General features: G+C 36.0%; 2 protein-coding genes and 1 long non-coding RNA gene across 3 annotated transcripts; 1 reads left to right on the plus strand and 2 right to left on the minus strand.

The window, feature by feature from the left end:
• Positions 1 to 6,437: 6,437 nt before the first annotated feature.
• Positions 6,438 to 7,013, minus strand: LOC148952686 (uncharacterized). Its single transcript, XM_089087341.1, has one exon. It carries the CDS (start codon positions 7,011 to 7,013, stop codon positions 6,438 to 6,440), a length of 576 nt encoding a protein of 191 aa, XP_088943467.1.
• A 7,722-nt stretch (positions 7,014 to 14,735) lies between these two features.
• Positions 14,736 to 80,817, minus strand: LOC148952687 (uncharacterized). Its single transcript, XM_089088042.1, has 12 exons — positions 80,775 to 80,817; positions 75,192 to 75,285; positions 61,795 to 63,420; positions 52,129 to 52,260; positions 45,293 to 45,582; positions 36,366 to 36,549; positions 30,617 to 30,927; positions 25,590 to 25,662; positions 22,389 to 22,466; positions 19,857 to 21,124; positions 18,123 to 18,325; positions 14,736 to 14,833 (listed from the first exon to the last, which is right to left on the minus strand). Exons 3-12 carry the CDS (start codon positions 63,308 to 63,310, stop codon positions 14,812 to 14,814), a joined length of 4,077 nt encoding a protein of 1,358 aa, XP_088944168.1. The 5' UTR covers positions 63,311 to 63,420; positions 75,192 to 75,285; positions 80,775 to 80,817; the 3' UTR covers positions 14,736 to 14,811.
• A 176-nt stretch (positions 80,818 to 80,993) lies between these two features.
• Positions 80,994 to 93,567, plus strand: LOC148952688 (uncharacterized). Its single transcript, XR_016141668.1, has 3 exons — positions 80,994 to 81,090; positions 83,887 to 83,989; positions 93,493 to 93,567. It is a non-coding gene; the product is annotated as an uncharacterized LOC148952688 (long non-coding RNA).
• The last annotated feature ends 50,612 nt before the right edge of the window (positions 93,568 to 144,179 follow it).

Consider the following 144,179-nt stretch of genomic DNA (forward strand, 5'->3'; position numbering starts at 1 on the left):
CATATTTATATCTAATAAACACTTTCATAACTTGCATTGTGAAAAAAAAGTAAAAAAAAAATAATAAATAAATAAAACAAAATAAAAAAAAGGGCAGCTGAGCTCTCGGAACAGATAAATAATAATAAATGAAAAAAGAGCAAAATATTGACAAACAATAAACCAAAACTACAAAATTACCATAAGCAACTAAAAGCAATCCGCCAGTGATCGAGTCCTGCGAGCAATGGTGTCTGTTGGGAGTTTTGCAAGAATTAGCCCACGATCAGACCAGACATTTTGCACTCCAAAACTATCCCTTGCTGTATTCAGAATGTCCCGACGGCGTTTCGTTAGGGCCTCAGAGAAGGAAAGTCCAGACATGGCAAGTTTAGTTTTGCTCTTGAAAACTTTCTTTGCCATTTCGCTGCTTCTCAATTTCACAAGCACCGGTGCAACATCTCTTTGGCCTTGTGAAGTAGAATTATTTAAACGGTAGCGGTAAATACTCTGAATGTCATTTTGCGAAAAACCGGTGACTCCCATTTTCTGTGTTATGATATTCATAGTTGTTGCTTTCAAATCTTCACCCGGTAACTTCTTCCCACCGTTGAAAACTAGGCTATCTAGAAGTTTTTCTTGTTCAAAATCATCTATTCTACTTTCCATCTGTTCCACGCGATTTTCCAACCCTTGAACTTCTGCTTTCAAACTTTTGTATGACTGTAATATGCTCTGAAACTTTGGTGTAAAATCAAGGGACACTGAGGCATAGATTTCACTAATTATCATCTCGCACGATAACTTTAGGGAATCCTAACTTTTCTGTTGTTTATCCCCGCACTTTTCTAAAACCATCTCAGTACTTAATTCCATCATTGATTTTTGCATTCTTGCAATTTCATCCTCGCTAGCAACAATTCTCTCCAACAGCTGAGATGACGAGCTCGCTAATTTAAAGCGCAGCGTACGATTTTCTTTGTTTGTAGATTTCGGGAGAATTTTTAGCTTCTTCAAACGCAAGCTTCGCTCCTTTTCCCGTTTTTTGCTCCTTGTTCCTTTTCCTTTATATTATCTTCATACGATACTAAACTTTTTTCAGTGAGCCTAATTTCCTTGTGATCTCCGTAGCAGAAAACAATGAAGTTTTCTCGGCCTTTGCTATCTTTAACGATCCGCAGGACTCTGACTGGCCATAACAGGAATCCTTGAAAATAAGCAAGGGCTAAATCAAACTTTTTAACGGGCATCTTGAAGACACAAACGAGAAAAAATCCAAAATCACTTATCTTTTACTGAGCAGGCCCACGGATGGTATTGGCGATCACCTTAAAAAATAAATAAGATTTTTTAACTGAAGGTTAAGAGCAACATTAAAACTCAAACCGAAACGAAATTATGCCGTATATGAAGGGTTTTCCCCTCTTCAATGCAGCTATAGCGTAAAGAGCAAGGTAATGAAAAGAGGGCAACCCTTCATATACGGAAAAATTTCCACTCCTCATAATTACGCTCATCCCGCTAATCAAATAAAAAAACAAGTTTTTCTACAAAAAGTAAGGAGCAACATTAAAACCTAAAACGAACAGAAATTATTACGTATATGAAAGGGACTGTCCCCTCCTCAATGCCGGTCTCTTTACGCTAAAGTTTTTATTCTTTTAAAAAGTTGAGTTGTGACAAAGAGTCAAACTTTAGCGTAAAGAGCGAGGCGTTCAGGAGGGGACAGTCCCTTCCATATACGGAATGATTTCTGTTCATTTTAATTTTTAATGTCGCTCCTTACTTTCTGTCTTAAAAACTTGTTTTTTTTTATATTTAATCCAATAAAGATAAAAATGTCACATTTAACAGGTGAGAATGATAGTTCCATCGTGATAAGTAACAGTGGGTTTATTTAAAAAAAAATAAAGTATACATCATCGATTCCTTGAAGCATGCTTGTGCAGGAGAAAAACCTCCTGATAAATCAATAAAAAAAAAAAAAAAAAAAAAAAAAAAAAAAAAATTAGAGCTCAACTTACCGGACCCTAAAATCAATGAGCCTCCAAACAACACCCATACAAAATTATAATATTTATAATCATATTCAGCTGCAACTAAACCCTCCTCAAAAACATAACTTAACTGGCACAGAATAATCCATCCAAAATATACACATCAAAACAATGGTTCTTTAGCAACTTACGAAATTCCTGCAAACCCCCAACATTCCTCAAATTCTCTGGCAAACTCTCCCAAACTAACGGAACAACATGGCGAACTGAAAACCTAGACCTAGACGTGACCATAGCTGGTCTTTGCACCTACTGAGAAGATCGTGTCAAATGATCGTGCATAGTAGACGCAAGACTAAAGACTCCTGAAAACCATGATGGTAACTCCTAAGCTAAGTATACCATATGTAACATATATAACATTTATAAGTATAACATATATAACATAACATATAAAACCATGATGGTAACTCCGAAGCTAAGTATAACATACATAACATATATAAGTATAACATATATAACATAACATATAAAACCATTATGGTAACTCCGAAGCTAAGTATAACATAAACAGAAAATTGGAGAATACGCATATTCCTACCAACGGTAGAATTTTATACTCGCGGTGAAGATGCCTCACCGATTACCATACAGTCAATTTGATTACCACACAAAACTCTAATTGCCATATTCTGCGTTACACAGAACGGATGGAGGTGAGTTACAAATGTTTTTGACCAAACCATACAACAGTAGATGAGATATGGGTGAACCATAGAAAAATACAACATTCTCAGAATTTCACACGGAAAAAGATACCTAAGTTTACGCATAATACCAATATTACGGGACGATTTACTGCTAACAGATACAATATGGTCTTTAAAACTAAGGCTTTCATCAATAATAACACCTAGGTATCTAGTACTAGTAGATCTTACAATAGTATGGTGCCCTACTTCTATCCTATTAATCCATGGATAATGTCTAGTAATTCTACCATAAATCAAAAATTCGACTTATTGTGATTCAGTTTCAATTTATTTACTCGCATCCACTTTTCAATCGAAGAAATACCTTGTTTCAATATGGTCATCAACTCATTTTCAGTTCTAGCAGCTACAGTAAAATGCATCATCAGCAAAACATGATAGAATTCCTTTAGTACCGTAAGTATCAAGGTTTAAAGAACATGACACATTACTTGAAGCTCTATAAAGGTCATTAATATAAACCAAAAACAACAAAGGACACAAAACGGAACCCAGGGGTACTCCAATCGAAATATGTTCAATTTTAGATGTAAATCCATCCATCACGACAAACTGAGTCCTTCCACTAAGAAAACCAACTATCACATTTAAAAAATCATCACGTATACCACTACTATATAACTTTTGAAGTAGTATATCATGATCAACAGAGTCAAATGCTTTAATAATATCCAAAAATATCGAAGCTATCTTCAGACCCTTGTCTAAAGCATCATTAATAAAAGTTGTTAAAAACAAAACTGCATGCTCTGTAGAATGATGACTCCTAAACCCAAACTGACTAGAATAAAAAATTGTCTTTTCTCCAAAAAACTTACCATCCTAGCATGAATCAGCTTTTCAAACACTCTAGAAATAAATGGCAGCAAGGAAATCGGTCTATAATCACTAAAGAAATTCTTATCCCCTCTTTTGAATATTGGTTGAATATTTGTGCACTTTAGACAATCGGGAAATATTTTAGCTTTTAAACAATTATTTATCAGTTCTAAAAAATTACTAGATATAAAAGCTAAAATCGACTTAAAAACCATTAAGGAAATAAAATCGCCTCTTGATGCACCATTTTTCATATTTTTTGTAACAGGAAATAACTCATCAATAGTTACAGATTTAAGGTACGCAAACACATCACAATCTTCACGTAGGAACTGACGAAAATCTCCATCTTGATCAATTACTGGCATCGATGATGACACACGCTGTCCAATAGTAGCGAAGTGATCACATCCCATCTACAAAATTACTATTCATTCCTATATTATCTGGACGGATCAAGACGCTACCAGGGCTAGTCACCGACTTGATCAACTTCCAAGTCTTACTCGGGTTACCCTCAACATTTTTAAACTTAACCTTATAATATTCTACCTTAGCCTGTCGGGGTACAGCATTTAACCTACTATTATAAACTTTTTATATATATTTATTTATCATGAGGATCATTGCTCCTTGTTGACAACTTATATAAAAAACGTCTTCTATTAATTGACTGTAACAAACTCTTTGTAATCCAAGGTTTATTCGGAGACACCATTCTCTTCTTTATTCCTGACACTTCACATTATTCCAACAACGTATCCTTAATCTTACCGTACCAAAGCTCAAACTTCAAATTTAGATCTATTTCTTCTTGCAAAAATTTAAAATCTAATTGTTCTATCTTAATCTTAAACCTTGAAATAGTATTTGAATCAACTAATAATTTCTTAGGCCTTGGGTTAGCATCACTGTTAATATTGATATTCTTCAATATACCCAGAACTAATACTGCCAAACCAAGGTGATACGAAACATCATTTAACACAACACTCGACGAATCATGGGGAACATTCAAAAATATATTATCAATTAGAGATGAAGATGACTCCGTCACTCTAGTACAAATATTTACAGCAGGATGCATCCCATAACCTAGCACTAAATTCAAAAAATTCTGGGCTTTTAAGTTAGATGCTAACAATTTCAAATCAATGTTAAAATCTCCACACACAAAACACGGCATGTTCTTACGAGTTAGAAGGTCCGTTTGTTGCTCTAATAATTCAAAAAAACAATCTACACTAGCTGAAGCGGGGCGGTAACAAACAGCAATAAAGAATGGGTCACCATTCTTATCAACCTCCGCAACAAAACACTCAAAATCATCTCTCTATTAACGGACAAATCATCCCTAACCTTCACATTCAAATCAGTTCTAATATACAGGGTAAGTCCTCCATGCTGATGGTGAGTACGGTTCTTAACATACCTATTATAATTTAAAATATCCAATAGTCCAGAGTTATTATTCATTAACCATGTTTGAGTAAGTGCAGGAATATGAAAATCAGATAGCATACACAGCTCCGACAAATAATTCAATGTACTATTTAACCCCTGACAATTCAGATGAAAAATGCCAAGTTTATCCGGTGCCAGACTAGCATGTAAATCAACTGGGCACTTATAATTAACTTTCGGAAAAACATCATCTACCCCCATATCAAAATCCCTGTGAAGTACCCCTAATCCTAAATCCGAAACACTCAATGGATTATTCTCAAGTCAATCCAAACGATCATTACGAACAATTACCATTTTTTATAAATATATATATATATATAAAAAAAAGAAAAAGAAGGTAGTTGCAACCAAACCTAACAAACCGAATAACTTACTATAACTCGGAGGGTCCGTGGTCTCGCATCCAACGTAAGTGAAGCTCCGGAAAAAACAGGATATAACCTAAAAATAATTAGAAACATATAAACAAAATGGTATAAGTAAACAAACGAATACAAATAAAGTGAAAAAATTCTCACTAACACTAGCCTGTCACAATGGTGGTTTACTGGTTTCATTACTAAATTCCAGAAAATAATAATTGAAGAAAACACAATACTCTACAGGTGTCTACCACTTATCCATTCTAAATTCTAACAAAAACTAAATAAATGAGAAAAAAAAAATGGAACAATTTTTCTTTTCTTTTCCATAAACACAAATACAAAACAAAACAAAAAATAAAATATCTTACAAACATCTTAATTCACAATTCATTATATAACCATCTATTGGTCACATAACTCAGGGATTGGCTCATCGTAAGCAAATTTTGCCACCACACCACCACGGTCGATCTGTATACATGGTGGAACTGTTTTAGAAACCCATGATGAAACTCAAATAGCATTTAATCTAGATTTATTTACATACAAGTTCCTTCGAGCTTCACGAACTGATATTGGTGCATCATCGGTAACAGATACATTTCTATGGTGTCCAATAACTTTACCTTTTAATTTCTTTTCCTTCTTAAGCACACTGTCCTTCGCATCTCGAGAACCAATATCAACTTTAAAATGCTGTTGCTCCTTACGGACATTACCAACAATTCGAAACCGCGGGACCATGGACAGACCTAGACCCTCCAAACACAACTGGTCAGAAAACGATTCGGCTTGGGTGGTGTTTTCACAGGGAGCATTCCAAATGATAAGATTTGTCTCTGTATGTCTATACTCAGATGCCATAAGCCGAAGAGACAAATCTTTGGCTTTTGACCTACTTTGACTTATCGCTCTTGCTCAGCAGGGTCGCCAGCGTAGAGGGAACTGGTTCACAGCGATGTCAGTTTTCTCCAAGCAGCCCTGTCCAGGGCCAAGTATGGGGCCTCATTTGGGTCGAAGTTGAGGTTGAGGAGGCGTTAATTTATAACATCAGCCCATCTGGTGCGCGGCCTCCCTCGAGGACGTTTCCAAACAATCGAGGGATTGAAGTCCGATATGATCCTTGCAGGGGTAGCTGGTGGGAGGTGGATTAAGTGGCTGTACCATCTTAGAGAACTAGCTTCTACATGGAAGGAGAGGTTCACCAACTTGAAGGTCCTCAGGATCTCAGTATTGCAGATCTTGTTATACCATTTGAAGCCTTCAACTCGACGCAGGTGTATAGTTTGGATGGCATCGACCTTTATTAGCTGTATCTGGGTTATCGGCCATTTCTCAGAAGAGTACAGCATGATGCTTGAGACTTTGGCGTTGTAGATACGGGCTTTTGTAAGGCGACTAATTTGCGGTTTGTGGAAGACTGCTCTCAGGAGCCGTCCGAATACAGAGTTTGCCTTGGCAGATCTGGCTGAGATTTCGGCATCAAGTGTGCCATTTGATGATATAATTGATCCGAGATAGGTGAACTGCCTTACCACGTCAAAACCTTGGTCGTTGATCACAACAGTTAAGGGTGACACCGATGCAGTCTTTTCGATGAGCATGATCTTCATTTTCTTCCAGTTGATTTGCAGCCCAACTGCGGAGGCAGTGGAGGAGATTATATCGATTACAAATTTAATCGGTAGAGATTGTCGTTAAGGATAATTGTTTTGTCAGCCAAGTCAACATCAGACAAAGTCCTTCTTGAGTTACTTATTCAAGTGGGATGGGCACGGTGTGTCTTGCTAAAGATGTGGTCGATGATGCAGTTAAACAGCTCAGGTGCATTCCCACGACCTTGTCATATACGCTATTTGATGCGGAAGGAAAAAGAAAGCTTCCCGTTAACAAGGACGGTGCTTTCTGTGCTGCGGTAGAGCTCTTTAAAGAGGCTGACTATCTTTGTTGGTAGGCCTGCAGCCTTCAGGATTAGCCAAAGGGACTGCCTGTCAACGGTGTCAAAGGCAGAACGAAAGTCAATGAAAGCTATGTAAGCTTTCTTGTTGAATTCCAGTTTCTTTTCAACGATCTGTCTGGCAGTATGAATCTGCTCAGTTGTCAATTTTCCTGGCATGAATCCGGCTTGCTGGGGGTGGCGCAAAGCATGTAAGAAACTTATTGCACGTTTCAACAGGAGCATTGCAAACAGCTTTCCAGGAACAGAGAGTAGAGTGATACCATGGTAGCTGCTGCAATCCGTCTTGCTGCCCTTGCGCTTAAACACTGGCACGATGAATCCTTTCTTCCAGTCTGACGGTATAACTTCAGTGCAGCAGACTACGCTGAACACTATCTGCAGCCAAAGTATCTATGCAGGGCCACCCGTAGTAAGTAGCTCTGAAGTGATGCCACAGGTGCCAGCTACTTTATTGTTTTTTAGTTTCCTCACTGCCGATTTAATATCCTCAGGAGAAAATTTGGCGCCGTCGGGCAGGGGTAGCTTCTGCAGCTGCGGCAATAAGCACTGGGTCAATGCAGTCGGGCGTATCTGAGTTTAGCAGCTTATTAAAGTGTTTCTCCCAGAGACCAACACATTGAGAATGATCGTATATAGTTTCTCCATTCGCTGCTTTCAGGCTTGTGGACGTCATGACAAGTTGGCCAGTCAGCTCGCGTAGGATCTTGAAAGTTGCACCTATGTCTTTCTTTTGGGCAGCTTGCTCAAGCTCAGCGGCTTTACCCGCAATAAAGTCTTTCTTGTCCCTGTGGAGCAAGGAGTTGCGTAGTTTATTGAGCTGTCTGTAGTGTGTCATATCTCCTCGTAATCTCGCTGTCCGTCTCTGCTCAATTATTTCAAACATGTGGCTGCTAATCCACTCTTTTTTCTTTCGTGGCTTCGAGCCAACAACTTCGGTAGCGGCTCTGAGAACACTGTCTTTGAAAGTGGTCCATGCTGACTCGCTATCTGAACACAGCTGGAGAGCCTCGAAGCGGTTAGAGACTTCAACCGTATACCGCTTACGAACCGAGGGATCTTGCTTCAGTCAAGAGGTGTCTATCTTCTTGGTGGATGAGGAGTTACTCTTATTGGCCCTCAGCCGGAGTTGTATCCTTGCAGAGACGAGACGATGGTCGGCATTGTCAAGCTCGGCATCTCTGTTTAAGTGTCAATTCGGGACAGACGAAAGCCAGCGTCTTCGAACATCGATATAGTTAAGCATCTTTTTGGTCCTGCCATCATTGCTGTACCATGTGTACTTTGCAATGTCTTTTCTCACAAACCAGGTATTTGTTATCATTCAGAGCGTCAACTGTCCCAGGTCCAACAGCAGCATCGTATAGACTAGAGCTGTTAGCCACACCAGTGTTAAAATCTCATAGGACTAGGAGGTAATCGTGTGGAGGTAAGGAGGAGAGCTCGGAGGACAGTAGCGCATAGAAGTCGTCCTTATCTTCATCTTGGGCCTCGTTTGTCGGTGCATAGCAGGTAAGAACAGTTATCTTCCCGTGCCTGCCGTCAATTCTTGCTCTCAGACATGATAGATAGTCGTAAATGACAAAAAGGCTTTCCGAGCGAAATTGTTGAGAACAAGGCCAACTCTTCTTTGGGGTCCACTAGACCAAAGCAGTGTCCGCCCTTCTCCAATATCTTGTTTGCCGCTTTCTGTTAGGGGAGTTTCTGTTATTTCTGTAATCGTTATTTTGTATATTTTTAGTTCATTGGCTAAAAGAAGCTTACAATCAGGTTGGGACTGCGTCAGGGCATTCCAGGTCGCAAAATTAATGCCACCTTGGTCAACGATTCTCAAAGGAGTGCATCCTTGGGCAGGCATGGGTCCGATTGGGATAGTAGGTTGGGCATCTGAGGCTGTATATTCAGTTCCTTTCGTAGCAAGTTCTGTCAGGCGGAGGTTTGCTAGCCCACCCGACGGTAGGGGCATGTAGTTCTCGTGTTGCTAGACGGATATCCAGACGTACGTGATACTTTTCAGCGTTTCATACTTTTTCGTTTCACTAGTCATAATTGACATTTGATTTCTTAAGCTTTCAACATCAGATTCAAGCTGTGTAACACGCGAACTCGTAGTATTAGCTTCTGATTTTAGCTCGGACTGTGTATTTTCCACTGATACCATACGATTTGCTAACACTTTTATGCTATCGTTTATAGAGTCTAGTTTTTTACCATTTTCAGTAAGTATTGTTAGCATCTTAGCAAAATCATCCGCCAGAGTCTTCAGTGAAGCGACATCGTTATTCCCTTCGGATGAAACGGACGAATTCAACAAAATGTTCTCAACAGACTGAGATCCTACTTGGACAGTTTTAGCAATCTTCCTTTTTCACCCCATGGCAAGTGCAAATAAAATAAAATATATAATCTTTCTTACCTATTCTGGCACCTATTATTTATCTACGTCGATGCGGACGTGCAGTTCGCTAAGCCACCGTTAATTAGGGCACGGCTAACACTCCTATCTCCTTCACCGACGAATTCCAGCAGCGTTTGAATATCGACGCTACCTCAGGAATCACATCCAACTTTCAGGAATACTCTGTAGCGTTTGCAAAATTCAACTAATCAAATATTCAAATACTTGCATTTCCTCCCAAACCTCAGAGCAAGCGGTAAAGACACCTGAACTGCTACTCAATCAGAGCTTGATTCATTGGCTTTGGGCTATTTTCTTTTTTTTTGTCATAATTAAATGACATAATCCAAGGTGTATAATCCCAAGGCAATTCAATGTTTCACAATATCTTCACTGTCTAACTCCTCCCTAGCTCCCAAAGTTGATTCATGCGGACGGCCTGGTAAATTTGGATCAGTTGCGATGCCTAAAATTCCTCTCGCATACGATGTTACTTCGCATTCTTTTTTATATGAAATAAAAAAGAAAATCTTAACTGAAAGTAAGGAGCAACACTAAAACTTAAAACGAACATAAATTACTCCGTATATGAAAGGGGCTCTCCCCTCCTCAACGCCTAACTCTTTAAGCCAAAGTTTTTTTGTTGTTTTAAAAAGTAGAGTTGTGAGAAAGAGTTTAACTTTAACGGAAACAGCGAGGCGTTGAGTAGGGGATAGCCCCTTTCATATACGGAATAATTTCTGTTCGTTTTAAGTTTTAATGTCACTCCTTACTTTCAATTAAAACAACTTCTTTTTTTTTATTCAATTTCTGAACATTTTTGAACTAATGCAGGTTTTGAATTTGGCTCACCGTGTATAAATATTTAAAACGAAATCTGCATAGTATTTTTACCTTTTTTAACTAAATGGCTTTCTCAAAATTATTCCGTATATGAAAGAGGCTGTCCCCTCCTCAGCGCCTCGCTCTTTACGCTAACTTTTTGATTATTTTAAAATGTAGAGTTGTGATAGAGTCAGACTTTAGCGTAAAGAGCGAGGCGCTAAGGAGGGGACAGCCCCTTTCATATACGGAATAATTCTTGTTCGTTTTAAGTTTTAATGTCGCTCCTTACTTTCAGTTAATTTTTTTTATTAAATTTCTTGGATCACCGTGCATGAAAAATTGAAACGAAATTTGTACAATAATTTTGCTTTTTTTAGCTAAATGGTTATTTCAAAATTCTTATCGGATGATTTTGAGAAAAAAAGGAGCGGGGGAGTAAACACGCAACCTTGATCTTTCTTCTGGCAAAATATAAAAATTTTCACACCTTTGCAGATAGGAGCTTGAAACCTCTACAGTAGTGTTCTCTGATACGCTGATTCTTATGATGTGATTTTCATTAAGATTCTTTGATATTTAGGGGGTGTTTCCCCCTTTTTCAAAAATAAGGCAAATATTCCCAGGCTCGTAACTTTTAAAGGGTAAGACTAAACTTGATGGAACTTCTATGTTTAAAATCAGAATAAGAATCCAATTTTTTCTATGTATCTGTTGGTATCAAAATTCTGTTTTTTAGAGTTTTGGTTACTATTGAGCCGGGTTGCTCCTTCGCCCCCTTAATGAAAGTTCTCTTCCTCCATGAGAAATTCCTCCTTGGGGATATTCTCCCACGTAACCCCCTCCTCTGGCCCCCCACCAGAAAAATTCCCATGAAAACGTCTCTTACTTCCCAATAACCAATACTATGTGTAAACTATGGGACAAGTTCATAACTTGCAGCCCTTCCCGTGGGGACTGTGGGGATTAAGTCGTTCTCAAAGACATAGAGATTTTTTTACTATGCTGAACAAAATGGCGATCTCAAAATTTTTATCCGGTGACTTTGGGAAAAAATGTGTGGGAAGAGGCCTAGTTGCCCTGCAATTTTTTGATCACTTAAAAAGGGCACTAGAACTTTTAAGTTCCGTTCAAATGAGCCGTCTCGCAACATTCTAGGACCACTGGGTTGATAAAATCACCCCTTGCAAAAAAAATGAAAAAAGAATACACGTAGCCGGGATCCTTCTTCCGACAAAGAAAAATACAAAATTTGACTTTTTTGTAGATAAGAGCTTGAAACAACTACAGTAAGGTTTTATGATGCGGTGAATCTGATGGTGTGATTTTCATTAAGATTCTATGACTTTATGGAATATTTTCCCCTTTTTTCGAAAATAAGGCAAATTTTCTCCGGCTCTTAACTTTTAATGGCTAGAATTAAACTTCATGAAACTTATATATTTGAAATCAGCATAAAAATTTGATTTTGTTATGTATCTATTGGTATCAAAATTACGTTTTTTAGAGTTTCGGTTACTATTGAGCCGGGTCGCTCCTTACTTACGGTTCGTCCCTACGAACTGTTTGACTATGCCTACTCACTTGCTACAACCAGTAATATTTTTCATTTTAAGTTAATTTAGGTCTGGTTGTCAAATATACAGATTCTGATACGATTTTTTCAGGGGAAACAGTATTTGAAGTATGTAGTAGAAAAGAGTAGGGAAATTTTGAAGTGGTTTTACTTTTATTAAATCTCTAAGCTTCATCCTCGGCGGTCTTAACCACCTTAGCCCATGTCTCATTACGTTAATGCATAAGATCTCAATAAATTTGACAAGATTTCTTAGCGGCCTCAGTCTGTCTTCTTTTTTTTACCAAAAAGGTTTTCAATGGAGACGGAAAAAATCGGCCAGAAACTAGATATATGATCAAAAGAGGGTCAGACAAATTTTTTTTAGTAACTTTGGTATTTAGTTCACTTTATCCTGCCAAATGAGCCTAAACGTTCAAATTGATTATTTTTTGCGAAGTTTCGTGACCCCAATCGATTCAATATGATCTGAAGTGAAAGCTCTACTAAAAGTAAGTCGAGTCAAATCGTGGCGCAATATTTTAAGATGTGACTCGGGCTCAATGGAAAAACGAAAACACATACTCTTTGAACAGAGCTCGAAATTAAAAATTTGAAAGCCTTACTCAGATACAACGGAGCGTGCCTCAAAGTTAAATTGTTTCCGAATCAAGTTGTGATATTCATTATAATATTCTAAAGGATATTCTTAATGTTCTTAGATTTGACTTGGGCTCGGTGAAAAATTGAAAATTCAGACTCCATGTAAAATACCTCTAAATAAAAAATTAAAACCCAGCCCAGATTTGGTATAGCATAGCACAAAATCAAAATTCAATGCTATTAAATTGTGCTGTCATATTTTAATAAAGTAATTACTAATGAATTAAATTTTTTAATTAAAATTCTTTGAAATTACCTATTTCTGAAATCTCACTTCATTCTAATTTGATTCTTCTTTTACTTTTAATATATAATAGTATTCTTTATTGTACTATAAATTTCTCCATTGTAATTTTAAAATTAATATTCGTAATATTCTTAGATTTGACTTAGTCTCGATGAAATATTGAAAACTCAAGACAAGATTCTAAATAACTTGATGGACAATTTCTAACACTGTGGCTCAGGTTTGGTATAACATGACACAAAATCGAAATTTAATCAAATCTAATTCATTAACTGCACTTTTGTAGTTTTTTGTAAAGAAAGTAGTCTTTTTATTTAATTGTAATTAAATAAAAATTAACTTATTTAATAATAATTAATTTATCTCGCTTTATTATGCAATATTAGATCCTTTTGACATGATTTTTTTAGTTTGTAGAATACGTTGTTCCTCAATAATTTCATAAATCACATTACAATATTTTTTATTGCAATATACCTAATGTTACTTTTAATAGCCTTAGATGTGACACCAGATCGGTAGAAAATTTAAAACTCAAAACCACCGATGTAACACAACTCGAAATAAATATGCTTAGCATGACTCAAAATCGAAATTAAATCAAATTAAATTCATATTTTTGAATTAAATTCAACATTATTGAATTAAATTCAAATAAAAAAAAATTTCTCTTCATAATGAAAACATAGCTATATTTTAAGGAGATGGCCAGGGCTGTATACAGGGGGGTAGGAAGTTTAAATCCCGCTCCCCGAAATTTTTTTCCTACTATCAAAAATTTAACAGGAATACGCATAAGCAAATTTTAGTGTTTTTACCCCCCCCCCCCCCTCTCCCGAAAAAATCCTAGATACGACCTTGAAGATACTGTTGAAGAGTTTAAGTATTGCAACTGAAATTCATTAAAATAATGTACTTTTGAAATCTTTGGTCCTTACTACCTGATCATAATTTAGTTTCTAGTATACTTCATTTTGATTATATTTCTTATTATAATGTAAAGTTATTGATTATAATCTTAATATTCCTTAATATATTTTTTAATTGCTCTGCTTTAAACGAAAAAATGAAACTAAAAAATCAAATTAATTGGGAACCTGAGTACTAAATTTTTCAAATTAGGAATCCAAGAGCTTTCCCTTGTTTTAGCAAAAAGTGAGAAAAAAAAGGGAAAAGAAGAAAAGCAATCAGTTCTTGCCGATATTTTAGATATTTAACAAAATATCAGCATATAGCAATGTTGAAGATTTCTCTTCAATATTGAAAAATAAATGATTACAGAGAAAAACCTCAAAGACCATTTTAATATGTTGAATAGAGCCAACAAGACTTTTTTTATTCTAGAAATAAATTTCTCTACTAAATTTTTACAATTTTTTTTTTTCAGTGCAAGGACTGATCCTGGAAGGTGATGCTGCCAAAAACCATCAAATGGTATCCATGTACACCGAATTAGACAAAAAACAAGAACATCCTCCCAACAAACAAAAAATATGAATTAGAATGTATTTGACTTTTAATTGACATGATCGCGGGATTAAATCGTTTGATTGAATGATTAAATCAATAAATAAATCAGTAAACGATTAGATTTATTGACGAATGATTAACAAGTCCTCTACCAGGCATAAACAAGTAGGAATCTTTACTTGATTATAAGAAAAAGTGGAAAAGAAAACGAAAAAACACAGAATAGTTTTGTCCTTCTATATTTAAGACATTTAACAAAATACCACCATATAACACTGTTAAAAAATTTTCCTCAGCTTCTAATCTATCTTCATCTTGTGGCTGAAAAGAAAAATACAAAAAATTAATTAAAATATCTTAATGAACTCTTTAATATGTTCAACTGAATTAATTAGCCGTTGAAATATAGACAAGAATAACTCTTCTTTTCTTTTTAAATTTATTTCAGCTTTATCCTAGGTTTGATTCCAGCAGCTAAAATGTAACAGCTTCCTTTTTCTGTACATTTTAGTACACAATAAACTAAATATGACAACTAAATATGTGGCCTGCTAAAGGAACTCCATGCCTACAATATTCTTTGATGTCTGTAAAAAGTGATTGAGAGCTTTCTTTCTAATCGTTCTCTGCGAATTATCTTTGATGGATTTATTTCCCGCAAACATTCAGTGAGAGCAAAGGTTCCCCAGTGCAGTGGCTCGGAACCTACGCTTTTTCTCATTTGCATAAACGATATGGGACGCACTGACGCATGACGCACTCAGCCATCCCTAAATACAAAGGACCTAAATAAGCCTCCTTTTCCCTAGAGATAGATCTTTTTAAAACTGAAAAGTAGTCTGGCGAATGGATGATCAATTTCATTGCTTTGAAAACATCACTGTGATAACATCGCTGCATCGAATGCATCGTTTAAAGGTGCCAAGTGAACACCCCAGCTTTATTGTCAAAAGTAAAACTATAAAGAGAGTCGACGAGCTTAGTCTATTGGGGATTCAATTCTTCACCAATCCCTCTTGAAATAACCACCTTGATCGGGTGAGAACCTCCTACGCAAGAAAACTGGGAGTTACTCTTCGAAGCAAAAGCCTTCTTCCATCCAGTTCGATTATCTCACTCTAAAAGTCCTGCATCAGACCCAAAACTGAATATGGATGCCCACTTCATGTTGGGGTTCCCACAACACTGTTGGAACCACTCCAGAAGATCCAGAATAGGGCAAATAGGGCGGGCTGTATTAACGCACATGACTCGCTCCAAAACTAAATGAAAGGCTTGATGTACCGTCGATGACTTTTCTACAAGTACATGAATTCGCCTGCCTCATATGAGCTCCCTCGCATTGTGTCCTCCTTTCTTCAGCCGTCAAGGCAGACATGGAGACAAACAGCTTGGTCCAATTATCTAAAGGAGGACACACCAAGAACTGAGTACTTGAGAACAGCTTCCTCCAGCGTTGTACTTCTGTACGGAACGACCTTCCTGGGTTGATTTTTCCTACAAATGCCTCTGTTGACCCTTCAGAAGAAGGTTCAATAGACTTTTAAAACCTCAAGGTTTGGGAATGAGGTAAAGGAATATCAGATATCTTTAAGTATCTGGCACCGTGAATGCAGGAATAAAAAAAAAACTAAGTAAGTTACATTAAAGTGACAGAAAAAATTAAGAAAAAAAAAATCAAACGATATTTGGTAAATTTGATGCACTCGCTCCTCAGACAGCTGACGTTAAGAAAAAATAATCCTTTCTTCCTGATTTAATACGAACATTGCTAACTTTCCAAGGTCATACAATATTTTACTACCAGCTACGTTAGGAATATGGAGATCCCGCTTAAAAAATTTTTCCATGTTCTCCATTGACCATGTCCACTGTCCCGACAGCCGTTATTTATTCATTTATTTATCATCAGCAATAGTGACAAGTATTATGTCGTCTTGCATAAACACTAAATTAACATGAACTTAAAATAAACATAAAATGATAGATAGCGCTACAATCTCATTTATATATGTTTTTCAGTTTGACGTTAGAAATAAAACTTATGAATGATCTAACAACTTGAAAAAGTGCAATATAAAGAAAATCGTGATTTCCTTTTATAATTAGCCTTAAGCTTTCTACGATTAGTTTATGAATAATCAATTATCTTTTCCCGGCATTGATCTAGTTTAAATGTTTTTCTAGTATTGATATTTTCTGTCGAAAATAAATCTATTTTAAATGTTTTTTTTCCCGTTAAAACAGCAAAAAGCAGTATTTGCGCTGACATTTCTGTACCAATTTTGGCAGTAAAAAATTCTCGGAAATATCCTTAAGAATTAGTAGAGATTAAGTTGAAAATAATGCTACTAGATACGGGCTAATATCAATATGGGACAAACTAATTGATTAGGTACTGTAACGAAGATGCAATGCTTCTATGACTAATCAGTGTATTTTTTTGAATAATTATTGCCTCTGGTGCTACTTAAAATACAAAAAAAGAAACAATTTTATAAGAAACCTAAAATACAGATTACTCAAAATACTAATACAAAAATCTTTAAGAATATAAAAACACACTGCTACTCGAAAAACTAAATATATATATATATATATATATATATATATATATATATATATATATATATATATATATATATATTATATATATATATATATATATATATATATATATATATATATATATATAGTAATCAAAATAAAACATAGTAATCAAACAGTATATAGTAATCAAAACATTTAAGTTTGATTTAAACCATCCAAAAAGGAAGAAAGATTCGACCTGGAGAGCAACTAACGACCACAGTTGATTCAATTCTGCTTTTTGTTGCTGTGAATAAATGTTTAAATTTGAATTGGTGACATATTTATAATGAAATTACTAGACAGAAGAAAAGCTGAAAAACTGAAAATCTACATACTATACCACTTATATACAAGCTAAATACTATTTTGTCACGCCTAAAAGTTCTTTTTCGTTTTTATAGATTTGACAGCTTTAGTGAAAACATAATTAGCTATATTAAAAATTTGACTTGGCTTGGGTATTTCAAAAGCAAACTAAAAGCCAAGAGAAGCCCTAATGGGGAGATTTTTCCTACATAACAGCGTGAAAAGATTAAATGAACTTTGAGATTGGCTAGAAAAACCTTCTTTCTAAGAAGAAATTGTGGGATTGAAATTCCACAGCTTTTGTATACCCAAAAATTTCTGTCTAATTTTTATGGAACAGAAAACAAAAACAATTAGACAAGCTGAGGATCCACATACCGTGCATTTTATGTACATACGATATGTAAGATTTTCACACCTAAGAGTTATCTTTGGTATTTTAATAAGTTCAACAAGTTTGCTTAAAACATTTTTTATTAGAAATTTTGACTCTATGGTCTTTCAAATGACGTTTAAAATTGAAAGAAGTGCTAATGAGGGACTTTTTACCACACAACTTAAGCGTCTAAAAATTAGATAAACCTTGTAGGTAATACCTTTAGATTGGAATGAAGAGCCCTCTTTGTGAGATAAAATCCTATCCCCCAAAATGTGTCATTTCTAACGGAATTTAAATCAGAAAAAAAAATGAAAAACCTGAAAATCTACGTACCAAGCACCTTTAGCAGCTAATTGAGGAGAGATACATTTTCTTCTAACAGGGCAGTAAACAAGTCCTTCTGGACACATCTTTATTATTGGCCTACCACCAACACAGACCAGGTAGTAACGGCAGTGATCATAGCCTGGTGCATTGCTTTCGGGCAGTGGACTTTTCTCCGGAGTTGATTGGCGGTCTAAACCTTTCATTATGTCCTAGAATAAATTTGAAAGTGAAAGCAAGCATTTATTCCTGCATTCTGTGAGCTTCACCCTAGAAGTTCTTTTTTTAGGGAAGATGCAAGCGTGGATGGTTTTGTAGAACAGGAAGAAAAAGGTGGAGCAAGGTATTTGCCACCAAAACTACTATTTTTCTTTCAAAAATTTCCGAATTTTTTTTTAAAATGTATTCTTAAAGCTTCTTTCTCTTTGCTCTTACCTGCAGTCAATTTTAAACAGTTTTCGATGCAGTGGCTACAACTCCTCTTAATTTGGGTAAGATTAATTTTGTGCAGTTCTTAAAATTGCACTGTTAAAAATGCAATTCTTAGTTAACTAATAAAAAAAAAAAAAAATTAACATGAAGCTCTTTGAAGTTATATTTTGAGCCTAAAAAATTCATCAACGTTCTTGGTAACGTTCCTCTCTCGCTTCCTATTCTTAAACTCGTCACCATTTTGAATGCTAATAACAGAAATGGTAGCAATATCTCTCATGTGTCTACCGCATTTTTTTTGTTTAACTTGCTATCATCTGAAGTAAGATGACCAAACTACAAAGACTGTCTTCTCACGTGTCTATGCTACTGGAATAAGTGTCTAACATTATTTGGTAGAGAAACTATTCAAATATACAAGATATTAAATATTGAAATTTAAATTGATTTGGGGATATAAAAATAATCGTAAGATGAAAAATTCAATTAACTTGGCAAATATTATTTTAGAGCTTAAAACAGAGCTTAAAACGTTTTTTAGAATATGAAGCCCCGTATTTACAGCCGCAGTCACCAACCCTAAATAAACCCTGGACAACCCTAATGAGAAACCCTAAGGGATAGAAGGGACTATGCACCCGAGGAGCCTACAATTACTTAGTCCCAAATCTCTGCATGATACTTGCTTCTTTAAGGTAAAATATTTCCACCTTTTTAGTAAAACATATCCAAATTGTCTCTCTTTTAAATGTGCTGGTTGTATATTTTGGGATTGCAGAAGCTAGATCATCCTAGGAGGCTCTTTTGAAAGAACCTGTCCATGGGAACGGATATATATCGTGTGCCTTTGACAACGAAAAATCCCTACCCATAGAAAATCACAGTTATTTTGTAAATACCAAAAAGGTGCAAAAAGAAGAATTAGTAAAATAAAAGGATTGTTAAAAAGTTGAGCTATAAAAATACCATAAAAGTATTCAGGGGTATAAGAATAGAAGTACCAACACCTTTTCATTGATAGTCGAGTGGTAGATATTGATATTTCAGCCATTATGTCTAAAGTGTTTAATTTTCAAATAACAAATATCTTCAAAATGCATATCAGTAGCGGTATTTGGCCTCGTAATCTGGGAGCAGGGGGCATAATGTCTTAATAAGAGCGTAAAAATATAAAATAAAAGGAATTTCACTATAATAAGTCAGAAAAACTATGAGGGAGGCATCTGTCCCCTCTGCCAAGGCCAAGAACCACCACTTATGTATAACTACCCAGCCTCCCTATTTTTGTGAGAATAATGAGCTTTAACTTACCACTTGCTCTGAGATTCTTGCAAGGGTTTCCAGAGGAATAGTTACATCTTGAATGACTCCATCTCTTTCTTCAGCTGACACTTTAATTGGAGTAAACGGGGAATCAGGAACAATTATATCTGCATTTTGAAGTTTCAGTTCGAAGGAGTTTGAAATAATAGCTACTGGAATTTCAAAATGTCCAGGCATATCAGATACGGCTTTAGTAATTGACTCTCTCAAATTACCAGAAATATCTTTTGGATCAACCAACAATTCTAAATTGGGATCACTAAATCTTAATTGTTGCAATTGTCCTTTGTCATCAGTTTTCCCAACAAAGTATCCATCACGAATAGTCTTCTGGATGGGGTTTTCATTGAGGTAATTAAATACTTTTTTTGAATCTAATTTTATATCAATTGGAACATTTTGCTCAATCCTCGCACCATCTTCATTATACAAACGAGCCATCATGTGAAGAATGGACCCCCCACTCGCAAGTGCCCTTTTTAAATGCTGTCTATCTAAAATGAGCTTAGCTCTTAAACTCAGATTTGTATCCACCTCTCGAGCTAGGTCCTCTTCTTCACTCTTAGCAAAACCACGGATCTTTATTGGTTCTGCAAGTACATCATGAACAGCTCTTCCATCATCTGTCTCTATGTCTAAGTATATTTTTAGGTCATCTTTTTTATTTTTCTCAATTGCAGCCTTGTAAGGACGACTGAAAAATCCTTGTGGCAGCAACAGTGACAAAAGTTCTTCATCGTAGCTATTAGCGCTTTTAAATGAACGCTTGGATAATGAAAGAACTTTCATACTAGGGCTGTAGTTGAATGTGCTTTGGACAGAAGCATATACAGGGTATTTAGGTCTGCCTATTCCCACATAATGTCCCTTATACCAGCCACTACCTGTCTCATTCTTTGGACCTCTATGATATTTGTGATGATTCAATGTTGTATCATTTTCAGGTTCATATAGATTTCTTTTGCGAGAAGATAGCTTCGGAACTGGATTGTCAATTTGTAGGTCATAATTAATGAAGTCATCATCTTCTGTAGTATCTCGTTTTTCTCTGTCTTCATAATCGTTATAACTATATTCTTCTTCGTCGTCGTTTGTAACGCATCCAGGACATGGCTCTGGCTCGTCAACAATATAATCATAATCTAATTCACGCTTTTTACGTTGAAACAGGTAAGGTCTGAAGTCAGGTTGTGCGTACCATGCCTTCTTATTCAAATTCGAGCCCATTTCACGATCCAGTCCTGCAATTCTTTTCCCTATAAGAAATAGAAGGATTTGTTATCGGGCTTAGAAAAAGAAAATAAATTCCATGCACAGCGGTGCTAAGATTGTTTCAAAAACTGAAGATCTGAGAGCAAAATAAAGATTCTTTTTTAACAAGCAAAGCTACACCTGAAAACTGAGGACTCAGTGTAGACATATTTATTCAATGCCTCTGTGGCATTGTGGCATTTTTTAGTTTCTCTAGGAGTGGAGGCCCTTGTGGGAAAAAAGATTGATGTGTCTCCAATATACTTCTTTTGTCCTGACCTAATTATACAGAACTAGCTTTCCCGTCTTGCTTGGAAAAAAAAGGAAAGGAAGTTAAAAAATTCCCTGTTGGAAATTCCCCCCTGTAGAAAACTCCGCCTATACGGAACCTCCCCCCCTTCCCAACGTGGAAAATTCTCACCCAACAATTCCTCTTATCTGAAAAAATTGAACTATGAAGCAACTTTCAAGTATTTGTACTCAGGCGTCTCTAATTTCAGTCAGCACGAAAAGTATTAAGTGGGCCTAGAAGAGGGGGAGGAGATCTTACAAAAAAAAAACCTTTTTCTGAGTGCATTCATCGTCTGTTTCTTGGATAAAACGATGTATAGTACAGCAATGCTTTCTGGACACACGGGTATGCATTCGAGTTTATTCATACAGATAAAAACTTTATTTGGGAGTTTTTCAGACCTTTTCCAATTCACCTTCACTCAGATCAATTACGTACTCTCTACTTACTTTTTAAATATGCCACATACAACTTATTAAGCATAAAAAGTTGTAGGGTTAACCTGAATAATAATTGTTTTTAAATGTCGGAGTACCGACCAATATATTACAAGGAACAAGTCAAGGGGCGAGGAGGAGGCTATACTCCTATAGAAGGTCCTTGAAAAAATTCAAGTGCATTCTGACTGGTACTTTTATGCCACGTTAATAAGAATTTATTAAACAAAAACGGATTTTATGATTGTAGGTAAATGTCGTCAAATCTTCGGTAAAAATTCGGTAAATATACATATTTACCATACCATATATATTTTATATACGGTAAATTTCACACTATTATTTGCTACTAATTTGTTTGCTCATAATGCATTAGAAAGAAGAAAAACAATGTAACAGAATAAGAGTTAAACATATAAATTGTACAAGACCGAAAAAAAAACAAGGCAATGCAAAAAAAAAAAAAAGTAACCAAAAAGGTGAGCTGAGTTATAAAATAAGAGACAAGGGTTTAGTCCTTAACCTTTGGTAAAATCTTACCTAGAATAACTGTAGTTACATCATTTGAAGTTCCTTCCTTGAAGAATTTTTCTCCAGAGTCTACAATGTTGGTGCGCTCTAAAAATAAATTTAAAAAATAAAACTTTGGAAAACAAAATGTGAATCGCTAAAAAATCTGTTTGAAAGATGCTTGGTGATGCGGCCTAATGAAGTGTGGAGGAGATTTTTTGCAGCTGCAACGAGTTGTCATGAGTAGTTGTATAACACTTTTTATACCAAGGGGAATCAACATGGTTCATGCTGTAATTCACATTCCAGGCCATGAAGCCTTACCTACTATGCTGAAGTGTTTTAATGTAAATTTTTGTTGAATAAGCAAGCTAACTCTAAATAACTCTACGCTCTAGCTTTAATAACTTTCATTCTGAAATTGTCTTTGAGCAAAAGTTTGTGCCTGTCTAAAGCTTAAAACTGTATTTTCGTTTCCTTGCAAAAAAATTTGAATGCCAGATACGCCATTTTTGGAACGAAAATGTCCGTAGCATATTTTTCTTCCTTGCTTCTTTAAGCTGTGTGCTCTGCCAAGTTATGGTTTGGCTGCTCGAAATGTATATAGGGAATTTTCTAAGATATATATATAGGGAAATATCCGATTAGAAGGTAAATTAAAAACTTAGAATATATGCTTTTTTCTTCTATTCTACAGTAAAAACAAAAACAAAAAAACACATTTCCCAACGCCTTAAGTTACTCGGTGCGTCGAAATATTAACGGACTGTTTTGAAGTCTTTAAAATTAGACTAATAATATAAATAAAAACAATTAATCAAATAAGATTAAAAAATAAAATTAATAAAAATATTAGACTTTATGAGCTCTCTTAAACAACAAAATCTACACAGCAGATTTGGGAGCCGAAAGATAATTTTAGTGGACTGTCTAATAATTTAAAGAGACGTTTAAGATTTACTTGCTAATCATCATGCAACATCCATCTTTCTTAATTAACATTTTAGATTTAGTTTTGACAAAAAGATCTGGGAAACCTGAAATATCAGAAAATAGCAAATAACTACCATATAATTTACTGAAAAACTTACCATAATCACAGTCCGAATATATTATATATTATGAATATATTATTTTATTATTATTTTAAAATTAGACTAATAATATAAATAAAAAAACTAATAAAATAAAATTGAAAAAAATAATAAAAATAATAACAAAGGGCACTTGTCTTAAAAATAAAACACTCAAGAACTTGTATTGCGAAAACTCAGTTTTTTATGCTGTTTTTATCAGACAATAACCTTCGGCTTAAAGCCTAGATGGAAAACTTTTTGTACAAATAACGTTTTGTCAATAATAATGGAAAAATAAAGCATTTTTTTTTTAACTTTTTTTAACATGTATACTTTTATTGCTTATTGAATTTTACTCTTTGAACTAGAACCATTTAAATGTTTACAGATGCTAAAATTAAATTACACTTGGTGTTAATCAGTTTTAACAACTAATTAAGCAAAATATTTTACAGAGCTGTCAAGAACTTATTTATAATACTTTATTCGTCCCTTTTTTCAACAGGCCGATAAGTTCTAAAAAGGTTCTAGGAACATCAGAAAGAAATACTGAGCTTTTCATGGTCTTGCTAGTGGCACTCATAAAATAGGCATTAGTATTTTAGTCCGCTCGCTGCCCAGACGGCTGACGTTAAAAACAACCCTTTCTTCGTGATTTAATACGGGTATTGCTAATTTTCCATGGCTATCCAATATTTTACGACCAGCTACGTTCTGAATATGGAGGTCCCACTTAAAAATTTGTCCATGTTCTCCATTGACCGTGTCCGCCGTCTTCGCACTGTGAATTATTTATCAATTAATCTTTTCTGCCATAATGTTCAAGGAATTAAACACAAATGGGATGATATTCTTACATTCACTGCCAAAAAGAAAAATCCTTTTAGTTTAGTTGGTTTAACTGAAACTTGGCTGTCTTCTCAAGATAACATGTCGCCATACTGTTTGCCCGGTTTTGAAGCCATACATCTTCCACGTCACGTAACAAAGTGCTCCGGTGGCATTACAGTATTTGTAAATGATTCTATCTCTTACAAGCGCCGCGATGACTTGGAATCAATTTTTCATGGTGTGGTCGAACGTCGTCAATGTGTCTACTCAATAGTCATTGAAATTGTTGGAAAGTCATCTATTAAATCCATCAAATCATTTGGCACACTCCAAAAACGATACCTCTCTTACACAGTATTGGATACTGCATGAGTTAATGTCTCAATTTTTATTTGTATCTTATCCTCTCACTCTCCTGTGATTCCACCTCGTCTCAATTCTTTCCTTTCTAATTCTTTATCCCTCTCTTATGTTATCAGCTCTTCTCTTTTCATTTCATAGTGTGATATAAATATGTTTACCAGTATCGGATGTGACTCGTACAAGCATTGCTTTGAGTCGAAATGTTAATTGTTAATTGTTTCGTTTGTTCATTTATTTAAAAATAAAAGGTTGATTGATTGATTGATTGATCATCAATAGTGACAAGTCTTATGTCCTCTGGCATAAACACTAAATAAACATGAACAAAAAGTAAAAAAAAACATATACATAATGTTGTAGATGGCGCTACAACCTCATTTATATATGTTTTTCAGTTTGACGTTAGAAATAAAATTTAGATTGAGCTCAAGAACTGGTATTACGAATACTCAGTTTTTCGTGCAGTCCATACCAGACAATAACCTTCAGCTCGTTGAGAAGCCATATTATAATTTTTTTAATTAAATATTATTTGGTATTTTGGTTAGGTTATTTTAGGTTACGTGCTCTGGGCGTCCCCCCTTCTATAATTCTTTGTGAAGTTTTCTTAATTTTGTTACTAAAGCATTGCATTTTCATTATATTTTGTTTTATTTAATTAGCATTCACCAAAATTCACTTCTCGAGTGTGTTTTATATAATAGACAAGTAACTAATAAAAATATTAGACTTTTTCACTTCCTTTAAACAACAAATTCTACACAGCAGATTTGGGAGCCGAAAGATATTTTTACTGAACTATCTAATAATTTAAAGAGAAGTTTAAGGTTTTCTTGCGAATCCACATGCAACATCCAGCTTTCTTCATTAGCATTTTAGATTTAGGTTTGATAAAAATCTGTGGGAACCCTGAAAAAAAAACTATCAAATAATTACCATATAATTTACCGAAAAAACTTACCATATTCACAGTCTGAACTTACATCAGATCCACTTAACCGGGCTTTATCTTCTGATACATCTGGGTTACATCTCTGAAACCATAATTAAAAATTTATATGCTAAGAGTCGTGGTCACCTTTGCTAAGAAGCAAAGGGGAAGCATTACATTTATACAACAATTATTATTACAGTTTTACTCCCTTTTCTAAGTTTTCTAAGCCCTTGTATGGCAGAGAATCCCTCATAGATAGGTTGTTTAAAGGTATTAAACAAAAAAAACAAGTTTTTTCAACTAAAAGTAACGAGCAACATTAAAACATAAAACGAACAGAAATTATGACGTATATGAGGGGACTTGCCTCCTCATCAATACCTCGCTCTTTACACTAAATTTAGAATTTTGTTCTAATTCTTTAACATGACCCCTGAATCACAAAGGCATTTTTATAGAATAAATAGCATTTTTGAAAGTACTAAAAAAAACTTTCAAACAGTTCGTGGTAACGAACTGTAAGTAAGGAGCGACCCGGCTCAATGGTAACCGACACTCTAGTAAACGGTACTTTGATACAAATAGATACATCAAAAGAATTAGATTTTAATGCTGATTTCAAATATATAAGTTTCATCACGTTTAGTCCTACCCATCAAAAGTTATACGCCTGAGAATATTTGGCTGATTTTCGAAAAAATTATAGAACCCTAATGAAAATCACACCATCATATTCAACGTATCAGAGAACCCTACTGTAGAGTTTTCAAGCTCCTATCTACAAAAATGTGGAATTTCGCATTTTTTGCCAGAATAAAGATCACAGGTGTTCGTTTATTTTTTTTTTTTTTTTTTTATTTTTTTTTTATTTTTTTTTCCAGGGGTGATCGTATCGACCCAGTGGTCCTTGAATATCGTGATAGGGCTCATTGGAACGGAAATTAAAAGTTCTGGTGCCCTGTTTAAGTGACCAAAAAATGGAGGGCAACAAGGTCCCCTCCCACGCTCATTTTTTTCCCAAAGTCACCCGATCAAAACTTTGAGATAGCAATTTTGTTCAGCATGGTCGAAAATATTATAATTATGTATTTTTGGATGACTTAATCCCTCGAAGCCCCCAGGGGGAGGGCTGAAAGTTATGAACTTTACCCAATGTTAACATATAGTATTGGTTATTGGGAAGTATACAGACATTTTCAAGGGGAATTTTTTCTGCTAGGGGGGTTGGGTCGGGGGTTATATGGGAGGATCTTTTCATGAAGGAAGTTTTCATGGGGGAAGGGGCATTGCTATGAAGGGGGTGCCGGATTTCCCATCATTATTAAAAAAAATCAGAAATTAAATATAAAAAAACAAGTTTTTCAACTGAAAGTAAGGAGCAACATCAAAAATTAAAACGAATAAAAAAATATTAGCTATATGATTGGGTTCACCTTCTAGTAAATACCTCGCTCTTTAAGCCAAAGATTTTTTAGTACTTTCATAGAGCTATTTATTCTAATTAACGGCCTTTGTGATTAAGGGGTTATTTTTAAAGAATTGGAACAAAATTTCGTTTACTTATTCAATGACGGTGAACCAAAATAAAAGCTGCATTAACTAAAAAACAATCAGGAATTAAATAAAAAAAACAAGTTTTTTAAACTGAAAGTAAGGAGCGCCGTTAAAACTTAAAACGAACAGAAATTAGTCCGTATATGAAAGGGGCTGTCCTTTCCTCAACGCCTCGCTCTTTACGCTAAAGTTTAACTCTGTCTCACAACTTTATTTTTAAGAGCTATTTATTCTAATTAACGGCCTTTGTGATTAAGGGGTCATTTTTAAAGAATTGGAACAAAATTTCGTTTACTTATTCAATGACGGTGAACCAAAATAAAAGCTGCATTAACTAAAAAACAATCAGGAATTAAATAAAAAAAACAAGTTTTTTAAACTGAAAGTAAGGAGCGACGTTAAAACTTAAAGCGAACAGAAATTAGTCCGTATATGAAAGGGGCTGTCCTTTCCTCAACGCCTCGCTCTTTACGCTAAAGTTTGACTCTGTCTCACAACTTTATTTTTTAAAACAATAAAAAAATTTATCGTAAAGATCGAGGCGTTGAGGTGGGGACAGCCCCTTTCATATACGGAATAATGTCTGTTCGTTTTAAGTTTTAATGTCGCTCCTCACTTTCAGTTTAAAAAACTTGTTTTTTAATTTAATAGCGTAAAGAGCGAGGTATTTAAGTGGGGTGAAATCCCTCATATCTAATAATTTCTGTTCTTTTTAAGTTTTAATGTTGCTCCTTACTTTCAGTTGAAAAAACTTTGTTTTTTTTTAGTTTCTGATCGTTTTTTAATAATGCTGGGAAATCCGGTGCCCACTTCATGGATAATTCTCTTCCACCATGAAAAATCCCTCCATAGAAAGATCCTGCCATGTAACACCATCACCCCAAACCTCCCCCCCTTCCCAGAAAAACATTCCCCCCAAAATGTCTGTATACTTCCAATATAGCCCATACTATATGTAAAGCAATGGGAAAAGTTCATAGATTGCAGCACTTTCCCCGAGGGACTGTGGGGGATTAAGTCATCCTCAAAGACAAAGTTATTAGAATTTTCGACTATGCTGAATAAAATGGCTGTATCAAAATTTTGATCGTGTGACCTTGGTAAAAAATGAGCCTAGGAGGGGGCCTAATTGCCCTCCAATTTTTTCTTCTTCCCGTAAGACGTAAGAAGAAAACGGGTCAATTCACAGCAAGTTAAAAAGAAAATAATAAAATTGCAATTATTTCAGCCATTACCACCGTAATAGGGAAAAAAAGTTAATAAACTCGATGTTGAAATTCAGATCAAAATTTCAATTGAGAACTCTTTTTCTTTATGGGTTCTTTGAATACTATTTTTGTCTAGGCTTTATAGTAAGTCTGCTGGAATTTTTATTAGGTTTGGAATTTTTACTTTTATGATGGTGGGAAAAATTTGATGGATTATTCAAGTGTACTTACCTGAATCCATGCCAAAGACAACACACTATATGCAACAAATCTCAAAAGAGAGATGGGATTAACGTACATGACTGCCAATTTTTGCAAATAATTAAACAAAACAAAAAGTTTTTTCAAACGAAAGTGGGGAGCAGTATTAAAAATAAAAATAGAAAGTTTTCCATACGAGGGGATTGCCCCTCCTAAGCCCGACGCTTTTTACGCTAGATTATTATGCGGCCTTTGTGTTTGAGCAGCCGTTCTTAAAAATTGGGACAAAAATTCAAATTTTAGCGTAAACAGTAGGAGACTGAAAAGAGAATAGACCCCCCCCCCCCCGTATTCAACAAATTTTTGTGTGTTTGAAATTCAGCTCATATAAAAGAAAGATTTTTCTTTCTAATTATTTACTTTTCAATCATTTTGAAAATCACACCCAAGCCTATCTTAGAAATGATGAGCACCAACGCCCCCTTAAACCCTCAACTGCTTTTTGTTAAATCGGCAGCGTACAAATTTGCCTGACCCTTAATTTCTAATGCGTAGTGACAAATGACTAAGGCAATTTTCCACGGTTTTCCGTGGAGTTGATGTCTCCGGATTGAGTTTCCTGATTATTTGAGTTGATGGAATCATGCACTTCGCCCCTACCTAGCTTGTGATTTTTAAGATTGTTTAGGTTGGTGACATGAATCCATTATGTTCAGATTGTTTTTTGGATGTTTTTTATTTTTTAATTTGTTTCTCCTCTGTTTTTCCTGGCCAAAGAGCCTTCCGGGGGAGACTATGTTTAAGTGTTTTGATCAATCTATTGATGAATAAATAAAACTTTGAATTCGGAAAAATTGAGCGTATCTGAAAAAAAAAATTATTGCAAAAGATTATCCAGGATGAATTTGGAGCTGAGTTCAATTTGCGAATGGAAGAACATAGTTGCGGAAAAGTTTCCCCCTTTTTGTAAATAGAACAAATTTTCTCAAGCTCTTAACCATTGCTGTATGACTTTAGAACAGAACCAATTTATATCTTTTGAATTACGATGAAAAGTTGATTCTTTTGATGTATATATTGTAATCAAAGCGTTTTTTCTGACTACTGTAAGCAAGAGTCACTCCTTACTCACAGCTTGCTGCACATAACTGTTTAATATATGATAAATTAATATAAAACCCAATATTTCAATTGAAAAATCTATAAGAAAATTCTTGATAAAACTCGCCTGCGCCCTCCAGGGAAATTTCCTGGCGATAATCAAGGTGTCCCTCCATCTCTCTGTCTTTTGTGCCGGTACGCATTTGAATTCAATCCTGTAAGTTACAGGGGAAAATGTTCCTGCAATGAGTGGGATTTATCTCCGCATAACATCTGTATTCAGACTTAATCCAAATAAAAGGTGTTGAATTTATACCTCTTTCAACCAGATCCTTTTCTGTATTTACCTGAATGCTTAGGGTAAGTTAGAAAACTTCTGTGCACGAATGTATTTTTGAGGCATCAGGCGTCTCACCCTCCCCCCCCCCAGTCACTTGTGCAGTGACTCTTCAGTCATGCTCCATAATGGCTTATGTGAAATTATGCATCGCTGTACAAAATCTACATTACTCGTTACATAAAACGATTAATGTCTACATTAATCGTTTCTTTAATATTGACTACATGAATCTTTAGGATCCAGGAACTTCCGTGCATCATGAATGCCTCGAAAACTTGGATGCTCAACATGTTTGAGCTTTTCTAAGTTTTTTAATAATTCTAAACTGATGTGCTATCTCAGAATTAGATTTTGTAGATGGGAGCTTGAAACCTATACAGAAAGAGTCCTCTGATGTGTTGAATTTGATAGTATAATTTTCATTTAAGATCACTTTCTCTCTTTGGGATGTTCTTCCCCTCTTTTAAAAGGCTCTTAGATATTGATGCGTAATTTAAAAATGATGAATTTTAAATAATTGGAATTACAATAAAAAGCAGTCTTTTGAAGTATATATTTTTGTCGATTTTTTCACTATTCGCCCAGGCCACATCTTACTTTTCGTTATCACTAACTGTTTGATACATTTGTAAATTATTTATAGAACTTACCTGAGCTCCATTCACCGAAGCTGAAGCGTCAGCGGACGCCGACGCAGATGAAGAAGCTACTCCTGACGATGTACCACTTGGCCTTGATGGTCTTCGTCCACTCGGTCTTATAGGTCTTGGCACTGTTGGTTCTTCCTCACTTTGGGGTAAAGCTTCTGGGGAAACTGGTGAAAATGGACCTCCTGCTGACGCTTGAGCGGAGGCAGATGCAGACGCAGAGGCAGATGCAGTTCCTGGTGCTGACTCAGTAGCAGCAGGCGATGAAGAAGGTATTCTTTCCGCTGTCGGACGAGTTCCAACAGATGCTGGTCCTAAAACAGAAGATACGATAAAAATCTTTTAGGACAGATCAGCTAAAATTGATTTAAATTTCTGTTTTATTTTCTTATTCTAATAGCAAATATTCAATTGCTATGCAAGAGATCCTTTTAGGATCGTATAAAAATGATGTTATTTCATTTCTTGATAGATAAGTCTATCTATCATCCATCTATGTCATTCCTAAGGCAGAACTAAGGTAAGATAGTCATAGAAACAAGGGATAAAAGATTGGATTGATTCTCGGTTGACCCATGACGGACAATGTCCACTGGACTTGTATGCAAAATCTGGGACTGAATTTGCTTGGACTGACAGGCGGTGAGCAAGTGAAACCTAAGTGTAATAGCTTGGCCGCTTGCCGTCTAAAGGGGGAACACTGCGTCATAGGATTGACAGATGACCAACAAGTCCCCTGAACTTGCAGGTGAATGATGAATGGTATATATATATATATATATATATATATATATATATATATATATATATATATATATATATATATATATATATATATATATATATATATATATATATATATATATATATATATATATATATATATATATATATTATATATATATATATATATATATTTACATTGTCAATAACAGCAGTATAAACATTACCTATATCCTGTACAATATTTTTACCTTGCACAGCTATTGAAATTCATACGAAATTTCAACACCTAAATCTTTGGATTACTCTTACTAGAAGTACTGTGTATTTCGCCTGGCACCTTATCAAACAGTTCGTGGTAACAAACTGTAAGTAAGGAACGACACGGCTCAATAGTAACCGAAACTAGTAACCGAAAAAACAGAATTTTGATACCAATAGATTCATCAAAAGAATTTGATTTTTATGCTGATTTCAAATATATAAGTTTCATCATGTTTAGTCTTACCCATTAAAAGTTACGAGCCTGAGAAAATTTGACTTATTTTCAAAAGAAAGGTAGAAACAACCCTTAAAAGTCATAGAAACTTAATGAAAATCACACTTCACGGATGCGTGTTTATCTGTTGTTTTGTTTTTCTCAGGGGAGACTATATCGATCAAGTGGTCCTAGAATATCGCAAGAGGGTCCATTCGAACAAAAATTAAAAGTTATAGTGCCCTTTTATAAGTGACCAAACAATTGGTGGGCAACTATGCCTCCTCCCACGCTCATTTTTTCCCAAAAGTCACCCGATCAAAATTCTGAGAAGCATTTTGTTCAGCATGGTCGAAAAATCTAATAACTATGTCTTTGAGGGTGACATAATTCCCCACAGTCCCCAAGGGTAGTGCTGCAAGTTATAAACTTTCCCCATTGTTCACATATAGCATTGGTTATTGGGAAGTATACTGACATTTTCATTGGGGAATTTTTGTGTGGAAGGTCTGGGGGAGGGAATTAAATGGGAGGATCTTTCCATGGAATAACTTTTCATGGAGGAAGTGAATTTTCTATGAAGGGGGCGCTGCATTTCCAAGCATTATTTAAAAAACGATCAGAAATTGAAAAAAAAAACAACAGTTTTTTCAACTGAAAGTAAGGAGCAGCATTAAAACTTGAAACGAACAGAAATTATTACATTTTTGAGAGGATTGGCCCCCTAGTCAATATCTCGCTCTTTACGCTAAAGTTTTTTTAGTACTTTCAAAAGATCTATCTATTCTAACTAAACACCCTTTGTGACGCAGGGGTCATTCTCAAAAAATTGGGACAAAATTCAAACTTTAGCGTAAAGAGCGAGGTATTGACTAGGGGACGAACCCCCTCATATACGTAATAATTTCTGTTTGTTTTAAGTTTTAATGTTTGTCCTTACTTTCAGTTGAAAAAAATTGTTTTTTTTTATTTAATCACAATATGAAGCTTTTCATAAGTGTCTATATGCTTCCTGGTGAAGCTTAATGAATCGGTAGAATTGAGGCTACAACTAAAGCCAACCGTCGTCTCAATTATGGCAGTCTCATATCTTTGATATCTTGCATTAATTGAAGCATTATTTGGGAGTGCACTATTCTGGAATCTATGGTAGAGGCTATTTTTTTATTTTATATGGGAAGCATAAACATGAATTTTTTTTTAAATTCGTTTCTAGCTCAGATTTAGCCATTCCTATTATTACAATATTTTTTTGCTGTCAAATTCTGTTGGGGTTCCTTCATCATCCAATAATTAATTTATCTAGACATGAATAAGACAATAAAAATATTATCATGGCTAAATAGTATTAATAGTGCTAAGTAGCTTCCTAGTGGCACTGAAGTTAGTGATAAATAATGTTGCAATCCCCTAGCTTATTTTAGCCCCAAAGAGCTTATGTTCATTGAAGAACATGAAAATAGTGTTTTTTTCTGCTTAAATTTAACTTAACAAACCAACTTACACATTCACTTATAAGTCTTAAAAAGTAGTCATAATATTCAACATTGCAAGATTTTTTTACTTCATCTTTTTTATTTATTTTGTTTGAAACTTGGCACAATAATTTTGTGAAGTTAACAAATTTTGTGTCCTCAGTGTTGCAGTTTTCATTTGCAATATCAGTATTTTTAACCATTTTAGGGAATTGAAACCTTTTAGCAGCTAGAAATTTTTTTTTGAGGAATAACCTGCCATAACAATGTTTCTTCAATAAAAAAATAAAAGACAGAAATGGCTTTATCAGTAGGCTATATAATTTTTTTCTTCCTATTTCTTATTATTTTTTTTTGCTAAGTACTTTTTAAAATTAAAGTAAATTTGTCCACTTTTTGTCGGTAAGCCTGACAGTAAAATACTACTAAAAAATGCTGAATCATAAACACAGCATTTGAATCTTAACGGATCTACTCCTTTTTTATTTTGATATTCACAAATAAGTACTGCGAACATTTTTTTTTTGTTTATGATGTTTGCATCTTCCAAAAGTAAAGAATAAATGGGGTGAGTCCCACGAAGAGAGCACTATTTTTAAGGAGCCTTCCCATGATGTGACCGAGGACCTGTTACTTAGAAAATATTTGGAAAACACGAAAACACACGGAAAAGGGTTCACAACATGGCCGTATCAAGGGGGGGGGGTGTTGCCCCCCCCCAAAAAAAAAAATTGGACCTACTCCTAAAAACGTAACAAAAATGAATAATGACACATTTTTAATGTATTTGTAATTTTTTATCCCCCCCTCCAAAAAATTCTTTTGTACACCCCTTCCCCCTCGAAAAAAGTCCTGGATACGGCCCTGGTTCAAAATACGCTTTTTCAGGTTAGGTTTTCAGATTAGGTACCCTTTTTCTGACATTTTTCAAAAGCTCCAGTGGTCTACGCTATGGTCAACATCATTTGTGGTCTACGCTATGGTCAACGTCATTTGTAGTCCCGCTTTTAAAAGATGATTACGAAGCTGGAAAAGTACTCACTTGGGGAACAGTCTGGGTAAGTTCTTTCGTTGGATTCTATGTAGATGATTAGATGTTTGGTAGGAAGAAGGTAAAAAAAAATAATTGAAAACGGTTATGAAGTATACTAAGACAAAGGGTTGCAGGTTTTGTCTCGTGGTACTACTTCTTATGGGAACGCTTGAGCAGTTAGGAGGGATTTGGTTTTTGGTTTTGTTTTTTTTGTACAAGTAGTTTGTACAAGTTTGCACAAGTTTGTACGAGTAGTTTTGGTTTTTGTGACAAGTGAGGAGGAAACGAGAGGAGTGTATCTGTGAAACAACTAAAGATATCAAATTGAAACTTTGAAGGAAGGCTGAGGAGGATGTTTGACCAAACCAAAAGACACAATATGCATCTATGTCTTCAAAAGGGCTTATCTGTCCCATATCAGGAAATGCTACGGGAATTAAGTTGAAAGTTTCAGGGAATGTTAGATACTGAGTTACAGAAGAAGCATTTTGAGTCAAAGATTATGCCATTAATGAAATAAGAAGCATAATTTCGGGGCTTTGCTGGGAAGCTTGATTAGAAAGATTACAAGTAAAGTATTGTAGAAGGATGCTTGGTTTCAGTAAGAAGCTTAACAGTTTGGTCATTAAAGGTGGTTCATGAATTTTGTCTATGAAAATTAGGAGGGTAGTAAAAATGGCGAAGTATTGAGAAATTTAGGTGAGTAAACGGATGCAGAGGTTACTGAGGGAAGTGTTGGTGGAGTCTCACGTAAACGGAGGAAGAAGTTCGGGGGTGGAACAGATTAAGGCAATTTTTAATTCGTATGGAATGTCAGGTGAATGGAATGGGGGTTATGTTAGGGGCAGAGAAGTAGGGGAGGTTTCTCCCCTGCTAGGAGCAAGTTCAATTGTAATTGATTAGGAAATTCAGAAATGGATTCAGAATCAGGTCTGATTGTCTGACTCTTGGTTTGTATTCTAGGAAAAAAGAGATATGGGGAGGGGAGGTATAGTTTAGAGATGGATTGTCTAGAAATGATATTAAATGGGTAATTTCTTGTAGAGGTAATATTAAGCTGCTTTTGCCCGTCCAAAGTCTGCTCCCATTCATTTATGGCGCATGCAGAGGTGACTTTACTTGCCTCTGGATATCCGGCTAGGCAATTGAGAGCTAAATGCACCTAGTGACGGCTGAGCTAGCAGCCCTCCTCCTAATGTTACTTTATAAGAAAGAAACTGGATATACAGCCTCGGATGCCCCATCGTTTGGAGAGGACTGACAGCGCTGTCAACCAGTTCCCTCTACGCTGTCAACCCTGCCGAGCAAGAGCGTTAAGTCTAAGTATGTCAAGTCAAGTTGTATAAAGAAGAAGATATATTGGAAGGTTAGAGTGAACAGTGCTATTTACGGTTGTTTCATGCGTAGAGAGTGAACGAAAACCTGTTGAATTTTCAGGGAAGTGCGAAAGGCTGGTGGATTTGAGAAATGAAGTTTTTTGAATGTACTATGAGGAAGAAGGGAATTATTAGAAAACGGGTGCTATATAAGCATCAGAAATTTGGCGTGCCTTATTCCTGTAAGCAGAACACACCGGGAGGATGTTCTATGATGATTGTGTTTATAGTATAGCATATTTGACACACACACAAAACGCAGGGCCATGGCAAAAAAAAGCAAAAAAACGACAAACACACAAATACAATTAAATATTCAATTTTAATCAAGACCATCAAAACACAGAAAATCATCCAAAAACACTAATACAAACAAATAAAGTCATTATATATCACCCTTACGATGGTATATATCCAGACGAATAAACCGCGCCAGTTTCTTAATACTACTAAAACACCCGTTTTCCAACAATTTTTCCACCCAAAACTCATCCACCTCATCCACTCCAAAAATTATATATATAAAACTAAAAATTATATTATATATATTATACGTATATATCTGTACTCCTTTTCCTTGATTGCACTTCATAAAAGTAAGCCAAGAAACCTACGGTTTTCTACCTGTTGTTTTATTTGCCTATTGTTGATATTTCTGTGCTCTTACCTTCTTCTATTTCTACATCAAAGGGCATCATCCCTGGAACAGGAACTGTTTGATCGACCGTGATTGTTCTTGAAACAGTAATTGTCTGAAATACTGGCTTTGTCTGTGTCAATGTCACCATTACTGTTGATGGTTTTTCAATAAAAATAGTGTTGAAGGTTGGTTTTTTACGCGTAATTGTAACCTAGAAAAAAAAACCATTAATAATGTTGTTTTATAAGTCATATATATCATGCGTACAATTTAAAGTTCGTCAGTTTCGCGTCCTCTGGGCTTCCTACAGCTTAAATCTTGTTTTCTTTAATTTGAAAGTTAAAAAATGCAATAAAAAAAAAAAGATTCAAACAGATGAAATAACGAAAAAACCACATGTATTTTAGAGGCTGTATACTTATCAAACAGTTCGTGGTTACGAACTGTAAGTAAGGTGCGACCCGGCTAAATGGTAACCGAAACTGAAAAACGGAATTTTGATACCAATAGATACATCAAAAGAATCATATTTTAATTATGATTTCAAATATATAAATTTCATCAAGTTTAATCTTACCCATCAAAAGTTGAGCGCCTGAGAAAATTTGGTTGATTTTCGAAAAAAAGGGGAAAGACCCCATAAAAATTATAGAACCTTAATGAAAATCACACCATCATATTCAGCGTATCAGAAAACCCTACTGTAGAGGTTTCAAGCTCCTATCTACAAAAATGTGGAATTTTTCATTTTTTGCCAGAAGAAATATCACGGATACGTGTGTATTTGTTGTTTTTTTTCCTAGGGGTAATTGTATTAAGCCAGTGGTCCTAGAATATCGTAGGAAGGCTCATTGGAACGAAAATTAAAAGTTCTAGTGCACTTTTTAAGTGCAACTAGGCCCCCTCCCACGCTTATTTTTTCTCAAACTCACCAAATCGAAGTTTTGGGATAGCCATTTGGTTCAGCATAGTCTAACATCTAATAAATGTCTTTAAGAATGACTTAGTCCCCCTGAGTTCCCAGGGGAAGGGCTACAAGTTATGCACTTTGCCCATTGTTTACATATAGTATTGGTTATTAGGAATTATACAGGTATTTTCAGGTAGGATTTTTTTTCTGTTGGGGGGGGGGGGGTGGAGGAGGAGGTTACCATGGAGAATCTTTCCGTGGAGGATGTTTCTTTGGGGTAAGGGACATTTCTATGAAGGGGGCGTCGGATTTTCAAGCATTATTTAAAAAACGATCAGAAATTAAATTGAAAAAAAAAAAAGTTTTTTCAACTGAAAGTAAGAAGCAAGATTAGAACTTAAAACGAACAGAAAATTATTACGTTTATGAGGGGGTTCTCCCCCAAGTCAATACCTCGCTCTTTAAGCTACAGTTTTTTTAGTGCTTTCAAAAGAGCTATCTATTCTAATTAAACGGCCTTTGTGATTCAGGTCACCGGCGGATCTAGAGGAAAATCTTGGGGGGGGGGGCCGCGCCGGACACCGGGCGCCAAACACTGATTATACAGGACTAATTTGATAGCTCTTTATTTATATGAAAACACTGCCAAATATGCTCATAAAGGTAAAACGTAGCAAAAGAAAATAAAAACAGTACCACACTACACAACTAAACTCAATCGGTGAGCTTTTCTGAGAGCGAACATATCGATAGCATCGTCTGTTTTCGGCAGTTCGTCTCTGTAAGTCTGCATGAGTAGTAGAGCCTCCAACCTCTCTTCAGTCATCGTGCTTCGTATTGATGAACATGTCCTGTCAACCTTTGAAAAAATTCGTTCTGCTTCACAGGTTGACACAGGAAGCGTCGCGAGAATTGTCAACAATGCGAAGATGTTGGGAAATACATTGTCCTGACAACTGTTCAGCGCTGAAATAGCTGTTTTCGGTTTTTGCACGGTTTCCTTAGACCAATACTTGTTCCAAATCTCGAACTCGGTTTTAACGTCTATCTCCGTACCCACGAGCAGCTCCTTGTACTTTTCGTACCCTGGCTGAACGTCCTCCCAGCATTTGCCATTAACCACAGCCGGGATCAAAGCTGAAAGTTATGCAGCATTCGTAAAATGGCAGCTGAACCGCTTCGTAAAATCAAGCAGCATGGCGTCCAGGGCTGGAATAAATGCCGCCATCCTATAATGACTTTCTGGATCCATCTTGGGTACCCCTGCCCGGTATGTAGAACGTGAAGCTATGCGTGGCTGCGTTACCTTGATGGTAGCATCAATCTTTTCGGCCATTTTCAGAAGATCTTCGTAAAGCAGTCTGAATTTGGTTTCGGCATGTGATCGCATATCTTCCAGCATTGCCTTCACGCTGCTAATGAGGGACAAGGCTCTCACGAGGTGACCATCCTTCTGTTGTAGTGACTCGGCCAAAGGTTTCATGATCGACGAAAACGAATTCAGGCAAACCAGTCCTACGAGTGTATCTGATTTTTCAATGCAGGATCGTAATGCATAAGCTCTGCTACTTGCCTCTCGATCGTGCCATCCTTCCATCTCCTGCAGAGCAGAAACGATCGACGGAAGGGAGTCCCAAAACCTGCTGATTGCTTCGTGTCTCTCTACAAATCTCGTGGTACAAAGACTGACGAGTGTCTCTGTTTTAGCTTTGTCCGCGATAAGATGCTTTTTAGAAGTCTTGTTCTCTTGGCACTTGAGCTGAAGTGAGAAATTGTGTCTCGAACAACGTCTTGGGCATTGCGCAGAATGGGAACTGAAACTATCTTTGAACATGAGAGATTTGTGGCATGGCTCACACAGTGGAATTAATCTGCCAGTTCACACTGGCGTTTAACTTCAGCAGCAGCACCATTTGTCAAGCTTGCCATGCTAGCAGCTTTGTCGTATCCTTGACCAACGCACTTTGACAAATCCAGATTTGACTTCCTGACCTCACTCAACAGCAGCTTCCCGAGGCTCTTGCCGTCTAGCTTCTCTTCGATGCTTCTACCGTCGTCACTTTCCTCATCTCCAGCGAGTCTTGACAGGGTTTGAAAGGCATCGACAACTGCAAAAGGATCTTCTCGAATCACGTATCCCTGCTCGGTTTTACACACATAACGACAAACAATGACCATCAGCTCCCTGGTCTGCCTGTCTGTTGACTCGTCCGCAAGAAGACACCAAACCGTTGCTTTGTTTGCTTTTCTCACTACTTCGGTTTTTATCATTTCCCCAATTGTTCCAATCAGTTCATTCTGGATCTGTTTACTCGCATATTTGGCATTGCTCGGTGCATTTTCAAGTAAATTTTTAAGTTGCGAGTCTCCACTCTGAATCCGATACCGAAGTAGGTGGCGGAAATTCCCGTCGTTTACTGCTATAATGACATCAGTCTTGGATATCAAGTTTGCCATCATCACGGTGGCCACGAAGGGGGATATTCTGTGCCCCGCAAAGCTTGACAGTTTCAACAACGCTTCTCAAGAGTGCACGGTTCTGCTGTATTTGCTTGACCCTTTCACAGTCCAGAGCCTTCCTGATATCTTGATCTTGACTACCGCGCTGAAACGTTGTTAGCAGCGCGGCAGCTTTTTCCTGGCAGTGTTTGTGAAACTGTGCTTCAGCATGGTTTGTCAGCGCACCATCTTTCCCGGTAAGTTTCGAATGGTCTTTTAGCGGTTTCAAGACCAACTTTCCCATTTTTTGCCCTCCGCCGCCTCCAGATAAAGCCGACCATCCTCCTCCGCTTTCGTTGGTCCTCATCAAAACACAAACACTGCACCAAAGGCCTTCGTGGTCTGGATGACGACTCACTGCGAGCCAAGGATACCGGGCAAGATGTTCGGTATTCAAGCGACGCTTGACTTCGCCACCTTTTCTCTTTTGTGTCGAGACTGGAAGATCAGATTGGTTCTTCGGATTCCACCTTTCGTTCATAAGAAACATAATTTCGCCAGAAGACAACTGATTTCGCTCTTTCAGCGCTACTGCAATACCAAGGTCATTCGACGGCGTGAAGTCAGTTTCAGGCGAAAAAATAGCGCTTTGATTCTGCTGCGGGTGCGGGGACTGTGAAATCAGTGTTGGGCTATGTACCACCAAGGTTTGAGTACTGCTTCTTGATTCTTCAGTCAGCTGATCAGTGTGTGTCGTTTCGCCAAAGTTTGTTATGAAGGCCGTCTGTGAAGTGGACGGAGTTGTTGGTGACAGTTCGTTCTCCTGGCTGAATGCGTTTTTGTGCATTCCGACCGTCGACTCAGAGTGGGCATCAGAAGTTGCCGTCGTCTCAACATCTAACAAAAAAAGTTTCTCTTTTAAAGTTTGCACAAGACATTTATTGTAAACGTATATACACTTTGTATAATTGCTTGCTTTAGTAGATTTAACTCTCAACATGGTGAAGGCAGAATTGGAACTAAATTTGAAAATAAACTGAATCAGTAACATTAACTTTAAACTCCCCCAACAATCTTGAACTTTCATACCCCAAAACTATTTCTAGGAAACCCGGACTTTAAAATAAAATACCACCCTAAACATAACTAATTTAATTTGCAACCCCAAGAACCGATCCCCGACATATGCTAACAAATATTTTTCAAGAGCTGAAACCCGAAACAATTATCACCGAAGTTTACAAGGCTAAAGAGAGAGCTTTAACTGCAAGAATTTGAAAGATAATTTCAGAGCTGACACAGTGTGTCGGTAAAAATACTGCTTTAAGCCAATATCATAACCGTCAGGCGAGACGAGTGGGCTGGTAAATATCAGGTCAAACGCTTTGGACAAATTGCATACGAAGAACACTGTACAAGAGGGACCGTATGCAATATATAACAACAAAAGCAGCTGGTACGCAATGAAGCTTGACGAATGAGCCTTATCAGGAAAGCTATCCAACAATGGGCTAAAGCTAGAAATTAGAAGTGTTGATACCCACTTTAAACGACACTTCTTCCTTATTGTTCTATCTTTAAAAGCTTACCTTTAATCTGATGTTTCTTGGCAAAATAATCAGAGATGTCCCTCGATCCTTTATGGCTTTCCGCCATCATTATTTGTTTCTTTCTCTGTTCTATATTCATGCCCTGATTTTTTTTTACGACCCATTTTAAATGCGTTTCCGTCTAACTGGTCTAACAAACGGAGCAAAAATACTCCGAAGGCAGTGGCAGGGTCGCTCGTGCCTAGCCCCCCGCCGGTTGGATCTAACCACCCACGCAACTCCCCAAAGACATGCGTTTCTCGTAAGCATTCACAAAATGTTTTGCTCGTTTAGCACGTCCCAAAAATAAAACCAATAATCATGATTCGTGCAGTGTCGGATTTGAACTTTAGATAATGTGATAAAAAGAAAGTAAAAAATGACGGGGTATCCGATTTTTTTTTTTAGCGTCGGCCTTAGTTGAATCATTCACAAAAAAGGGTCGTTTGCACGATGGATGAGAGGGCGCCAGAAAATCTTGGCCCCCCCCTGGATCCGCCGCTGATTCAGGGGTTTGTGAATAATTTTTTTTTTAACTTTTAACGTAAAGAGTGTGGTATTGACTAAGGGGAGAACCCCCTCATATACGTAATAACATATACGTAATAAAAAAAAACAATAAAAAAAACAAGCGATACGGTTCAATAGTAATTGAAACTCTTAAAAACGGAATTTTGATGTCAATAAATGTCTCACAAGAATGGGGCTATAATGTTGATTCTAAATATATAAATTTTATTAAGTTTAGTATTACTCATCAAAGGCTACGAGCCTGAGAAAACTTACCTTATTTTGGAAAGAGGGGGGAAACATCCCCTAAAAGTGAAAGAATTTTACTGAAAATCACACCTTCATATTCAGCGTATCAGAAAACCCTATTACTTAGGTTTCAAGCTCATATCTGCAAAAATCTGCAACTTTGTATTTTTTGCCAGAAGAAAAATATACGAATATAGAAGTTTGTTACGTCAGTTAATTTGTAAATCACGTCAGAACCAAATTTAGAGACAGCCATTTAGCAAAAGAAAAGTAAAATTTTTATGCAAATTTTGTTTACTTATTCAATGACGGTGAGCCAAAATAAAAGCTGCATTAACTAAAAAACGATCCGAAATTAAATAAAAAAAACAAGTTTTTTAAACTTAAAGTAAGGAGCGACATTAAAACTTAAAACGAACAGAAATTATTCCTTATATGAAAGGGGCTGTCCCCTCCTCAACGCCTTGCTATTTACGCTAAAGTTTGACTCTGTCTCACAACTTTATTTTTGTAAACTATAAAAAACTTTAGCGTAAAGAGCGACGCGTTGAGGAGGGGAAAGCCCCTTTCATATACGGAATAATTTCTGTTTGTTTTAAGTTTTAATGTCGCTCCTTACTTTCAGTTTTAAAAACTTGTTTTTTTTTATTTAATACGAATAAGACTTTTATCAAACTTGTTACTAAAAATTTCATTTTTCAGGAATCAAAGGAGTCAAATTTCATTTTTTTTCTTTTTTAAATTTAATTTGCTTTTTGAAACTTCTTTTAGACGGTACTTTTAACTTTAGGCTTGTTTTTTTTTTAAGATTCAAAGAAAATAGATACTTAGATTGGAGTAAGAAGAATATTTTACTATTGGGAATTCTGTGAATGCTTATTCTCTAACCAAGTTTATTCTAATCAAAAATCAAACTTTTTAAGTTTATTCTATTCAAGAATAAATTTTTCAGGTTTATTCTATTCATCTAACCCTAGAGGTTTTACTTTCTAAACTGTTCATGGTAATGATGGTAAGTAAGAAAAAAGAAAAATATCCGGTTATAATTCTCGGACTGTTATTGAATAATAAACAAATTTCTAGCGCCAGTTGAATCATAATTTTTTGAAAATTAGGCCAAGGAGAGCCGGAGAGATCCCGTCAAAAGAATCTTGTGCCTCAAAAACCTTTCGATTGTTCGATAGGTTTAATTTTGCACAGACGTTCTAGTCCAATTTTTAAAGATGTTTAACCCAGTCATCTTGAGTCAAACAATTGGTGGTAACGAACTGTAAGTAAGGAGCGACCCGGCTAAATAGTAACCAAAACTAAGAAACAATTTTGATACCAGTAGAAAAATCAAAAGAATCGGATTTTTACACTGATTTTAAATATTTAAGATTCATCAAGTTTAATTTTACCCATCAAAAGTTAGAGGCCTGAAAAAATTTGCCTTATTTTCAAAAAAGGGGAAGTTCCCCCTAAAAATGTTGGAATCTTAATGAAAATAAAACCATCATATTCAGCGTATCAGAGAACCCTACTGTAGAGGTTTCAAGCTCCTATCTACAAAATTGGGGAATTTCGCATTTTTTGCCACAAGAAGGATCACGGATGCGTGTTTATTTGTTGTTTTTTTCCAAGGGGGTGATCGTATCGATCCAGTGGTCATAAAACATCGCAAAAGGACTCATTCGAACAGAAATCAAAAGTACTAGTGCTCTTTTCAAGTGACCAAAAAATTAGAGGGTAACTAGGCCCCCTCCCAACCTCATTTTTTTCCAAAAGTCACCCGATCAAAATTTTGAGATAGCCATTTTGTTCAGCACAATCGGAAATCTAAAAAATATGTCTTTGAGGATGACTTTATCCCCCACTGTTCCCAGGGGAAGGTCTGCAATTTATGAATGTTTACATATAGAATGTGTTATTTGGAAGTATGCAGACGTTTTCAGGAGGGATTTTTTCTGATGGGTAGGGGTGGCAGGGGAGGGGGCTACGTGGGAGGATCTTTCCATGAAGGATATTGTCATGGGGAAAGGGACATTTCTATGAGGGAAAGGGGGGACGTCGGATTTCCCAGCATTATTAAAAAAAAAACGATAAGAAATTAAATAGAAAAACACGTTTTTTCACCTGAAATTTAGGAGCAACATTAAAACTTAAAACGAACAGAAATGATTACGTATATGAGGGGCTCTCCCCCCAGTCAATACCTCACTCTTTACGCTAAATTTTGTTTAGTACTTTCAAAAAAGCTATTTATTCTAATTAAACGGCCTTTGTGATTCAGAGCTCATTCTTAAAGCATTGGAACGAAATTCAAACTTTAGCGTAAAGAGCGAGGTATTGACTAGGGGGAGAACCCCTCATTTACGTAATAAAATACACGAATGTAGAAGTTTGTTACGTAAGTGATTTCGTATATTACGTGAGATCAAAATTTCGAGAAAGCCATTTAGACAAAAAAAGCAAAATTAATATGCAAATTTTATTTTAATTATTCATGTACGGTGAGCCAAAATTAAAGCTGCATTAATTCAAAAACGTTCAGAAATTAAATAAAGAAAAAACAAGTTTTTTTAACGACATTAAAACTTAAAACTAACAGAAATTATTCCGTATATGAAGGGGGATGTCCCCTCCTCAACGTCTTGCTCTTTACACTAAAGTTTTTTATTGTTTTTAAAAAGAGTTGTGAGAAAGACTCAAACTTTAACGTAAAGAGCAAGGCGTTGAGGAGGGGACAGCCCCTTTCATATACGGAATAATTTCTGTTTGTTTTAAAATTTAATGTCGCTCCTTACTTTCAGTTTAAAAAAAGCTTGTTTTTTTTATTTAATCTCAAAATAGATTTACCTGTCTTACTTACATTTTGTCAGCAATGCTACTGGCTAACAAGTATACGTCACAAAAGTGGAACCAATGAAATTAAGTCACACTTTTTATTGTGGCGCTTTAGCAAATTAATGGCGCTATAGCATGGTACAAATTAATGACGCTGTGGCGCTATAGCAAATACGGTTCATACGCTTTTCTACAATATTTTCTACATTATAAATCCACAAAATAAATGGCATTACCTTGAATGCATCGTAAAATGCATATTTTTCACAAATTAGTTTGAAGATTAATACACGTTAGAAATACTCAAACATTAGAGAATAATTATTATCAATTAACTTTGTTTTAAAACATATGTAAAATTATAAATTTAATTTTTGAGTTCGTAATAAAAGTGTTACTACTAAGATTTAAAGTACGACAATTCCACTTACTGTTCCAATAACTGGGGTCTTATCGACAACACCTTTGTGTTTTGTTGAAGTTATAACCACTGTTTTGGTTTGTGTAACCACTCGAGTCTTTGTAACAGAAACAGGGCGAAGCACTGGCTTTGGTCTTTCAATAACTATATCAATCCTTTGTGGCTCCTCCACAATAGTTGTGTGAAATCTCATGGGTGGCGTTGGCCTTACAGGTCCAGTAGGTCTTTCAGGAAAGGAAGGTTCAGGAAATGGCCCAAATCCCGCAGATGCAGAAGCAAATGCTGATGCAGTCGCAAAAGCTTAAATAGGGATATTGTTGTTACTACATTAATGTCAAAAATTGAATAAATTTGTTTAAGAAATTATTCGACAGTTACCTTTTCTTTTTTGTTTTATATTCTTTGCAGCCAGGCTTTGATAGTCGGTGCTAATTGCTGTTATTTGATTGTCTTTATAGCTTCATACTTGTTTGCTTTAATTTAAATAACAACTTCACTTTATAATTTCTTTAAAATCTAAAGATAATCTACCCTTTCATCTATTTAACATACTATCTTATAGCTTCACACTTATTGAAGGGGCCTGCCTTATTCTAAGTGTACTATTTCAAATTTATTCTGCATGCTGAATCGAATTAAACGGATAAATTCAGATTATTAGTTTTGAAGTAGAAATGACTGTAGACATTTGTTTAGTAGCAAAGAGCAGAGCAGCAACAAAGAGCAACAAAATCAGTTTTGTTTTTGTGTTTACTATAAAAAAGAGCTATTTAAAATGATTCTTGTCACAACTGCAGAGCAGGGGCATACTTTTCTATGGGGAGGAAGGGGGGACACAAATGCCCCTCCAGACCCAATTCCCCCTCATTATGTCCCCCCAAGCTGAAATTTTGTTTCTGCAAAAACATCTAGTCAAAACTAAGATAAGTATGCATAATTCAAGTATGATAGGCAGCACAATAGCGCTGCCTAAGTAAAGAACGATGTGGGCACAGTGTATATTATTTTTTTTTCTCAAGAACCAGGGACTTCTTATCGAAGGATTTGTCGTAGAAACTTTGAGAAGGGCTCATTCGATTAGAAATTGGAATGGCTAGTTCCTTTTTTAATAGTAAAAAGTTATTGGAGAGCAACTAGCCCCGCCCCCCACGCCCATCATTCCCCCAAACACATCCAATCAAAATTTTGAGATAGCCGTTTTGTTCAGCGTAGTTAATTTCCAGATAGAAAATATGTTTTTGAGGAGGATACTCCCCCACAACCCTTGGTGAAAGGGTTTAAAGTTATGCCCTGAGGGCATATAAGAACGATGTTGGCACAATGTATTATTTATTATTTTTTTTCCTTTAGAGCAAGGCACTTCGTATCGAAGATGTTGTCGTAGAAACTTTGAAAATAGCTTACTCAGTTGGAAATTGGAGCGGCTTGTGTCCTTTTTAATAGTCGAAAGCGATTGGAAGGCAACTAACATCCCTTCCACGCCCACCATTTCCCGAAACACATCCAATCAAAATTTTGAGATAACCATTTTGTTCCGCGTGGTCGATTGCCAGATAGAAATTATGTTTTCGAGGAGGACAATCCCCTACAGCCTTCAGGGCAAGGGTTGTAAGTTATGCCCAGGGGAAATACAAGGTTTTTATAGAAGGCGTTGTCGTAGAAACTTCAAAAAAGGCTCATTCGATTGGAAATTCAAAGGGCTAGTGCCCTTTTTCATAGTGGAAAGTGATCGGGGGGTAACTAGCCCCCCGCCCCCCCCCCACGTCCATCATTCCCCCAAACACATCCAATCAAAATTTTGAGATAGCCATTTTGTTCAGCATAGTTGATTTTCACATAGAAAATATGTTTTTGAGGAGGACACTCCCCCACAACCCTCGGGGCAAGGGTTGTGAGTTACTAAGGTACGCCCTGGGGTCATATAAGGTTTTTAAAGAACATGTTGTCGTAGAAACTTCAAAAAGAGCTCATTCGATTGGAAATAGTGATGGCTAGTGCCCTTTTTAATAGTCGAAAGTGATTGGAAGGCAACTAACACCCCTTCCACGCCCACCATTTCCCCAAACACATCCAATAAAAATTTTGAGATAGCCAATTTTTCCTACGACGTTCAAAGTTCAGGAAATTATACCTTTGAGCAGGACACTCCCCCCACAGTCATCAGGGCAAGGGTTATAAGTTATGCCCTGGGGGCATATAAGGTTTTTATTGAAATCTGTGTCTTAGAAACTTGAAAAAGGGCTCATTCGATTTGAAATTCAAAGGGATAGTACCCTTTTTAATAGTCGAAAGTGATTGGAGGGCAACTAACCCCCCTCTCATGCCCACCATTTCCCCAAACATATCCAATCAAAATTTTTAGATAGCCATTTTATTCAACGTAGTTGAAAGTCTTCGAAATTATGTCTTTAAGGACGACAACCCCTGCCTCCACAGCCCTCATTACAAGAGTTGTAAGTTATGCCCTGGGGGCAAATAAAGTTTTTATTGTAAGCGTTGTCGTAGAAACTTCAAAAGGCCTCATTCAATTGGAAATTGAAAGGGCTAGTGCCTTTTTTAATAGTTGAAAGTGATTGGAAAGCGACTAATGCCCCTCTCACGCCCACCATTTTCCCAAACACATTCAATCAAAACTTTGAATTATTCATTTTGTTCAACGTAGTTGAAAATTCCGGAAATTAGGTCTTTTAGGATGATAACCCCCTCAAAGTTCTCAGTGCAAGGGTTGTAAGTTATGCCCTGTGGGCATATAAAGCTTTTATTGAAAGGGTTGTCGTAGAAACTTCAAAAGGGCTCATTCAATTGAAAATTGAAAGGGCTAGTGCTTTTTTTAATAGTTGAAAGTGATTCGATAGTGACTAGCGGCCCTCTCACGCCCACCGTTTTCCCAAACACGTCCAATCAAAATTTTGATATATTCATTTTGTTCAACGTAGTTGAAAGTTCTGGAAATTAGGTTTTTTGGGATTAGGTTTTTTGGGATAACCCCCTCAGAGCCCTCAGTGCAAGGGTTGTAAGTTATGCCCTGGGGGTGTAAGGTTTATATAGAAAGTTGTTGTATAAATCATAGGCAGCGCAATCGTACTGCCTAAGTAAAGAACGATGTTGGCACAAAGTATTTTTTTTTCATATCAGGGCACTTCGTATCGAAGGAGTTGTCGTAGAAACTTCAAAAAGGGCTCATTCGATTGGAAATTGGAGTTGCTAGTGCCCTTTTCAATAGTCGAAAGTGATTGGAGGATAACTATCCCCTACCCTTACCCATCATTCCCCCAAACACATAAAATCAAAATTTTGAGAATAGCCATTTTGTTCAGCGTAGTTGATTTCCAGATAGAAAATATGTTTTCGAGGAGGACACTCCCTCACAGCCCTCAGGGCAAGGGTTTTAAGTTATGCCCTTGGGGCATATACGAACGATGTTGGCACAATGTATTGTTTATTAATTTTTTCCTCTAGAGCAGGGCACTTTGTATCGAAGAAGTTGTCGTAGAAACTTTGAAAAGGGCTCATTCAATTGAAAATTGGAGTGGCTTGTGCCCTTTTTAATAGTCTAAAGTGATCGGAAGGCAACTAACACCCCTTCCACGCCCACCATTTCCCAAAACACGTCCAATCAAAATCTTGAGATAGCCATTTTGTTCAGCATAATTAATTTCCAGATAGAAATTATGTTTTTGAGGAGGACAGTCCCCCACAGCCCTTGGGGCAAGGGTTGTAAGTTATTCCTTGGGGGCATATAAGGTTTTTTATAGAAGGCGTTGTCGTAGAAACTTCAAAAAAGGCTCATTCGGCTGGAAATTCAAAGGGCTAGTGCCCTTTTTAATATTCGAAAGTGATTAGAGGGCAACTAACCCGCCTCTCACACCCATCTTTTTCCCAAAGACATCTAATCAAAACTTTGAGATAGCCATTTTATTCAACGTAATTTTTAGTTCTGGAAATTAGGTCTTTGAGGATGACACCCCCCCCCCACAGGCCTCAGGGTAAGGGTTGTAAATTATGCCCAAAAGGCATATAGGGTTTTTATAGAACACGTTGTCGTAAAAACTTCAAAAAGGGCTCATTCGATTGGAAATTGAAATGGCTAGTACCCTTTTTAATAGTCGAAAGTAATTGAAAAGCAACTAGCTCCCCTTTCACGCCCACCATTTCCCCAAACACATCCAATAAAGATTTTGAGATAGCCATTTTGTTTCACGCAGTTCAAAGTTCAGGAAATTATACCTTTGAGCAGGACATTCCCCCCAGAGTCTTCAGGGCAAGGGTCTTAAGTTATACCCTGGGGGCATATGAGGTTTTTATTGAAATCTTTGTCGTAGAAACTTGAAAAAGGGCTCATTAAATTGGAAATTCAAACGGCTTGTGCCCTTTTTAATTGTCAAAAGTGATTTGAGGGCAACTAACCCCCCTCTCACGCCCATTTTTCACCAAACACATCCAATCAAAATTTTAAGATAGCCATTTTGTTTAACGTAGTTGAAAGTCCTGGAAATTCGGTCTTAGGATGACAACCACCCTAACATAACTTAGAGTAAGGATTGTAATTTATGCCGAAATAATAGTCGAAAGTGATTGGAAGGCTTGACATTTTTATATTAAAGATCGAGGTGGGTATAATGTATTATTTTTTGTTGTTGTTGTTGTTTAGACCAGGGCACTTCGTATCGAAGGAGTTGTCGTGGGAACTTCGAAAAGGGCTCATTCGATTGAAAATAGAAAGGGATGATGCCCTTTTTAATAGTCGAAAGTGATTGGAGGGTAACTAATCCCCCTCACACTGCCACGCCCACCCTTTCATTTGCCCATTATGTTTAAAAACTAAATTTTGCTTAAGATTATGTTCAAACTTTAGGGGCTACTTCTGCTCTTAAAATTTAACCAAATCAAAATAGCGTAAGTGTATCCAAGCTATCAAAGAAAGTAAACATATTTTTTTGCCGATTACGTCATTTCCGTTTTGAAGTGACATAGATTTTATTGGGTTTTGATTCCCTTGAATGAGAATCCATAAGAAATCAGTTGAAAAAAAATTCTAAATTACTTGCTTTAAAATTTGCCAGAAATCTTTGTAAGCAGCTTATCCCTTATTTAAAGACCAGCCCAATAAGTGTTTTAAAAGTGGCAAATTTACTCTTAAAAATGCAAAATTGAAGGGTTTAGATTTCAAACCTAAAAACGGAAACGTGGGGACAAATTTCAAAAGCCCTCAGTTTCAAACACACCTCAGATTCTAAGCACTCCATCGCCTGAATTGCTTTGTGAATATGAGTTGTAGCTGTTTTTCTTCGTTGATGGTTTTTTAATTTTTTCAATATATCTGAATTTTATGACCTGAAGACCATTGATAAACTTAAAGCCGGGCTTCACCAGCAGGATTTTCGGAATCTATGATTCTAGACTATTGTTTGACGTCTTGGATACACCGCATTTGGAATATGAAGCCTATCCAGTAATACATCCAAATAATAAATAAAAAAGGATTTTCGACTTATAGGTAAAACAGCATTTAGTAAAAACAGATGCGATTTAGTAAATTTTTTCTCTCATATTTAGTAAATTCTTCCAGGTCAGGGTGGCAACCCTGGTGTTTGTTGTTAAAAATTGCTGAAAATTTTTCTCCAGCATACAAATAGCAGGCCAAACTATAAAGTCTTAAAAAACGAAAAGATTTAAAGTATTACTTTATATTTCTTTGAAAAGACTATGTCAACATAAAATGAACATAAATTAATTAAAAAAAACTTTTTCTGCAAAACAAGTTTTTGAAAGGAATGTAAAGAGCTCCATTAAACCAAAAATGAGCTAAAATAAAACCGTATAATCTATGAAACGTAAAACTACCACAAATCAGCATCTATAAATAAATGAAACCCAAAATGAACAGAAATTACAATAAATAACTGAGTCAAACTCAAAACGAGCAGAAACTAACATAAGTTGGGCACAAAACCCCTATGCCTTCCCAAGGTCAGAACTAAATTTGCACTTTAGTGAAAAAATACAAATGAATGTGCATTGTCAGTTTAATATAAATATACTGATATTTAGGAATAAAAGTGTTAATATTATTTTATTTATTAATGTTATAAAAGTAAAAACATTTATATATTTTTCAGTAAAGTGCAAATTTTGTTGGGGGAATTGATGTAGTGAAACTGATAAAAGGTAGCTTTGGAACTTTAATTTAATTTAAAAAGGAATTAAAACCACCAGCACTTTTGACGGTTCAATGCTATCCAGCACATTTATAATTTCTTTTTGAGGAAATAAGCCAATAAATAGAAAATAAAGCCAATAAAATAGATGAATAACAGAATTAATTGGGCAAAATTTAAACTCTTCTAATGAAAGATATTTTTAAGTGCCTTATATGATGAAAGTTTCTCAAATATTACATTCTTCCAACATAAAAAACTAAGATACAAAATAAAAATTGCCTTTTTTGACACTGGAGAAAATTTTATTGTGGGAAATTGTGAGAATTCCTTTTAACACATTTAAATGGTTTTTTTTTTCAAAATTAAGTATAAAAATATTTGGAGTTTGGATTAAGCCGTCTGAGTATTGAATAATTTAATATTGTTTATAAGGACTTCTCAGGGACTCAGACGTTGAGGAGTCCTTTTTGAGGATTTATTGCCAAGAAGAATCCCCTTTCTCTTTCTCCCATTTGTGTGATGGGCTGTAGATAAGGAATTTAATATAATTGTTACCATTGTTTCTACATATCTAAAAAAGAGACATTATTAAATTTATCAAAAGCCTGCAAATAAATCAGCTTAATTATTACTTAAGTCTATCTTAATAATATCTTATATTAGTAATATAAACGTGTAACGTTACCTCCTCCCATATATGGTCCTGGGGCTTCAGTCCCTGTAGGGAGCTGACCCATACTGCTTTCAGGCTCTATAACCTCCACGTCTGGGAGACCACCACTGGGTTTTAATCGGATTGTAAATGTTGGTCGGTAATCTTAAAAAAATGACTAGATTAGCAGGCCTAGATTAGCAGGCAGGAAAAAAGCTCTATGTCCTAAATCGTATCCTAATTTCTGAACATTTATCCTTTTTGGAACAATTCTTTCATTAGATCGGAATGAAGTAATTAAGAAATTGTTACTTTAGCATATAATGTGTCACTGATGGGTAATTTTGTGATAAGAAGTTTCGTATTCAACTTTTTTTTCCTTTTTTTTATTGGTAGCAACTTTATTTATGAAGTTTTCCGTTTTTCAGATATTTCTCATTTAAGGACTTCAACTTAGTTCTTAGAATTTTAGTTATTAGGAATAGTATAACTAATTCTTAGTTCTTAGAATGAAGGTATTGACTTTCACTGGTGCATTTATCACCTGCAATGATTTTTTCACAATTCGACGAAAAGTAAAAATGAGTATCAAAACTGAAACGAGCATGAATTTACTCATGTATGTCAAAATTGAAATGAACAGATATTACTGAAGGAATGATGAGCTTTCAGCAATTAATATCATTATACATAAAATATGCAGGTTAATTTATTAGCTCTTTTTCAAGTTGTTAAAGACGAATATAGTTTCCCTACAAACAAGTGTTTGGATACTGCCTCCTTTCCTAACTGTAAATAAAAATCAAAAGCCTACTGCGTCATTGGCGCTTAACTGAAAACGGATTATATTACAAATATTTTCTTTTCCAGTTCTTACAGTATTGAAAATAAAAATACAATTACAGTGAAATCAATTCTTGAACTGATGGATCTTTGAACAATTAATATCATTATGCATCTAATCTTCAATTTGATGTGGTTTATACTTTCCAAGACTGTTCAAGACGCCTATAGTTTTCAGTAAATTGCCAAAGACGCAGTAGGTTTTAGACTTTTACAGTGAGAGAAGGAGGTCATACCCAAACTCTTGTTTGTGGTGATTTTTGTTCATTTCAAGCTTGATTCGGATATTCAATTTAAGTTTTACTCGTTTTAAGATTTGTTTATTAATTTACATTGTATGTTTGTTTGCATTGATTGTTTATTTAATTTCTGTTCGTTTTTAGTTTCATATATACTTCAATAGGAAAATATTTTTTTTCGTTTTAAGCGTGCTATTCATATTCAATCCAAGCATTACTCGCTTTAAGATCTATTTATTCATTTATATTATTATTTGTTGTAGGTTTTGCTCTGATTGTTTATTTAATTTCTGTTAGTTTTGGGTTTAATTTATTCTTTAATAGTAATTTGTGATCGTTTTGAGTTTGAATTTTAACAGGTATTTGTATCTGCTGAGCTTAAGTTTAAAATGGTCTTGACTTTTCTTTGAAAAATTTATTTTTTGGAAAGTTTTTTTAATTAATTTTTTTTCGTTTTTGATTGCACAAAATTTCATGTTTTTAAAAATACCTTATTTCAAAATCAAACTTAAAAAAAAAAATCAAACATTCATCCAAGTATACAAAATGGTATGGAAGTCACAGCGCAAAAGTGAAAAAATGGGTTTTTGTCAAGCTCGGACTTTTTACTATCTTATGTTTAAGCTATTTTTTAACAAAATTTCTACCTGCAATTTTGTATCAGACTGGTTTGGGAGAAAAGGGCATGGGGGACTAGATTAAGCTTCGGTCTCTTTTGACTCTTTAAATGTGAACTAGACCTTTCTATTTTCAATCAAATGAGCCCTCTCTAAAGTTTATACGAGTATCACTTCTATAAGAACCATATATACCCCCAGAGTATAACTTACAACGCCTATCCCTTGGGCCTGTGGGGTTGTGTCGACCCTGGAGTTTTAATATCTGATGGTTGAACTATTTTTAACAGAATGGTCACCTGAAATTTTTATCGGATGGGTTCATCCATCCGATACAGCCAAAGGTGTGGAAGGCGGGAGGGGCTAGTTGCCCTCTGATCTTTTTTCATTCTGAGAAAATGAACTTCAACTTTTAATTTCCATTCAAATGAATCCTTTCTGAAGTTTATACGAGCATACCTTCCATCAGAACCATATATGCCCCCAGAGCATTACTTACAACGCCTGCCCCGGCCCTGAGGGGGGGTGTCGACACAGGAGTTTTTCTTATCTGATCTTTGAACTATTTTTAACGGAATGACCATACGTAAAGGAGTTTTTATTACGTGAACTTTGAACTATTTTTAACAAAATAGCTACCTCAAATTTTTATCAGATGTATTAGGGAAAAAAGGGCTTGGGCGGGGAGTTGCCCTCTGATCACTTTTGACTCTTAAACAAGGCTCTAGAACTCTCGATTTCCAATCCAATGAGCCCCCTTTGAAGTTTATACGACGACCCCTTCTATATGAAGTACCTCTGGGAAAAAAAATAAATGGAGTGTGGGGGGGAGGAATTTTATGCGAACATACCTTCCATAACAACCATATATGCCCCAAGGGCATAACTTACAGCGCCTACCACCGGGCCCTGGGGGGCTGTATCGACACCGGAGATTTTTGTCATTAGAACTTTGAACTATTTTTAACAAAATATCTATCTCAAAATTTTTATCTGATGCATTTAGGGTGTGGAGGAGGGGGGGGCTAGTTGCCCTCCGATCTATTTTGACTCTTAAAAAGTGAACAAGAACTTTCAATCTCAAATCAAATGATCCCTTTCCGAAGTTTATACGACAATCCCTTCAATAAGAGCTATATATGCCCCTAGAGCATTACACATAACGCCTGCCTCCTGGCCCTGGCGGGTTTCGTCGACACAGAACTTTTTCTTATCTGACCTTTGAGCTATTTGTAATGAAATGGCTATTATACAAATTTTATCGGGGGGCTAGTTACCCACGGATATCTTTTCACTCTTGAAAAGTGTACTAGAACTTTCAATATCAAATCAAATGAGCCCTCTACGAAGTTAATACGGGCATCTCTTTCATAAGAACCATATATGCCCCCAGGACAGCACTTACAACGCCTATCCCCATGGTTTGGGGGCAATTTTGTTATCTAATTTTCGAATAATTTCAAAAACCCGGGCTATCTCAAAATTTGTAGCGGACGGGTTGGGGAAAAAAACAGCGTGGGGGGGGGGCTAGTTTAACTCTCTTGACTCTTAAAAAGTCAACTAGAACTTTCAATTTCAAATCAAATGAGCCCTCTCCGAAGTTAATACAAGCATCCTTTTCATAAGAATCATAAATGACCTTAGGGCATAACTTAGATCGCCTTCCCCCGGGCACTGGGGGGCTGCATTGAGACCGGAGTTTGTCTTATGCCACCTTTGAATTTTTTTTCAAGACGTCTATCTCAAAATTTTCATCAGATGGGTTTTGAAAGGGAAGGCGTGGGGGGGGAGGATAGCTTTCCTGGGATCACTTTTGACTATTAAAAATTGAGCTCGAAATTTCAATATCCAGTCAAATGAGCCCTCTCTGAACTTTATACGAGAATCCCTTTCCATAAGAACAATATATGCCCCATGGCATAACTTACCACGCCATCACCTAGACCCTGGGGGGTTGTGACGACACCTGAGTTTTTGTTATATTGTCTTTGAACTGTTTCATAAAAACAGTCTTAAAGTTCTGATTGTATGGGTTTGAGGAACAAGGGCGTGGAGGGGGGGGGGCTAGGGGCCCTCCAATCTCTTTTTACTCTTCAAAAGTGAACTAGAACTTTCAGTTTCCAATCAAATGAACCCTCTTTGAAGTTAATACGAGCAACCCTTCCAGAAGACCCACATATGCCCCCAGGGCCTGACTTACAACGCCTGCCTCCAGGCCCTGGTGGGTTGTGTCGACTCCGGAATTTTCGTTATATGATCTTTGAACTATTTTCAACATAATAGCTCTATTACAAATTTTATTGGATGCATTTGGGGGGGAGGGGGAGCTGGTTACCCTCCAATATCTTTTGAAGCTTAAAAAGTGAACTAGAACTTTCAGTTTTAAATCAAATGAGCCCTCTCTGAAATTAATAAAAGCATTCCTTCCATAAGAACCATATATGCCCCTAGGGAATAACTTATAACCCTTGCCCCTTAAGATTGTGGGGGAAAGTCCTGCTCAAACATAATTTCCAGAAATTTCAACCAAGTTGAACAAAATGGCTATATCAAAATTTGATTGGATGCGTCAGGGGAAATGGTGGGCGTGGAAGGGGAGTCTGTTGCCTTAGAATCAGTTTCGACTATTAAAAGGGAACTAGCCATTTAAATTTCCAATCAATTGAGCCAAATCTGAAGTTTCTACGACAACGTTGTCATTACAAAACTTTATATGCCCCAGGGCATAACTTACAACCCTTGCCCTGAGGGCTGCGGGGGAGTTGTCATCCTCAAAGACCTAATTTCCAGAACTTAAGACTACGTTTAATAAAATATGTCTCAAAATTTTGATTGGATGTGCTTAGGGAAAATTTGGGCATGAGAAGGGGGTTAGTTGCCCTCAAATCACTTTCGACTATTAAAAAAGGGCACTAGCCCTTTAAATTCCCAATCTAATGAGCCTTTTTTGGATTTTCTACGACACCACCTTCTATAAAAACCTTATATGCCCCCACGGTATAACTTAAAACCCTTGCCTTGAGGGTTGTGAGGGGGTGTCCTCCTCGAAAACATATTTTCTATCTGGAAATCAACTATGCTGATCAAAATGACTATCCCCAAATTTTGATTGGATGTTTTTAGGGTAATGATGGGCTTGGGGGGGGGCTAGTTTCCCTCCAAGCACTTTCGACTATTAAAAAGGGCCCTAGCCCTTTGAATTTCCAATCGAATGAGCCTTTTTTGAAGTTTGTACGACAACGCCTTCTTTAAAAACCTTACATGCCCCCAGGGCATAACTTAAAACCCTTTCCCTGAGGGTTGTGGGGGAGTGTCCTCCTCAAAAACATATTTTCTATCTGAAAATCATCTACGCTGAACAAAATGGCTCTCAAAATTTAAATTGGACATGTTTGGGGAAATGATGGGCTTGGGGGGGGGGGTGGTTGTCGTCCAATCCCTTTTGACTATGCACTAGCCCTTTGAATTTCCAATCGAATGAGCCTGTTTTGAAGTTTCTACGACAGCGCCTTCTATAAAAACCTTATATGCCCCCAGGGCATAACTTAAAACCCTTGCCCTGAGGGCTTTGGGGGAGTATCTTCCTCAAAAACATATTTTCTATCTAGAAATCATCTACGCTGATCAAAATGGCTATCTCAAAATTTTGATTGGATGTGTTTGGGGAACTGATGGGCTTGGGAGGGGGGGGGGTAGTTGCCGTCCAATCACTTTTAACTATTAAAAAGGGCACTAGCCCTTTGAATTTTCAATTGAATGAGCCTGTTTTGAAGTTTCTACAACAGTGCATTCTTTAAAAACCTTATATGCCCCCAGGGCATAACTTAAAACCCTTGGCCTGAGGGCTGCGGGGGAGTTTGCTCCTCAAAAACCTATTTTCTATCTGGAAATCAACTACGCTGAACAAAATGGATATCTAAAAATTTTTATTGGATGTGTTTGGGGGAATGATGGGCGTGGGGAGGGGGGTGGCTAGTTCCCCTCCAATCAATTTTGACTATTAAAAACGGCACTAGAACTCTCGATTTCCAATCGAATGAGCCCCCTTTGAAGTTTCAACGACGACCCCTTCCAAATGAAGTACCTCTGGGAAAAATAATAATAATAATAATAAATAATAAAACATGGGAGCCGTATGGCCTTTATTATAGGCAACGCTATAGCGTTGGCTATGAAAAGAAGAAGGCAGTAATCTTAAACGCAGATTATAATTTTTCATTTAAACTAAAAAAAAGTGAATGAATTGATCATTTTGCTAAACACAAATATATTTAAAACCATGTTTTTGTTTGTCTATAAAAAATAAATGTTGTTTTGGCAACATTTTCATCTTTTTATGATACAATTTGAGAGATTTTCAGACAACAGGCATATATTTGGATATAGTAAAGTAAAAACTTAAAAAAGCTTGTTGGGTTGACTTGTCTTTAGGCAATTGAATGCCCCAGTAAGGAATATGATAAATTCAACCGTATTCTTAAAAAAAAAAAAAATTAAGCGTTAACAGCCGAAATCCTTATGAGAGGGATAATGAATTTTTCCAACACTTATTCATTATTACTAACTTCAGAATAAAAAAAAAATATGAAAAAATAGAAACGAACAGATTTAAACCACGGGAGACCAGGGGGCTGTCTAATTTCTTTTAGGGGAAGGAACTAGATCTGTTAGAGCTATTTAATTTTTTACATCTCTTGGCTTCAAAACAGTATGAGCGCAATAGAAGATAAGAAATAATCCAAATACATTTTTGCTTACTTTTTTCACACAGTAGCCTAATGGACAAAATCTTATGGTTTCCAGCCTATTAAACATTTATAGTTATTATTTTTTATATTTGTTATAAATTTATTTGATATAAATTATATTTTATAAGAATTATATTTGATATTTGTTATAAACATTTATAACAAATATCCAACAAATAAATATTTGCTGAACAAATGGACACCGACCAAAATGGATATTTTATCAGATGACAGGATTTTCATTATTACTGACTAATCTTATTCAATTTATCTATAGCATTTTTCTAATTGAAAACTGAGTCGGTAGAATTGAGAAGCTTCTCTTTCCGATAATATGACAAAATTTTCTTACAATCTGACGGCCTAGGATGGACCCCCCCCCTAGCTCAAAACTTGACTGCTCAATAGAATATTATTAATTATTTAAAAAGATTGTAGTAACTTTCTAGAAACTAAATTGGAACGCCAAAATAATTCAAAATATTCCATGTTGCATTTTTAAAAGCTACTAAGGGTAAGGAATTTAAACATTGAGTAAATGGCGGTTCATAACAATGGAGCTTTTATTGGTTCAAACATATTTCGAAGTGGAGTAAACATTGCTTTAAGAGGGTTAAAACATAATAAATTCCTAGCTTAATCAGTCATTCTTAATCCAAACACAATAATAAAATTTGCATTTATAAGTTTGAGGGACTGCATCAAACAGTTTGCGGTAAGGAACTGTAATGATAATCGAAACTTAAAAAAAAATTGGATAACAATTTATACACCAGAAACTTGACTTTTTATCGTGATTCTAAGTATATAAAGTTCATCCCGTTTAAAGCCACCCATCGAAACTTAAGCATCTGAGAATATTTTGTACTTTAAAAACGGGCGAATACCCCTAAAAAGAAAACGATCTTAAGACACAATTTCAAATTCAACAGATAAGAAGTATCAATTTCAGCATATACTCCTAGAAAATCAGGAGAAGGCTCATTAATACGGAAGTTCAAAGTTATAGTGCCTTTTTTTCAGTAGCAAAAATATTGTGCAACAAGGAAGCGGTGCTTTCTGCCATTTTACGGCACGAAACTGCAATTTTGTCCCAATGAGGTCCACGTTTCAACTAATTGGAAATTATGAAATATCCAATCTATTTAAATTATTGAAAAACTAAATATTGAGCTTTCCTGTTTCAGAGGTAGTTATGTTGCGCAGTTGCGCTTTCGGACCTGAAATCCTGTAGTCCACATAAAATAAAAAATTAACCTAGATATTTATTTTAGAGCTTTATTTAACTAAGTTCAGTAACTTAATCTTTGATAAAATTTTGTGAGGTGATGTATAATTGCCCGTTAGCAATTATCAAGCAATTTCACTAAATCTTTGTATAAGCGGGGGGGGGGGGGGGTTCGATCGTGCCTGATGCATCCAAAAGTATATTTTTTCGCAAAAATTTCAAAATTTTCTCACGACACATTTTCTAACGACAAAACTTCAGAGAAATATTGAAGAGGTTCTGAAGGGGGGAGTATGAGGCAGTATCTCTATTCCTTTATTTTCCTTTATTTCCTTTATTTTTCCTTTATATTATTCCTTTATTCCTTTATTTGGAGCTTTGGGTGCTGCGGGATGACAGCCCCCCTCTTATTGTAGAAGAATGATTTCATAAAAAATTTTATTCATATGCTTACTGGCTGAAAATGTGAAGAAGATGCGGGGGGGAATATCATGAGAATTTTCAGGGGGCTGTTACGGAGGGAGGAAGCAAGTATTACCATGAAATTTGTTTTATCTACGTTTAAACAAAAGTTTCAACAAAAACAACGAATTTCGTAGTTTTAAAAACTTTCTTTTTGTTGTTTTAATAAACGACAAAACAAGTTTTGGAACAATGCAGCTGGAACCTTAAATTGGATTAATTATTGTACTTTTGCTGGCAATACTAGCTAGCAAAGACATTGATTTTACACCAAGTAGAAAGTCTCTAGCGATTGGTGCGCTGGATTTAGCATCCTTTGTCCGAGAGGACGAGGGTTCGAGTCCTAGTGTACTCAATTATTTGGTTTGGAATGGGGTCAGTGGTGTGACTCTGTAAGCTCAGCCAGAGTCTACCCAGCTTTAAATGGGTACCTGGAGAAATCTGGGGAAGGTAAACAGAAAGGGTGTGCGAAAGCAGAGGATAGTTGGCCCCCAACCCCCCATTGCACTTCCTGGCTGAAGGGCCAAGAAACGGAGATTGGCACCGCCGGTAGGGACTTTAAAGTCCAATGCCGTATTCTTTACGCTTTTTTTTAATTGGCCAATATATCTTAAGATTGGCAACTATCTTGGCCAATATTTTTGTTCCAGCCTTTTCTCAGTGCAAAAAGCAGAGAAATAGAATAAGATACCAAAAATGCAATAAAAATCCCAAATTGAAAGAGCCACCTAATCATACCAACTACATAGGGGCGACTGAAAAATAAAGCTTGATATTGAACAAATGATGAATCATTTATTTGTGGAAATATTTTATCTAAGGTCTTTACAAGAGCAGGCTTCTTGCCAGTTTTTAAAGTATCGGAGTTTTCATTAGATTGCAAAAAAATAACATACATTTTTTTTATTACTCGTATAACGGTAGTAAAAATACAAAGATTGATTTTATCAATCTTTTATAGCAATCTCTGTCGTGATTGCTCCCGTCAAAGGTATAAAGCAAGATTTAAGGGATGTAATTGAAATAAAGTATCACATCCACAAGAAATTTTCCCTTAACAGGAACACTGGGGAAATATTTTTTATCTCTTATCCAAAGTCAAGCTAACGGAAAGGAAAATTTTAATAGCTGTGTAGCAGTTTCTCAGCTGCTGTTAAAAGACAAAGTATAATAAATAGCTATACAAGAAGCGGCCAAATCTCCTGAATATAATGATTATTGTGGTTTTTCTTAGAATGTCTTACATTTCAAAAAATTCACCAGTTTCGGTGTTTATTTGTAATTCCTCCCCCCATACTCTCCTAAATCATTTGATACCAATGAACATGTTGGTACACCTAACTCAACATTGGAAAATAATCGTGATTTGTAAGATTTTGGACGACTTCTTGTGCCTTGTCGTTTATTGACTTATGCTTTAAAATTAAAGTTATTTGAAAAATATTTGGGGGAAATAGGAAGCTTTATAGCCTCCTAACTTTACTTAAAAGTAACTGAAGACAAATTAAAATATTTAGAATTCCTTTCAAGCAACGAGGTTTCTTTTATTTAGATCAACTTACCGTCTTCTGTTTCAGAGGGCTGTGGACGAGGGCGGTCTGTGTCCGGACGTCTTCCAGTGTTAAGATCTTCTCCATCCGTTTCAGTGTCAGGCTCCTGTGTGGTTGTTGTGTTTTTTTCTGTAGGACGCTTTGTAGCTGGGGTGGTCAAATTGTCCTGGTATTCTTCTGTTTCTACTCCTTGAGTAGTAGTGGGCTTTGATGTTGGTTGTGAAGATGGTTCAAGTATGGTTTCTTCAGTAGAATCAGTGCTGTCCATCTTGAAAGGTTTCGTTGTTGTTTTAGGTTGGCTGCGTCTTCTTGTTGTTGACCTTCTGGTCGTTGGTCCTTCTATAGGTTCCTCTGTTTTTTCTGTTGCAGGAGTGGTGGTAGGCCTTGGTGTAGGTTTTCTAGTTGGTGGTCTAGACGTGGAAGCCTCTGTCGTTTCCTCGTCAAAAGTTGTGGTTGATGTAGAGGTTGAAGGGGGTGATTTTGTTGTTGGTCTTCTGGTTGTTGTTCTCTCTATGGGTTGTTCTGTTTCTTCCTCTGTAGGAGGGGTAGTAGGTCTTGGTCTAGGCTTTTTAGTCGGTGGTCTAGATTTGGAAGCCTTAGTAGGCTCGGTTGTTTCCTCCTCGAAAGGTGTTGTTGTTTCTTTAGTTGAAGGGGATGATCTTGTTCTGGGCCTTCTTGATGTTGTTGTTTCTATAGGTTGCTCTGTTTCTTCTTCAAAAGGGGTGGTCGTAGGCTTCGACTTAGGCTTTATGGTTGTTTTCCTAGGGTTTCCAGTCGAAGGTTGAATGGTAGATTCAGCATCACTGACATCCCTCTCCTCATCAGAGACAAAAATGTTAGCAAATTTCTCTGGTTCAGAATCCTCAGGCTGAGTAGGTCTTGGCCTTGCAGTAATGGGACCCCTATCTTCAGTAGTTGTCGTAATACCCATTGCAGGTGCTGTTGTTTCAGTAGCACTTTGGGTTGTAGCTACTTCTCTGGCTTCTGGTAGAGGTACTTTGGTAGTAGTCTTGGAAATTTTGGGCCTGTCAGGTGCCCCACCTGGCCTCTCTGGCCTTCCCATTGGTATTCCACCAGGAATTTCTGGTGTGCCATAATCAGGCCTTTCTGTGGGTCTACCATAATCAGGTCTTCCCATTGGGCTGCCATAATCAGGTTGTCCCATTGGTCTGCCGTAATCAGGTCTTCCCATTGGGCTGCCATAATCAGGTTGTCCCATTGGTCTGCCGTAATCAGGTCGTCCCATTGGTCTGCCGTAGTCAGGTGTTCCACCTGGTCTCCCTGGTCTACCCATGGAAGTACCATGGCCAGGTATTCCACCTGGCCTATATAGTCTTCTCATTGGCATGCCGTAGCCAGAGTTAGGCCAATAAGGTCTTCTGTTGGATATCACTCCGGGCCTTCCTTGCTGTCTTATGCCATCACCTTGATCAGGCCTCTCATAAGTAAGCTCAACTGGTATATGCCAATTCTGTCCTACTTGCTCTGGGGTTGAGAGCATCCATTTTTGTTCAACATGTTTTCTCATTTCCGCTGGAGAGGCTTGTGTTATGATAGGAACTAATCGTAGTTGATAGAAATTGGGCAGTTGAGCCTCAGCATCTTCAGAATTATTATCATCTCCTTTGTCCACAGCCTCTGTAAGGGAACTTAGTATACACATCTTAATTTTCTTAAATAAAATAAAAAAAAAGGTGAAACTTTCATCACCAAAGAACAGCATTATTCTTTGTTAGAAACCTTAGCTGTATCATCAAGCATGAAAGATACAATGAATTTTCTTAAATTTTTAAGTAATTGTTCAACTAAGGTACTTGACAAGAGTAGCTGTCATCAATTTTTGAAGGAATATACTATCCACTATACAATAGAGCAGAATTACTCACTGAAAGAAAACTTAGCTGTACCAACAAACCTGAAAGATACTATAAATTTTCTAAAAATTTTTAGTAATTTTTCAAACTGAGGAGCATGACATGAGTATCTCTCATCCGTTTTTGAAGAAGTTTGCTATGTGATAAAAATATAAAAATAAAAAACTAGTCATAGTTTCTCACAAGAACCCAATAAGAGACAGTGTAGTGTTAAAAAATAAAACTAACATATGTTCCTCGTAAAGTAAGTATGAAAGTCTGATATTTAAGGACGCAAAAACATCGTTCCATAGAAGAGCAAATGACCAACAATCTAGTAAAACATACTGAAAAATAATATTTAGAAATTTAGGGTATAAGGAACTAAATTGCTAGCTAATGGTCTTAAGATTAGAAACAGTTTTGTTCTGAAAGAATTACGGTACCTAATTTTTTTAAATTGTCAAAAACTATCAGATTCCGACGGGGCTGAATTTTTGGAATTTCCTTAAAATAAGTTATAGTACTTCGTGCATACTATTTCCTTTCTGGAAGTAGTTCTCTTATGCATTAAAACTTGCGGATTTTTTTAAACTGTCAAAAACTATCAGATTCCAACGGGGCTGAATTTTTGAAATTTCGTTAAAATAAGCTATAGTACTTTGTGTATTCTATTTCCTTTCTGGAAGTAGTTCTCTTATGCATTAAAACTTGCGGATTTTTTTAAATTGTCAAAAACTTGTCAAAGACTATCAAATCCCGACGGGGCTGAATTTTTGGGATTTAGTTAAAATAAGTTATAGTACTTCGTGCATACTATTTCCTTTCTGGAGGCAGTTCTCTTATACATTAAAACTTACGGATTTTTTAAATTGTCAAAAACTATCAGATTCCAACGGGGCTGAATTTTTGGAATTTCCTTAAAATAAGTTATAGTATTTCGTGCATACTATTTCCTTTCTGGAAGTAGTTCTCTTATGCATTAAAACTTGCGGATTTTTTTAAATTGTCAAAAACTATCAGACTCCGACGGGGCTGAATTTTTGGAATTTCGTTAAAATAAGTTAATAGTACTTCGTGCATACTATTTCCTTTCTGGAAGTAGTTCTCTTATGCATTAAAACTTGCGGATTTTATTAAATTGTCAAAAACTTGTCAAAGACTATCAGATTCCGAAGGGGCTGATTTTTTGAGATTTCGTTAAAATAAGTTATAGTACTTCGTGCATACTATTTCCTTTCTGGAAGTAGTTCTCTTATGCATTAAAACTTGCGAATTTTTTTAAATTGTCAAAAACTATCAGATTCCAACGGGGCTGAGTTTTTGGAATTTCGTTAAAATAAGTTATAGTACTTCGTGCATACTATTTCCTTTCTGGAAGTAGTTCTCTTATGCATTAAAACTTGCGGATTATTTTAAATTGTCAAAAACTATCAGATTCCAACGGGGCTGAATTTTTGAAATTTCGTTAAAATAAGTTATAGTACTTCGTGCATACCATTTATTTTCTGGAAGTAGTTCTCTTATGCATTAAAACTTGCGGATTTTGTTAAATTGTCAAAAACTTGTCAAAGACTATCAGATTCCGACGGGTCTGAATTGTTGGGATTTCGTTAAAATAAGTTATAGTACTTCGTGCATACTATTTCCTTTCTGGAAGTAGTTCTCTTCTGCATTAAAACTTGCGGATGTTGAAATTGTCAAAAACTATCATATTCCGACGGGGGTGAATTTTTGGAATTTCGTTAAAATAAGCTATGGTACTTCGTGCATACTCTTTCCTTTCTGGAAGTAGATCCCTTATGCATTAAAACTGCTGTGGATTAGCGCAGCCTAAGTAAAGAGCGATATGGCATCAATGCATTATTTACTTATTTTTTCACCAGGTCATTGTGTTTGGTAGGAGGTGCCATAGAAATTTCGAAGGGGACTCACTCGATTTGAAATTGAAAGTTATATTGCAGTTTTTAAGAGTCAAAAGAGATTAGAGGGCAGCCACTGACCCTCTCACGGCCACTTGTTCCTGCTTCCCCCCTACAGATATCTGATCAAAATTTTGAGATAGTAATCTTGTTGAAAACAGGTAAAAGGACCCAATAGCTATGCTTTCGGGATGACATAACCCCGATCCCCAGAGCCCCTGGGACAAGGGTTCTAAATTTTTCAAGTTGACCATGGTTTACACATAGGTTTTGATACAAGTTCGGCATGTTCAATCCAGAGTCCCCAAGAAAGCTATGGGTGTTGAAGTGAAACTTTGAGGGAATGTTGATGAGATATTGAACTGAATCAAGATATACTATGTGCATGCAGTTTGTCAAAAGATTGTATTTGCAATATCTCAAGAACACCTTGGGGTTTTCCGTTGAAAGTTTCAGGACAGGGTGAGGGGGATGTTGAACTAACCCAAATACACTAACTGCATCTATGTCATCAAAAGGGTGTATCTGCCATATTTTAGGAATGGCTAACGGTACTAAATTGAAACCTTCACGCCATGCTGAGGGAGATGCTGATTTAAATCAAAACACAAAACGTATTCAGTTTGTCAAATCGGCATTGAAATATCTGAGAAAAGGCTAAGGATATTAAGTTGAAACTTTCAGAGAATCTTAAGGGTTATGTTGAACTAAATTAGAAGATATTATGTGTATCCAGACCATCATAGGCATGTATCTGCTATTTCTAAGGAATATCTAAGGGTATAAACGAACAGACATTAAAATAAATAACAGAGTCAAACTCAAAACGAGTAGAAATTAATATAAGTAGGGTTCAAAACCACTATGCTTTCTAAAAGCAAGAAAATAATTTGTATTGTACTGAAAAAAATAATTTTAAATGTTTTCACTTTTATAACTTTAAGAAAACAAAAATTAATTAAATTTTAAGGAATAAATATCAGCCTATTTATGTTAAACTGACAATGCATATTCATTTGAATTTTTTTCGGTAAAGTACAAGTTATATTCTGGCTTTTAGAAAGCATAGGGATTCTGAACCAAATTCATATTAATTTCTGCTCGTTTTAAGTTTGACATGTTATTTATTTTAATTTCTGTTCGTTTTGGGTTTTATTTATTTATTGATACTGATTTGTGGTAGTTGTATGCTTGGTATATTATTTGATTCTATTTTTGTTCATTTTTGGTTTAATAGAGTTCTTTACTTTTTTTTGGAAAAATTATTTTGTGGAATTTTTTTTTAATTAAACCCCTGAAAGACATGAAAGGGTCTTTTCTTTTGGGGATGATTATCCCGCTTTGTTATACGAATATTAAACACAAATGTCAAAAACAAGGATTGAAGGAAGGAGTCGTAACCTCCTTCAACTTAAGAGACCCTTGAATAAAACAGCCAGTATTATCAAATTGTAAGTAAAGAGTGACCATTATCAATTGTAACCAAAACTCTTAAAGCCGAGGTTTTGACTACAGTGTATGTATCAACAAAATCCATTATTTATTCTTTTCATCGCACCAAGAATGGTGCAATATTTATGAAAATTACACAATGAAACAACATGTATAGGAACTCTAAAGCCACTATCTACATACTATGAAAGTTCTTATTTTGCCAGAGTATTATGACACATATGCATTTTTCTTTTCTCTAGGGTCGATATTATCAGATCAGTAGGCGTTTAGAGAGAGATTTCTATTATTTATCACAAAAAAAATAAATAAAAGATGTGTTGCCCTTTTAAAGGAACAAACAAAAACAAGCTGCAGAAAATAAAAGATGTGTTGCCTTTTTTAAGCAACAAACGAAAACGAGCTGCAAAAAAGTGCAGAATTCTAGTATTTTGGCTTGAAAAACAGCAATTTCGGCCAATTTATAGCCAAAATACTATCGAATAAAAATGTTAAGGATTATTGAAAGGGTATTAGTGCAGGCACTCAGTTTCGGAGGTTACACCGGCACATGATATACCATTTGTCCCAAAACATAAATGCAGCCAATAAAAAATTATATGTCATTATAAACCGTTTATCTGATATAACTAACTAGTATAGAGTATCCCATGGCGGCACACCATACCCATTTCCGCCAATGGATTCTTTTAAGGAGGGGGGAGTATCTATCACCTCAATTTTTTCCCCAATATTTTCAAACTTGTTTGAGGTGCTTCAAATACATGGATAATTTTAAACTGTGCATGGACTCAAATTGACTCAATGCATGGACTCAAATTTAAACTCTGACCTCTCTTCATTAGGAAGAATAAATATGGATGGGATATGTAATATACATATAAATATGGATTAACGTAAAATGAAGCTTACAGTATGGGTACTGAAGAGCGAAGATCCCCTTTTATTGCGGAGACAACAATTTATTTTGGAAATAATTAAATTAGCTCTCTTCTTAAAGCATTTTCTGCAAAAATTAAACTTCATTGTAAACAGTGGTTTTAAGAGGAAAATAGCCATCCTCATATTTAAGATAAATTTGGATATGGTATTAAAATTAGAAAAAATAGGATGAGAAAAAAGATTTCTTCTTAAATGAAAGGAAAGAGCTACAAAATTTAAAACAAAGAGAAGTTATTCTGTTACCGAAGGAGGCTGCTCCTCCTCAATCCCTCCTCCTCTTATGCTAAAGATTAAGTTTTGCTCCTTTGAGAACGACTTCCCAAAGATAAAGACGATTGGAATGGAATAAAAATATATTCAAAATACCCCGAGAATGGAAAAGCTTATTCATCCACATTTGCTTTAAATAATAAAATTTTTTGAGTTCTGCGTATTCCCTCCTTAAAATTCCTTCCATGGAACATTCCCACTGGAATATTCCACGCTGGAGAAAATTTCCCAAAAAATCTTCTCCCACGTAGAATTTTCTCCGTGGAAAATAATTTTCGATCTTACTTTCAAAAAAAAGAGGGGGGGGGTATCCCTTAAAATTTAAGCGATCTTAATGAATACCGCTCTATTGGATTCACTACATCAGAAAACCCTACAGATAAGATTTCAAGCTCAGATGTACAAAAATGTGAAATTGTTCATTTTTTCCCAGAAGAAAGACCACGGATGTGTGTTTATTTTTTCTTTTTTTCCAAGGGTGATGTATCGAACAGATAGTCCTAGAAGATCGGGAAAGGGCACTCTAACATAAGGCTTTCTCTAACATTTTGTGGCACCAAACCACGATTTTGCCTCTTGGAGGGATTTCAGTTGTGAAGGAAGTAATGCCGCATGGTTGCACGTTCGTTCCTAAGATATCACGTAGTGTATACAAGTAAAGGTACTGAAAAACCTTTTGATGTGTGCCTAGTGAACAATATCTAATATTTTTTGTGAAAAGGACTTTTTTGAAAACCTTAGAAAACTAGAGAGCTTTTGAAACCGAGTTTTTGAAAACTTTCTTAACTTAAACTAAGGATTGATTATTAGGAATAAAGTGCTGTCGTTTATAATTTGGCTCAGTTTGGACTTAGATTTAGACTCCTTATTATTCAAATTAAATTAGAAAAAATAATTCCCCTTCAGACAGATAAACCTTTCAATTTGTGCCTAGTGAATGTATTCTTCATCTCAAAGAGTGATATCATATGCTATATCATATACTATAGTTTACGACAGATATGTCACGTATGGGGGAAGGGGGGCAAGGTTGCCAACTTGCACACTTTTCGTGTTAAATGCACTAGTTTTTTCCATTGCATTCTTTCACACCACGGACCGGATTTGCACTCTTTTTGCCCATTATTTGCTCTTTGCACTCTTTTTTGCACTCTTTCATTAAATGATGATAGAAAAAGTTTTAAGCGAAATAGAAAACTTCAAATTAAACAATTTAAGTGCAAAAGATAGAACAACTAGCAGGTATGATCTCTGCTATCTATGCATGGGCCTTCCCCAAGGCGTCTTTCTCGTTTTTTCAACCATTTAACAAGAAATAGATCAAAGCATAGATAACCAGTGAAAAGGTCGTAAATTCAAATCAAGTTTCATAGAAGGAAATTGAAAGCTGTTGGGCACAACTGTTCTTCATGGAAATGGAAAAGTGAGTATGAAACATGAAGTAAAGCGATGCACAAGCAACGACCTAAATGAACCTGCTAAAGTCTTGTCTCAAACTGATAAAATTCTAGCAAAGACTTCAGGTCTTTGCATCATTTTAAACCGTAAATTATCCATATCCTCTTGTGACAGCCATTTTTTGTTAAATAAACATCTTATATTAACAGCCAGGAGTCCAGGAATTTGCTTTGGATGGGGCCCATACTGTCAAAATAATAAAATAGGGTAAATTAGGAAAATCTGGGGTAGCCTAAAATTGTAGTTTAGACTTTAGACACTTTTTGCTATCTTGGAAAGCAGTTGAGTTAGGTGAATGACACTTTCAGAAATGAATCCAGGGCCAAAACTATTCGAACCAATTGAAAATGACAATAAAAATAGTCAAATATTGAGCAGTTTATATTTGTGATCGATGAATAAAGTGAACATACCACTCGATGCCTTTTCTTATACTCTTTCCGAATACAATAATCGTTTCTGCGCAAGTTCACTTCCCTCCACCCAAATATACCAATTCAGGGTATATATTTGCACATTGGGGTGGGAGTGAGGGTGAAGTACTTTCTTACCTCTATAGTCAGAATTGCCTCTTGAATCCAAATTTAACATTCCTTTGCGTCGGAAATGAACTTTACAAGCCCCCTCTCCCTAATGAGTAAATATATACCCTAGGGGTTGGGAGTAAAGTGAATTTACGCCAAAAGCAATTTGTATATTTTGAAAGAAAATAAGAAAAGGCATCGAGTGGTATGTTTACTTTATTCATAGGTCAATAATATGAACTGCTCAATATTTACCAAAAAATGAGCAATATAATACCAGAAACCCACGTATACTAGAAAAACTGATCCTTTTCTGTGGAAGCTTGAATTATGTTTGATTAGGTTTGATAAGATTTTGAAGGCTAAAAATTTCAGTTGGGGGAGGGGGACAAACTGTGGCCAGGTATTAAAATCATCCATATCCATTTCACTTGCTGAATTTTAAGTAGGATTAAGTTTAAAACAGCTTTGTCTTTGCCAAGCTTGGCTTATGAACAAAGCTTGGCAGAAGTACTAAGTGCTTATATTCTCAATTTTAAGCAAAGCTGATTGTAAAATAGGCTAATCACCCCTTTTAACGTTCCCAAGAGTTTATACAGTAAGCAAGTAATCTTGTACACGAGACAAAGAGAAAAAGGGTGTCTGGTCTTTCTGTCCAAGCCTTTTTCCTTTTTTGCATACTTATTTCAGCCTTGGTTTTTAACACTATTAAAAAAACAGTTTTTTCAACTGAAAGTAAGGAGCCACACTAAAACTTAAAACGGACAGATATTAGTTCGTATTAGAAGAGGGTCGCCCCCTCCCCAACATCTCGCTCTTCACACTAAAGTTTTCTAGTACTTATAAAAAACTTTTTTATTCTTTTACTTAAACGACCCTTGTGTTTCAGGAGTCTTTTTTAAAGAATTGGGACAGAATTCAAACTTTAGCGTAATAAGTGAGGTGTTGAAGAGCAGACAAACCCCTTTATATTCGTTGTAATTTTTGTTCGGTTGAAGTTTTAATGTTGCTCCTTACTTTCATCTGAGAAAACTTGTTTTTTTATTTAATTTCTGATCGTTTTTTAAATGATGCTAGGACTTAGCTTACTGTAAGGTGTGTTGTAAAGTCATAGAGACGGATGTCTGGCAAACGAGAGGTGCCATCTTCGAACAAACTTCCACAAGAGCAGGGTTCAGAACAATCAGACATCAATACTGCAGTATGAAGACCTTCCCAAAAAATTACATACTGAGTCTGTAATTGAAGTCAGCTTGAACCTTACGTCGTGGGTCATCTTGGAATACTTTCCCATCTCAAAAATGGACATTTTAATCCAGTCCTGTAAAACACTTTGAGACTCAGAACTTTTTAAAAGCTTCAATCAGGGCAGAACTAAAAATAGTCAGATAATTAGACACGTCATTGTCCCTGAAGAAAGAAATGTTCTTTCTTGTGAACTGAAGAAATCTCATATCTCTTTAATAGTTGACGAATCTACCGATAAATCTTGGCAGAAGGTCTTGGTCCTTATCGCAAAGTACGAATACTCCAAAGATAAAGTGCGAGAAGACTTTCTGGGACTTTTGCCAGTAAGTGATGCCAGTTCAGAAGGGCAAAAACGTCTAATACTAGGAAATTTGGAAAGCCTAGGAATACTTTTAACACTATCTTGGCTGCGATTGGCTTTGACACTGCCAATGTTAACACTGGACATCAAAAAGGTCTTGGTGTAGTGTTAAAAGAGTATGTGCCAGATTTGTTTGTGCTAGGCTGCACTAGCCATTCGCTTGCTCTCTGTTCTGCATATGCAGCTAAGATATTGCCAGATGGAATTGACATCTTTATTCGTTATGTAGTTGCATGTGGCATATAGCCCAAAAAAACAGGATGAAAATGAAGATCTACCAAAATTTCTGTCATTTGGAAAACCATAAGCTTTCGCAGACTTCAAGTACGCGATGGCTGGCCCTTGAAGCTTCCGTTGAAGTGGATCCTTGAGCAGTGGAACCCGCTCCTTTTATTCTGACCCAACCATGGAAAAGGTGACTCCGCTGGAGATAGAGGAGCCAAAGAAAAGGCTAATAAAATTCTTGCTTTTATGCGTGATTCCTCTGTGAAACTTACTTAGTATTTTCTTTCATTTGTCTTACAAGAGGTCAATGTACTAAACAAAGATTTTCAAGCTGAGGGAACACGGATTCACAGGGTATTGTAAAGTTCACGACAGACGAATCCGTTGCTCCTCAAGTGCTTTGTTAAAAAGGAAGAAATAAGGCGCGCACAAGATCCATTTAAAGTTCGGTTTAGCCCAGCTCATTTTCTTGCACTTGATTGTATAAAGTTGGGACCAAATGGGCTGTGCCTCATGAGAAGCCTGCAAAACACTGGCCTATTAAGTGCACAGCCAGTTCACTGCATCTAAATGAGCTGTCTGAATTTTTTTTGGAATTGTACTCGCAAACGAGCAAACAGATTGACTACAATGACTTAACGTTGGAAAATCTCAAATCCTTAAGTCCAAATGTTGCATTATCTGGAGATGTAAACACTCTTGTACCTCTTCTTCAACGGTTTTCCGAATTTGCTGGGTGACACTGAGGCACAATTTGATAAAATGCATTGATAAAATGCAATCCGTTTTGTTTCTGCTTCTATTTTCTTTTTCGCTGTGCTAGGGTACGGTTCTTGACTTGACTACAGTGAAGTCAGCTATAGTTCACGACTAGTTACTTGGACCTCTTATATTCCTTTCAAAACGTTTGGATAAAATGGAGACAAAACTTTAAATAAACATTGGATGCAGTCAACTAGAGTTCAGTTAAAGATCTAAGAAATCAAAATAAATACATGCAAATTTCAAGTAGAGCATTACCTTTTAAGCTAAGAAAAGAATGATAATCATTATAAAACTTATTGTTTAGAGGCTGATTTCCTAACTTTATTTTAAATACATTTGAAAAATTATAAGATAATATGTTTATCGATCGAAGGATTACTGACAATTATGTGTAAATGGCGTAGAAATGGGCAGAACAGTGAAAGGGGCTGCGCGCGCGGCTACTGCCGCTCGCGCCCAAAATTGTTTACTTGCACACGTTTTTAACAACTTGCACTCGTTTTTGGCCTTGATTTGCACTCTTTTTTATGTCGGCAGTTGGCAACCTGGGGGACACCCTTCCTTCAATATTTGCAAATAGTCTGAAAAAAATATGAGCGTAAAATAGTGGCGCGAAGTGCCACTACTTTACCAGCTAACATTTGGAATTCATTAGGGCAAATTAAACAAAATGAAGATGATCAGTCTGATGGAAAATGAAGAAGATCAGTCTCAGATGGCAAAGAGCAACAAATGAGGCGATTTTACTAGTAACATCACCTAAATCAATCGGCAAAAATGGCCACCCAGTCGGTCAATTCTATTGCCCCCACCCTCAAACATTTTGGCTAGTGGCACCTCTGGTCAGTATCAGCTCAAATCTATAAGAAGTTATTACTTAAACTTCTTAGTCCCGGCCTGTTATCTCTGTGGACTTCAATCATAGGGCAACTCTTCTACAATTGCCATTAATTTCATATTTCTAACTTGTTTTCATTTATCTTTATCTTACTTTGCTACGATAACTCAGCTCCCAAAACACGGAAAAGGAATTAAGCTAAATAAAAATCTAAGAATTACTACAATAAGATTTTCTACACTATACATTCTGCCGACATAGGTAGAATATTCAAAAATTCCTTCTTTTCTTCATTTACATTATTTGTCGTACTTTCTCTTTGCTGCACAGTTTTGCAATGGGGGGGTGGGGATTTTTGCGGGGAGGATTTCCCATGGGGGGGAATTTTCCCGGGGAATTTTTAGGTGGGAATTCTCTAAAGTTGATTTTCTGGAGAGAATTCTCAAAGGGGGGGGGGGTTCTGGGCAGAATGCGCCTACTATAATTTTCGGTTCAGATATTTTAAAGGGCAAATAAAAACGTAAATGAGACAGTTATATTAAATACATTGCCACATGAATTATCCGTTAAATACATTTGAAGCACACAAATTCAATCAGTAAAACAATACAAAAATTAAGCGTAAAGATTGAAGGGTTGGGGAGGGGCCACCTCCTTACATACGGAATAATTTCTGCCCTCTTTAAGCTTTTTTGTTGCTCATGAATTTTGTTTGCTAAAACTTGCTGTTTTATATTTGCTTTTAAGAAAGATATATCTTTAGGTACATTGAATTCGTAAAATAAATTTTATTCCCGATTTTGCTTTCTTCTAGTTGATTTCTTTGCTTTCTTATTTTAATTTTTTCTCGAGGTATTACAAAGAGCCAGGAATTTTTCTATAGGTAAGATGGAAAGAAACTTGTTCCAGTTTTGTCTTTCTTCTAAGACTATTTCAGTTTTTCTTGGGGTATTGGTAGGAGCGAACAATTTTTCTGGGGTAAGACTGAAAAATCTTATCCTGGACAAAAGAAAACTCGTAAGGAGGCCCTAGAAATTCAATCATTTTGATTAAAAGTTTCCTTCAATCGATTGACGTGTGCTTCAATCAACCTTTAATAGACCCTTCAATGAACCCTTCAAGGTCGACCAAAGCTAATCTAACACACTGATTTTGATCAAAATGATTGAGTCATTCAAACTTTCTATCAATCACCGTCCACGCTTGACTCAAGCGTCAAACATGTTCCTTGACGGTTAATCATTTTTGAGTCAATCGATTGACAGAATCTTTTTATCAAAGTGATTGGCCGTCTAAAGCCTCCTTAAAGGATTGAAGGTTGATTGAAGCACACGTCAATCGATTGATGAAAACTTTTGAGCAAAATGATTGACCGTCTAGGGCCTCCTTAACCCCAACCCTCAAAATAGTCTTTTAACGCCTATCTTATGAACCTCTCCTGGAGGTGTTGCGTTGTTATTGTTGCTCCTCCTATTGAGTTTCCTATTTTCTTATTAGGAATGAGACGCATACACGAACCGACACTTCAGAAAACAAAACAAACAGATTTACCTGACTGTCTTTCCAGACCAATATCTCTTTCGTCAATGTCATCTATCTTTGAGCATGTTGTTTTGAATTGGTTTTCAGGGGAGCATGTATGTTCCTATAAGATACGAAAGTAGTGGAGTTAATACTTAAAACATTAGTGTTCATGGAATTTAACACCGCTGTTACGCCTAAAGATCATTTCTGAAATTTTGTAGCAAACTGACTTTATTAAACAGTTTGTGGTAAGGAACTGTCAGTAAAGAATGACTTGAGACAATAGAAACTGAAACTCTAAAAAAAGGAATTTTGGTGTTACGCCTGAAGATCATATGATATTTTTTTTTTTTTGGCAAATTGACTTTATCAAACAGCCATGCCTCTTGGGGTGACAGGACCTCCCACAGCTCCTGGGGAAAGGAATGTAAGCTATGTAATTTCCCCATTGTTTACATATTGTATTTGTTATTGGGAAATATACAGAAATTTTTCGGGAATTATTTTTTTGTGAAAGGGGGATTTTCCAGGGAAACTTTTATATAGGAGGGGGATTTCCTGGCATTATTTTAATAACGGTAAGAAATTAAATAAAAAACAAGTTTTTTCAGCTGAAAGTTAGGAGTAACATTCAAACTAGAAACAAACAGAAATCATTCCTTACGAGTAAGACAGCCCCTTTTTCTCCCTCCCTCTTTACCGTAAAATTTGATTTTTTGCCCCAATTTGTTAAGAACAACTCCTGAAACACAAGGGCCATTGTATTTGAATGAAAAGTATTTTTAAAGAAATTTTAATCCTTCCTTTGAGAACAACTTAGTAAAACAGTTTTTCATAATTATCTCAGAAGTAGGAAACCGTTAGGCATGACTTTGAGCGTAATAGCAACCTTAAGTTTTGTAGGCATCGGCTTATTATTGGCTTTTGGCTTATATTGTACAGAACTTGGCTTATTTCTTAGATCGTTTGGCTAATTTGTTTCCTATAGTAAACACTTTACTACTAGGCCTACACTAACTAGTAACAGCTCACCGCATTACTAAGCCACATGAGGCCAACACAGCTATGCACGTTCCTCCTCCGTCCCAATCTATTCAAAGCCTCCTTCTTTACACCCACCCAGGAAGTTACCATTTCCTTTAAATCTGTCTTTATGACGTCCTCCTACCCAAGCCGAGGATGACCTGCCTTCCGTTTAGCCGAAAAGAACAATCTTCGGTAATCTGTCATCCTTCATCCGCACAACGTGCCCTAGTCACCTCAACCTTTCTTTCATTATAGCCCTAGAAGGTGGGATTGAACCACACTTTTCGGACACCCTATTGTTTGAAATACGGCCAGTCAGCCGGGTACCCAGAAAAATCCGTAGGCAATTTCTCTGGAAAACATCTTGTAATTATTCATCCGCTTTTCTAAGCGCCCTGATACAGAACCATATTTGACCACTGTCATAACTGTAGCTTCTAATATTCTAATCTTGGCTTGTAGAATTATCTTCCTTTTCTTCCTAACTTTTTTCAACTGTGAAAAAAGACCCTGAGCCTTGGCTATTCTACTTTTAACATCTTCACTGGTCCCACCATCTTTACTAATAATACTACCAAGGTAAGTGAAGCTGTCCACCTGATCTATCTTTTCATTACCCAAAGTCACCTTTTCATCTTTCATCTTTACCTATTTCAACACTTTACCAAGATTGTTTGGTCATAAAAAAAAAATTTTGTTTTCCTTGCTGGGAAATGTGGAACACTTCATGCCACTGTTCTTTATCCCGGTCAACATCACTCCCATCTGTGTTAACAAATAATGTTTCAACAGAAAATTTATCATACAGACTTTTAGAAACACTAATGAACACTTATGTTTCTGTAGAATGTAAAATTATATCAACAAGTATTCCTTCTTTCGGGTGTTTTCGCACAGATTCATCTCAGATCTAAGGAGCCAGAAACGCCTTTGCCATCGATCAGTATCTTCGCATAGGCCGGACACTGTTTTGCCAGAAGCTCTAATCAGTGCCGCAACATTCCTTTCATTTTCACGCATAGAATATTAATTTATAATAGACTATGAACCTTATTAACAAAGTTTGGTTCAAATAAGAAAATTTTTTGGGAAATCACGAAAATATAGAAGTTTTTAGAGGCTGAGGCAAGGCCCTATCCAGGAATTTTTCCGGGGGGGGGGGGTATAACAGATTTTTTTCGGGAAGGGGCTTGCAAACAAAAACTTTAAAAGTCGCATCAATAATTCATTTATATTCATCTTTGTTACGTTTTCGCGAGTTGGACCAACAATTCAGGGGGGGGTTCAAACCCCCTAATCCCTTCCCCTGGATAGGGCATTAGGCTGAGGTATCGCTTTTAACACGACTGAGGGTAGTTTGTTTTTACGAGCTCCTTGTGTCTTTTCTCCCTTGTCACCAGAAACAGTTTTCTATAGTGCCAGCAATTGGAGGGAGGGGCCCTTTACTCGTCGTGCGTAGATTTTTTTGTATGTACGTGTTTGTACGCATCTTCGTTTACGTACGTAGACCTTTTTTGGATATTTTCATTAAAAAATACTTTTTTTGTAATTTCATTGAAAAAATCGAAAAAAAAACAAATTACACCACCTAGATTTTTCACACTTTGTTTCACACTGTGTTTCACACTGTTATATGTTCCACAACTCAAATTTGTTTCACACTGTGATATGTTCCACAACTCATAGTCAAACAATTCGTGGTAACGAACTGTAAGTAAGGAGCGACCCAGCTCAATGGTAACCGAAACTCTAAAAAACGTAATTTCGATACCAATAGACACATCAAAAGAATCAGATTTTAATACTGATTTCAAATATGTAAGTTTCATCAATTTTAATCTAACCTATCAAAAGTTAGGCGCCTGAGAAAATTTGGCTGGTTTTCACAAAAGGGGAAAAGACCTCTTAAAAGCTATAGAACCTTAATGAACAGCACTTTTGGTGCTATTTCTTAAGTGGACAATCTTCGAAGTATAAAACAGCTTCATTGTAATAATTATGGTCCAAAACCCTTAACTAGAGGTTTGCAAGAACCTTTTCCGTATGTTCCTCCTCCAGGCCCCTCAATAAGTTACGCAATTAAAGTTCTAAAAACACCAATATGCTAAATTATATTATTAGTGGCTTGGTTCTGTTAGTACAGCGATGGACTTCAAATTAGATTATCATGCCTTCGATTCCAGCTTAGATGTTTTTTTTTTCAATCATGGTTTTTCCCTTCTTATGATTACTTTTCATATAATCCACTGTTTTTGCAAATGTGATGCACTCAATTTTTAAAGTATATCCTGGGAAGGCTCATTTTAAACCTAATACTCGTATCTACGTGCTTTTTATCAATCTTACCATCCATAAGTGCCATATAAAACTAAAAACGGCACTTTTGGTGCCATTTCTTAAGTGGAAGAGTTTGGAAGCATAAAACGACATCATTGCAATAAATATGGTCCTAAACTCTAACAGGAGGTTTATAAGAACCCTCACATATATTCCCCTTCCAGACCCTAATAGTAAGTTTCCTAAATTTCATACTCATCTTAAAAGTAAAAGCTTATTGCGAAAAAAAATTAACTAAAACTGAAAACTTTTCAGCTATAAATCTATCAAAAATTAAGCTTGAATGATCAACAGTTTGGAAGTGAACCTTCAAGCGTCACTCTGTGATGAAGCCTGTGTGCTAGGTCTAAAGGTGGTAATTGAGGGGAAGGGACATCTTTACCACCTTAGTTTTTTGCTCCTGCATATATTTTGAAAAACTTTTTTTTGGTTATTTCATTAGAACAGGCACTTTTTTTTATTTAAAAAAAATGGGGGAAACAACCGAAAGTGCAGTTTGTGGGAATGTGCTATCAAGTCAAATTTATAAAAAGCGATTAGGCATAAATATAAATTTATAAATGAGCCCTTAAACAGCTCTCTTTTGTTACAGCAGCGTTCTAGTTTCTGCTATTCAGTAGGTGATGTGATTTATAAAGCCCTGTCTTCATTATGGCTTTTTCAGGCCAAATCGGCCGAGTAAAAACAGCTTTTTGCTCATCGGAAAACAAACGTTCGTTAATAACATGTATAGTTCTGTGAAATATGGATAATGAACTTTATGTTATAGACTGAAAGTTTTTTGTAGCTGTCAAGGTTGTTTGCAGTATTTTCTAGAGGTGTCGTATCTCCCCTAGATCGGTGATAATTAGAAGTTATATTAAAAATAAGTTTTCAACTGAAACTAAAGAGTACATTAAAACTTAAAACGAACATACATTATTCCGTATAAATAAAAGAGATCATAGCAGCCTTATTTCTACATTAAACTTTAATGAAAAACGAACAAAGATTAATTTAAAACAAAACTAAGTTTTTCCGAGGGAAGTAAAGAGCGAAGTTGAAACTTAAAACGGACAAAAATTATTACATCACAGCCTATCATATATATATATATCAATTAAACTAGTAAAAATAAACTAACTAATTATGTTTCCCTATACTTTTAGGATTATAGAAAACTTGCGCTTTGCTGAAAACACAAAAGTCAAGGATAAATAACAGGAATATTGATTTGGGAGTAAAATGTGAACGTGTAGCCTGACAACAGTAAACGAATCCATAGAGCTTTTCATAGTCTTACACCAGTTGTGACAAGAGCAACTTTCAGTATACAACTAAAATCATCTTAAAAACATAAGAATAAAATTAAATATTTTTTAAATAACTGCAAAGTAATTGAACAGCATAAAGAAATATTGGATTGATTTATCAGGTTGTATTTTGGTCTTGACAGCGATAATACCAATATTGAGTAATATACAGTTTTAAATGTAAGAAATATGCTTTAGTATTACTTGAAGTGAAAATCAAATAAGACATAATATGAACTCGGAAAATCCGATTATTTCTCTCTATACACCAGTGAATTTCAAGCTATGATACAAATTCCAAAGCTACTCTATAGTCCTAACGCTACCAAGATGGTTTTACTTCGAACTTGTGTACAAACTAATCGTGACATGTCCTTTTCAGAAGCAACACGAGACCCAGTCATTGAACTGAGGTATTGTGCAGAAGTGATACCAAATTAAACGTAAAAAATAAATAAATAAACAATCCTAAAATGGATTGTTGCTTTATCTTAAAAGGGATTGATTCTCAAACGGATTGATAATATTTTTATTCTGTAAAAAGTGTCCTTAATTGGTCTGCTTTTACTGTACCAAAACTCCTATATTATTTTGTGTTTTCAGTATAGCGCTAGTTTTCTATAATCTTAAAATCATAAGGAAACACAATTAGTTCGTTTATTTGTGCTAGTTTCACTGATATATATCTTAGACAGGCTGTGAAGTAATGGTTTTTGTCCGTTTTAAGTTTTAACTTCGCTCTTTACTTCCATCGGAAAAACTTAGTTTTTTTAAAATAATAAATTTTCAAGAACGATGTACTATATTTACTTTTGTTTTCATTCTTAAGAATTTTGAATTTTTGCAGCAGAGTCAGTGGTAGATACAGGGCGAAGGGGGGGGGGGAGAGGGGGGATTGAGAAAAATAATGAACAACTAAATTTAGTACAATATACTTTGTTCAGTTTTCACTTACAACTACAGGAATCTGTAGAGTAAAATTCCAGCAACTGCCATATCATGTGCGGATATGATCCTAGAAAGGCTTATTCTATCACTAATCAGGACATTATAACAGCTCATAGATAACAACAATGGCGTTGTCATAGATAACAAATAATGACGCTTTTGAAACGTTAGACCCCTCCCCTTAAAAATCAAGGTGCATCTTCTACCATATAGCATTACAAAATCCTTTTCTTCCAGAATTTTCAAAGTTCAAGCACTTGATTTCTTTGGCTTAGCGTGAAATGGTATTAAGTAGGGCTTCTGGATTATATTATGTTTAAGAGGTAATTACTTGGCAAAAAAAAAAAAAAAAAAAAAAAAAAAAAAAAAAAAAAAACTGTCGTCATAATCCAGCAATTGAGACAAATGTGCACTTGAACGAGGCTTTCACCTTACCCATCTATCCAACTACCTAGGACCAAACAGTATAACCGTTGTTGAATACGTTTATATACGCATACAGAGAATTACAAAACTGGCTGAGTATATTCCTTAAGGGATTTGATTTTATTCTGCATTGTGATTAAAAAGGAAATGAAAACTAATTAGCAAGAATTTTTTTGAAATAAGTACTTCTAGTTACATATTTTGAAATCACTGCTGAAATTGGGGAACGCAGATATTTTTTTGGAGCAGTAGGTTTTTCTTTTTTTGAAACTAACGTATTAACTTACCTTTGAGAAAAAAGTTGCAGGAACGCAGCTTTTAAATCCTGGATGGAACATAGACCCAGGAACGCATGCGAAAATATGGGCTTTATTCTTAGAACAAGATATATATAAATTACATTTTCCTTCAATTGGGTATCTTCCAGTCGGTTTTAGACACTTTAATTCTGAAACCAGAAGAAAACGTTGTAAAATTTAATATTTGAAACCAGTAAAAATACATTTGAAAATAGGTATTGACACTTAGTCACCAATTGAATCTCTTATGAAATATTTTGCAGCGCAATTACAAGTTACTTTTACATACTACTTTTAGCTAACAGCGACAAATTCTACCTAAAACCTCCTAGACTTTGTCCTGATCTCACAACTTACTAAACTAGGGAAAAAAATGATAAATATTCATTTACATAAAGCCTGTACCTGAAACGAGGTATAATCACGGAAGTACTAATTCATTACAGACTTGGGATAACATGTGATTTCATGAGTGTCTTCCTGATGTTCTGCTATACCACTAGAAAAGATTCCGTCACACGTTTCAAACATACAAAACTGGCTGTTTAGGTCCAATGAGGTTTTTATTTTCTTTATTTACAAACAGAAAAACAACTTTATCATTTACAAACGTTGCACATATGCACAACTTACTTTATTCCTAGCGTGAATCCTAAAATATTAGCCAGGTCTTCAACTCTAGTACAATAAGAAATAGCAATAAAAAGAAAAAAAAAATTAAGTAAGAGGAGCAAAACACCAAAATGACAATGCAGAATCTTTCAACAATATTATTTCCATATCACACCCATACTCCAGCTCCCTACCTCAGCTAACTACTTCCCTGGCAACCAATCACCCTCCTCCCTGCCATCCAGCTTCTCTACCACACTTCCTCCCTAATATCCTCTATCATATCAAATCGTCCAAACTAACCTTTGAAATAGCCATTCCCCCCCACCAATAAAAATTAAATTTGCCCATTTTTTAACAAACTTTTTTGTTTTTATAATAAAATCTAAAAAAATACTTTGACGCCCTGATCATTACCGGTAGCATATTCCCACACAGAAGTTCCAAAAAATATAATCCAAATCCAAGCCGTGTACTACTTTTATGTTCATTCACCAACTATCACTAAACCTAGACTCATAACAATGGGTACTACTATTTGCATGGCAAAAATTCAAAACATTACTTATAATTAGATTGTTCGTAAATCACGTTGTTTGAAAATCACGCAATTCACTAACGTTAAGCAAATCCAATAACTTAAAAAAGTAGATGAATCCTTCACTTTTTTCAAATGCTTACCTATTCCTTATTGCTCTGTTTTTAAGATTTGTCCTCTTTTGAAATTACCCTTAAAACTGCTGCTTTGGAAAAGACAGCCATAATAGATATTTGGGGGAAAATTGAACAGTGTATCATCAGTAGGATTCACTTTGGCAAAGAGCTGCGGGCTTTGTATAATTTTAACTCTTCTAGCAATTTTAGAAGAAATGGCGTCTCTATAATGCTTCTATGAAAGATTAGAATCAATGAAAAATCCCAAGTTTGACAAGCAATTCACATGGTGAACGGGCTTCACAGATAGCACAACAAAACCCCCTAGTATCAACATACGCGTCTACTTTGTCGAGGATCATGAGGAAGGTCAACACAATCGACCAGGTGCTGCAAGGCTTGATTTGTGGAGTGGCGTTTACGGAACCCATGTTGGGTTACGCTTAATAAGCCATTAATCTGAAGAAAACCATAAAGGCGTTTTGGATAACCTCTCTAATATTTTCAGTAAAAGAGGAAAAACACACATTGGTCTCCAGTTTTCAATGTCACTTTTGGCAACAACTTTATGGAGGCAGGACTTTCACAACTTTATGCTGTCCAGGGAACGTACCTTTTTCTAGGGAGACATTAATAATAAAAACCCGACAGTGTAATGCGCAACCTCAACCTGACTTCAAGCCTTCATAGAGACAAGCCACCAACACCAGCTGAATTTGATTCCAGTGACTTAACAATTTTACTCGTATCTTAGCTGGTTCACATCTCAAAACTCATTGCTAAACAAATGGGGAAATAACTTTTCATTCAAGTAAAAAGCCTTGGGGGAATAACTTGATTTATGTAGTTGTTTAAGGGGTTAGGTGTTGATTCTTTTTGCATAGTTTTGTAATTACTCAATTCTATTTAGTCATTTTAATGGTTTATATTATTTTGTTAGTACAGTCATTATTATATAAGTTAACTGGTTTACACTATGACCCTAATCCGTTTCATTTGTTTCATTTGTTGTTACCTTTTGTGCTAAAGATGATCTAAGGATAAGTCAATTTAATACCCCCTCAACTTGGTAGTAAGTTGATTTGTCAGAATATTTAGCAACTTATTTATTTTTTTATTTTTTTTAAGAAGAAATACACAGATGTGGCGAGTCTGGATAATGTATTGTTCATTTCCAAAACATCGATGGCAGAGTGAAAAAAAGTGAAATATGGAAAAATTCTCGACAGAGGTAAGCCATCATTTAGAATCCTTTTTATTCTATAAGAGACGTAATTATGAAGGGGACCATACACATTTGACAGTTACTAAGAAGTAATAATAACTCACGTGGACAGGAAACTTCTGGGCACGGACGGCATTTGGCATGCTTAGCGCTGAAACAAAAGCCACTTTTACATTCCTGGGGGAAAACTCTCCCTCCAGCACATTCATAATACCGATCACATGCTGATTTAGATCCAACTCTTCGAACTACTCCTTCTGGACATTCTGTTCCTAAAATACAAACCTTGTAAAATAAATCTTGGAACAGGATTGGGCAAAGATGTCGTAAGAGGTTATTTTTCAGCAATTTGGAAAGTCGTCGTCCTAGGTGAAAAAACTTTAAGGAACGTCTTAATTAAGTCCTAATTTGGGCACTGGATTTTTTTCAAGCCCCTGTCTCTACATGTTTTATAGCTATGAGAATTTAAAATTTATGTTGACACAGATTGTTTTAAGTTTATTTAGAGCCTGTCTCTTTTGGAAAGCAGGCTTTTCCTGGATTTCTGAGCCAAATTGAATTCTAATTAGATTCTATTTCTATGCCAAATCAATTTTTTTAAGTTTACCAGTCTTCTAGAATCCTTTTAGAGATTCCTCTATTATTAGACAGGGTTCAAGAATATATATATATATATATTCACCCGGATCCGTGGCCAACTGTGGCCTGTAGGCGTGGCTAAAAAAATAAGGTTTTTCGTAAATGTAAATTCGGGGGATAATTTTTTCGGTCTGAAAATATCAAAAGGCCCTAACAGGTCAAATTCCGCTTCGAATGAGTCCTCATTCACCCGGATCCGTTGCCAACTGTGGCCTGTAGGTGTGTCAGATAAAAAAAAAAATAATAGTGGCTATATTTGGTTTTTGGAAAACAGGGAAAGAGTGATCGGATTGAGCTGAAATTTTGAGGATAAGCTTCCAGGCCCTAGGAAAGCTTATCCTCTAAATTTCAGCCCGATCAGACAACGTTAAAGGGGGTTATGGTGGAAGGGTCGAAACTTCCGGCCCACTTTCCCCAATGAAGATAAAGTCGGAGGGAAGTGAAATTTTGCAAGTTTCTTATTTTGAGCTTAGGCTACAAAATGTAATCGCCGCCGTCTCTCTTCGACCGCTAGGACCGGAAATCGCTTAACATAGTGGTGGGTCACCTCTTTAAAGAGGCACCAGTGTGCCTCCTTGATAAGTTGGGATTGAGCAAAATTTTGAAGCTGAAAACAATTTTGTTGTACTTCATTTAAACAGAAGATCTATTTTGCAAGGTTCCATTGCTATAACTCACAGATTTTTAAAGGTCCTTCTAAGTTTTTGAAATCCCTCTTACCATTCATTCCATTCCCCCTTCATACTCTAAAATCTGGTTGATAATTTGAAATTTGAAAAGCCTTATTTTCCACGGGGGTATTTTTTTGGGGGAGGGGGATTTTACGAGAGGGTATTTCCCGTGGGGGGGGGTATTTTCCGTGGGGAGGTATTTTCCGGGGGGGATTTTCTGGCGGGTATTCGCCAAGAACCACAAATTTGATGGTATGAGTTTTATTAAAATCTTTGACTTTTAGAGGTTGTTTCCCCCTTTTACGAAACTCAGACAAATTTTTTAGACAGGCAAATTATCAACCAGATTTTAGAGTATGATTCCGGTGCAACACGTTGCAACGAAATGGTCAGCTTAGATTAGTACAAGCAGGGGCACCGCCATCAGGTTGCTGACCACCGCCCCCGTCCTCCCCTTGCTATCAAATCCCCTTGCAGCTAACCTTTCCACCCTCGAAAGAAAATTTTTATATAAGTTCCAGCATTTTCTACATATTTTAAATCGCGGATGTAAAAAAGAAAAGCAAAATTTTTCAACATTATAGGATTAAGCTATTTGAATATGTTTTATGTGGTTACCCAACTCAAAATGTTAAGGGGTTTCCAAAAAAAATAATCAAAACGAATAGATTATTCGGGTACTTGTGCATTATAAATAACCCACCGCTATAGACTGTACAAGGAAACCAGACAAACGGGTATTTGTTAGACAAATGGATCGCAAAGCTTGATTTCTAATTGCGTTTACAATATTTAAACTGTTGTTTTTTGGGTTTAGGGAGGGAAAAAGGTACCTAGGTTAGGCTACGTATTTAGTATATGCTATGATTTACCCCCTACCCCCTAATGTGCAAATATGTAGCCCACATTTGTTTCTAAACTATTATATTTTCATCCTATTTTATTTTATTTTATTAGCAGTAACCAAACTTATCTTCTTTCGTGTATAGTGGTGGGTTATTTATAATGCACAAGTACCGACTATTCTATAGTTAAATATTTACTTCCGCCCCCTATCTCCCCCTCCCTATTTACACTTCAATAACGTCTCGTAGCTTCAAGAATGAAGGTTGCTACATTAAACTATTTGGAAAAAAAATATTTGAATTGCTTTAAGAACAAATGGGGTTAGATACCGTAAATTGCCAAATTTTCTGTTACAATGTTTTAAAAATAATTTAGTAAATAATACCCATAAAAAACAAATTAGTTGATGTTATAAAGCTCCGATATATGTTTCAAGAAATGGTGCATTCTCGAGAAGATTAATTTTTTTTTTTGAAGTAGCGCTCTGCCAGATATCCGTCCACATGTTCTTCTCTTCTGCCATATTTGGGTATATTGTCTTGAACTTCATACAAGTGTTTCTTGATGTTTTGGATGTAAGTACCTGTTGCAGGATCAACAAAATGTATGCAGTAATTGACACATAAATGCTGATAGTTCTGGCTAGCCAGGCAATCATAGGCCCTCCAACAGTCACTGATAATTGTTGTCCCTGGCAGGATTCGGTTTTGGATAATTCCCAACAACATGGCACTACTTCTATCTGGCACAGAAACCATGAATCAATTACCAGTTCCTTGCTCTATTCCACCAAATACCCAAGCACCCGTGACAATCCGACCATGATTATATTTACGCTTCCCAAATTTGGCTTCATCTATCTCAACAATGACTCCTTCTCCTCCCAAAGGAGCGGTGTTTGAATGACATATGTACATACAAACCTCTCTGAAGAACTGGCTCCAATCCACAATGTTTTTTTTTACAACAAATAACATTGTTGATCATGAAATCCTCCCTTGGAGGCGGTATTTGAAGCCAAATCATCAAAAAACGGAAATTTTCTAGCAGAGAAAGGTGTGAACCAGCCATCCATGTTTTGTCATAGACAGATTTCGAAAAATTACACTTAACCTGAGAATATTCGCAGTTACTTAAGATAGGAATAAGCCTAGACTTCTGGTAATGGAAGGAATGTCTATATTCAACGCAAATATAGCCACAGTTATCATAATTCCTACTTCTCATTAACATACTATGGCTATAATACAGCTCTAAAACTGCCTCAACAGTAGAAAATTGAATAATTCGGCTTGTTTAGTCCCAGGTTGCATAACTTTAACTTTGGCAGAAACCGTAATGCTTTCGGCTCGGCACTGACTTTTTTTCAAAAAAAGCTTAAATGAAAGATTACATTTACTTTATGCAAGGATGTTTTTTGTTTTTTTTTTTTTTTTTTAGTTAACAGCATTTCCAGATACCTCGCTATTCTTCTGAAATTTTTTAGTGGCCCTATTACCTAGAAATAATTAATTTCTGACTTAAAACTGTCCAAATACTTTACCACCCCAGGGCAAATACCCCCCCCCCCCATGGAAAAGAAGGCTAGAATTTTATAAAATTTTGAGTTTGGGGCGAAGGGGGATTTCAAAAACATCTTCCCATAATATAATTTGGTCTCTAAAGTCGATTCTGATGTTTGTAGCGCGCTATCTATTAGTGCTTTAGAAATATTTAAAAAGCTTCTAGAGTGGAATCTTAGAAAATTTTGAGTTTGGGGAGAAGAGAGATTTCAAAACATCTTCCCATGACATAACGTGTCCTCTAAAGTTGATTCTTATGTTTGTAGCTCTCTATGTCTTAGCGCTTTAGAAATGTTTAAAAAATCTTATAAAGTATAATTTTCGAAAATCTTGAGTTTGGGGGGAAGGGGGATTTCAAAAACATCTTCCCATGACATAAATTGTCCTGAATTGATGTTTATAACGCTTTATGTCTTAGCGCTTTACAAATATTTTAAAAGCTTCTAAAGTAGAATTTTGGAAAATTTTGTTTTCAGGGAGAAGGGGGATTTCAAAACATCTTCCCATAATATAATTTGTCCTCTGAAGTTGATCCTGATATTTGTAGCGCTCTATCTATTAGTGCCTTAGAAATATTTCAAAAGCTTCTTAAGTAGAATTTTAGAAAATTTTGAGTTTTGGGGAGGGGGATTTCAAAAAAATCTTCCCATAATATAATTTGTCCTCTGAAGTCGATTCTTACATTTGTAGCACTCTATCTATTAGTGCTTTAGAAATATTTAAAAAGCTTATAAAGTAGAATTTTAGAAATTATTGTGTTTTGGGGAGGGGGATTTCAAAAACATCTTCCCATAATATAATTTGTCCTCTGAAGTCGATTCTGATATTTATAGTACTCTATCTATTAGTGCTATAGAAATGTTTAAAAAGCTCCTAATGTATAAATTTGGAAAATTTTAAGTTTGGGGGGAAGGAGGATTTTCAAAACATCTTCCCGTTATATAAATTGTCCTCTGAAGTCGATTCTGATAATTTTAGCACTATCTGTATTAGTGCTTTAGAAATATTTTAAAAGCTTCTAAAGTAGAATTTTAGAAAATTTTGAGTTTTGGGGGAAGAGGATTTCAAAAACATCTTCCCATAACATAATTTGTCCTCTAAAGTTGATTCTGATTTTTGTAGCGCTATGTCTTAGCGCTTTATAAATATTTAAAAAAGCTTCTAAAGTAGAATTTTAGAAAATTTTGAGTTTGGGGGGAAGGGGGATTTAAAGAACATCTTCCCATAACATAATTTATCCTCTACAGTGGATTGTGATGTTTGTAGCACTCTATGTCTTAGCGCTTTACAAATATTTAAAAAAAAGCTTCTAAAGTAAAATTTTGGAAAATTTTTAGTTTGGGGGGGAAGGGGGATTTCAAGAACATCTTCCCATAACATAATATGTCCTCTAAAGTTGATTGTGATGTTTGTAGCGCTCTATGTCTTAGCGCTTTATAAATATTTACAAAAGCTTCCAAAGTAAAATTTTGAAAAATTTTGAGTTTGGGGCAAAGGGGGATTTCAAATACATCTTCCAATGAAATAACTTGTCATCTTAAGTCGATTCTGATGTTTGTAGTGATCTGCGTCTTACCAAGACCCCATCACCAAGCCGGCGTATCAACCGAATGCCACCAACGAGAGCCTCTGTTGACCGCCGCTAAAACGTCACAACATTGCCGATGCGTCATACGTGCGCCGCCGCCAGATGAGGCTGCGGTGTTCGGTTGACTTTGGATTAATTTTGAGGCAATTCGTTATTGCGTCAACCGCTAAGTCAAAGCTTTTCTTTTCTCGTGTGGTTTCAGTATTTCGTTTTTCCTGATTAGAAATCAAGCAGGGCTTGCACTGTTCCCAAATTTTCAGGGATTTCCCCTGAAATCTATGTGCCACCCCAAAAAAAATTTGGTTCCCCAAATCCCCAAAAATCTTCCAATCATGTTGCCACCCCTAGTGATTTATCACTAGTGACTATCCCTGCCAAATATTACTTTGTATACAATAATTCTTCACTACTCTCTTGTACGTTAATTTTCGTCTCTTGTGTTACTTTGAATATAAACCAGACTGATATAATTGCAATATACACGGTTCTTCATATGCTGACAAAAGTATCGTCTTTATGAGATTCATTAATAAAAACAAGTTTTTTTTTTAAACTAAAAGTAAGGAGCGACGTTAAAACTTAAAACAAACAGCAATTAGACCATATTTGAAAGGGACTTTCTCCTCCTTCATACTTGGCTCTTAGCGTTACTAGAGCATAAAGAGATAGGGGTCGAGGAGGGGACAGCCCATTTCGTATATGGACTAATTATTGTTTATTCAAAGTTGTAACATTACTCCTTACTTTCATCTAATAAAACTTGTTTTTTATTTAGTTTCTGAACGTTTTTCAACTAATGATGGTTTGATTGTTGGTTACAGTGCATGAAAAATTAAAACACAATTGGCATATTAGTTTTAGCAGATTTATTCCGGATATGAAGGGTCGCCCCTCCTCAATACCTTGCTCTTTGCGCTAAAATTGTTAGCACTTTTAAAAAAGCTTCCTATTCTAATTAAAAAGCCCTTTTTTTCAATTTTAGTAAACAATCAAACTTTAGCGTAAAGTATAAGGTATGGAGGAGGGGCAACCCTTCATATATGGCATAATTTCTGTTTTTTTTTCAAATAATGCTGCTAAATCTGGCTCACCCTCTATGAAATATACCCCTCCCCCTCACGGAAATCCTCCGTGGAAATTTCATCCAACGTAAAGTGCACCCCCCCCGTCAAATTCCCTCCAGACAATTCTTTCCTCGCTGAGAATATCTCCTCTCTGTAAAATTGCTTGTGGACAATTCACCCTGAAAAATTTTCCTTACCATTTTTTCATTGGAATAAGACTTCCGATATAATCTATATATTGGTTTCTTGGCCACTCCAGAAATGCCCCCTTCCGTGGAAATTATTTCCCAGAAAACAAAACGCACAGGTAAAAGCCCCCGGAACATCTCCAAATAAAAGGTTTGGCAAAGAGAATGTAAAACAATTAAAAAAAATTTCATATAGTAATTCCGTCAATACCCCCCAGTGTAACATTTCCCCCAGAATATTCACTCATCAGAAATTTATCCCCTCAAGGAAAATTGTCCCCTTCGAACTACACCCCAAGCATAACTTCCCCCTTGATCAGTTGCATCTGAGCTCTTTTAAATGTTTTATGGAGAGTCCATAACTACACAAAGTCCGTGCTAGTCTTTTAATAAACTCAACAGAAACTTTATGAGCGCATGGACCTATAAAAATAAAAACATCTTCTCATAACATAATTTGTCCTGTAAAAACAATTTGGATTTTTTTACTGGTCTTATCTCTTGTCAAATCCTTTCCCTAATTAATAGTTTAAATGGCTTATCAACACACTCTTCTACCCCATGGCATTTGCATGCTACCCTTAAAGGGGTTATGATAAGCAAAGTTGTGACATCACAAACGGGTTTCATAAGCAGGTCAGCTATATAGTAAATAAGTTTAAATGAATGAATGTTAAATTCAAGTAGGATTTTGGAATATATTTCAATGAACAAGGTTAAAAGCTGAAGTTGTGTAAGGTAAGCAATGATTTATAATTATGACAGTAAAATAGGATGAAATGTGAGCTAAAAGAACTTGTAATGTGCAGTAATTTACCATTATATAGAGGGGGGGGAGAGAGTTTTAGCATGGGCGGATCGAGGGGGGCGGAGGGATCCCCCCAAGATTTTTGGCACCCTCATCCCTTTTTTTTTTCTTTTTTAGAATATATTTGTCAATTTGGTCAATTATTGGCACCTTTGTCACAATGGCGCGTCCCCCAGGATTTTGCTCATCGGGGCCCTTGTTACATTGTGTCTCCCCCATAGTTTTGCTTTAGATCCGTCCCTGGTTTTAGTTAGTTTGAGGATCCCCCTGGAATTTCTTGTCACGTGTCTGCCATTATACAGTTTGATTTTAGATTGCCAAGGAAGCTGCTTCGCCCAATTACAAGATGTTAAACACTGTTAAAAATCAACAAGGTTGGTGTAAAAACTATTGGAAAATACGGGCTCTCTTTCTTCACTTACCTAGACTGTACCCAATGAAGCATGCTAGGATTCCAGAAAAGATTAATAAGTTAACCATTCTGCCGCATATCACTAACTGAAATTTCAGTATATATTTTAATGTGCCTTAATTTTACCTGCCCGCAACAAAGCGAAGACAACGAATTCTTAGAAGATGTATTCCCTAGGTAGGACACTGGGGTGGATGACTTAACTCTTTGTCTTCTGTACCATCCGTTGACAAGTGAAAGTTTATTCAAACAACTTGGGTTGAACTGAGCTTAGCTAGGAATTTGCGCGTATAAACCCTTAACATGAGTTTAGCCTATTTTTCCAGCGGACATGTATCAGCTGTGAATAAAATCCTTCCCCCAAACCAGAATTCTTGACATCCTTATAACTTTCTTCTTATTAATTTAAAAAAAAAGAAGTTTTTCCTAGGGAAGTAAAGAGCGAAGTTGTAACTTAAAACGGACAAAGATTATTACTTCACAGCCTATCTAATATATATTCAATAAAACTAATACAGATAAACAAATTAATTATGTTTCCCTATTTTTCTAGGAATATAGAAAACTAGTGCTTTACTGTAAACACAAAAGTCAAGTATAAGAAACAGGGATATTGATTTTGGAGTTAAAAGTGAGTATGTAGCCTGACAACAATAAACTAATCTGTAGGCTTTCCATAGTCTTACACCGTTTGTGACGTCAGTAACCTTCAGTATACAATTAAAATCATCTTAAAAACATAAATGTAAAATTAAATATTTTGTTTGATAACTGCGAAGTAACTGAATAGCATACAGAAATATTGGATTGATTTATCAGGTTGTATTTTGGTCTTGCAATCTATAATACCAACAGTGAGTAATATACAATCTTAAGTTGTTTTTAAATATGCTTTAGTATCACTTGAAATGAGGATCAAACAAGACTTAATATGAACTCTGGAAATCTGGTTATTTCTCTCTATACAACAGTGAATTTCAAGCTATGATACAAATTCTAAAGCTAGTCTATAGTCCCAATACTATCAAGATGGTTTTACTTCGAACTTGTCTACAAGCTAATCATGACTTGTCCTTTTCAGAATCAAAACCAGAGCCAGACATTGATCTGAGCCATTGTACAGAAGTAATACCATATTAAACGAAAAAAAGACATTAAACAACAATCCTAAAATTGATTGTTGCTTTATCTTAAAAGGGATTGTTCCTAAAAAGGATTGGTAATATTTTTATTTTGTAAAAAGTGTCTTAAATTGGTTTGCTTTTATTGTACCAAAAAACCTATATTATTTTGTGTTTTCAGTAAAGCGCCAGTTTTCTATAATCCTAGAAACATAGAGAAACTTCAATTTGTTTATCTGTATTAGTTTTATCGATATATATTAGATAGGCTGTGAAGTAATAAATTTTGTCCGTTTTAAGTTTCAACTTCAGTCTTTACTTCCCTCGGAAAAAACTGTTTTTTAAAATTAATCTTTGTTCGTTTTTTATTAAAATGTAACTTAAAAACAACGCTGCCATGATCATTTTATTTATACGGAGTAATGTATGCTCGTTTTAAGTTTTAATGTCACTCCTTAGTTTCAGTTGAAAACTTATTTTTAATATAATTTCTAATTTACCGATCTAGGGAAGATAAGACACCTCTAGAAAATACTGCAGACAACCTTGACAGCTAAGAAAAACTTTCAGTCTATAACATTAAGTCAGGAACGTTTTTTTTTTTTTTTAGATGAACAAAAAGCTGCTTTTACTCGGCCGACTTCGCCTGAAAAATTCATAATGAAGACAGGGCTTTATAAATCGCCAACGAACTAGCAGAAACTAGCAGAAGAGAGCTGTTTAAGGGCTAATGTAAAACCTTAAATCTCTATCTAATTGTTTTTTTTAATAAATTTGTCTTAGCACATTCCCACAAAGTGCACTTCGGTTTTTTCCCCATTTTTTTTCAAATGAAAAACGTGCCTTTTCCAAAGAAATGGCTAAAAAAAAGGTATTTTTCAAAACTTAGGCAGGAGCAAAAAACAAAGTGGCAAGGAAGTCCTTTCCCCTCAAGTACCGCCATTAAAACTAGCACACAGGCTTCATTGCAGAGTAAAGTTTGAAGGTTCAATTCAAAACTGTTGATCATTCAAGCTGAGTTTTTGGTATATTTCTAGTTGAAAAGTTTTTAGATTTAGTTATTTTGTTTTCGCAATAATCTTTTACTTTTAAGATGAGTAGGCAATTTATGAAACCTACTAAGATGGTCTGGAGGGGAGTTTATGTGAAGGTTTTTATAAACCTCCAGTTAAGCGGGCCTGGCGGAGGAACATACGGGAGGTGTTCTTACAAGCCTACAGTTAAGGGTTTTGGACCATAGTTATTACAATGATACCATTTTACACTTAAGAAGTGGCACCAAATGTGTTGTTTTCAGTGCTTAATTACGAATGGTAGAATTAATAAAAAGCGCGTAAATATGAGTAAAAGTTTTCAAATGAGCCATTAAACATCTAAAAAGTTCTGGTAGCCCACTAGCCCCAGCTTTTGCACTTGAGACATGGGACTAAAAGTGCCGTTTTTAGTGTCATTTGAAACTTTCAGATGGTGAAATTTATAGGAAGAACGAAGATATAAGCAATATTTTTTGTGTGAGATATCAAAAATCTATCTAAGATGTTCTGGTAGCCCGCTAGCCTCACCCCTTGAGATACGGCGCAAAAAGCCGTTTTTCATGCCATATGGCACCTTACAGATGGCAGAATTTATATAAACCACGTATATATGAGAAATAGCTTTTGAATGAGCTCTTAAGCATCTCTCTGTGATATTCTAGTAACCTGCTAGGCCTGGAAAAAAAGAAAAAAAAAGATCGTTATAATGTTTTTTAACATTTAATTACTATTGGCTGTGGTTCGTTCTTTACTATGTTGCAGATAATCAGTAGCAAATCCAGGGGAGGGGCGAGATAGGCGCGCACCCCCCCTAACATAGTCTGATGTAGTGTAATTTAATTAATTAACGCAAGTTTGCGTTAATTAAACTTGCTCCTCATGCAAGTTTATCGGATCAACCTATTTTGCCCCTCCCCCCTAAAAAAATCCTTTATCCGCCACTGCAGCTAATGCTTCGACCATGAAAAAGAGTTCATTGCAAATTCTCCCCAGAAACCAGTTAACATTGAAATCTTTGAAATCTAATAGATGGTAGAATTTGTAAAAACCTAGTAAATATAAGCAATAGCTTTTAATTGGGCAATTAAACATCTATCAACTATGGCGTGGAAGCCTGCTACTTTTTCAGTAGCTTACTGATGAGCAGAAGACTTATGAAACTTATTAAGGGGGCTGGGAGGGGGAGTGTACTGGGAGGGGTTCTTGCAAGCCTCCAGTTAAGAGTTCTGAAACATAACTATTACAGTAGTACCAGTTTTGTACTTCAGAGCTTTTACACTTGAGAAGTGGCCCCAAAAGTGTTGTTTTTTAGTGCTATACCACAATTCCGAATGATATCAGCAATAGCTTTAAATAAGCCAGTAAACATAACTCTTATAAGTTCTGCTAGTCCAATAGCCCAAGCTTTTACGCTTGAGACATCAGTGCCGTATCCAGGATTTTTGTTCAGGGGGGTTTTTACTAATTTCTGTTTTTTTTTTTGGGGGGGTTACTAGTTTTTGACTCACTTTTCGACTAATTTTACTGATTTTTACCTAGGTTTTACTAATTTTCGACTTATTTTCGAGTCTGTCAAAAATTTCGGGGGTGGGGGGGGGGGTTCAAACCGGGTAACCCCCCTCCCCTGGATACGACCTTGTGAGACATTGCACCAAAAGTGCCATTTGGAACTTGAAGATGTTGGAATTTATAGGAAGAACTTAGATATGAACAATATCTTTTATATGAGCTATGAAAAATCTGTCTATGATGCTCTTGTAGCCTGCTAGTGCGAGCCCTTGAGAAATGGCACAAAAAGTGCCATTTTAGTGCCATAAGGCTCTTGCAGATGGCTGAATTTATAAAAAGCACGTGAATATTAGAAATAGCTTTTGAATGAGCCATTAAACATCTCTCTATGATGTTCCGGTAATCCGCTAGGCCTGAAGAAAAAAAAGGAACATAACGGGAGACAAATCAGTGCTACATATGCAAAAAAGTGATTTTCCTTGTTTTTCAAGGAGGGGAACTATAATTTCTTTCTATTAGGCTTTTGACCATGCTGATTCTAATGGTACACTTTGATCTGACGTAATTTTCGAGGGGCTTCAAGCTTTTTTCGAAATCCCCATTAATTGCTTTTCGCAAACACTTTTACTTTTAAGACAAACCAAAATAATAAATACTATTTCTGAATCATTGTTACATGGCAATTGTTTTTCACAAGGCAGTTTTTTTCAAAACGCATTTTTTCACTTTTGGGTACTATGGGCTGTTGTTGGCTCTTTACTAGGTTGCAGCTACCGCTGTAACCATGATTTATTATATTCTACATAAAATTTAACAACCTTTGCCATTTCTTCCTGAGGTTGTGAACCTAAAATTTCTCCCACCCCCCTTCTAATACGTTCTTAATTAAGTGCCTGATACAATGATAGGGATTAAAACACTTTACGACACTTAGCTATTCAATGGTACAGAAGTGCCCTAAATAATTCTTGTCCCCTTGATTTGTTTCAGGAATACTGACATATAAGGAAGAATAGGGCCTACTCTTCCTTAAGAAATTTTTGATCTGCATGATTGAGTAATCTTTTTTTTTGAAACATCTTCTTTCATTTATATAATTTTTGTTCGCTTTGTAGGCAATTTATAAAGGAGACAAAGAAATTGCATTCTAGTTCCGTGTCAGTAGCTAATGAAAATTCCATATTTGGGGGGATCTTCCCTCCTATCTTCATCCCCAAGTCTCAAGGCTTAGTTCGAATATATTCCTTCCAAAAAGAGAGGCTGGCGTGGTAGTTTAGGCCCTTTCCAAATTACTCCGAAAGTAGTGACAAAGTTAGTAAGACATCAGTAGAGAAGCCCTAATATCTCCGACGAGAACATTTATGCTGCCATCTACAATTGAGTCTAACTCTGATTCCACACCAAATATGGGCATAGCCTCCCTAGGGGAAATGGATTTCCGAGAAATTGATTGTGTAACCTAACCTAACCTAACCTCATGAGTTCCGGAACGAACGGCATATATGGGAATAGAATCCCTAAGGGAAATGGTTTTCCGAGAAATTGATTGCGTAATCGAGGGGGATGTGAATTTCTGAGAAATTGATTGCGTAATCGATTGGGAATTGTATTGATCCGATAACTCGTGACGGGGCACCATATATGGGCATAGAATCCCCAGGGAGAACACATGTGCTGTCAGTCCGAACGGGACTCCATTTATTCATGGTTTATTAATATCTAATGGATGATGTCAAGGTTGATTTATTTGTTGTTGTTGTTGTTGTTGTTTGGCCAAGTGTAATGACACGAGGGGTGATTTACATAATCGCTAGGGGAATGTATTGATCTATGGGAACTAAATTTACAAGGTCTATTGATTTGTTGTTGTTGTTCGTCCAGGTGTACGCTAGGGAGAATGTTATGATCCAGGAATGGGAAACAGGATCACGTGTCTCCTTCTAAACCAATCAGAAAGTAGATTACATCTCATTCTAAGCCAATCAGAGGGTCGCTTACATATGATTTCTCCCATTACATCGCAATTCGCCCTTCAGATTTCATATATAACGGTCATGCATTGTGATTAAATTATCAGAAAGTTCTGGGACGCTAAGGATACAACAATGAATATTATTGATGAGTTAGAAGGCTTGGCAACCTCAATTTACCATGTGAGTTCTGTTTTAGTACATTTTCATTTTTTTATTCTAAAAATAAAACTATTTTCCTTTGTCACCCTCCAGTCTATTCAGGAAAATCCCCCCTCCCATTCCAATTCAAACTCCACCATGCTATATTTATATTCGTTAGAAGAATCTAAAATATGTTCTTTTTTACCGTGTAAACCCTCCACTGGTTACAACTTTAATTCTTTCATTGGAAATGATTCTCCTTTTTCGATAAATTCTTGCTTTCTCTATTTCTAGCTAAAAACGACAGACAACAACCGTCAATCCCTTAGTTATTAATATACCGTTTTCATTTAAGTCAATCTGGTTTGACATGAGCTTCACGCAATGATTTAATTAGCTGCCATCCTTTTAAAGTACTTCCTGTTTGTTTACATTAGCAGTTTAACCAAAAGGTTCCACAGATCAAAAAGGATTGTTTTTTACCGTCCAATTAAAACAGTTGCAATCAAAATGAGATTACAATAATTAAGCTCATGAGTACACAACCTGTTTGGAAGAATGAAATGCTTTCTAGAAGAAATTAATGCTAACAATTATTTTTAAGGACATTTTGTAAAAAGGGGGAAGGGGCCATGCCTCAATTCTATCGCCATCATTGAAAAGTGAAAAAAACAAAACTGTTTCTTCGCATGAAATGTAAGGGGCTGGTATTTCTAAGAAAAAGATAGCTTTATTATGTGTAAATTGAATATCATTTACATCCAAGATCGTAAATTTAGGCCTATAAGCTACTGAGTTAACAATCTTTTTTCTATTTTAAGGCTTATTGAAAGGAACATTTAAAAAATTTTCTCAACAAGGTAAAAATAGGAGCATTCCTCGTAAATTTTACTTTTGCTTTGCTTTTGGCTTAGGGGGAGGAGGCTTCTTAGTGATAAATGCTTTCTAGACAAAATTATGGCTAGGGGGTGGGGATACTAATTATCCTTCTGTAAAAGAGGGGGAAGGGGCCATGCCTCAATTCTATCACCATCATTGTAAAGTGAAAAAACAAAACTGTTCCTTCGCATGAAAAGTAAGGGGCTGGGATTTCTAAGAAAAAGATAGCTTTATTATGTGTAAATTGAATATCATTTACATCCAAGATCGTAAATTTAGGCCTATAAGCTACTGGGTTAACAATCTTTTTTCTATTTTAAAACTTATAGAAAGGAACATTAAAAAAAATTTCTCAACAAGGTAAAAATAGGACCATTTCTCATAAACTCTAACTTTTTCCTTGCTTTTGGCTTTGGAGGAGAGGGGGATTCTTAGTGATATAAGCTTTCTATACAAAATTAGGGCTAGGGTGGTGGGGATACTAATTTTCCTTCTGTAAGAAAGGGGGAAATTATTTCGATATTGATTTTTTTCTCTTCTTTAAGGCCAATTATGAAGAATGTATTGTCCCCCCCTCCATCGAAGAGAGCAAGAGAGAACGAGGCACCCCCATCAGTGCCAGCCCCTATGCAGTCTGGGCAACCTACATCCTCAAAGCAAGCCCCTGACCATCGAGCTGTCGCTCAACCTGATGTCCCTGTCAGAAAGCTGAAAAGAGATTGGGTGGCTGCACACATGATGGCAAGCCCCAGTACTCCAATCCCTCAAGCCCATGACATCGTTGTCCCACCTACACACGGTCAGGAGGTTGGCCTCGAACATGCTTCGCCAGCAGCTTCAGGCACTCAACTAAAGCCGGGATATAAAAATGTGGGCATTTTTTTTTACCTAACTTATAGAAATATGCGAAAACAACAACAAACCCATTTTTCATCGCGCTGTAAAAGTGTGTGTGTGTGTGTGTTTCTGAGATATTAAAATATTAACCTCCCGCCCCAACCAATGTTTTAAATTTCTCTGCACACCCCCCTACCTCAGAGATATCTAAATATAATGTAATTTTTTTTTGCTTGCTTGTCAAAGAAAACCACTCTCTATTTCTAATCTTTCCTATTTTCTCTGGCCCACTGTAGCCATAAACTATTGCTATCTCTTCGTTATCTCTTAGTAATATTTTTCGTTAATTTCTAGTGTTGTCAATTACTGATCATAGATTGACTAGATTCTTTTAAGTCAAAGCAGAATGCTATTTTTCACCATTGAATATTATAGTTTTAAGAATTTGGTCTTCCAACAATCGACTCATTTCATCAGTCGGTCAGTCAGTCAAAGCCTGTCAAAGACATTAAAAGAAAAAAAAACCTTACCTCAGAGATATCTAAATATAATGTAATTTTTGTTTTGCTTGCTTGTCAAAGAAAACCACTTTTTTCTAATCTTTGCTATTTTCTCTGGCCCACTGTAGCCATAAACTATTGCCATCTCTTTACTAACTCATAGTGTTATTTGTCGTTAATTTCTAGTATTGTAAATTACTGATCATAGATTGACTAGATTCTTTTAAATCAAAGAAGAATGCTATTTTTTGCACCATTGAATATTATGGTTTTAATAATTTGGTCTTCCAACAATCGACTCATTTCATCAGTCAATCAGTCAGTCAAAGCCTGTCAAAGATATTAAAAAAAAATTACTCCCCCGTTTTAAATCAGGTCAATTATCGTATTCAGGGGAAAGTGGGGCCACCACGCGCCGTGGGGCGCGTTACGGGGGCCCGCTGGGCCGAGAGGGGGCCGGAGGGGGGTATTAAATAGTGGAAATTGAGGGGGGTTGTTTGAAAAAAATCAAAACCTACTATGTAATGTTTTAGATTGTATTTAGCTGGAACTTTCAGGATATATGGAGTAAACCAAATGCTACTAAGCACATGTAAATAATAATCAAATTTTTTTTAAAATAGGGTGATTTAGACACTATGAAAATAAGCTATTTTTCATTTATAGGTTGTCCTGGTTCCATACTCGCCATTTCCCCACTGCTCGTCAGTTGGAGAAGGAGAGGACGTGCCTATGGAGCCCTCAAACAATTCAACATCTACTATCAGTGAATGGCATGGTAATATTGATGACTTCTTATGTGATTTTCTTTTAAATTTTTATAATAGCACAGTTGGGCAGGGGGACTTACCTTTGCTGAGTCCAAACACCTTGCAGCTTTTAGACGATTTTACCCGGGAATTAACAGGGAACCCTCCTCTAGCCCCCGATAACATAGTTCCACTTCAATTGAATGAAGTGGCTTCCCATAGCCCTATTATTGAACAATGTTTAGGTGGGGGTGGTGATAATATACAAGAGGGGGAGGAGGAGGAGGGGGGTAATATCCAATTTACATCATTCCCTGAGTTTCAACTCTCAAACACAATTTTAAATACAATAGTTGTCTACACTGCAACTTTTGGTGACCCATTTAATTCGCTTTTGGGTGGTAATTTTGTGTTTGACCCCGTAGAAATTGTGCCTGACTATGTAGATAGAATTCGTGCACTGCTGGAGAACCAAATTCAATTGTGGGGTGGTAGGGATTCAATTAAGGTTTTTATTGTTTTAAAGGTGTTTTATTAAAATGAGGGAAAAAGTGAAGTTTACCATCATTATGTACAGACCGAGATGCGTGTGATCTATCCAAATTTAGAGAATTTTGAGGGTGCTCTTTCCGAGTGCATAGGTCATATTATTACGCATCTGGAGAATTATAATGAAAATGGGAGCGGGTCAGTAGTTCTTTATGTCGAAAATGTAAGCGTTAATATTTGTAAATTTAAGAAAGATTTTATTTTAAGAGGGGGGGGGCAGGTGAGGAAAGGTCAATAGTTTTAAAATATAATTCTGATTTAGTAGGTTGTCAAGCTGTCCAGCGGCTCTGTTTTGAAACAGGTCAAAAAGTTTTGAAGTACGCTTTCCTAAGATAAGCATTTCAGCCTTTAGCAGATGAAGCTACCAAGAGGAATTTAGATCATTGAACTGGATATAGGAAGGAGGGGTCGCATTTCACCGTTTCAGATTTCTCTTATTAAGAGAGAAACTATCCCATAAAGTTCAAGTCTATTGATATTTTTCAAACGGTCCTTATCCATTTAAATATTAGCTTTACTGTGGTTCAGAATGAAACTGAATTTGGGAATGGCGCTTGTTCAGAAAAGAAGGGTGTGGTGTCTCGTGTAAGGGTTCTCTCAATTAATTTTGTTAAATGCTGGGTTTGGTTGTTGTACACAGCACCATCTAGTGGCCATGCCAATTCAATATGCCATTTTAACCCAATTACATACACCAGTCGTGTTCGGGGGGCGTGTAAGAAAGGGGCGGGGGTATGTTTTTATTGTCCGACATACCTGTTTCGATTTCGTAGCTATTTAAATCAACGGGATCACATGAAGCATTGTAGACGGTATGGATATCAGTCAGTGGAAATAGTATCAGGTGTTAGAGCCATTTTATGTTTTAAAAATTTTCAAAACACCCTCCTCCAGGGTAACAAAATATCTTTGGATTGTGAAGCTAAGCTGGTGGAAGTGAACTATCCTCAATTTCCAAACAGAATGAAAGAAAACCAAGCCCTTTTTTTGTCCTATACCATCGCCCAAAGATACAGTTCTAACCTCATGCGGATTTTGGGAGTAGGAGAAATAGTAGATGAGAGAGAGTTTCAGATAAAGGAACTGACTAAACTAATTGGTACAACTAATAGCGTTATTTCCCGTTTGAGAAACACACATTACCCTATGTTGTTGTCTGCAGAGGATCGCCTTGCGATTAAAAATCGAAAATTATGTTGGGTTTGTATGGAGGAGTTTGAAGAGGGAGATAAGGGGATAGGGACTAGAGGGAAAAGAGGGGGGAAGGGGAAATTCAGAGACCACAATCACTTGTGGGAGGAAATATCCTCTGGGGGTAGTAATTTTAGAGGGGTAGCGCATCAATCGTGTAACTTAAACGTTAGCCAGCATGTTTTTTATCCCAGTTTTTATCCACAATGTAAATTATGATTTAAAATTTATTTCACCGGCACTGGCATGTATGCACAGGGAGGGAGGGGGAGTAGATAGTCCATGGGTAAATAATTCATTTACCTATAACATCATTCCCAAAGCGGCCAAGAAGGTGGTGCTTCTCGAGATAAAACGATAGGTAGAGAATATTGGACTTACATGCTAGAATGAGTTAATGTTTTTTTCTTTCTTTAGTTTTTTTCCAAGTCTTTGAGTCAACTGATTCAATTGCATAAAAGTGAAAATTTTTATTGCTTTCTCTTTCTCAAAAAGTATTTTCAAGACAGTTAAATTTACTATCCCCTGAAACCGACTATTACCTATTGACCTGTAAAGGTGTATATGCATACGACTATTACTGTTCTGGCGCTCCCTTAAGCGAGGTGAAACTACCTCCAATTGAAGCTTTCTACAATTCACTCACCAACAGTGAATGCACAGCCGAGGACTATGAGTTTGCCAAGAAGGTGTGGTGTAAGGGGAATTGTAAAAATGGGTGGGATTATTGTGGACTGTACTTGGCCAGTGACGTTTTACGTCTGTTAGACATAGTCTGCAAGAACACAGACCAAATCTATTCAGAGTTCGGGCTAGATATAGGCTATTATTTTTCCACGCCACATTTAGCGATGGACTTGATTTTAAAAATTAGTAGGGAGGAAATAGGCCTAATAACTTATGTAGATCTTCACCTTTTTGTAGAAAGATCAATGAGGGAGGGGTGTATGTCTTTCATGGGGATCGCGTCTTGTCAACCGATCCGAGCGGTCAAAACACCGTTGCAAAGTCAAATGCAGTGTTCTTGGACATGAACTCTTTGTACCCCTTGGCAACGTCTCACTACTCTTTGCCGTGTGGGAACTATCAATGGCTTGAGAATCCTTGTGAGTTCCCTGACATTACCGCCGTCGAGGACAATGGGCAACAGGGTCGGTTCTTTGAAATTGACGGGCATATTCCACTGGCGCTTCACGATTCAGTCAGAGATTTTGTTTTTCCCTGTATCAATCGACCTGTGACCAGGGACTCACTGAGCCCCTACAATCGATCATTGGTTGAGAATATGGGGATGCACTGGAGCCCCTCTAAGCAAAAAATGATTGCTGATTTGGACCCTAAGGAGAATATTGTTGCTTACAATTTGCTTTTGCACTGGATGGGTAACAATGGTTTCAAAAACACAAAAATACATAGGGTCCTGCAATTCAATCAGAAACCATACTTGAAAACGTTTATCGACGCTTTTGTTGATAAACGCTCTCGGGCATAAAGCAAAAGTAGAGAAGGAAATGTACAAACTCATTCTAAATTCAGCGTTTGGCAAAATGTGTGAAAGCGTACGCAACAGATCTCGCTGTGACTTCGTGACTGATCCTCAAGAGTTTGCACGAATTATTGCCGACCCCAATTTTACATCGTTCACGAGCATAGAGGCTGGCATGGTTCTTCTACACGGGAAAAAGCGAAATGTGGTACTGAACAAGAATATAGCAGGAGGTAGTTCAGTTCTTGGAATTTCCAAAAAATTCACGTTGTCGTTTTTTTACAATGTGCGCAGGGTGCAATGGCCAAGGGAGGGGGAGGTTCAAGTTTACTATGGGGATACAGGTTATCTGCTGTTAAAGGTAAAAAACGTGGATTTATGGAGAGATTTGGAAAATGGGGAACACATCAGCTCGCGGAAGGATTTCACCCACTGGAATCCGTCCCTCTACCCCGAGTTGGTGAAACGTCAAGCCCCCAACCAACTACTAATGTTAAAATCAGAGACGGGGATTGATTTGATATCCAGGGGGGTGTTCCCGGGTCCTAAAGTTTATTGCTCAGAAACTCATAATGGGGATGTAAAGCAGGCGTGTAAAGGGGTGCCTACACATTTTGTAGAGAGCAATTTCAACATGAGCGTGTACAGAGACTGTGTAGAAAGTAGCCTAGTGCCGAGAGCACAAGTGCTTGCAATTCGCTCTCTACAGTATAAAAATTATACTGTAAGAGTGGAAAAAAATGCAATGTCATATATATCTGACAAAGTCTATATGCTCAAGAATGGTGTAAGTGTACTGCCACATGACCACTATCTTATTTCAGGCCGGGTTGAATGCATAGACTAGCGCAATCAACTTGGTCTGGATAAATTAACCTAGCCACTAACCCTAACCTAACCACTAACCACTAACCTTTCATAAATTAAATGCTCTAACCACTAACCTTTCATAAATTAACTAACCCTAACTCAACCTCACCCTAACCCAACCACTGACCCAACCCAACCTAACCTGCAGTTACGACGACTATTGTATACAGTTTTTTCCATCGCGGCCCCGGGTGGTGGGGGGTCCCGCCCGCGGCCGGCTCCACGGCTCCCGGGGGGTGGGGGGTCCCCCCTCCTCGGGGGCCGCGGCCGGCCTTCGGCCCCGCGGCCCCAGATGGGGGGGGGACCCCCTTTTAAATTCATAATGTTCAACTGTGCTTTTTATTTAAAGTGTTTTTTTCATGTGTTTTCTGTTGTTTTCAAGTTATTTACAAATAGTGTGTGTTTGCTAATGTACATAAATGTGATGCTGGACAAAAAGTGTTTTTTAAGACAATAAGTTGTGTTGTTGTTCCTGCTGTTCATGTTCATGTTTGAAAAAAAGTGTTTTTTTTATAATAAATGTTTTACATCATTTTTATGTTGTTGTTCATGTTGAAAAAATAGAGTTTTCATGTTGAATAAATGACCTTGAAATATTGTTTTTGTCAGGTTCTTGTTGAACAAGTGTTATTCTTATGTTGTTGTTCATGTTGAACAAATAGAGTTTTCATGTTGAATAAATGACCATGAAATATTGTTTTTGTTGTTCTTGTTAACGTACTAGATAGATCTATTGGAAAATTACTACTACTACTACTTATTCACTGGACACGTATGATTTACAGTTAGTTGTAGTCCGACTGTTGTCAACAACAGCAGCAGCATGTATCAAAATAAAACACCCTTCAGATCGTTTCTTTGTGGTCCCTCAATGTCGGGGAAAACAACACTTTTAGCTAAAATAATTCAAAATAGTCAGAAAATGGTTTTGGAAAAACCAAAGAAAATTTACTATTGCTATAGTATTTGGCAGGAGTCCTACGATCAAATAAAAGCTATTGCCACAACCATACCAATACAATTCATACTGGGACTTGATATTTTCAATAGCATTGAACAGAACTCGTGGCTGAATATTGATGATTTGGCTGAATCCATTGAACAGTTCTCACAGGAAATGCTACAGCTGTTCACCGTTCGCTCCAACCATGAACACATTTCCATAACCCTAGTTCTACACAATCTGTTTCATCAGAGCAAATGTATGTGAACCCTTGCTTTGAATTGCACTATCTGTATTATCTATCGAGTTGTTCGGGATTCTAGCTCGCTAATAACTCTCAATAAACAGATATATCCAGGTGCCCCTAAATTTCTGCTGTCAGCGTACACTCAGGCGACTAATAAGCCCTACGGTTACATTTTGCTGGATCTTAATCAGAGCACGCCCGAGGATCTACGTGTAGTCACCGTCATTTTCGACACAGAAATTACAGTATATCTTCCGGTGAAAAGTAGAAAAGGCTATTAGTTGACATTATGACACTGAAGAAACTACACGAAAATTGGTATTTATTTTTCGTTTTAGGTCCTTCAAAACCTCCACTCAGGAAGGCTATACTCAAACATGGTGTTGACAATGATTTCATTAATCTAAGATCTGAACTTTGTTTAAATTTAACCGAGGGCAATGTTCAACTGCCAGAAGGTGTTAGACAACAGACAAAGCAACATCGTTCCACAGTACGCGCTTGTAAAAACAAGGGGAAAATTTTTAAAAGAAAACGTCTCCTTCAAGCGGGCGGTAGCTTTTTCACACTTTTACTGCCAACAATTGCAGGACTTGTAAACAGTTATCTCTAGAGAATGGCTAAACCCTATAAATTGACACCATTTGAACTATTCCTCTTGCCCGTCGAACATTTTGAAGACAAACTAAGCAAATTCATTAATGATGAGAATATTGCCGATGACAAAAAACTGCTTTTACTTCAAGATGCATTGCGACGTGTGGACAAACATAAACCATATCATGAGAGACCCACCGCCGCTGTTACTGTCATCACAGATCCTTCTAAACGGGAAACATCTCTTCAAGATTCTGCTGTGTGATCAAAGGAGAAGGACTTGAATTCAATTGTATCGAAAATTGGAAACCTAGTGCCAGTGACCTATCGAGAACAGAGTAAAAGAGTACTATCATATCTCATGTTGGAAACTGATGAACATCAAGTTAAAGTCGACAGCACAGAGAAACGAATTATAATTCAGGAAAAAAGTTATAATCTAGGTGATTTAATTTGTGATATGGTGACGAATCGTAAAGGACTTTTATCATTTGACAATAATCTATACACATTTCTAAATGCATCAAACTTTCCCAAAAGTCTTAGTGGCAATAAGCAAATTCTAAAGAAACTAAGAGAATATAGTCTTCCAACAACGCCAACAGCATTTAAAAAAGAAGAAGATTCAATATTTGAAAATACTAGCAGCAGCAGCAATGATTTTATAACACCTATGGCTGCTAGTCAAAAGCGAAGACGCATTGATTCACCCTCCAGTGTGAAAAAGGGGAATGGACATTACACTACGTGTTTGCGTTCAAAATGGTTGAAATTCTAAATCATGTCTTTGAAAATATTGGCGAAGCGAGAATTTTAACTACTCCCAAAACCCTGTCTAAGGTTGTTTCTGGCACCACATTAAAAAAAAAGCAAGATTTCTCCTACAAATTGAATCAAGTTGCACACTGCAGTATACTCACTGACATCGTGGTTAGCAATATCGAGAAACCAGAGCTTTTTTCCCTCTAAACATAAGGCAAATTAATCTTTTAAATTTAGATACAATTGAACAGCGTCACAATTCACACTCTAAATATATTCTGGTGGAAATCAGTGTCTTTAGTCGCTATGCCTATGCCTTTCCATTACGGTCAAAGAGAGGTGTTGAAAATGCTCAGGCCATTGAAAGTAATCTTGAACAGGATTGCTATAGAAAAATTCAATCGGATCGTGGTAGTGAATTTGTTAATCCCCATGTGCAAAAGGTTCTATTAATATATAATACAAGACTTTATCGTAGTCAAAGCCTGATAAAGGCTGCATTGGCTGAACGATAAATGAGAACGATTCGTCTACTAATTTCAAGATATTGTACACTGAAAAATACATCTGCTTTTATTCATGATTTAGATAAAATCATGCGGATATACAATCATCGACCTCATCGATCTCTGTCCAACTCAAGTCCTCGGGAAGTTCATTATACATTTGATGCTTTTCTAAAGCAATACTCCAATGGTGAAAAAGAAAAAAAATGTGAAGAAGAAATTCAATATTGGTGATATTGTACGAATTAATAGAACCACCAATATTTTTGAAAAGGGGAATTGTGTATGGAGGACTGAACTTTTTAAAGTGTCCAAAATTCTGGACACCGAGCCCACGACATATCGACTATGAGACACCAAAGATTATGAGATTCTCGGTGGTTTTTATGAATATGAACTGCAAAAAGTTAGAAACACCAGTGAAATTTACCGAATTGAAAAGAAATCAAAGACTCTTACTAGTATAGATAAACGACATTTCCTTGTTTGCTGGCTAGGGTACAAGTCTAATGTTGGTCCTTGTGTTGGTATTGAATGCATTAGCAATGCTCAGTGATTTCTATTTAACTCTCATGTTTAATTTTTCTGATCCTCTCTGCAATAACGAATAGAATATGTGATTTTTTGACAAAACTCTCCCCCACCATCAAATTCAAGGGCTTGTATGAAGTGGCTCTTGTCGACTGCATTCTCAAAAATACCTACGACATCGTAAATAAGGATCGTAAATGAAATGAAAATTAGACCCTCTGATGGGTCGCCAGCACCTTTAGATGACCGAGAACAAGTTAAAGAAATCAATTGTATGGACTATCCATATATGAATTAACCTTACGAGGACATCACCTGTATGAATGATTTATGTCGTTCTATTAATAAAAGAATTTCCGCTCGTAAAAAAGGAGCTTTTTATTTCAATTATTCAAAGGAGGAGGGTAAGATTTATATTAGTTCACCTATTGTCGATGAAAAGGTTATTCTCAATGATAACCTAAAGGATGTTCTTGGCTTTAAGCTCAATATAATCATTGGTAAAAGTGCCGGAAACACTAATTTCATTTTTGCTGACTACCCGCCTGCCTTCTCCACGGACACTTGTATATTTCTCTACGCTTCATTTGTGGAAAAATCTCGGGTTGGTAATTCAAATGTTCCCCTCCTACGAGTTCTTGAACGAAAAAACAATCGAGAACATATTCACCACTACAATATAAAGCATGTTCAATATATTCCCGTAAACACTTCCTATTTGGAACTCTGTCAGTTAACACTACGAACTGAATTGGGTGATCCCATAGCAATTTCAAAAGGTTTGGCTGTGATTACATGCCATTTTCGGCCCATCGTTCAACAACAACAAGATGTCTAATAGAAAAGTGGCATTCATTTGTCCTGATATTGACTGCTATGTTAATACTCTTGGCCCAGGACAACAGGGCAATGGAATGGACTATTACAAACGTCGCTCGTCAATATCTGGCTACGGTCTTGGCAGTTGTTTCGCTCTGCACTACCTCTGGCTAGAAAATATCTTGTACGGTCTGCGACAGATTTTGCATTCTCTACACTATACGATTGGGGCTCTGGCAAGGATTTTAAAAAAAGTACTTCGGAAAATCTCAGGTCCAATGTGCGAACCCATGGCAAGGGATTAAAACAAAATGGAAAAGATTTAAAAAGGCCGTGAAACAACGCATCACTCATCAGTCTCCACTCAGGTCAGACACGAAAGACATCGTCACTTTTGTTAGGGAAAAGAAGGAAACATCCGACACGTACAGTAAACAGAACAAGAAGACCCAGGAAGAAAATTGTTTGATCGAAACTGGATTTCTTTTCCTCAGATGTCCTACCTACCGCATAAGGATTCTCAACCTTCAATCACCTCAGCATTGAATCTATTCAGGGCAGAAAATGTTGATGTTAGTGTCAAATATCGATACTGTGGACAATTTTATCCACGACAACCCCTCTCTGATAATATACATTTTCAAATTTATTCCAATGAAGACTACTGTATGGAAACGTCTTCGACATTTATAGATTTACAAATGAAAGTCCGAAAATCCGATAATACATTGCCAATTTGGGCCTATGGAATTTCCTATGAAAATTGTATATTACATAATTTATTTCGTCAAATCAGTGTCTACATCAATGGCACGGTGGTGAGCACAAGCAACAATCTCTCAAATTATACGAGCTATATGCAATTCATGTCGATGACACCTAAGTCATACAAGGAATTGAGAGGCACCACCATTGGATATGAATATATTACTAATACTGATAGTACAGATGCACTTAAAAATGCTACAACTAGCGAATTACATCTAGTTGGAAAAATATATCATGAAATATTTAATATACCCCAATGGCTGCTGCCCAATGTTAAAGTAGATATAAAACAAACGCTTTCACCATCCAATTTCATATTGGGAAAAAAACTTGCTAGCAATCCTGATGTGACTCTCTCCCTAACATCGGCAATACTTCATGTACGCCAAAAACAAGTCATGAGTTCTGTTGCTTTGGCAGTGTAAAAACTGAGAGCCAATGGAAATAATATTAAACTACTTGTTCCTCATACAATCACAAATCAACGTCATTTTGCCATGGGGTCAAGCACCTTCACCGACTCATCCTTTATCAATGGCGAAATTCCGTCAAAACTCGCTTTAGCATTTGTAAAAAGCGCCAGTGCAATAGGATCGTGGACTGGATGTCCACGTAAATTTGAAATGTTTGGACTTTCATCTCTTGTGTGAAAAGTAAACGGTATCCCACTCTACAATCTGTCTTTTGATAAATCCTATAGAGCAATGTATGAGTTGACCATGCAAACCCTAGATCACGATTCGCAACTATTTGAAAATGATATAACCGAAGAAATGTTTGCTAAAACACATGGTATCATTGTACTAGATTTGTCTGGCACACAGGATATGAGTATAGCACGTACGGGGAGTGTGCGTTTAGAGTGTACATTTGCCGACCCATTGGCTGAGAGTATTGCACTAATCTCACTAAATCAATATGAAACCTATTGGGAAATCACTCCCGAAGGCAGTGTTCTACTAGACTTGGCACCATGAACACCAGTAAAATAATCAATGTATTTAATATAGATCCCTACATGTCTCAGTACAAATCCTATTGTCTGGCCTTGGAGTTTCTTGGAAAAATTCAAAGTGTGAACAATAGCATAATTATTGTTAATAGCAGTCCGTCGACTGTGCTGACGGGTCATTGGCTGTGCATCTTTCAAACAATGAAGACGATTGAATTTTCTGATCCTCTTGGTCTACCCCATACATTTTACACACCCCACATCAGCAACTATATTGAGAGCAGTTGGAAAACTATTATTCAAAATCGGAAGAGGGTGCAGGATCTAACGACTAAAAGCTGTGGCTTCCATGCACTACTATATTTTGTGTTTCGATGTCGCGGCTATACTTACAAGCAGTTTCTCCACGTTTCTGGTCACAATCCACGTCTTAACGACTTTTTAGTGGAAAATATCCTCTCAGACCTATATAATATTGATTTCAGTGCCCTACGAGTAAAGTGCTTAAAAAATGTTTGTGAATTTGTTTATTAATAAAATGCATATATATATACAACAATGTCTTTAAATCTTCAATTTAGATTTCTTCATCGGTGTATAGGCAACTGTCGTGAACCACTAATGCTGGTAAATCATTTGGATTCACTGTATATTGATCTTGGTTGACTGCAAAGTCAGGGTCACATTTTCTACAGTACAATTTAACTTCACTCTTGTCATTTCTCTTTGTATAGTCAATGATACTATTTGTATTCATATTATGAAATTCACGAGTTTCAATCTGTCTATTTGAAGCAATATCACATACAGTGTTTTCAAATGGTGAATCATATTCGGTAACTGCCAAATAAAAATCACTTTGGTTTTTAGTCATAATAGGCAGTGTCGTCACAACGATGACGTAGAAACCAAATTGTCTTGTTACCCCAACAGTTGAATCGTAGACCTGACTCCTCTTCCCAAGAATAATTTAAATCCACGACGATACCAATCTTGTAGAAATAAACTAAAATAACGTTTGGTGTTCTTTCCAATCATAGTGGGGTAAGTATTCTCCCTCTGTTCAAATTAATCATAGTGACAATTGGAGCACATGTGTCCTCTAGGCTGAGAGTCACAAATCTCTTCAAGACATGAATTACATCCTTTAATTTGTACTGCATAGCCTCTATGTAATTTACAAGAATTACATAATTTGCACTTTTCACTATAGTCATCAATAATTCTACAATTCTCACATTGACTCCAACTGCCAAGAGTGTACATGCATAATGGACATGTATAGAACATTTTTTTTGTTTCCAATGTCACTTGACTCTCTCACAGCTAAAACGAAACTGATCGTTCCTGCCGACGGATAAATTCAAGGTGGAGGAGTAACTCTGTGACTTTACCTCTTTCGAATGGTTGGGGGAGCCATCTACATTGAATCCATTGGCAATGTTTTCAAAAGTGTATCCACGATATGATTCTGCTTTGTTCCAATTAATATATCAATAAATTGAGTATAAGCATTTGAGTCACATCTTAAAAGTTTCATACAATGGTCCAATGGGGGAGAACCTGTTTTCATTATATTGTCAAGTGTTCCCTGCGACAGAACATCCTGCGTTGAAGAGATAACTCGAGAAAATCATCATCCAAAATCAAATGTTTTTCCATAAACACTAGATTTGATCTAATCCTCTATTTCTCAAATTTATTCATTTTTCAGTCCTTTCACTCTGACTGCTGACTCTAGACTGACCATGATTCGTTAGCCCTAGCATTCTAACCTGACCAGAAAAGAAAGGGAACATTTTCGATTTCGAAACAATTTTATTGAATAATTACAACAACAATAATACTAAGCATGTACAATTAGCGATACAGTTTATTGTCTTCAATATGTTTCACTAATGCACTAAAAGCACATTGAAGTCTATTCACATGCGCTATATCAACTTTAGCAGTGAAACATAATTGATCCTCCATTTTAAATTTTCTCAAGGATATTACATATCTTGCATATACTTCATCCCGTTGCAGACAAAGTCTTGATCCTCTCGTGGTTTCCACCGTAATTTTTGGTGCTCTTTCACTTTTACCATTATCTCCACTATCAACTTCTAATAAGGTAAAAATCCCACTCGGCATCATTATCGCCACAAATATATATCCAAATGAGTAAAGTCATACTGTTCTTCTTCTCGCTTCATTGAATTCTATTCATTGACTAATAAAAACTATAGCCAACATCCTTTCCTTATATTTTCTGCAATCCTCCACCGCTAATATGTAACCAGCCCTCTGATTGGCTTAGAAGGAGACACGTGATTTGTTTCCCGTTATCGGATCAATACAATTCCCAATCGATTAAGCAAACAATTTCTCGGTAATCCACTTCCCCTTCGATTACGCAATCAATTTCTCGGAAAACCATTTCCCTTAGGGAGTCTATGCCCATATATGGTGTTCGTTCCGGAACTCATGAGGTTAGGTTAGGTTACGCAATCAATTTCTCGGAAATCCATTTCCCCTAGGGAGGCTATGCAAATATTTGGTGTGGGATCAGAGTTAGACTCAATTGTAGATGGCAGCACATGTGTTCTCGTTGGAGATATAAGGGCTTCTCTACTGACATCCTATTCATTATCCTTCATTTTCAGGTAGATAAGAAATTTTCCACAATTTGTGAGTCCTCGTCCTTCCTCCAATCCCACAATCTCAAAGCTTAGTTAAAATATACCTTTACCAATGAATGGAGATGGGTTGAGGTTCAATGCCCCCCCTCCAATTACTCTTAGGGTAGTGAACTTCCAAGACTTACGGGTGTGGCTACAACTTTTTTCCGCTTTTCGTATTCTTAGGGAACAGAAGGATGTAATATGTTTATAATTTAGTTTACAGTTTAAAAATTTATTTGTATAATCATTATGAGTTTAACAATTTGGCTCACCTGTTTCTTACAAATGTAGATGAAAACTGTACGAAAATAGACAGTACCTATTTTAACGGAGAAAGTCGCTTTTAAGATCTGCTACAGTGGGAAGATTCTATTACGGAAAGTTGTAAATGCGTTCAGAGAATACACTGGCTCTGCGTGACACACGTTTATACGATAACGAACGAAAAAGGATAATTAATAAACAAAAACCCGAACGAAGTTATTTTCAGCAAGTGAATAAAACGCAAATATGAAGTAGATATTCGGTAAATACCTCCTACAATACCTTTTCAGTGCAAGAGGAAAACGAATCAAACAGTTCGTGATAACGAACTGTAAGTAAGGAGTGACCCGGCTCAATAGTAGCCATAATTCTAAAAAAACTAAATTTTGATACCAATAGATACATCAAAAGAATCACCTTTTTATGCTAATTTCAAATATATAAGTTTCATCAAGTTTATTTCTACCCATCAAAGGCTACGTGCCTGAGAAAATTTGCCTGATTTTTGAAAAAAGGGGGAAACACCCCTTAAAAGGTATTAAACCTTAATGAAAATCACACCATCAGATTCAGCGCATCAGAGAACCCTAGTGTAGAGGTTTCAAGCTCTTATCTCTAAAAACGTGGAATTTTGTATTTTTTCCAGAAGAATGATCATGGATGCGTGTTTATTTGTTTTTTTTGTTTTCTGTTTTTCTTTCCCAGGGGTGATCATATCAGCTCTTTGGTCCCATAGCGTGGGAGGGCTCATTCGAACGGAAACTAAAAGTTCTAGGAGTAGAAAGGTCTCATGAGCTCCAGGGTGAACCACGTGGTTTACGGTTTTTGTCACTGAGAATGAAAAAACAGGATTTTTCTCACTTGAAAAAAAATGATTTTTCTAACTTTGATTGATGTTTTTTTGTAAGGTTATGAGTGTTGGTCAATTTATTTGATTTTTTTAATGGATGTCAACATCAATTTATGTCTGTTTTATGGTTTTTGTCAATGAGAATGAAAAAAACAGCGACGAGTACAGCAATTTATGGATGTTTTACGGTTTTTGTCAGTGAGAATGAAAAAACAGGATTTTTCTCACTTGAAAAAACAGGAATTTTCTCACTTTTATGGATGTTTTTTGGACGGTTATGAGTGTTGGTCAATTTATTTGATGTTTATCATGGATGTCAACAGCAATTTATGTCTGTTTTATGGTTTTTGTCAGTGAGAATGAAAAAACAGCGACAAGTACAGCAATTTATGGATGTTTTATGGTTTTTGTCAGTGAGAATGGAAAAACAGGATTTTTCTCACTTTGATGGATGTTTCAAGGTCGATTTATTTGTTGTTGTTTGTCCAGGTGTAATGACAATGGGGTGATTTACATAATCGAGGGGAATTATTGATTCACGAAAGGGGAATTAAGAAACAAACATGGCTTCTTTGTTGTTTGGCTAACCTAACCTGAGAAATTGATTTACATAATCGGCGGGGGAATTATTGATTCACGAAAGGGGAATTAAGAAACAAACATGGCTTCTTTGATCTTAGATCTGAGGGATAAACGCTCTTTAGGTCAGAGAGAAAAATTGATATTCTATTTTTAAATAGGACTTCGTTGATCTTTAGTGTCAGGAATTAGAAATGACATCACTTTTTATTTTGGAATTATGCAGGAGTCTAAAGAGAGAGAAATTCTATTTTTAAATATGGCTTCACTGATCTTTAAGTCAGAGAGATAAATTGATATTCTAACAAAATCTTAATAGTGTAGCTAGGAACATTTATGAGATGAAGAGATTAACGTGGGAAAGGGTTTCCTAGAAATTTCAAATGTGACAGCGCAGGGATACCAAAACAAAAGGAACACGCAGAAATTACGTTTAGGGATTATTTGGGTGAAACCGTTTTAGGCATTTTACGGAATTATTTCGGCGAAACAGTTAGAGACATTTTAAAAGATAATTTTAGAAGATGTTTTAGAAGAGGATTTGAGGGTGAAACTATGTGGTCATTATAATACACAAGTTCCATTTGAACAGTGTCGTGAGGTCCCTACCCCAACCACAAAGGGCTCAGATCCCCCTACCACAACCCCAAAGGGCTCCGATCCCCCAAACCCCCACCCCGAAGGAAGCCCCCGGTCCCCAAAGGTCCCCCGGGCTCCCAAAGCGCCCCCACCGTTCCAGAGGCCCCTGAGACCCCATTTTTTATTACTTTTTTATGGCTTCATTATATCTTTTCATAACAAGTTATTTTCTTAATGTCCATTCTAAACCCATTTTATAAGTTGAAATGGATGAAATCGTTTTAGACATTTTAGGAAATTATTTCGGCTAAAAGGTAAGAGACATTTTAAAAGATGATCTTACAAATTTTTTTAGAAGAGGATTTGAAGGTTAAACTCTGTGGTGGTTTTAATACACAAGATCCGTTTGAGCAGTGTTTTGGGGTCCCCTAACCCAAACCCCAAGGCCCACGGTCCTCCTAATGCACCTCTAGTCCCCAAAGACCACCGGGACCCCTCCCCCCCATTTTTAAAATAATTTTTGAATTTTTTTAAAATGGTATTTTTTTAACTTTTTCACGTATCTTAAAATGTCATGAAATATGCTTGCGGCTCTACCAATCGTACTCTATGCTTGCTCATAGGCACGACGCGGCTCTCCCATTGGTTCTATATGGCAGCTTATCGATACTACATAGTTTATTGCATGTATTAGATCAGTATTTTTTACGCCGTGGAAGGATAAACACATAATTCATATCTGTAAAAAAGTGAAGATGAATTATTCGACGAAAGTGTGTGCACATGATAAAATCATCGTCGTGATGAATGATGACAAGGAGAAATACCTGAACTATGAAACGAGTGCAAGTGGTAACACTATTGGAAATGTATGCATGCGTTGTCATGACAGCGAGAAGTTAGATTCCTTTGGAGTACCCAAGAATTTCCATCACGCAAACGGTGGATATGCGAGAGTAACATTACCAGAGAAATTAGTACTCAAAGAGAATGCCAACGTAAAAATAATAGTTGATGAAGAGGGAAAACTTCTAGCTAATGGTTCTGGTAACATGTTAGCCTTTGATAGATCTTATCGCTATCTTTCCGGTGTTAGCATTAGAATGAAAGCAAAGAGAAAAAGAAGACATGCATACAGCTGCACCAACATCATAAATCATATCTTGTCAATGTGTCAAAACTGCTATCTATGTAAAAATAATGTGACAATAGACAGTGAAATCGCAGGCAGAATAAAAAGGACATTAGCAGACAATATCATCAATGAATATAAAGATGAATTGACGGAAAGTGAAGCGCAAGTGTACTAATAATGTATAATAATGTATTTAACATATGTTTATATTAATATTCTACATGTCGTTATTTCATTAAAAATATTTTATGCATTATTTTGTTAAGTGTTCATTATTTTTAGGGTATGATAGAACGTCAAAACGTTCAGAATATTTATTAAAAAGGTCAGAGATGTAAGAAAAAGAATTTTAGAGATAATGATACTACTAGCAGGCTCAATTTTTCATAGAAGATAGAAAAGTTCAAGTTTTATTCTGAATTTTATCAAAGAACACAATTCAATTCTAATTTCACCAGAGAAAATAAAAAGCTTCCACTTCAGTTTTAAGTTCACCAAGACATAAAAATTTAAAGTTCACTTCAAAATTTTTCCGTAGAAGATAGGATAAGTTATACTATGATTGTGATTATTTTCCATGATGCAGCTGTAACACTGAATATTATGATGAATATGTTCTAAGAGAAGAGAAAAAGTGGTCCTTTAAGAGACAACATAAGAGGTAATTCTACGAAATAGATTTTAAACAACGAAAACCGTGGTGGAAGAGTTCTCATATATCATTTAACGATAAAACTAATTATTGATATGCATAATGAGTTTTATATTATAATCATACAATAAATTTGTTTATACTATATTTATTTTCTCCTACTAGATATGTATAGAATAAGGATACCTGCAGAGACTTCTGTATATGAATAGTTCAGTTTGATTAGATCATCCCAATAGAGTACTATCAGTCCACAGTCAAGTTTTCTATCAATGATAAAAAATAAATGATTCTTCTAAATATTTTTATTCACTTGAAATATCAATATTTACAATGGTTTTTAAATATATAATGTCTGGTTCAATTATCACAACTTCACTATCATTATCCTCCACTACCATTATATCTATGAGAGGGGGTGGTATACATTCAATCTCATTATCATTTATAGGTATATCGAACAAAGGAGACATCTCCTAAAATAAATCTTCACGTACTCTAATTGAAGATAAACCTGGTGCCAATCGCTCGTCATCTACAATACACATTCGGCTCGTAGCATCAATTTCTGTACTAGTACAGAGAAGAAGCTCCTCCTCCTCAACTGTGAGCTCGTCAGTAACATCAAATGATGTACTAGTACAGAGAAGAAGCTCCCCCTCCTCAACACTGAGCTCTCACTCGCTCCATACATCCTAAAAATTGAGAACACTATGATCAAAAACTAGAGTTTACGGTCAAAAACCTGTATTAGTTCAGATTTCACGGGGATAGTTTATTTTCGAACAAAAGAAATTTATTTACCATAATTTTCTTACAAAAAAAACTAGAGTTCTGGTGCAGCGGTTTGTTGTAGTTGTAGTATTAGTAGTTGAGCTAAAAATAACGACACTTTTAAGATTTTGGATGAATTTATCTCTCATTTGTCAACTAAATGCAGTAACAGTATATGATAGCATCAACATTTTACATTTATATTTTTCATCTTTTTGATTTTATATTGATGAAGAATTTAAACACAACTTCAAATAGATTTTTTTTTGTTCGAAATAGATGAAAGGTCTAATACCTCAGTTAAACTAAGAGGTTACTTTCTGTAAACTTATGTCTATTGATAAACTTGTTAGAGTGTCAAAAACTTTTTTCACAAGAGGACATTTTTCAACTAAAAGTAAAGAGCTACTAGACTAAATCAAGAGGACATTTTCAACTAAAAGTAATGAGCTGCTAGACTAAATAAAAAAAATCATGAATTTATACATAGTTTTAACTAGCTAAGTCTAAATTTTTTAACGATGGATCATTGAGGACATATTTCAACTAAAAGTAAAGAGCTTGTAGACTAAATCAAAGATGTGCAGAATTAATAACGAATAATTATTCAAACTTAAATTTTCTGTAAACTTTTGTCTAGTGATGAACTTGTTAGAGTGACAAAAACTTTTTTTCCACAAGAGAGCATTTTCAAGTAACATTAAAGAGCTGATAGACTAAATAAAATATCATGAATTTATGCACAGTTTTAACTAGCTAGGGCTAAATTTGTTAACGATGGATCGTTGAGGACATTTTTCAACTAAAAGTAAAGAGCTACTAGACTAAATCAAAGATGTGAAGAAATAATAACGAATAATTGTTCAAACTTAAATTTTCTGTAAACTTTTGTATAGTGATGAACTTGTATGAGTGAAAAAAACTTTTTTTCCACAAGAGGACATTTTTCAACTAAAAGTAAATAGCTGCTAGACTAAATAAAAAAAATATCATGAATCTATGCACAGTTTTAACTAGCTAGGGCTAAATTTGTTAACGATGGATCATTGAGGACATTTTTCAACTAAAAGTAAAGAGCTACTAGACTAATCAAAGATGTGCAGAAAGAATAACGAATAATTGTTAAAACTTAAATTTTCTGTAAACTTTTGTCTAGTGATGAACTTGTTAGAGTGACAAAAACTTTTTTCACAAAAGGACATTTTTCAACTAAAAGCAAAGAGCTACTGGACTAAATCAATAGGACATTTTTCAACTAAAAGTAATGAGCTGCTAGACTAAATAAAAAAAATCATGAATTTATACACAGTTTTAACTAGCTAAGGCTAAATTTGTTAACGATTGATCATTGAGGACATTTTTCAACTAAAAGTAAAGAGCTAGGAGACTAAATCAAAGTTGTGCAGAAATAATAACGAATAATTATTCAAACTTAAATTTTCTGTAAACTATTGTCTAGTGATGAACTTGTTAGAGTGAAAAAAACTTTTTTTTCATAAGAGGCCATTTTCAAATAAAAGTAAAAAGCCGCTAGACTAAATAAAATACAATGAATTCATTAACGGTTTTAACTAGCTAGGGCAAAATTTGTTAACGATGGATCATTAAGAATATTTTTCAACTAAAAGAAAAGAGCTACTAGACTAAATCAAAGATGTGCAGAAATAATAACGAATAATTGTTCAAACTTAAATTTTCTGTAAACTTGTGTATAGTGATGAACTTGTTAGAGTGACAAAAACTTTTTTTCCACAAGAAGACATTTTCAACTAAAAGTAAAGAGCTGCTAGACTAAATAAAAAAATCATGAATTTATGCACAGTTTTAACTAGCTAGGGCTAAATTTGTTAACGATGGATCATTGAGGACATTTTTCAACTAAAAGTAAAGAGCTACTAGACTAAATCAAAGATGTGCAGAAATAATAATGAATAATAGTTCAAACTTAAATTTTCCGTAAACTTTTGTCTAGTGATGAACTTGTTAGAGTGACAAAAACTTTTTTTCAACAAGAGGACATTTTTCAACTAAAAGTAAAGAGCTGCTAGACTAAATAAAACAAATCATGAATTTATGCACAGTTTTAACTAGCTAGGGCTAAATTTGTTAACGATGGATCATTGAGGACATTTTTCAACTAAAAGTAAAGAGCTACTAGACTAAGTCAAAGATGTGCAGAAATAATAACGAATAAATGTTCAAACTTAAATTTTCTGTAAACTTTTGTATAGTAATGAACATGTTAGAGTGACAAAAACTTTTTTTTCCACAATAAGACATTTTTAACCTAAAAGTAAAGAGCAGCTAGACTAAATAAAAAAAATCATGAGTTTAATGCACAGTTCTAACTAGCTGGGGATAAATTTGTGTAAAAATTCAAAATTAGGAAAGAAACCCAAATATTCTGTATTACCTAAGTAACACGACAATAAATCAAGAGTTTACGTACAGTTTTAAATTATAATCACGAAAAAAATTGTCATGCTACAGTTGCGATGTGTTTATAATATACAAGTATCGGAATTGTTCATGGAGAGAGAACCGGATTACACGCTATTATTTAAAACGATAAAAAATTAAATTTAAAAAATTCAACTGAAAGTAAGAAGCAACATCAAAGTTTATAAGCGAACAGAAATTATTACGTATAAGAAAAGGGTCACCCCCCTCCTCAAGACATCACTCTTTACACAACTTTTTTAGAATTTAAAAACAAAGTTTATTATTATTAAAAATATTGAATAAAACATTTTTATTTGATTATCTGAAGCATAGTTTAATGTTTTACTTTGAGTAAACTACTTTGTTAATGCGTTACTTTTTATAAACACCAAGTATAAAGGCATTTAATTATCTAGGTGTTTGAAAACCAAGTTCAAAACTAACGATACTGTTTAAAAAAATTAGCTCCAACGCTTCGACATTGCTTAATAGAGTTAAATGTTGGGAGTTTTTATCTTAGTTTTTGTATAAATCGTCTCGTTTTTGTAAAAAATTATAGAAAATATATTTCTTTGGTTCAAATATGTAAAATACATAAGGGAAAATATAAATTAAAATTTAAACGTACGTTAGCCATTGAAGGACCGGTGAGTTCATTTGGAGTATTCATTATTTTATATATATATATATATATATATATATATATATATATATATATATATATATATATATATATATATATATATATATATATATATATATATATATATATCTATATATATATATCTATATTTCAATATGCACTGAAGTTAATGACATCAAACACTAAATAATATGCGGTAATAACGGCATATTTCCTTTCCTTAATCAAATTAATAAATGCTGACCTATAGGATCATGGATAACAAGTTCATTTTATGTCTTCTTTTCATTTGCATAAGACCCCCAATGTCATAAGCCATTCTATGACTTGTTTTTCAGAAATAGAGTTAATTCTATGTGAACAAAGTAACCTCATATATATGAAATTTCTTGTCATAATTTGAATATTTTTCCATAATCATCTGATAAATGTATAGATGGATTTTTTTTCTTCAATATAGTTGAAAGACTCAATAACAATGTCTTTAGAGATAAAATGGACCCTTCAGCCCCTGGGGGAAAGGTTTTTAAGTTATGAAATTTATACATAAGCCGGTAAAAGTTGAGATTGAAAAAGATTTGTACTCCAACTCGAAGCACAACAGTCGAGAGGGGGTTCATTCTAATTGAAAAAAGATTCTAGTGACCCTTAAGAGTAACAAAAAATAATTGGAGGACAACTAGGCTCCCCCCCTCCCACATCACCTTTTTCCAAAATCGTCTAATGGGAGCCACGGAGCCGAAGGCCGGCCACGGGTGGGACCCCACCAGCAAGGTTAGGATAGGTTAGGTTACCTAACATTTCTAGGTGAGCCCCTCACCCCCGGGGCCACGGGGATCGAAAGCCTACCACGGGTGGGACCCCCACCACCAAGGTTAGGTTAGGTTACCTAACATTTCTAGGTGGGCCCCCCACCCCTGGGGCCACGGGGACCGAAAGCCTACCACGGGTGGGACCCCCACCACCACGGTTAGGTTAGGTTACCTAACATTTCTAGGTGGCCCCCCCCCCACCCCCGGGGCCACGGGGCCGAAAGCCTGACACGGGTGGGACCCTCACCACTAAGGTTAGGTTAGATTAGGTTAGGTTACCTAACCTTTCTAGGTTAACTTACATCAGGTTAAGTGGTGCGCTACTTAACCTGACCTGACCTTAACCTAACCTGTGTATTATAACGACCACAGAGTTTCACCCTCAAATCCTCTTCTAAAACACCTTCTAAAATCATCTTTTAAAATGTCTCTAACTGTTTCGCCGAAATAATTCCCTAAAATGTCTAAAACGGTTTCGCCCATTTCAACTTGTAAAATGGGTTTAGGATGGACATTAAGAAAATAACTTGTTCTGAAAAGATATAATGAAGCCTTAAAAAAGTATTAAAAAATGGGGTCTCAGGGGCCTTTGGGACGGTAGGGGCCCTTTGGGAGCCCGGGGGACCTTTGGGGACCGGGGGCTTCCTTCGGGGTTGGGGTATGAGGGATCGGAGCCCTTTCGGGTTGGGGTAGGGGGATCTGAGCCCTTTGTGGTTGGGGTAGGGACCTCACGACACTGTTCAAATGGAACTTGTGTATTATAACGACCACAGAGTTTCACCCTCAAATCCTCTTCTAAAACATCTTCTAAAATCATCTTTTAAAATGTCTCTAACTGTTTCGCCGAAATAATTCCCTAAAATGTCTAAAACGGTTTCACCCAAATAATCCCTAAACGTAATTTCTGCGTGTTCTATTTGTTTTTGTATCCCTGCGCTGTCACATTTGAAATTTCTAGGAAACCCTTTCCCACGTTAATCTCTTCATCTCATAAATGTTCCTAGCTACACTATTATGGTTTCGTTAGAATATCAATTTATCTCTCCGACTTAAAGATCAGTGAAGCCGTATTTAAAAATAGAATTTCTATCTCTTTAGACTCCCGCTTAATTCCAAGATAACAAGTGATGTCATTTCTAATTCCTGACACTAAAGATCAATGAAGCCATATTTAAAAATAGAACATTAATTTTTCTCTCTGACCTAAACAGCGTTTATCCCTCAGACCTAAGATCAAAGAAGCCATGTTTATTTCTTAATTCCCCTTTCGTGAATCAATAATTCCCCCGCCGATTATGTAAATCAATTTCTCAGGTTAGGTTAGCCAAACAACAAAGAAGCCATGTTTGTTTCTTAATTCCCCTTTCGTGAATCAATTATCTCCCCTCGATTATGTAAATCACCCCATTGTCATTACACCTGGACAAACAACAACAAATAAATCGACCTTGAAACATCCATCAAAGTGAGAAAAATCGTGTTTGTCCATTCTCACTGACAAAAACCATAAAACATCCATAAATTGCTGTACTCGTCGCTGTTTTTTAATTATCACTGACAAAAACCATAAAACAAACATAAATTGATGTTGACATCCATGAAAAAAATCAAATAAATTGACCAACACTCAAAACCGTCCAAAAAAAATCCATAAAAGGGAGAAAATTCCTGTTTTTTCAAGTGAGAAAAATCCTGTTTTTTCATTCTCACTGACAAAAACCGTAAAACATCCATAAATTGCTGTACTCGTCGCTGTTTTTTTCATTCTCACTGAAAAAAAACATAAAACATACATAAATTTATGTTTACATCCATTAAAAAAATAAAATAAATTGACAAACACTCATAACCGTCCAAAAAAACATCCATCAAAGTGAGAAAAATCATGTTTTTTCAAGTGAGAAAAATTCTGTTTTTTCATTCTCACTGACAAAAACCATAAACCACGTGGTTCACCCGGGAGCTCATGAGACCTTTCTACTTCTAGGTCCCTTTTTAAGTGACCGAAAAAATGGAGGGTAACTAGGCCCCCTCCCATGCTGAGTTTTTTCCCAAATTCACCCGATCAAAATTTTGAGATAGCCATTTTGTTCAGCAAGGTCAAAAATATAGTAACTATGTCTTTTAGGATGACTTAATCCCCCAAACTTCCCGGAGGGAGGGCTGAAAGTTATGAACTTTACCCAATGTTTACATATAGTATTGGTTATCGGGAAGTATGCAGACGTTTTCAGGGGGGATTTTTGATGGTAGGGGGAAGGGGGGGGCGGGGGTTATGTGGGAGGATCTTTCCACGGAGGAAGTTTTCATGAGGGAAGGGACGTTGCTATGAAGGGGGTGCCGAATTTCCCAGCATTATTTAAAAAAACGATCAGACATTAAATAAAAAAACAAGTTTTCCAACTGAAAGTAAGGAGCAACATCAAAACTTAAAACGAGCAGAAATTATTACGTATATGATTGGGTTCACCCCCTAGTCAATACCTCGCCCCCTATATTCTTAGGGAACAGAAGGATGTAATATGTTTATAATTTAGTTTTACAGTTTAAAAATTTATTTGTATAATCATTATGAGTTTAACAATTTGGCTCACCTGTTTCTTACAAATGTAGATGAAAACTGTACGAAAATAGACAGTACCTATTTGAACGGAGAAAGTCGCTTTTAAGATCTGCTACAGTCGGAAGATTCTATTACGGAAAGTTGTAAATGCGTTCAGAGACTACAATGGCTCTGCGTGACACACGTTTATACGATAACGATTGAAAAACGATAATTAATAAACATAAAACCGAACGAAGTTATTTTCAGCAAGTGAATAAAACGCAAATATGAAGTAGATATTCGGTAAATACCTCCTACAATACCTTTTCAGTGCAAGAGGAAAACGAATCAAACAGTTCGTGATAACGAACTGTAAGTAAGGAGTGACCCGGCTCAATAGTAGCCAAAATTCTAAAAAACGGAATTTTGATACCAATAGATACACCAAAAGAATCAAATTTTAATGCTGATTTCAAGTATATAAGTTTCATCAAGTTTGTTTCTACCCATCAAAAGTAACGTGCCTGAAAAAATTTGCCTGATTTTTGAAAAAAAGGGGGAAACACCCCCTAAAAGTTATACAACCTTAATAAAAATCACATCATCAGATTCAGCGCATCAGAGAACCGTACTGTAGAGGTTTCAAGCTCTTATCTCTAAAAACGTGGAATTTTGTATTTTTTCCAGAAGAATGATCACGGATGCGTGTTTATTTGTTTTTTGTTTTCTGTTTTTCTTTCCCAGGGGTGATCATATCAGCCCTTTGGTCATATATCGTGGGAGGGCTCATTCGAACGGAAAATAAAAGTTCTAGGTCCCTTTTTAAGTGACCAAAAAAATGGAGGGCAACTAAGCCCCCTCCCATGCTGAGTTTTTTCCCAAATTCACCCGATCAAAATTTTGAGATAGCCATTTTGTTCAGCACGGTCAAAAATATAGTAACTATGTCTTTTAGGATGACTTAATCCCCCAAACTTCCCGGGGGGAGGGCTGAAAGTTATGAACTTTACCCAATGTTTACATATAGTATTGGTTATTGGGAAGTATGCAGACGTTTTCAGAGGGGATTTTTTATGGTAGGGGAAAGGGGGGGGTCGGGGGTTATGTGGGAGGATCTGTCCATGGAGGAAGTTTTCATGAGGGAAGGGACATTGCTATGAAGGGGGCGTCGGATTTTCCAGTATTATTTAAAAAAACGATCAGAAATTAAATAAAAAAAAACAAGTTTTCCAACTCAAAGTAAGGAGCAACATCAAAACTTAAAACGAGCAGAAATTATATCGTATATGATTGGGTTCGCCCCCTAGTCAATACCTTCATATGAGCTATACTTTCACATACTTTCATATGAGTTATTTATTCTTATTAACGGCCTTTGTGATTAAGGGGTCATTCTTAAAGAATTGGAACAAAATTCGAGTTTTAAGCGTAAAGAGCGAGTATTGACTAGGGGGCGAACCCCCTAACATACGTATTAAAAATAAATGAATATAAAAGTTGGCTAGGTAAGTTAATTCTCAAGTTACGTATATTTATTACTAATAAAAACGTTCGTAAATAAAATTAAACAGCTTCCGAGAAAGCCATTTAACCAAATAAAAGTAAAATGAATATGAAAATTTTGTTTTAATTATTCATGTACGGTGAGCCAAAATAAAAACCTGTATTAATTCAAAAACGTTCAAAAATTAAATAATAAAAAACAAGTTTTTTTTTAATTGAAAGTAATGAGCGATATTAAAACTTAAAATGAACAAAAGTTATTCCGTATATAAAAGGGGCTGTCCCCTCCTCAACGCCTCGCTCTTTACGCTAAAGTTGGACTCTTTCTCACCACTCAATTTTTAAAAATAAAAAAACTTTAGCGTTAAGAGTGAGGCGTTGAGGAGGGGACAGCCCAACAAAACGATTAATAGAAAAACTAGCCGTGAACAAAAGATCATTCAAAAATAGATCGGTTAAGAATTCTTTTCCTGCCGTTTAGTACAGTCTGACTACCCAAATTATTTATATTAAGACGACTAATAAGTAATTTTTGACAAATCCAATCCTATTCAAGATAAGTGTCGAAAATATGTCGAATCAAATTCATTTTCTTTTCAAAAAATTGGCCAATTAGTCGTCTTAATATAGGTTATTTAGATAAACAGACTGTAATAATAGTCAGGGCAAGACTTCATACCCAATACAATTTTTAAGTGATCTTTCATTCAGGTCTTTTTTTTTGCCTGTTCCTTTGTTTTTTCTGTTTAAGAAATTTCAATAGATTAGTTTTCGTCCTTTTGACGCTAAGGACGGCTTAGCTTAGGTTTTTGCTGAAATATCTGCTTCATTTACATTTTGGTTTATTCACTGAATGAAAATCACAATCGTTTGATGTTTTATTTCTTATTTTTTTTTGTTATTTGTTGTTTTATTGTACATACTTCAGACACCCCTTCCCTTCGTTAAAAAAAATCCACATTTACTCCTTCTACAGATTAGCTAATTTGCAACTATGTATTACTGCATATTGATGACTGGTATAATCCCTCTAGTATTATTTTTACGGCCTTATCATGTAAAATATATGGTTGTAGAAGCTTCGGAAAGAGCTCATTTGATCACAAACTAAAATTTCTAGTGCTATATCTAAAAATTAAGCCGATTTGATGATGACTTGCCACCCCTTCAATGCCCCATATGCGCCTGACCCATAATGCTAGCAGATTAAATTTTGAAATCAAACTTTTGAGATTTTGAAACATATAAAAAATCAAAATTTGGAACAAAATGATTCTTTAGAAATAACTGTCAGGTTAAGAAATCTCATTTAAGACACTCTAGCTTTCTAGGAGTACAAAATCAGGAACACCGCTGTTATTATGGTAATTTGTGTTCGTTTCTAGTTTTTTCTTATTGTTCGTTGTTAGATATATTCGTTTTAGGTTTAGGCAACAGCAATATTCTGTTGCCAATGATGGCATCATGACATACAAAAACAAACAAGTTTTTTTATTCAACAACCTCCCCACGCCCATCATTTCCTCAAATATATCCAATTAAAATTTTTAGATAGCCATCAGGTTCAGCATAGTTGAAAGGTCCAGTAATTATGTCTTTGGGTATGTCAACCCCCCCCCCCACAACCTTCAGGGCAAGGGTTATAACTTAAATTAGTTTTCCATTGTTAACAGAAAAGGTTTTATGGTCGTTAAAACTTTGGAGGGGGCTGATTCAATTGGAAATCCCAAGCTCTAGTGTCCCTTTTAGAGTTAAAAGTAATTGGAGGCAACTAGCCCCACCCAAGTCCTCTTTCCCCAAAATATATCCGATCCAAATTTTGAGATAGTAGCCATTTTATTCAAAATAGTCCAAACATCATATAACAATCCCTTCAGGGTTGACGCAAACCCCAGGTCCTGGGGGCAAGGGTTGTAAGTTATGCAACGGGGGCTTATAAGGTTCTTATGGAAGGGGTGATCATATAAACTTTGGAGGAGACTCATTCGATTTGAAATTGAAAGTTCTATTTCCATTTTTAAGAATCGAAAGTGATCGGAGGGCAGCTAGCCCTCCTTACGCCCTTTTTCCCCAAAATGCATCCGATCGAAATTTAGAGATAGCTATTTAATTCGAAATAGTCCAAAGATTGTATGACATTGCCTTCGGGGTTGACTGAGCAAGGAGGAAAAGCTTGTAAGTCATGCCCCAAGAGAATTTAAGGTTTTATTGAAATGACAAATTTTGGTGCCCTTTTTAGGGGCAAGGATTGTATGTTGTGCCCGAGATATATAAGTTTTTCATGGAAGTGGTGGTCGTACAAACTTTTGAGGGAGCTCGTTTGAAAAGAAATTGAAAGTTTTAGTTCCCTTTTTGTGTCAAAAGTGACCGGAGGGCAAGTATCCCCCCCCCCGTGCCCTCTTTTTCGCAACTGCATCTGATCAGAACTTTGAGATAGGCATTCTGTTCGAAATAGACCAAGAATCTTATAAGAATGCCTCCAAGGTTAAAACAACGCCCCAGGGCCTGGAAGCAAAACTTGTAAGCTATGCCCCAAGAGTATTTAAGGTTTTTATTGACATTGAAAGTGTCGGTGCCCTTTTTAAGAGTCAATAATGATTGGAGGGCAACCAGCTCCCCCACGTCATCGTTTCTCAAAACAAATCCAATCAAGATTTTGAGACAGCTATTTTGTTCAGCATTGTTGAAAGGTCGAGAAATTATGTCTTTGATGATATCAATCCCACACAGCCCTCAAGGCAAGGGCTGTAAGTTAGGAAATTTGTCCATTGAAAGATAAGATATTTATTTCAAAAAATGACTATCACAAGCTCCGAAGGGCCAAATTGCTTACATATAGTATATGTTATTGAGAAAAGTTGGCATAGCTGACCTTTACTTTCCATAAAGACAAAGGGCGTTCAGGCGGGCCTTTCAGAGAATTTTGAGGGAGGCGCTGCATTAAATCTAAACACGTTATGTGCATACGGGTTGTCAAAAGGGTGCAACTCAGGAATGACTAAGTATATTAATTTTGAACTCTCAGGAAATTATTATGGAGATGATCAATTGACCAAAAAGGCAAATATTTGCACGCTATTACTACTACTATACAACTACCACTACTGCTACCACCACTACTACTATGACTACTACTATTACTACTATTACTACTACTACTACCACTACTACTACTACTACTGCTACTATAAAATAAAAGTTCGAAATAGGGATAAAATCCTTTTTAATAGACAATGTATAGAAAATTCACAAAAATACCAGATATTTCGGTCACATATACAGTAAGCGTCATCAGTAGTAAAACTCGTCCTCAGTTTTCCTACTGATGACGGTCACTGTATATGTGACCGAAATATCTGGTATTTTTTGTGAATTTTCTATACACTGTGTATTAAAAAGGATTTTATCCCTATTTTGAACTTTTATTTCATCGTCATGGAAAGGCAGTGGGGTCTCCGAAATTATATACTACTGCTGCTACTATCACCAAAACTGTTGTTTCTGTAGCGAGTACTACCAAGGCTGAGGATATTGAAATGAACATCCGAGGAAATGTTGAGAAGAAAGTTAAACTAAATCCAAACATACTATTCGCATACAGATTGTCAAAAGGGCGTATCAGCAATATTTTTGGAACGGCTTACCGCTTCAAGATGAAACTTCCGGGGCATCATGAGGGGGATGTTCAACTTACCAAAAGGCAACATGGACATGCTACAACTACTATTACTACTGTTACTACTGCTACTAATGCAATACTATTACTACTCCTACTACCATCATACTAGTATTGTTAAAGCTAAACGTATGACTGTGAAAATTTGACAGGAAATTGAGGAAAAGTTTGAACTAAATCAAAACACACTATGTGCAGGCAGATGGTCAGAAGGATGAATCTCAAGAATAGATTTGGGTATTAAGCTGAAACTTTCGGAGAATGCTTAAAAGGGAAGATCAATTAACAAAAGGAACTATGTACACGCTTCTACTATTACTATTACCGCTGCTACTTTTACTACTACATCAACTACTACTACTACTACTTCTACTACTACTACCCTAGCTATTACTTCTATTGTAACTACTTTTAAAGCTAAAACTATTAAGATGAAAAGGGCGTCAAAATGGGGTCAAAAGGGGCACATCTGCAATACTTTTAGAACGGCTTACCTTATCAAGATGAAACTTCTGGGTAGTCTTGAAGAGGGGAGGCTCAACTGACCAAAAGGCAGCATTTACATACTACTACTGCTATTAATACTTCTGCTACTACTGTTACTACTGCTACTAATACAATACTGTTGCTGCTCCTACTGCTACCACTACTACTATGATACTAGTCTTATTAAGGTTAAGTGTATAAAGGTAAAATCATAAGAGAATATAGTAGTGGGGCCACTCTGCTTTCTGCAACATGCCCTCCCCAGGTTCTGCAACATGCCCTCCCTTTTCCATTGACTTTCCATAACATGCCCTCTGACGTCACACGACACACCTGTACAATGCGGTCAGCTGTTTCTAGGTAACATTCCCGACCTTGGCAAGAGTTCAATGGATGGGTTAAGTCAGATGAATTTCTACAACATGCCCTCTGACGTCACGCGACACACCTGTACAATGCGGTCAGCTGTTTTTAGGCAAAATTCCCGCCCCTGGGAAGTTTCCCAGAGATATTTTACTTGGAGTGTGGTCGGAATAATATGGGAAGCCCCTCGCACCTGTTTTTAGGCAAGATTTCAAGCGCAAGTTTCGCCAAGTGACAAGCCCCTTTGTTTTTCTGTGACAGTCCTCTGACGTCACCGTACAAACACCCGTTTCAAGCGCATGTTACACCACGCGACACACCCTCGCCTTCAAAGGGTCAGATAAGTGGAGCTACCAACCCCTGAAGCCGTCACACCTACGCAATGTGGTTACCGGTTCTATTAAAGGGAACACACTTGCCAAGACTCCGTGACAGACCCCTCTGGACTCCAATGACGTCATACGACTTAACCGGTTTCAAACAGACAGATATGTACTTTGCGTTTGGAATCTATGGGGGAATCCCCACTTGTAACGTAATGACAGCTCACACCTTACGTAATTATTGTGCAACATTGTCACGTAATACTTTTTTTTCGCCCGAAACCCCTAAAGTGTTTTATTCTCATTAACTTACTGGCGGCACACACTTTATGTAAGGTCAGAACATCTTACGCATGGACGGCGCATCCATTACTGTCAGATAATACCATTTTGACATTTTTCGCCCAAAGCCTCAAGACATTTTCTTTTTTCGGCGTTTCTTTTTTTCGCTCGAAACACCTTTCATATTTTTTCTTTGTTCTTGACCCCGCCAGGACTCGAAATGTCATTCCTTTCCAATGGTACAGTGCCCCAAGCAAGTCGTCCATCAAATCATTTCCAATATTTGGTATCAGGAACCACGTTCCAAAAATAACATCCGCATGACAGCTAAGATTTCCCATTTCAGGCAAACACTAAAATGATGCGTTACTCTTCCAATTTGATACACTCCAGGGGACATTTGCTCTCAAAATATTAACAATGATGAAACGAAAATGTATCGTTTCTTTACGCGGGTTATTAGATTTCTAAGTATCGCGACAATACCCCCCCCCCTCCCCCCTTTCATGCAATACTTGAGAAATAAGGTTGATATTAGATAAAAATTTAAAACCATATTAAGAGGTATTATTGAAAGACTTTTAACGAAAATCACCGTTTCATTGAGCATTGTTAGACTTAACTTCCCCTCTAGCAAAAAATTCAAAAAACACCTCATACCTTATCTTTAAGTTTTAGAGTATACTAGTCAATGACAATGCATACCACCTTGGTAAATTATAGATGACATTGAACACCCCCATGACATCGCTACATCTCCCCCAAAACACTTTTCAGGCATTTCCTAATAAAAATTATACTTTTAAATCCCATGATTCAAGTTTTTGCAACCCAAGCATATCATAATACCTCCACAAAACACTCCACACCGCCATGGCATCACTCCCATCCATAGCCATCTGGCACCAGACCTCCCCCCCCCCCAGATGACCTAATATTAGTGCTATATTTAAACCATATTTAGAGGTATTATTGAAAGACTTTTAATAAAATAGCAATTTCTTTGAGTTAAACTTATGGGTATTTAAAAATATCATAACAATAGATTCCACCCCCCACCTAGCATTCATTTTCGGAGGGCGTCTTGATAATAGACGTAATTCTTAGGCATTATTGTAGCTTATGAAAGGACAAAACATAAGCAATAACATGCGTAATTTAAGGAAAGACGAGGGGAGAGGAAACCAGGGGAGGGGGGACCGTCTTTGGGGGGAGGGGTCTGTTTTTTTTCCGTCCCCAGCTCACCACTATTATATTTATAATATTTTTGTTACAAAAATCGGTAATTTTGAAGTGTTTTTTTTAATGTTTTCTTATTTATTGCTAGCCCGCAGCAGGCCTCCGTCCACTAAGGTACCAACATGCTTGATGGTCACCCCCAAGGGAGTATCCAGTCCCCCTGAGCGGTATGTCTCAACCCGACGCACCCCTAGGGCACATTTTTTCGGTAAAAATATCAAAACACGCAAAGGAGGGGAAATTATTGTTCCCATCTATCCAAGCCACTTCGGGGGAGTTTGGTCACTGTCTACTCATTTTGAGGATGGAATCTAGACTTCGGCTAGGTGATAAGGGAGGTTAAAAAATGGTATTGCTCAAGATACCTTAAAATGTAGTAATAATAAGGAAATTATCATAGAACTTCTACGGAAACCCATTAACGTCACATCATCGTCATTAACGTCCATTAACGCCACATCATCCCTATTTCTAGAGTTAAGCTAGCAAGATTCACACCTCTGACAACCCACCCAAGGTTCCAGGTGTTCTAATATTTCTTCTTTATTGGCATGATTCCTAGCGATTTTGGTGCATTGTTTTTCTGAAAGATTCCCAGGATTTCTGTGACTGAGTCTAATATGAATGACGCTAGTGTACCCCGCAAGCTAGACTAAAAGGACCTTATGGGGCTCCAACACGGCACACACACACGCGTGAAGCGCATTAACGGTGATGTATATCTTAAGCAAAGATACCTTATGGGAGAGCTAGGAAGATCATCATGTGAAAAGGGTAGATACCCAAACCATTAAAAGTATACTTATGGTCCAGAGCGGAATGGCACTGCGACACTTTTTTCATAATAGCACCAGCCCTCCAAATGGCACCAGCCCTCACCCCCTAGGACATTCCCAACCTTTTTCGCCCCGAAAATAAACTAAAATATCCCATTAAACACTATATTTTTTACAACAGAGAGGCCCCCTCCCTTTCTTCGCTAGTATTTGACACGCTAAGCATTTTACACCACAGTATCACATTATAACTACTTTCTGGAAGCCCTCTGTCACCGCCCCCAATCTCTACCCAAATACTTTTCTTAAATTTCCTGCTAAAATTGTAATTTCAACTCATTCAATCGGGTTTTCGCAAGCAATTCACGCCACACTACCACACAAAAACTACTCTCTAGCAGTCCTCTGTCATTGTCTCATCTCCCCATAAACCTTTTTCAGACATTTCTTGTTAAAAATTTCATTTTCATGTCATTCATTTGGATTTTCCCAAGCAATTCACACCACAGTACAGAACTATAACTCCTCTTTGATACCCCTCTGTCATGACCCCATCTCCCCCAAAACACTTTTTAGACGTTTCTTGTTAATAATTTTATTTTCAAGTCATTCATTCAGGTTTTCATAAGCAATTTACACCATGAAACTTCTCGCATGTTGATTTTTTTCTCTTCATGAAACTCTTACATTGATTGTTCTCCTCGTGAGACTTCTTTTATTCATCGAACTTATGCTTACCTTTGTCCGCAGAACTTGTTGTATGCTGAGTTTTTATTCATGAAACTTATTGCCTTTTGAATCTGCCTTCGTGAAACTTGTACATTTATTTTTTCCTGATGAAACTGATTTTGTCCAATGAAGTCTTTGCATGCTGCTTTTTTTGTCAGTGGAACCTCTTGCCTGCTGATTTTTTTGTTTGTGAAACGTGTTACATGTTGATTTTCTTGTCATGAAACAAGTACATTAATTTTTCTCCTTTTGAAACTGTATTTCCTTATGGAACTTGCTTCGTACTGATTTCTTTTTTTTGTTCTTGGAACTTTTTGCATTCGTGAAACTAGTTCGTGAAACTAGTCACATGGTGATTTTATTTTCTTTGTGAAACTTTCACATTTTTTCTCTTCGTAAAATCTATGCATTGATTTTTCTTATCGTGAAACTTATTTTCATAAGGAACTTGTCGCATGCTGATTTTTTTTTGGAAAGTGTTGTGTGCTGCTTTTTTATTGCTCATAAGACATATCGCATGCTAATTTGTCTCCTGACAAAACTGATTTTCTTCATGGAGCTTGCTGCGTGTTGCTTTTTTTCCTGAAACATTTTGCATGCTGATTTTATGTTTGTTGAACGTAGTACATGTTGATTTTTCTCCTTTTGAAACTGATTTTCTTCATGGAACTTACTGCATGATGATTGCTTTTTTGTTCATGAAACTTGTTGCATGCGTATTTATTTATTTTTTTTTGTGAAACTGGTCACATGATGAAATATTTTCCGTGTGAAACTTTCACATTTTTTTCTCGTCGTAAAATTTATACAATGATTTTTTCCTCATCGTGAAACTTATTTTCTTAAGGAGCTTGTTGCGTGCTGATTTTTTCTGTTCATGGAACTTGTTGCGTACCTTTTTTGTTTGCAAAACTTGTTGCATGTTGTCTTGTTTTTTCTCTTCGTGAAATTTACACATTGACTTTTTTTTATTTGTGAAACTTAGTTTCTTATGGAACTCTTTGCGTGCTGAGTTTTGCTGATGGAACTTATTGCATGCCAATTTATGTTCGCAAAACTTGTTGCATGTTGTTTATTTTTCTCTTTGTGAAATTTGTACATCTTTTTTCTCCCCCGTAAAACTAATTTTGTTCATGGAACTTGTTGGCTGCTGATTTTTTGTTTGCGGAACTTTTAGTGTGATGATTTTTGTTCCTGAAACTTGTTACATGTTGATTTTCTCTTCATGAAAATTGTAATTGTTATGTTCTGATGTTTTTTTTCGTGAAATTTAATTTATCATTATATACTAGTAGGTGAACATAACTTTATCTATACAGGCTAGGTTTGGTTAAGTTAGCTTAAGTGACGCGTCACTAACTTTTCTGCAACATGTTGCAGAAAGCAGATTTGCCCCACAACTGAACATTAAGGGGAAATTTGAACTAATTCAAAACAAACTATACATATGCAGATTGTCAAATAGGAGTATCTCAAGAATGGATTGGGTTATTAAGTTGGAATTTTCGGAGAACACTTAAAGGGGAAGGCAAAATATGCAAGCTAAAACTAATACAACTATCACTACTACTGCTACTACTACTACTACTACTACTACTACTACTACTACTACTACTACTACTACTACTACTACTACTACTCCAACTACTGCTTTTATTGCAATTACTTGTGAGGCTAAGGGTGTCAAGATGAAAATTTCAGGAAGTATATGAATATACAGGTTATCCAAAGGGCATTTTAGCTATGTCATAGCAACGGCTAATTGTATTCAGTTGAAACTTAAAGGATTTGATGAGGAGGAGGTTCAACTGACCTGGAGGTCAGTTAATATGTTAATACTACCGCTGCTACTAATACTAGTGCTATTACTGCTAATTCTGAAACTAGTACTAATATTACAATTGTGACTGATTATTATTACAACTATGCCTAACGATATGAAAACCTGTGTGCAGGTTGTCAAAGGGGCGTATTAGCAATATCTTGGGAATGGTTTGATGTGTGAAGTTGAAATTTACAGGGGCTATTGCGGAGGATATTGAGCTAAAAAAAAATGTTTGTATCCTAATGCTACTGCTTCTACTTATACTACTACTACTGCACTACTACTGCTACTGCTGGTGCTATTACTACTAATACTACTACGCCTGTTACTAAAGTTATGGCTGCTACTATTAATTCTACTGCTACTAATACTACTGCTATCACTATTAATGCTGGTAGTTCTACTATTACTAATGCTAAAGCTAACTTATTAAGGCGAAAAATTTGGGAAACATTGAAACAGTATTGAATTGAATCAGAACACACTATGTGCATACAGGTTGTCAAGAAGGTGTATCAGCAACGGTGCGGTTTATGGTATTAAGTTGAAAATTTCAGCGTGTGTTGAAGATGATGTTGAAGGGGCCATATGCATGCTGCTGCTAATGCTTTCAAGGTGAAGCTTTCAAGGAATATTTAGGCAGATGTTGAACTAAACCAAAACAAACTATGAGCATGTAGGTTGCCATAAGGGTGACACAGCAATATCTCAAGAATGGCTTACATTATTAAGTTGGACCTACTACGATTGCTGTAACTAATGGCGCTAAGGGTATTAAGCTGAAACCTTTAGGGAGTGTTTAGGGGGAGTTTCAGTTAAACGAAAAGAACCATATACATGCAGGTTTTCAAAAGGGCATATAAGCAATGTCATAGGTAGTGCATCGATATGACAGACAGCAATATCATAGAAACTTTTATAGGAGTTGATCCAATAGAAAATTGAGAGTTCTATCGCCCCTCTTAAGAGTCAAAAGTAATTGAAGAGTTAGCAGCCATCTTCCCAGTCCCATTAATTTTCCAGACACATCCAATCAAAATTTTAGATAGCCATTTTGTTCAGCATAGTTGAACAGTCCAGTAACTATGTCACTAGGCATATTGGTATTTCATCCCCACAGTTATGCAATTTCACCATTATACTTTAAAACTAAACGTTGCTTTAAAACTAAGTCAAAAAGTACTGTGTATGCTGGTTGCCAGTAAGACATTTTAGCAATATCCCAAAAATGACTGAGGGTTTTAAATTGATACTTTCAGGGCTACTACCATTCAGTTTAACTAAATCAAAAGATTTCAAGTGTTTCCGAGTTGTCAAAGAGCATAGATACAATTTTTTGTGAATGGTATTAAGTTTAATTTTTTAGGTCAGCTTGCGGAGTCATAAATATAAACTAACCAAAACCATTGTGTCCTAATTTCAAAAGAGTGTTAGTTGTTAAAAATCGTTTGTGTCCTAATTTCCTAAGACTAAATTGTGTCCTAATTTCAAAAGAGTGTTAGTTGTTAAAAATCGTTGAAAAACTTTCTGCCACATACAAATAGCAAGCCAAACAATTAATTCTTATAAAAAAAACGAAAAAATTAAAAATATTGTTTTTCATTTCCATTAAAAAGGCTATGCAAATAAAAACGAACAGAAATTATTTTTTGTTTCCACAAAATCAATTTTTCAAAGAAAATTAAAGAGCTTCTTTAAGCTAAAAATGAGCAGAAGCAAAGTCAAATAGTTATCCAAGCGTAAAACTACCATAAATCACCATCAATGATTAAATGAAACCCAAAATAAACAAAAATTACAATAACTAACCGAGTCAAACTTAAAACGAGCAGAAATTAATATTAGCAGGGTTGACACCCCCATACCTTTTGAAGACCAGAACATAATTTGCACTTTAGTGAAAAAAAATGAATGTGGATTCAAAGTTGAATATACATATACTTATATTTATTCCTTAAAGTTTTAATAATATTGGATTTATTAAAGTTAAGAAAGTTAAAAAATTTAAAATGTATTTATTTTAAGTAAAGTGCAAATTGTGTTCTTGTCTTTAAAAGTCATTTTGATTTTGAATTATTATAGGAATTTATTTCTGCTGGTCTTCAGTTTAATATGGCTTTTTGCTTTTCTTTTAAAATATTCCTTTTTGAAAGGTTTTTTCAGTTAAGTTCTGTTCGTTTTGATTGCCAAAGTTTCTATTTGGTTAACATATTGAGTATTTCTCAATTTTTCATGTCTCTGGCGTAAGAATTAAAACTTAGAGTTTTAATTCATTAGTTCTTATTATTTGCTTTTGATTTCTCTTAACACCCCCTCAACATTCCCAGAAAGTATCAACTAAATTTTATTTGCCACCCTTGGGCATAGAATATTTTGGATACTCCCTTCTGTTTGAAATTATTACCCTCAGCCTTTCCTGAGATACTGCTGATACGCCCTTTTGACAATCAGTATGCAAATAATGTGTTTTGATGCTGTTTAACATCCCCTAACATTTTCTGAAAGGATTCACAAGTAAACGTAGTATCAGTTGCAAGCAGTCACAGTCACAGTCGCAAGTAATCACAGTTGGAAGTAGTAACTGTTGTAGTCGCAACTAGTCGCATTTGCAGCCGTACTAGTCAGTAGTAGTAGTAGTGGCCCTTAAAGTTTTAAGCTAACACCTTGACTTGTTTCTAGAATATTGTAAATTATACCTTTTTGAAAACTTGGATGCAGATATTATCTTTTGGTATAGCTCAACATACCCCTATACGTTCCCCGAAATTTCACCTCAATACCCTTAGTTTTTTCAGACATACCCAGGATCAAACATTCCTCCCTTTTCCAGGGGTAATTCCTGCATGTTAAAAAAGAAAAAAAATGGATAATTCAAAATCCTTGCCCCAGGGGCTCTGGGGGAATTACATCCAAGAGGCAAAGCTATTAGATCTTCTGATTATTTTGAATAAAATTTATTTTTTATATTTCTATCATTGTAAAGGAGGGCACCTAAAAGGACAAGAGGTGGAGGACTGGTTGCTCATCATTCCTTTATTTAATTTCCCTCTCAACTTGATCTTGAAGTTCAAACTTGGTACACTTAGTCATTCCTTAGATAGTGCTATTTTGTCCTTTTGACAGCCCTCTTGCATATAGTGTATTTTGATTTTGTTTAACATTCCTCAAAATATTTTATGTAAGCTATACCTTAATACCCTTAGCCTTTTTGGAGACTCAGGAATAAACTTGCCCCCTAATATATAAGAAATATATAAGGGCAACTTATTTGTGCAACACTTGCCTCTGGGGCTGTGGGGGATTTTTGTCATCCCTGGAAGTATAGTTATGGTACTTTTTGACTATTTTAAACAAGAGGGCTGATCCGAAATGTCAATCAGATGTCTTAGTCGACATTGCAGCTAAAATAGGCAAGGGAGAGGTTTGCCCTCCCACCATGTTTCAACATCCCCCTCAACATTCCGTGAAATCTTAAACTTGAAACTCATAACCCCTTCTCGAGATATTGAAAGTACCGCTCTTTGGAAAACTGGATGCATATAGTATCTTTTGATTTAGTTAAAACATTCCCAGAAGTTTTATCTTAGTAGGCTACACATAAACTTTTCGGACACAATCAGAATCAAACATTCTCTTTTTTCCTATTGACAAGTCCTGCAATCAAAAAAGGGTAAATTGTATAATAATTTACAATCCTTGTCCTGTGGCTCTGGGTGGTATTGAATCCCAGGAGGCATTGTTACTAGACATTTTGTCTATTTTTGACTAAATAATTTTTTTTCACAATCAGTGTTGAGGGGACGGAGCATCCAAAAAAGGCAAAAGGGGGGAGGGTGATTTTGGTATTCGAATCACTTTTCAGCATTCCCCTTAAAACCCTCAAATTTTGAGTATACATACAAACATGCAAAATTTTAATCGATTATTTTTTTAGAGAGGGCAGCTAAAAGGAACATGGCAGGGGGGCTGGTAGTCTTTCAAGTGCTTTAAAATTTACCCCTCAACAGGTCCTGAAAGTTTCAACTAAGTACCCTCAGCTACTCATAAGACATTGCAGATCCACTTTTTGCTACACTGCATGTTGCTAAACAAGGGCAGCCCCCCCCCTCCTGTTCACCTTTTAGATACTACCATTAAAACTGATAGATATCTTAAAAATCCATTTTATTTGAATTACTCACAAGAGGTAATAGCTATGCCTCTGGAAATGCCATTCCCCTACAGCCCCCAGGGCAAGGAATGTAAATTATGCAATTTGTCCATATTTAGCATGCTGGTTTTATCATTAAGAAAGGGGAAATGTTTGATCCGGTTTTTTCCCAAAAAGACTAAGGGTATTGAGATAAAATTTAGAAGAATATTAAGCTAAATAAAAAAAACTATATGGATCCAAGTTATCAAAAAAGTGTATCTGCAATATTTTAGGAAAGGGTAAGGGTATTACCTTGCAACTGTGACTGAGATCTCTTGCACCTTCTACTACATCCATTTGTGACTACTTTCAGAGACTTTCAAGGGGAATGTTGAACTTTAAAACCTTAATCTTGTAAAAAACTAAACTTTGATGTTTTAATGCTTCGAACTTGAAGCATTAAAGAATAAATGCTATTATTTAAAATACTATTAAAGAATAAATGAAACCCAAAACAAACAGAAATTAAATAAACAATCATTAAATGAATAAATAAATCTAATAACGAGCAAAACGTACACTGAATATTCAAATCAAACTTAAAAAATCACAACAAACAAGGGCCTGGCTACCCTCCCCCTTCTCCCTCTCCTAACTGTAAAAGTGTAAAGCTTCTACGGAATTTGTGTTTTATTGAAAATTATACGCCTAGAAAAGTTTATGGAAAGAATTAATAAAACTCTACTAAATATTTGACATAAAATGATGTTTTCTTTTATACTATTTGTACTACTTTCTTTTGTACTATTTTATATATTTTCTTTTTTAATATTTTAAGTACAAAAGAAAATTTGTGCTACTTGGCTACTGGGGGCAGTAGCCAAACTCTTGTGTGTAGTGATTTTTGTTCGTTTTAAGTTTGATTTAAATATTCAATTTAAGTTTTACTCTTTTTAGCATTATTTATTCATTTATATTAGGACCTATTTTAAGTCTTTTGGGTGTGATTATTTAATGTGTGTTTTTTTTTGTGTCATTTAATCTTTAATCGTTTCTTAGCTTTTTGTAAAAAAGTTCCGATCACTTTCAACACTTAAAAAGTTCACTAGAGATTTTGATTACCAATCGGATGAGCCCCCTCCTAAGTTTATACGACCACTCCTTCCATATCCTCCCATGTGATCCGTGGGCAACTAGTATAACTTATAGCCCTTTCCCCAAGGGCTGGGGGTAATAAACCCGGAACCATAGTTATTTGAAATTTGGACTATTTCGAATACAATGCGTATCTTAAAATTTGATCGGAAGAATTTGAGGGGAAAAGGGTATGGGGGGCATGCTGTCCTCCAATTACTCTGGACTCTTAAACGGGAACTAGAACTTTCGATTTAAAATCGAATGAGCCTTCTCCGAATTCTACATGAAAATTTTACATGAATTGCAGAAAAACTTTAGGCCTCTTTATGAACAATGAACAGCTTGCATAACTTGCAGCATTTGTTTTGGGAGCTTTGATGGGTTTTGTCAACTCCAGAGGTACAGTTCTGGCCCTTAGACTATTTTGAACAAAATTGCTATATCAAAATTTTGATCGGATTCGTTTGAGGAATAGAGGATATGAGGGAGGCTAGTAGTCCTCTGATCAATTTTGACTCTTAAAAAGGGCGTTATAACTTCTGATTTACAATCGAATGAGCCCCCTCTTTAGTTAATACGACTACCTCTACCATTTAAAGTGGCTCTGGGAAAAAAGTTTTTCCCAATAAATAAATAGTAAAAAATTGAAGCAATTTAAGATTTATTTATTCATCTATATTTGCACCTTTTTCTTTGTTTTCTATGATTGTTAGTTTTAATTTGTGTTCGTTTCGGGTTTAATTTATTCTTTAATAGTAATCTTAGGTCATTTTGAGTTTAAACTATGTTAGGAATAAATTCTTGCCGGTTTTGAGTTTAATATGGCTCTCTCCTTTCCTTTTTTAAAAAGATTAAAAAATAATCTTTTTGTGCGGACTGTTTAAAATTAATTTCTGTTCATTTTAGTACCAATTTGGTATTGTTTTATAAAATGTGTATTTCTATAGTTTTTCAAGTCTTAGACTTAGGAATTAAAATTTACGATTATAATAGTAGTAATAGTATAATAGATTGAAAAGGGACACGAGAAGGGACAAGAAAAACCCTCTATATATTGAAAAGGGACAAGAAACGGGACAAGATAATAGTGTATACAATTATGAACGGTACATTGAATTACGCAAGGAAAACCCACGCGTGTGTCATTAAACTTACGCGTGAACATTTAAAAGTTGGCAAGGTTTTTGTTTTTTGATAAGAATTGCACAATGAATGTACCGTTTGACGTAGACATGTTTTAGGGGCCAATCAGAGAAATTAGAGGTTGCTCAATATACGATAACTTGATTTGTGGTTGGGATTTGAATAAAAGGAGTGGTTTTCACTACAATTCATATTAGTAAGAGAATTGAATTCAGAGAGAATAGTTTAGTTGAGAGGATATTAGTAGAGAAAAACGAGTGGTGCATTTACATTGTTGGAGATTAATGATGGAGCCGGCAGTAGCAGCAAGGATAAACGAGTACCCAATGTGGCTGTTGAAATAACCGGTGGCTGTAGACTATGCCTTGAATGGGACGATATGTATGCTAGATACGTGATATCATTAAGCAAATTTAAGCATGAGGAGCAACTATGTTTTTCTGGAAAAGTGAATATTCTCCATATAAATAAACTTCTGTCAGCATTAGATGTCCTATCGAAATATATTGATGAGAAAAAAATTCATCAGTAAATAATGTTATTGTAATTATGCTCAATAAAATTGCTTCTAAATCAATGGTATTTTTCTTTCTAAAGTAGACTAGCGTATTTTTTTAGAGTAGAAAATGAAATTCTGGTTAGTCTGAAGTTGGTTGTGAGAGTGTTAGGACTAAAAAAAATGGATAGATTCGAGAAAGAGCGAATCATGAGGAATCTAGTGTTTATGGAAAAACGTATGATTCTAGACAATGATTTTCTAGAGTTGTCTATTCAAAGGAAGATATTTTCTCGGGGAATGCTTGTCGATATAATGAAAAGTGATTCTCCATCATTAGACTATTGTATGAAGCTTCTACATCGTGGTCTAAATGCATTTACACAATTTATTGATATATTAATCACGACACGGCAAAATGATATTGTGGATATGCTTTTAAACATTAGTTCAGAAATTTAAAACTTTTTTTTTCATGAGAAAGATGGTGCTCAAGGATGATTTACTCCTCTCTCTCTCTCTCTCAGACAATTTTTTGTTGTTGCTAGCTCAGTTTCATTGTGGCAGTGAGAGTGTCGACATATGAAAAAAATGTTCCATACATGCCCCCTATGTATGTACACACTGGGCAGCTGGTCGTCATGTGAGAATTGCAAAATGATTGACGAGTATGATGAAAAGTGTAGATTATGCAACCAGTGTAAATTGCATAAAGGATATGCTGTACAAAGTAAAGATTGTAATTCCTGTCTTGAAGAGGTGTGTGACTCTCATCCTAGAGGCCACCTATGCTCCAACTGCCATTATGATAAATGTAATCAGTGGGAGAATACATATCCCGGTATGATTGGAAAGAATCCTAAGCGTGATTTTGGGTTATTGCTACGAGATTGGTATCGTCGGGGTTTTAGATTGTTCTGGGAGTAGGAGCCGGGTCAGCGATTCAACTGTTGGAACAACAAAAGAATATGGTTTCTAAGTCATCGTTGTGAAGACAATGGGTGTTGTGATTATAAGCCCGCTGATTTTTATTTGGCTGTGAAGGAATGTGACTCAATTCTTGAGAGCATCGTATAAGAAATTGGTTTAAACAAGCGAATTGAAATATGGTAATTTTAAATTCTGAACGAAAATAGTATCATTGAATGTACACAGAAGTATGACACGAGTGAAGGCACGATCTACTGTAGAAAATTTGAGCCTAACATTGCAGTACATCAGGATCAGTACACTGTGAATTCAGATAATCTACCTGCACTAGTTGTTGTCAACAAATACCTATACCTAGTAGAAGATGAAATCTAAAGAGTAGAAAAGTCGTTTTGTCATGTATATAAATTTTTATTAATAAACAATTTCATATTCATTTTTAGAACATTTTATTAGTAGGGCACTAAAATAAA

Source organism: Artemia sp. Qi Xiang Cuo, chromosome 4 (genome assembly GCF_049724085.1).
Source record: "Artemia sp. Qi Xiang Cuo chromosome 4, ASM4972408v1, whole genome shotgun sequence".
Taxonomy (NCBI): Eukaryota; Metazoa; Arthropoda; class Branchiopoda; order Anostraca; family Artemiidae; genus Artemia; species Artemia sp. Qi Xiang Cuo.

Excerpts from the sequence above, each read along its gene's own strand:
- LOC148952686 (XM_089087341.1), bottom strand. The coding sequence starts at position 7,013 with ATGAAGATCATGCTCATCGAAAAGACTGCATCGGTGTCACCCTTAACT.
- LOC148952687 (XM_089088042.1), bottom strand. The coding sequence starts at position 63,310 with ATGAGAAAACATGTTGAACAAAAATGGATGCTCTCAACCCCAGAGCAA. Across the intron at positions 45,583-52,128 it reads AGGACCATATATGGGAGGAG|CTTTTGCGACTGCATCAGCA; the intron begins GTAACGTTACAC and ends TCCCTATTTAAG. Across the intron at positions 30,928-36,365 it reads TGATGTAGAAATAGAAGAAG|GACCAGCATCTGTTGGAACT; the intron begins GTAAGAGCACAG and ends CTTCTGTTTTAG.